The 144179-nt window shown below is 38.3% G+C and overlaps 1 protein-coding gene across 1 annotated transcript; it reads left to right on the top strand.

The window, feature by feature from the left end:
* Window positions 1-2630: 2630 nt before the first annotated feature.
* Window positions 2631-114590, top strand: ror1 (receptor tyrosine kinase-like orphan receptor 1). Its single transcript, XM_056258819.1, has 9 exons — window positions 2631-2863; window positions 87105-87176; window positions 93165-93452; window positions 94709-94745; window positions 109412-109539; window positions 110216-110533; window positions 110614-110859; window positions 111484-111692; window positions 112944-114590. The coding sequence occupies exons 1-9, from the start codon at window positions 2782-2784 to the stop codon at window positions 114381-114383; spliced, it is 2820 nt and encodes a 939-aa protein (XP_056114794.1). The 5' UTR covers window positions 2631-2781; the 3' UTR covers window positions 114384-114590.
* The last annotated feature ends 29589 nt before the right edge of the window (window positions 114591-144179 follow it).

The following is a 144179-nucleotide window of genomic DNA, read 5'->3' on the forward strand; positions in this document are numbered from 1 at the left end:
ATGCTAAATAATATTTATTTGTATTAGTAATTAATTTCATTACTAATTTACTACTTTTTATTTATACAGCAGCATTATAAAATTTACTTCATTATAAAAATGTATACAAGACAGTGACTACGTTTACAAGCTGTCAATATTCGGGTTATGGTCGGGTTAAGGTCACTATTCGGGTTTCTGAAACATTCGGAATAACCCATTTACATGCGTGAGCGGAGAGAGGCCCTGTCCCAAATGGCACACTCCGGACTTGTGGACTTCCTCAGAGTCCACACTTCGGTGACATCATATAGTGCAGACCTATAGGGCCCTTAGCGCGAGTCCGCGAGGGCGCATTGAGAGGTATTTTTGGGACAGACTCGATCGTCACGCCAGAAACAGGAAGACAGTCTGATTGTTGTTATAGACAGGAGCTACAGGTTCGGGGAAATATGCTGCCTATTGTTGTTGTGTTTACATATGACTCAGTAAAGCCCTGACATTCTGTTCTATTTATTAATGAATCATAATGCGATCGTATTATTCAGCTCGCTATTATTAGCCTATGTTTGAGACATCAACCACTGGTCGATGAGCATAATGTTTGTATAAACTTGTCATAAAAACCGTAATGATAATTACACTTAAATATTTTCTTCTCAGCCATGTTAACAATTGTCGGTGAGCGAAATCTCCTCCCATCCGTTGTCTGATTGGCCTTTCGCAAGGATTCCTGGGTAGTTAAAGTGCGTGGAGCCTGCATCTATGCGGGCTTCGCAGAAGAAGGCAGAAGAAGGCCTACGGACTCGTAGACTCGGCGAGCACGCGCAATTGACTTTATGCACAGCTGCACTACTTCCTGAACTTAAGCCAGCTCCTTTATTTCCTGTCTTACATTATTGGACACACTGATTAATCCAGGTGTGTCTGATTATTGTTGCTATGACTACTGAGGTCAGGCACACCTGAATTAATCAGTGTGTCCAATAATGTAAGACAGGAAATAAAGGAGCTGGCTTAAGTTCAGGAAGTAGTGCAGCTGTGCATAAAGTCATTTTAAGTCCACGAGAAAGTCCGCATGAAGTGCGCCATTTGGGACAGGGAGTTACTCCTGTAGCCTATACGCTGATTTCACGCAGCCGTTATTTTGAAATCGAAAGCGAGGCTCCGGTGGGAAGTAAAAATGCTTTTCGAGGCACTAGAATGAGTCAATGGTGAAATTAAAGCTGCAGTCCGTAGCTTTTTTGGGTTAAAAATTATCCAAAATAAATTTGAGCAAATACATAACCAGCCAGAAAACTATCTGCTTGCCGTAGCTCGATTCAAAGCGGTAAGCTTGTAATAATGTTTTTAATTCCAGTGGTACTGGTGGATTTCCGCGGGAGATTCGAGCATGTCTTTGCGGTATTACGTCACATCTGTACACATAAAGAAGGAGTCTCGGCTAGTCGGCTATATTGCGTGTGAGGATGTTGGAGGTGGAGAGTTATAGCCTTTTCTCACAGCACTTGATATAATTAAACTTATCAATTTGATGGCAGATCCAGAAAGGTTCAAACGACAATCACCAATTACAACTGGAGATTCACCCGTTGTAAAATGCAAAAGACTTTGGACTGAGAGTTTGGAAAAAGAGACTGCAACCGGCCAATGCGAAAACAAGGATAAATATCTGAAGGGCTTTAAATGTAGTCACGCAATGCTGATGTTGTTAACATTAACAATTTGAGAACAAAGTATAATTTGCATGGTTTGACGTGATATGATAAGCAATCGTTAGATTTAATCAGCGCGATTTGCAATGCTTTTTTTCCCTTAGTTGGTCAGAACAAAAGTGGATGTTACTTACTTGTTCAGATGACAATTTAGGGTGAAAATACCTCTGTTGGTCATACTTCCAAAAAGTATAATCTGTGATTCCGAATGACAGTATCCACACCGGCGCGGCGACTGATAGCCGCACATTCTCCTCAAAACATTGGATTCATCCGCGCTGTTCCGTGCCGAGGTACAACTCACGTAAAGTTGATAATTCTGTGAATAACTGCAATTGCAGATTTCGAACAGAGATGGCGACAAAGAGGAAAAACTGCGGACTGCAGCTTTATTTTATGTGATTTTGAGCAAGATGAAAAGGTTAGTTGTTATTCTCCACTGTCATGAAAGATTATGATTCAGGAGTTTCTTTAAAGTTTTGGGAGTTACCATTGAGACGAAGAATGGAGACTAGTGTTTAGGCTGAATATGAATTAAATTGGTCGTAAATATCGCAAACGTTTTCTTAAATTATTTTTTGTTGACGCTATTCTTCACAAATTAATAAGTTACACTTACCATGCTAACGTGCTGTTGCTAGCTTAGCAGTCAACTGAATTAGATTTTAGTCACGCCAAATTTTGTTTTGTTTGGTTAATTAATTTTGTTAGCTTCCCAATGCACGATGGAGTTGTTTAATTCAATGTTATGAAACCCCAATTTCCAACAGTGTCCACAATTTAAACCTATTTTTTTCTAACAGCCCTGTACTTAAACAGCAGGTGGCGCCAAACACACTATTGAGCAGCACATGTCCTCAGACTGACTGGAAAGTGGAAACTTCTTGAAGGGACTGAAGAAATTTCAAACTCCAAACAGGAGCGAGAGAAGGAGAGAGCAGAGCAGAGGACCATCCGCCTACAACATTACACCTCTGCGGACATCTGAGGCTCAGTAAAGACCTGAAGAGCTCTGCATTGTCCAGCTATAACACTGACCTGTGAGAAGAACTTGCGGTGGATGTAAGAGCGCTCAGAGGCTGAAGAAATGAGCAGAGGAACAGCGAAAGAGCCGCACGGATGCCAGCGCAACTTCACACTGATCATCGTGTTGCTCGTAGTCATCTGCGGTAGGCGATCAAACTCATGCATTTAACACTGTGTTCATAACCGAATTAAACATTATTTTGGTTAAGTTCAACACATTCACAGGAAATAATACTGAGCAGTCTAAAATATTTATATTATTATTTAATCATTTCAGGAAACAGTGTCTCAAATTACAGAACGATGCCCATGTTAAAGATACAATATTGCAAAAGTAATGTTGGTAAATAATTTGCTTACAATAAAATGTTTATTTGTACTTGCATAGGCTACATGTGCACTGTTATGTAAAATTACATTTTTTATGATATTTAAATGTTATTCATGTCATGTAAGCCAACTTCATGTAAGCCAAATAGTTAGAGGTGTCATTTCATTCAGTAGTCTTCAGGGTGTTTTTTGTTTACCTATTGACTTATGTTGCCAAAGGGCTATCTAAACAGTTTTTGTGCCATTGGAATGACAAAAGAGCTCTTCAAGTGCACTGATTGAGAGAGTGACAGTCTTAAGCTCTCAGCTGGAGTCTCTTTGTACGGCCTGAGCCGCTTCATTTGCCTTAGAATAGTGCTTAGACATTAGATAGCATCCAATTATACTGAGCAAAGGACTTGAAAAGGTACATTAACTTCCATGAACTTTTCTAGTTTTCAGTGTTATCTAGTCTAAAAATGACCAAAAACCAACTTGGATGTAGTCGTGCACTTTTGCGTAACTCCTTATTTTAGAGTGTCTCTATGTTATATATATATATATATATCGGATGTTACTATTATGGATTACTACAATTGTCAAAACAATAACAGTATGTAAGTACAGGCAGCTACACAAAATAATTACAAGGTATGCTGTATGTAGTTCATAAATGTCCGAGTACCGAATGTACCCATAAATACTGCAACTTGGATAGGTTACTGTAAAATAAAGCGTGACCTGATTTAGTTTAAGGTCATATTATTGGCCTACATTGTTTTTATTGTTAATGAGTGTACAGATAGATGTGTGAAAGCAGTGTTTTAAATAGTATTTTGAGGCTCAGTGATATGCATTATTTATCACCACTATTTTATTTTCTGTTTTTACATAGGCTAGATAATACAGAGATCATATTTTATAGATGTACTGCCCAGGATTAATCAAAGGAAAAAATGAAAATTTAAATATTTCAATTAACATTTTTTCCTTATATTTATATTTTATATATATATAAAAATATAAATTACAATGTGTCCACTAAATAGTGGACAGGAAAATTGACTTTAAAACAGATTGTGTAAAGCACTAATCAGGTGATGATGCTTTCAACCTAAGCATAAAAGCAAACGTATGCAAAAAAAACTAAAGTAATTTCAATTAAAATGTTAGGTTAAGTTTTACTACAGTGAATACTATAATATATCAACATGTATGACACATTTTACTAACAAAACAACAACCTGCTGCTGCTAGCTAATCAAGTAATATATCTTGGTTACTCTGACTTTATGCTATAGAGTGTCTTTTGTCCATGACATGCAAAGCTTTCTGCATTGAGTTGTCAGTGGGGAATCTTAACAGTTGCTCCTCATTTATAACTTAAAGCGGTGAGTGTGGTGGCTTGGACAGATTTTTCTTTTCCAGATTCCTGCTTTGTTCGTTGTGTGCCATGATGTATGTACTTTTAGTATAGGCTCCATTTTATGATTTAGTTTGACCTTTTAGCTGATGGATTTTGAGAGTTTTTTGTCAATATGTGGCTTCCTTCACCTTATCTTTATAAATGTATTCAATAGTGTTTTCCCATCTGTTCTAGATAGTATCCATGGATATTTTGTCACAAAATTTAAACCTTTTCAGATGGAGTTTTATAGACACTACGCTACATATATCTAGCTATGTCATATTTTTTAGAGCGGTGGGCAAAATGGAAACAGACGGCTTCCGTGATGCAGTCTTTGGTTTTAATAATAGTAGGTAGATTATAAATCACTGCGGTGGAACTCAGTGCATTATACTGCCAGACTGAATGTTGACACAAAAGCCACTTTACCTTCAAGAAAAGCCTATGAGGGAGGATTTGACTTGTCGTAGTGAAACTCATTGGTTTAATCTGGTCTTCAAGTGTACAGTACAGTTACTCAAGCATCAAGACTCCCGTCTTTAAAAAACCCTTCATAGATGTTGAAGAAATGCCCATTCAACCACATGTTCTAACTTTGTAAAACTGACGTAGCCCTCGTGAACCGTCCGTTTTTTTGTTGGAAGGACTTTATAAATCTCTGTGTTGCTTGTGTATATTATATCACAGGTTGTAAACTTCTCTCTGCTCTTTCTGCAGAGTTATAAATCTTTATATCTGAGGTGTCAAACACAAGAAGTTACTGTGCATTTCATCTTTTATTATTAAATGCTGAATGTTGGCTGGATTAAAAAACTTGGCTTCTTGTTTAATAAACAGAATGTGAGGAGAAATATATGGCCTACTAGCAGTTTTAACACTTTGATTAATTGTTCTCTATTACCCAATCCTTTGTGTAAGCCTTCTGTCAGAGCTGGATGTTTAGGTCTTGGATATAAGCTCGGACAATGATCTGTGTATTTTCACTTGTCTTTAGTGATGGTGTGATACAAGCTCTAAGTCCGTGTCGCTCTGTTTGGGTTTGCGGTAGAGCAGCTGGCAGAGTTTATAGCTGTTCAATTGCATTATCCAGCTTCAGTGACATCAGAGATAAACTGGCACCATTATAAACTGGCAATAGAAGTGTTTTGCGGCCTGTTTTGTGAGACATTGTTGGAATGTTTTTTTGTATCTATGATGTTGTAAAAAATATCCTTCATGATACATGCCATGATTTTATCTTCTAAAAAATATTTTATTCATTATATATATATATATATATATAAATCATATCTTGATAAAAATATGAAGTGGCATCAGAGTAATATTGTTATAGGCTAGGTGGAAGGTCACTATACTTTACTGTATGGCAATGGAAACATTTTCAACCTATTTATTTTTAAATGAAACATTTTCAATTATATTTATCCATATAATATTGGAAAAATTATGTCTCGTTCATTTATTTATCATTTTCATGGTGTTTGCATGGCATGCTCTAAACTTCAAAAAATTCTAGTTTTACTATTTTTCATCATCTAAAATGGATGCCCACATCTGGCAAAAATATCATATTTATTTTTTGTCAGTACTTGGTTATCTTGATCTTTATATAGCTTGTGGCAGCATATTGCATTATGGATACATTAAGATAAGTCTTACCCACCTTTCTCTTCGTCTTTTTGGTCAATGGCCTGAAAAATGCTAATGGTAATATAAATCACAGGCCAAAAGGTCTGCAATGAATATAATAGGAAATGAGCTGCCACGATTATCTAAGAGATCAGACGTCTGCCAACACTTATCAAATAATTACTTTCCCTTGGCTGCCCAATGTAATGTGCCAGGATACGCTACATTTCACATTTTAGAGGGCATGATGAAACATGGCTTTTTAATTTTAGCTGTAAATGTGTCGGAAAGTAAAGCTCTAAAGCCTGTTTACGTTGTATTAAGGACTCGACTAACCCTCAATGCATAAAGACTGGCAAATTTCTTGCCGCCCACAGTTGGGCCTTTGTACCTGCCACACTCCCAGTGAGCTCATAAATACCTAACCTTTACTGCCTGTTCAGTCGGAGATTGATATTTGCTTTAAAAATGAAAATATATGTGCAAAGTATCAGTCATCTGGGAGATTTCTCTCTTTTCCTTCGCACAGTGCTGGTCTTGACAGCGTCAGGTTTCTATCTCTGAGGAGAGCTTTGTACATTCATAATTCGGTCTCTCTGTCAGTCTTGGAACACTTTTTTTTCTCGCCTAAATAATGTGGCCTAGTAGTCAAAATCTGGCTCTGAAATTGCATTAGTCACTTGAGTGATGGAAGTGGATGTTACTAAGGTTAGCTTATTTTGAAAAAACATATTTTAGGTGTTGGAAATGCTGCTTATACTCATGCACCCACATCATAGATGATTAAGCCATTTGTAAAGGATTTTTTTTTGGCATTGATTGGCTTCACTATGGGGTTTCAGTCTAATCATGCTTTTATTGGATTTATGCTTGTTTTTTAGTTGCTGGTCCTTAGCTGCACTGTACCTAGAGATCTGAAATGGTCGCTGAGATCCAAATGGCAGTTTTCACATAGCGTGATGGACAGCTCAGCCCTGGCAAGAGTTCTGATGTTCATCCATGCTGTTTTAAGTGCAACAAAAAAGGCCTAAAGGAATTAAATTGACACTTTGGGCCTTCTCTTGCCTCACCCTCACATCACAATATGGAACATTTCTTAAAATTGCAGTTCTTTTATATTACATGTTTGATTAAACGTCTTAATTTAAATCTGACTGGGTTCCACTTCCTTTAAATCAAAGGTCTTGTATTTTTAATATGTGTTATTGCAGTTGGTCTTAAAATCAGCCATTTATGTCTTCAGAGAGAAATGCAAATATATTGACACCAGCTGCATGGCGATCGGGTCTTCTTAGAGCAGAGGCGTTCATGATGATCTGTAGAACCTGGAAATGTCGCCATTAGGCGTTTGTTTGTATTTAATCTGTTTATGTAGAAATTATTTTACACAAGTGTTTTGTCTGACCTGCACAGACTGTGGTTTTCTGACTTTGCTGAAATGATTGAATGCTCCTTGCACTGTTTGTGGCCCAAGTGGGAGAAGTGTCAGGTTATTTAAGTTCATATGCAAATGTGTATTTGTGTGTTTATGTGTGTACTATGCGCTCACTGGGAGTGTTACAACTCTGCAATCCAGATCTCGGAAAATGTTATTTTATGTGTTTTAGACACCACTCCATTGCAGCATTCAGTTCATTGGCCAAATATTAATTTCAAATTTATTTCAAATATTTAAACATGCCTAAATCTTTTGCCATTTTCCATCTAATTAAACTATTTTTGTGGGGCTTGCTCTTTAGGAGACCCAATAAGCTCTTTAAGTATGTTTTGATTTCTTTTGATTCTTTGTTGTTTGGAAAATTATTGTAAGTTGCTAGAAACGTAGATCCATGTCGGTAAGAAATGCTCAAGACTGTGATGATTAGCCCTGTTGAAGTGATTTAGGTTTAACAAGCTGACTTCAGCCGCAGTAATGCTCCACATGCAAAATAAAAAGAATGGGAAAGATCCTCGGCCTCTTGTTTTGTAAGTCCCACTCTTTACATAAACTATATTTATTAAAGATTGTGTTTAAATAATATGTGTTGTCAGCAACTATTGAGCATTTGAAATTTGAGTTGTGTGGTAGTTTGTTTGATGCTGTTTAGAAATGAGGATACTTAAGGCCTTTCGCCTTTTACAGACCTTTACCCACATGCTGCAGTCAAACAAAGAGATTTTAAACAACTGTTTGTTTGTTTAGGCTGTTTTTTGTATGCTTGTCGCTGCCAGTGGGTCACAATTAAACACAAGTTACTGTTTGCTCTGTTGCTTCAGGACAAAAGCCAAAGGACCATAAAATGTTCGTAGGCTTTGTTAGAGACCAGCAGAGAAAATCTAAGGTGTTGAAATAAAGGATTGTAGCTCCATGGTGTACACCGTATACATTCACTAAAAACAAAAAAAAACTACTTAAGAGGTTTATGAAATGCCTGAAGTTTTAAATGACATTTTAATTGTTTTTACTTAAATTAATAGATAATTGTTGAATCGTCAATTGGTGAATGATGCAGTTATTTGGAATAAGTATGCACTTAAATGTGTTACAAAACATTACAATATTTGCGCTAATTAGTTACCCTTTAAAGGTGCTCTATGTAACTTTTCTTCTAAAATGAATCCTTTTTGTATTGCCTGTGTGTGAAGGGGTTGTAATCACACATTACAATGATCCACTTGTCGGGTTTTGCTATTACCTCTGAAGGGCAGTATTTCTATGTGAAGTCTCCAGGTTCCACAATCCATCGGATGTGACGTGCACGCGCGCTCTCGAGCCTCTCTCCTTTTTATATTTACAGTCTATGCGACGGCACTGCAGCTGACGACATGGAGTCTGATAACACCCAAACACGACCTGCCTCCAGCACAACACACACTCCAACACTAACTCCACATAAATATAAAAAACAAAACAAAATTGTATCTGCTGAAGCTCGTCAGGCCAAACGTGAATCGGATCGACTTAGGACGGAAACACGGATCAACATCGGCAGAGCGTTTGAATTATGGAGAGACCTCCGCTATTTTTACTGTGATAAATTACAAGTTTTCAGATATGCTGAAATAATGGTAAACTGTAATGAAATAGCAAGGTAAACTACAACATACATGAGATATGAAATGAATACAAAAGACTGTTCCAGGATAACATAAAGTAGGTACTTTAGGATGTAACTTTTATTTTATGTACTAGATCAGTGTTTCTCAACCTCTCCTGCAGGGACCCCCTGACAGGCCATGTTTCTGTTTTAACCCTGAAATGGCACACCTGATTCAAGTCATTAAAGGCTTAATGAGTAGTTGACTAATTGATTAATTGAACTATTCCTACTCTAATTACTCATTAAGCCTTTAATTACTTGAATCAGGTGTGCCATTTCAGAGTTAAAACAAAAACATGGCCTGTCAGGGGGTCCCTGCAGGAGAGGTTGAGAAACACTGTACTAGATCTACTGTCTAACGTCACTCATCCCACTACTATCATATTGTTTATAATACACATTTCCGACACGTTCAGTACAGTAATGTTACTTCCTACGATCTTACTGTTACATTGAAATTGTTCAGTCTAGTCACTAACCGTTTTCGTTATCATATAGTACATTCATCTATGTTGACATTGCTGATTGTGAAAGATACACGAATAGTTAGTGAAATGCCTTATGCTAACACCACATGCCGGCTAAATGCAGTCAATGTAACGTTATCATGGTACGAGTATGGAGCATTAGTTCAACGTCAAGCTGATAAAAGTGGCCTATTATTGTAACGTTGCAGTGGGAGTTTACATGAGTTTCCAGCATGTTGTGTGATGCTTTCTCCGGTGTGTTGAAAGTCTCAGTGTGGCCGGTACCGTGACTGCTCGCTCTTGTGTTTGAGCACGCGCAAGAGCACGAGCGCTCTTGTAAAAATTGGTTGCAATCTGAAACATCACCGATAGAGGCCGCTAAAAAATACATATAGCACCTTTAATGGAAAGTAATGTGTCACTCTTGGATTAAAGTTCTATTTTTGGCAGCAAAGAAAGAAAGACAAATGGGATTTTAACTAAAGTAATTGTTGTTTATTAGTATGGTTGAATTGGATCATAAAAGGTCTGCAGCAAAGACACTGGTTAATAAAGTGAGGTTAAATACATAAAGTATATTTGTTTTATTGAACATATTTAATTATTGCAGGTTTCTGAGTTTGCATATCACTTTTTTTATTCACGTTGAGGAATACTGAATCTGTTTTTGTGCCAGTGAGATGAGTAAATGCCTGCTCACATTTAGGCTATGTTTACACGGAAACAATCTGAAGAGAAAACGCAAAAGTGGCGTTGCGTTAACACTCTTTATTCTGCGTTTAGACGAGCGTTATGGGGGGGAAATCCTTGTGCATATGGTGACGCAAAAGTGTGTGAAATTCGATGTAGAATGCACTCCAGGCGGCTAGGGGGCAATGTGAAGCACTGCCACACAACAACACCAATATCTGAGAATATTTTGTACAACTGCTGAAAAGACTCTTGTACGTTTATCAGAGCTGCTAGGGCAACTTGAAGGTCCGACGTATGGAAATAATCTGACATGTTGGTTGTTATTTTCCTGTACTGGCGCATGCCTGTGACGTAAACGCGTACGCGACGAGAGCCACCGTGAGCAGATTTGCGTTTTTACCCTTTAGACGGGAACGCGACGGTGGAGCGTTTTTAAGATTTCCACTCTGGAGGCTGGTTTCACTTTTTTTGTGTTTTTAAGCCCCCAAAACGCCATCACCGTGTAAACGAAAGGCATATCCGATAAAATATTTTTACGTTTTCACCCGGAATCGTTCTCGTGTAAACAGGGCCTTAGTCCATGATGTTTACACAGCGCACACAACTCTGCATTACTCCTGATTTCTCTCAACATGGGGACAGGAGAGGTGTCAGTCAATGAATGGCAAAGCAAAGTAACTTGCATTACTTATTTGAAAAAGTGAATTTTTAAAAATAATGCGTTAATGTAATAGTTACTTGAAAAAGTAATCTGATTACGGAACTTGCGTTACTTGTAATGCGTTACCCCAACATTTTATATATACAAAAACCTCACTCTAGTTGCCTTTGTTTACTTGAATGCAAATTATGTTGCACCATAAATATTCAATAAAATGGCATATAAATCAATTGAAAACAGAAAAAAAAAAGACATTTTCTTTGAGGGAGACTGTTAGCCCCATTGTTCCTCCATACTCCGCATCCCTTTTCCCTTTGGTTCAGTTGTTGTCTCTTTCCTTCTCACTCATTCATTTAGCTCTCTTACTCCGTGGCAAAGCAGAAATGACTTACTCGACCACACTGACCATGGAATCTGAAATAAAAAGCTCCATTTCCCTAATGCTTTGTGATTGGAAGCCAAACAGGCCACAGAGGCCTATGAGACCTCTGCCCAACTATGTGCACATAGAGGAAACACTATGAAGCCTGTGCTGTCGAAGACAGACCCCATAGATCTGTGAATCACCCTGAGTCAGTCTACTGATATCTTCAGCAACAAAAGCTGAAGGGATTGTCCATCACCTCTGACTATTATTGTGCCTTGTGTCATTTCCTCAACAATGACAAGCACTGACCATAGTCTCCCACAAACTACAGTGTACTGTAGACTGCATGTATTTTTCATGTTTCTGAAATACAGCACCGCTCATGTGGCTGCACTGTGTGTTTGCCTGTGGGAGAGAGGAATCTCATCAAGGCTCACTTAGATGGAAACATTTTTCGGTAGGAATGTCTTCTCTGGTCCCAGTGGAAATAGCGTTGAGGGTAAAATTGAGTTGTTCTAACCTGCTCTTTTAGATTTCCACGTTAACAGTTATTTCATTTCCTTTTGGATGTTTTTTTTTTACCACAGCACTGCTTTATAGCCTTTCGCTATATTTTGGGGGCATTGACCAAAATAATGTTCAGCTATTGAGAGCCCTGATGTCTTGTTTCTCTGTGACATGGACATCATTCAGGCTAGGTGCTATATGCAACTTTATGCAAATGAAACATTGTGGGAAATATATATTATATTATTAGTAGTGATTTATTAGTTATTAATTTTAGTAGGCTCCAGCATCCCCGCAACTCTTCATAGGACAAGCGGTTAAGAGAATTTATGGATTTTATTTGATTCTTTATATGAATTCCTTATTTATTTTTTATTTTTAATGGACGATGACAATATAGAGTGCAGAGTGGATAATGACCAAAGAAAGTATAATTGAACTTAATAGCAAATTGGCAATCCAACAAATCTAGCAAAAACTAAATAAAAATAAACATTTATTTTACATATTATATTTACATATTAAGTCTCACTTACTAATGTTAGAAACAAAATGGCATTATCCATTACACTTTTTTAAAAATAATTTCACAATATTCATTTTTTTATCTCAAAATGGTCCAAATATGGTCAGATTAATTGGCTTGACTGATGTATCAGCCTCTAACTACTGCAAACACTTACTTCAACAAGTGAAGAAGGCAAAGCGGCTGCGGCAGGGTCAAAGACATGCTGAGAGAGGAAGCAGGAGTAAACGTGAGGACTTAATACTCTCATTGCTTTAGATATACAGCCCACTTCACAACAAAAGAGATTTACTTGACTAGGAAACTGGCAGATGAGTTATTCAACCAAACAGAGGAATGAGGTCAAGTGAAGGGGGCAGCGGTGAGTAAAGCAGAAGCTAGTAAAGAGTAGGCTTTCATTATTCCACTCATTTTACACCTGTACAAGTCAGTTCATGTTATTTGATTTAATCAAACATGCTTACTAAATGAAGTTTTATGTAACAAAGTTCGGGAGGAGCATGTTCAGATAATCAACCAATCAACTCAAAGAGGAAGCTTTTAAATAAATAAAGCTTTTCCTCACCTCCTGTCTCACGACAAGTCTCTCAGCATCCCTCCACCACCCCATCACCTCACACTCGGCTGGGTCTACCCCAGTATAGGGGGAGTACTCTGGGTTCGAGCAAAATTCCGGGCTCTGAGCCCTCCCCAGGACAGCAAGCCAAATACGCATAAATATTACATTTGATTCCATGTATGTGTGAACTCGTGAAACATTATCTGTGCTTCTCCTTCTATATCATCCCATCCTTTTATTTTTATGATACTGTATGGACACAAAATGAAATGTAATGAAAAGTTAGTAACTTCTACTGTAAGTATTTGTCAAAATCGTCTGTGCGGATTATTCTGAGGTCATTCCAAGACTCAACACTTATGCAAACATTCTCAGCTATTTTGCACAAAAATTCCATATTAAATGGACCTGAAGCCGTTTATTGAAATTGCTAATAGCTACGAACATCTATTTACATGCTTGCTGCTCTGTTGTGTAATTAAATGTATAAAACTTCTGCAGGATCTGTGTCCTGGCATGAAATTTGGCTCCACTTCACCGCTGTACTATTACCGACATTTTGAGTTATTATTTGTGACTTGCACCACTGGACTTCCGATTTCAAATGGGAGGCACATTTAGTTTGATTCATTACTGTTTTATAGCATGTCCAAACACTAAAGCTGGTAAGACAAGTCTATTGTTATTGTTTGCCTTCAAATTGCCAGTGGGAAAAAAATATATAAAATAATAATTCTGCCTGGTAATTATAGATCTTTTGATTTCCAGTTTCTTCAACTGCAATTATGTATTGTAGTGAAATTGGCTTAATTTGAGATTTTGTAACTTTTTTTTAATATAGCACAAAAGTCATATAGACCACATTTATGACACTTTTTGTTTTGTCTGTAGTAAGGGTATGACGATACACCTTAGCATACGAGACGATATACAATGTTTGATTCACGAGAACGAGACATATTCAATGACGAAATATATGACTGGGAAAATAGACTTTTATTCGACTGAAAGACACATGCAAAACAATGCAGGTGCAATCGCGCTAAGAAGAACAGCCGCATCCCGAGGATGGATGAACATGAGAGAGATGGCATTGGAGACTATGTATGTAATGTAGGCTATTATGTATGTAATACGGAGATTATGTATTTATTTATGTTAATATCTGCGCAATTAATGTTTATTTAGCCTGCCTCTCAGACGGTCTCAGAGCGAGGGTTTAAACTTTTATTTTGAAATCGCGATAAACAACAATTTGTATATTTAGAAACATATTTATGAATTCTCCTTTGTAGGTTTATAAATGATTTACGTTACAAATCTGATTAAATGGTGTATGTTGCGTTCCCAGATGTATGTTATAAGCCAACCAAACTCCTAGCAAATGCAAAGATGCAGTTTGTTAACCGAGCTGCTGAGACGCGCTTCACACATGTAAATGATAACAGTGCAGCACTTTGCTATGAAACACAAAGCGTGTCAGACTTTGTGAATTGAGTCGTGGCACTTCTAGTGTTGCAATTAATCATTTTTCTCTAGAAGCTTTTGGATTGCTACTATATTTTGGGTAAACATACATATGTAAGAGTAAGAGCATAAGAAGCAAGGAAGTTAGAATTTTTTTTCTCTCTTCCTCCTATTGACTGAAAATAACTAGACAGCAGCTCCCTCAGGTTTGTGGAGAAATGAAAACACTATGCTCCAGTAGTGTATATTACACTTGAAGCAGGTCACTGAATCTTTCACCAAGATTATGACATTAATCCATCCTCAGAAGGCAATAAAATACCCTCTCAATTTTTACTGCTGTCAACACTTTGTGTCTGAGTCTATTATTTTATTTCCCTAAAAAAAGCTCTAACCACGATTATCCTTGTAGTTTCTCTTTCTCTCCATTTTCTCTTCTCAAAGTGGAAGTTGCATGCACAACTCTGCACTGTTTCTCATCTTGAAGGTGGTCTTGGACGGACCCCAAGATCGCCTGGATGCTTAGTAATATGAAAGCAATTAGCAGTGGTTTCATGGTGTGCTGAGATACGTGCAATAACAAAGTGACTGTGAGTCACTGGTGTCCAAGTTTGAGCTTGTAGTCAAATTTTACCATCTTGGTGTGGGTAAACACCTGTATTTACCACTTGGGATGGATTGCATTTGATATTTGAGGTCTTTTATTCAGCAAGGATGCATTAAATCATTATCGTGTTACGTAGCACGTTTGAGCTTCTGCAAGAACCAATAAGGTTCATTCTCGTGTTACACAGGACATTTGAGCTTCTGCAAGAACCAATGAGGTTCATTCTCGTGTTACACAGGACATTTGAGCTTCTGCAAGAACCAATAAGGTTCATTCTCGTGTTACACAGGACATTTGAGCTTCTGCAAGAACCAATGAGATTCATTCTTGTGTTACACAGGACTTTTGAGCTTCTGCAAGAACCAATGAGGTTCATTCTCGTGTTACGCAGCACGTTTGAGCTTCTGCAAGAACCAATGAGGTTCATTCTCGTGTTACACAGGACATTTGAGCTTCTGCAAGAACCAATGAGATTCATTCTTGTGTTACACAGGACATTTGAGCTTCTGCAAGAACCAATAAGGTTCATTCTCGTGTTACACAGGACATTTGAGCTTCTGCAAGAACCAATGAGGTTCATTCTCGTGTTACACAGGACATTTGAGCTTCTGCAAGAACCAATAAGGTTCATTCTCGTGTTACACAGGACATTTGAGCTTCTGCAAGAACCAATGAGATTCATTCTTGTGTTACACAGGACTTTTGAGCTTCTGCAAGAACCAATGAGGTTCATTCTCGTGTTACACAGGACATTTGAGCTTCTGCAAGAACCAATAAGGTTCATTCTCGTGTTACACAGGACATTTGAGCTTCTGCAAGAACCAATGAGATTCATTCTTGTGTTACACAGGACATTTGAGCTTCTGCAAGAACCAATAAGGTTCATTCTCGTGTTACACAGGACATTTGAGCTTCTGCAAGAACCAATGAGGTTCATTCTCGTGTTACACAGGACATTTGAGCTTCTGCAAGAACCAATAAGGTTCATTCTCGTGTTACACAGGACATTTGAGCTTCTGCAAGAACCAATGAGATTCATTCTTGTGTTACACAGGACTTTTGAGCTTCTGCAAGAACCAATGAGGTTCATTCTCGTGTTACGCAGCACGTTTGAGCTTCTGCAAGAACCAATGAGGTTCATTCTCGTGTTACACAGGACATTTGAGCTTCTGCAAGAACCAATAAGGTTCATTCTCGTGTTACACAGGACATTTGAGCTTCTGCAAGAACCAATGAGGTTCATTCTTGTGTTACACAGGACTTTTGAGCTTCTGCAAGAACCAATGAGGTTCATTCTCGTGTTACGCAGCACGTTTGAGCTTCTGCAAGAACCAATGAGGTTCATTCTCGTGTTACGCAGCACGTTTGAGCTTCTGCAAGAACCAATAAGGTTCATTCTCGTGTTACGCAGCACGTTTGAGCTTCTGCAAGAACCAATGAGGTTCATTCTCGTGTTACGCAGCACGTTTGAGCTTCTGCAAGAACCAATGAGGTTCATTCTCGTGTTACACAGCTCGTATGAGCTTCTGCAAGAACCAATGAGGTTCAGTCTCGTGTTACACAGCACTAATCACAGCACAGCACTATTAATCACATAGGCCATTTACACAGAACGCAAGTCCAGTCTCGTGATCTAGAGATGTTTTTTTAAAAGGTTAGCTTTTAATTTGTGCATTGAGTTTTTAAAAGCACAAGCAGCTAACACCATGGTCCAAAATATCCCTCTAACTCATGTTTACATAGAAAAGCAGCACAATAGAATGGAAACAATATCCTTTCTCACTCTCATGTTGTGCAGTCCCGTATTATTTTCTTTCTTCTGTGAAACACAAAAGGAGAAATTTAGCGGAATGACCAAGTTGCTCTTTTCTAAGCAAGGAAAGTAAATAGATGGCACTTTATACAGGTCGTATGTTATTCCAAAATTTTTGGAAGAGTTTTGCATTATATAACATATAATTTGCATGATCACATATAAACTGCTCAGTTCATGGATTGGTTTTACGATCTCTTTATGAACTTCTTGAAGCGTCAAAGTGGTAGTTGCATAACTGTCAACGGAGGGACAGAAAGCTCTCAGATTTCATCAGAAAGATCTTCATTTGTGTTCTGAAGATGAACGAAAGTCTTACAGGTTTGGAACGACATGAGGGTGAGTAAAGCTCCAGTCCGCAACTTTTTTGGGTTATAACTTATCCAAAATAAATTTGAGCAAGTACATAACCAGCCAGTGTTCAGAACTATCTGCAGTAAGCTTGTAATAATGTTTTTATTTCCAGTGGTACTGGTGGATTTCCGCGGAAAATTCGAGCTTGTCTTAACGTCATTACATCACATCTGTACACATAAAGAAGGAGTCTCGGCTAGTAGGCTATATTGCGTGTGAGGATGTTGGAGGTGGAGATTTATAGCCTTTTCTCACAGCAGTTGATAAAATGTTACTTTTCAATTTGATGGCAGATCCAGAAAGGTTCAAACGACAATCACCAGTGACAACTGGAGATTCACCCGTTGTAAAATGCAAAAAACTTTGGACTGAGAGTTTGGAAAAAGAGACTGCAACCGGCCCATGCGAAAACAAGGATAAATATCTGAAGGGCTTTAAATGTAGTCACGCAATGCTGATGTTGTTAACATTAACAATTTGACAACAAAGTAGGCTATAATTTGCACGGTTTGACGTGATATGATGAGCGATCGTTAGATTTAATCAGCGCGATTTACTGCAATGCTTTTTTTCCCTTAGTTGGTCAAAACAAAATTGTTTTTTACTTGCTTGTTCGGATGAAAATTTAGGGTGAAAATTCTTATGTTGGTCATACTTGCAAAAAGTATAATCTGTGATTCCGAATGACATTATCCACACTGGCACGGCGACTGATAGCCGCACATTCTCCTCAAAACATTGGATTCATCCGCACTGTGCCGTGCCGAGGTACAACTCACGTAAAGTTGATAATTCCGTGAATAACTGCAATTGCAGATTTCGAACAGAGATGGCGACAAAGAGGAAAAACTGCGGACTGCAGCTTTAATGACAGTATTTTCTTGAACCATCCCTTTAAGTTTAAATAATTTTATTATGTTAGAAGAAACTACAAAGATACATGAAACCAGCACAGTGTACTTGACTGATTGCCAAGGACAAACATAGAGTAGAGTGCTTATTAAACAAAAATATTTGACCACAGACAACTATGATTGACCAATTACAATAAAGTATTCTAGAAATGTATCTTCCTTTTCTACAAGAAAAAAAAGTCAAAACATTCTCTTCTGGTCTTCAAGCACCTCACACAGTCTGAAAAAAAATTTGAAAAAAATATTCCCAGCTATAATCATGTCACAAGGGCTTTACACTGGCCCCTGCTGTCCCACAATTCCCTTCTAATTGATTGTCCATTTTCCTTTCCAGAGACCAGGCCAAAGGGGTTCTGTAAGCAAGTAAAAGATTTAGGCTGTCTGCCAAAGCTTGTCCACTCAGCTTTAACATCTGCATTTGGAAGTGTGTCCACGGGTCTGAATACTGTTTTCCGCATCACTCAGCCCTCAGTCTCTGAGTGATACGAACATAAAGCATGATGCCGACAGTGCTTGGCATTTCTCAGCATGTGTGATGTTGTTTTTCAGTCTAGATTTACACCTATATTGAAGCATTTTCCAAAACCAACAGGACGTGATAACACCGAAACAGAGATTAAGATAACAAGGCTGAAATTTCTGGCAAGCACAGCTTGAGATGAGATATTTCTCAGAAGGTAAAGCCATTTTCACCTCTTCTTGAAGAAGCTAGGCCAAAAATAATCTATGTGAAGCATATTTCACAGCTCTTTTGAGCCTTGAAGAAAGCATAGAAAACTTGGAGAAAGCATAGAAAAAGTTTTGTTAGTTTTAAACTATCCGCTATCAGTTTGACTGAACTTGCTGCACATGTCTGGAGGAGAAAAATTGAGTTGAAGGGGGAAATGTATCATCTGAAGGTCTTTTTAAAGCATTTGTTAAGCTTTAAGCTTTGATGTTATAAGCAAAGCATAACTAATAGAGCATGACAAATGTGTTCTTATCAGCATACTGATAACTTCATCTCCATCTTTTAATCTTGGTGCATATTTTTTTAAAGGGTAAGAAATACGATGAAATGCAGATGTAGACATCAATTCCAAACTTGAAATGAAAACCAAAAGAACTGTTATAGTGCTGTGGTCCTGTAATAGCAATAATCTTGATTAATCGGTGTTTGTTACATAAGTGGTTGGAAATTAGTCACTACAGTACAGTATTTTACAAAATGGTACTCAAAAAATGCTGTGATCTTATTGGCTGATCAGAGTGCTTCTGTTTCTTTCTGGCTATGTTTCTTTTTTTAATTTTTGGTATGTCTCTCTCGCGCTCAAACAGCTTTTCCACATACACTTTTTCCTTCTTTGTCTACCTCTGGACAGGAAATATGCACCCATTTGAGAAGCTTTGGGCTATTATTCCATCAAAGCAGGGATTACAGAGGAGATTTTAAAGGGATACTTCACCCAAAAATTTAAATTCTGTCATTAATCATGTCGTTCCAAACCCGGAAGACTTTAGTTCATCTTCAGAACACAATTGAAGATCTTTCTGATGAAATCTGAGTGCTTTTTGTCCCTCAGTTAACAGCTAAGCAACTACCACTTTGACGCTTCAAAAAGTTTTATATTGGAAAACTAATGCATATGAATTGAGCAGTTTAGTCCAAAATTTCTGAAGAGACACGATTGTTTTATATGATGAACAGATTTAGGCTACTTTAGGCTTTTATTCACATATAAACATTGATCAGCGAACATAAAGAGAAGCTCAACGTGCTATAACAAACCTCTTGCTGAAGCGCAAACGTGCTGCGTAACACGAGAATGAACCTCATTGGTTCTTGCTGAAGCTCAAACGTTCTCTGTATGCACTTTTTGAAGTGTCAATGTGGAAGTTGCTTAGCTGTGTATAGAGGGACAGAAAGCTCTCAGATTTCATCAAAAAGATCTTAATTTGTGTTCTGATGATGAACGACATGAGAGGGTGAGTAATTTTTGGGTGAACTATCCCTTTAAGGTCTTTTTGTTTTGCCCCCTAGTCTGTGGTTGGCAGGATTTTACTTTTTCACACCAGCAGACCCAATTTTACTCCAAGTAATGTAATGGCCAGATGTTAGTACCACTCTGTTTGACTCCTGGTAGGTAGTTCAATAGGTTGAGAACCTAACTTTTACTGCTGTAAAATACATTTCCAATCACATAATAGGCCATTTACACAGAGATGTTTTTTTTAAAAGGTTAGCTTTTAATTTGTGCATTGAGTTTTTAAATGCATAAGCAGCTAGCGCTATGGTCAATTTACATTTTACTTTTTTGTTGTTCTTCGAAGTATAAATCACTTTCATTGCATTGTCATTAGGTTTTATGGGAGAAGGATAATATGAAGTTGGAACGAAGTGATGACAATATGTACTTTTTCTTTTTTTTTCTTTTTTTTTGTAAAATCAAATTAAAAATATATTTTTGTGGGATTAAAACAATTGTGAATAATAATAGGTTGTAGCAACTGTAACTTGAGTTGGTTAATATATAGTGCAAAACATTTGGATTAAGCAGTCACTTGAAAAACATATAAGTCACTAGGCTACGAATTGGCCTATTTTTAGACTATCAGAAGCATGCTTCATTAGAGAAGGTCTGACTGCTTGTTTCCTCTCAGTCAGAGATTTGCTTCACACCTCACTGTACAAGTATTTAAAAGAAATCCACATGCTTCTAGTACCAGATTGACATATTAAACGGCATGCTGTACTAACTGCAGCGTTATGAATCCCCTGGCTTCAGCCGTGGGATTCAATTATTCCACCGCTGCCATGTTTTCAAGGAAAGCAAACAGGGAGATTCGCAGAACATCGAAGGCAGCTGCAGCTCTCCAGTGAAAAAAGGGCACAAAAGACCTGAGGGGGTGCTTCTGAAGGAAATGGAGGAAAATAACAGGGTGATGGGGAACAAAACTACAGGAGGAGGAGGAAGGGGAGGGGGTGAAGATGTTTTATTAATGGGCATACTTTAGAAAGGTAATAGAAATGATCAATTTCCCCTTCAGGGTTGTACATTGCAAAATCCGCTGGGTGCACTGCCTCGAAAGAGTATACTACTTCAAGACAAGTAGCCGCAACTAGAAATTTGTGTTTCCTGCGTAGACAGTAAGTTATAAAAAGCAGAAAGGACTAGACATAAACTCTGATTCTTTGTTGAAAGCAAGAAATCAATAAAGAGGTAGGAGGGATGAGGCTGTCCTGACTCCTTCCCACCCTTGATCAGCCAGTGGTAAGTTTTGAAAAGAGGCACCCCGTTTTTTTTCTTTCTCTAACATGAGAATAACTCTGAACTTTGCCGTGCTACTTGATTGGCATGACGTGAATCTGTAGACCGTTTAAGGAAGGTTTTTTACGAGGGGGTGCTCTTCAAAGGATTCGTTCCCCCCATGTTGCTGGGACTTGAAGCCATAGGCCCCCAGAGACAGCAGGGTGTCTGAAACCTCAAGGGAAAATAGGGAAATACTATAGGCCTTTTCTGACACCTGTCTGTCTCTTTGCGTACCTTAACTGTCATAAACGGCTGATTTACATGTTTTTCGGGCTTATAAGTTCTCTGCTGGTTGGCTTCGAGCTTTCTACATTGTGGAAACACCATCTGTGTTTCCGCTTTAGCCGGGTAGACCCTTAAGTGTCGTTTTTTAGCAGATGAGGGATTTTTTCCCCCCACTTTGCTTTCTCGTTTTCCCATCCGTGAAATTAAGAGAAATCACTCACAAACAGAGCTTCAGACGAGAGATGGATTTGTCTGCTTGCAAGCTCAAGCTAAAAGTAAGCTGAGTATGAAGCAAAGTTTGTCAAGAAAAATATGAATGTCGGCTTCACAAAAGCTTGTTTGAAAGTCTCTTACTTTGATTTCAGATTTAAATTCAATTGGAGTGTGACCGATTTGATTCAATTCAATTCCACAGTTATGATTTGAAAGGGAGCAAATTCTTCAGTTCTGAATTTTGCCCAAACCTGGTTCTCATAGGTATTTTGCATGCAATGTCACATTTGGTCTAGACAGTTTATTGTACACTACTGTTTTATTTTTATTTTTTATGAAGTTAATACTTCTATTCAGCTAGGATGCATTAAACTGATCAAATGTTACAGTATGCAACATGCTTTTGAACTTTGTGAGAAATAAAATAATCGCAGTTTCCACTTAAATATTTAGCAACAACTGTTTTCAACTGTGATGATGATGATAATAATAAGAAATGTTTCGTTGGTTTAGTACCCAAGAAACATTTTCTGTTATCAGCATGAATGATTTCTGAAGGATCATGTGACACTGAAGACTGGAGTAATGATACTGAAAATTCAGCTTTGCCATCACAGGAATAAATTGCATTTTAAAATATATTAAAATACAAAACAGTCATTTTGAATTTGAATAATATTTCACAATATTGCTGTTTTTACTGTATTTCAGATCAAATAAATGACTAAATAAAATAAGAGACTTTTTTGTCAAAAACATTACAGAAAAATCTTACAGACCCCAAACTTTTGAATGGTTTTGTATGTTTGTCCTAATACAAATAGTTGAGTTTCCATTAGAATGCAGTACGCCACAAGCAATATGTCATGGAGGAATGGACACACTGATAGGCTCACTTGCCAGTCCTCGTCTTGTCTCTTGATTAGCGGAAAGAACTTGTCCCTGCAGTAGTGTGAGAGATAGGGGAGACTGCACCGACACTTAGCACACTTGACAAATGTAGTCCATAACATGCCTTACAAGTGCTCACGCAACCCTCAGCTCATCTGGCAGACGAGAGAAGATAGAAACAACCCTTCCAAAATAGAAACAAAAGTTATTTTAACTTTTTGGATTAGAACAGATGAACTGTGTAGAGGGAATATGACTAGTATTTGGAAGCAAGGCAAGAAAAATCATTATTTTGTACTGGGTTACTCTGTTTGTTTGTTTTTTACATTAGACATTTTACATTTTATTCATAGGATATAATTATATATCCTATGTCGCCTGATGAAATATCAAGTATCGAAACATGGCAATAAATAATAAATTACTATGCTGGCTGATAACTGATATTTTCATGATATATTGTGAATATCTTGACAAGAGTATGGTTGAACTAGGTGGGTTTGGAGGGAATAAGTGAATGAGAGAGAAATTATCATTATTACTCATAGTCCTGGCATGTTGACCATGTCATCAAATTGTAGGTAACATTGGACTAAGAAAACAGAATGGAAAGACTTACCAGATCCTAGCAAACACAACCCAGACTCAAACGTCTGCAGCACTGACCGTGTGTGTATGTGTGTGTATGTGTGCACATTCAATTGCCTTTGTGTGTGGCCACATGTGTGTGTGTGTGTGTGTGCTTGAGTGAGAGACAACAGTGGTTCGTTGTCATTCATCTGTCATTACCACACCAACAGGTTTTCACTCGAAAAAACAGAAGCCTGAAAAATTACTTTTACTGCATATGTATTTTTGTTAGGGCTTGTTTGCTTGCATTAATACATTGTACTTATAAATTAGCACACTTCTACCAATATCCTTGATAATCTACCAATAACCTTGTCAATGGATATCCATCCATCCATCGACTGAGTAAAATATGACTAATTTGATCATTATTAAGCTTTTTAAAACCCCTTTTTAAACTTTAAACTATAGCTAAACTGCATTTCAATTTTGAGCAGACATCAACACACTCAAATGCTTGAATGCATTTAGCTTGAATGGTGAAAAAGTGCTACTATGTCATGTGGATGCCTTATAGTAATATTATGTGTAAACCTGGGTTAGGAGGATTTTTAGACCAACCTATCTCTGTGTTGGTTTTGGGTTTGTTCTGTTTAAATGACTTTTCCATTGCAGGTTCTTAAGCCAAGAATATCCTCTGTTTATGCTCCTTGGGAGGCTGGGTTTAAAAATTAAGTTGGCTGGCATTTTCCTGATGAAAATGACCTTTTTATGTAAACTATGAACTCATAAGACCGAACAAAGCCTTGTGTTTAAGGCACATACACAGAGTGCTTAATTTATTAAGCAGTGAACATGGCCAAACACTATAATACAATGACTCTCTAAACCCCTCATTCTCAGAATCGGTTTAAGTGATTTTGTGGTCAAAAAGCCACTTTCTCCACCATGCGCAGTAATATTGATATATTGTTGTTCCTTCTCTGGTAAATTGGAGTTAAAATGTATCTTCTGTCTCATGTAACATGGGCTTCTCATGCAGTCACAGTCTGTATCCCGCCTTAGTAAATCACGCCTGACTTGTGGCGTTCGGGCTCTCCTGGTTCACCCCGGCAAAGTCTGTACCCGCACATCCTGCGGGTCAACCTTCAGCTCACATTGTAAATTCAGCTCGCCTCCTTCAAGAATAAAGCTCTGTGAAGCCTGGAGACATTTAGCTTGGCCATGAATACCAGTGTACCGAGCACTGGAGAAGAAAGTCTGTGTTGAAACAGAGGGGCTAAATGTAACTGTAGACATGTGTTGAGCCGAGACACTTGAGACAGAGGTGAGAAAAAGTGCATAACGCATGATTGAGTAACATACAGTATATCTATACAGGTTTTAAAAAAACTGTTTTTATTTGATACAAATATCTCTGTGTCATATGTGCACTGTATCCAGGCTTTATTTTGATTTTATTGGATCAGGTTTTGCATACAAAGTGTGTTCCTCTCGTGCTTGGACTATCTGTGCCTCAGTTTGAGCTCTGCAGACCTTTTTACTGTTGTAGGCTTGAGAAAAGAATGTTAACACTACTTACTATATGTTTGTGTATGTGTATTGTAATCAAATTCGAGTTAAAATGTCTAATGACTGAGCTGAGTAGCTCTTTTCAAGTGTAGGTGTTGTACAGTAGATACCAAGAAAATTGTTACGCTGTGTGCTGTTTTAACAACAACCAAGTAAATTGTTTACTCCTTTTGTTTGTTCGTTCATCATAGGTCAAATAACATGTGGGTCAAAGGGCAATGTGGGCAACCTGCGGACCTACAGAATGTATTCAGTGGTCAATAAGTAGGTTCTTCATTGAATTAAGTACATTCAGGAATTCAGATGCAGGTTATGAGCATCCCTGTACTCTAGGGATGACATTTCTGGGAAAAAAATGCCCAGATGTTAGCTCAATCTAATAAAAACCTTATTTTAGGAATGCCCTCAAATGCTAAGAGAGTAAATGTTTTTCTTAAAGCTGTGAAAGTGCAACAGGGTAGAATTAGTTTTTAAAAGTAAATATAAAGTCCTTATTTAATGTGTATGCATGTGTGACTGTTTCCGTGTTGCAGTCGGTAAAGAAAATTGCTGTTATCATTAATCAGTTTTAGTTTTAATTTTATCCTCTATCACATTAGAAAGAAATATCTCAAATGAGATCTCAGTTGTTTCATTTCTCAGTAGTTTCTCCCAAATACCAACGAGAGTAAATGGAGATCAAAAGGAAATTGATCACAATTCAACAAAATGTGTTCAACTCGATCTGCAATCAAAAATCAAAAAGAGATTTCAAAATTAAATCAAACAGTTATCATCAGATTCATCAACAATACAATATTATTGCACTTAATTATCCATATTAATGTAGTACCCCAGAGTGCAGTCTGGACGATGGGGCGGGGCGACACTTTTGGGCAGGGCGACACGTGTCGCTCCGCCCACCCCCAATTTTATTGGTTTATAATACCGCAATCTTATTGGTGTAGACGATTCAGGTCTGAGCATGCGCATTCCTTTAAGTACGATTTTATGAATGATTTGGCCGTATTAAAGAACTATTAAATCACAATTCAACAAAATGTGTTCAACTCGATCTGCAATCAAAAATCAAAAAGAGATTTCAAAATTAAATCAAACAGTTATCATCAGATTCATCAACAATACAATATTATTGCACTTAATTATCCATATTAATGTAGTACCCCAGAGTGCAGTCTGGACGATGGGGCGGGGCGACACTTTTGGGCAGGGCGACACGTGTCGCTCCGCCCACCCCCAATTTTATTGGTTTATAATACCGCAATCTTATTGGTGTAGACGATTCAGGTCTGAGCATGCGCATTCCTTTAAGTACGATTTTATGAATGATTTGGCCGTATTAAAGAACTATTAAATACTTTAATCGTATGGCTATCTTATCGGTTTACCATGGTAATTTTAGTTAAGATCTATTGCTGTTTTATTGTACTTAAGACACAGAATTGATTAAGTTATTGTTTAAAAACGAACGCTTGGTGACACAGCACCTGTAGGCCTACTTCAGTGAGATGTTTTACATTATAGCGCGTCATTCGCTTGGCTTCTTTATACTTCTATCAGGATCGGTGGATCAGCACAAACTCGGGATTTTACGCAAAGGATGATAATTCACTATAAGAATGTAGCCTAATAGCAGCTGATTTTAATTTTTAAAGCACGACCGTTTTTGTTTCATTTTTTAACGAGATGTTGTCCAATGCGTGCATTATAGGCTACAAAGTGCAAAATAAAATGTTTAATGGCAAACTCATGTTTCATTGTTGTTTACCTGTTAATAAAATGAGGGCCTATATATGGTTCTGTAAAGCCCTATGTTATAGTTTTAAAAGATTCATGTTTTCTAATAAGTGTCAACTGGTTAACATGTAGGCTAGCTACAACTATCTGTGACTGCGACATTATAAAAATCCTATAATTTATTTATCAACCCCCGCATTACGTGTCCATGTTTTAATCTGCGTAGTATAGGCTACGGGATAAAAATGGTTTTAAATATTAACACTCACATATAGGCTAGCTGCATAACCATAAAAAAAAACACTGCTGTAAATCTGTGCAATTATAAGGCCTATAATAAAATAAATAAAATACCCAGCAGAGAAGTGATATGAACATGTAGGCATATTGCTTAAATACGCTCTTGAGCACATAAATAATAATATTTGCTATAGCCTAGATCGACATAATAAATCTGTTTTAGTAAATAAATATATATATATATTTTTTCACATTTCAGCAGTGCACGGTTTTTATTCCTTTTGTAGCCTACGCACAAACCCCAATGGCCAGGGCTTGTATGCTATTTGGTAGCCTATCATTGTCTTATTTGTCACCGTGGTTTTGCTTTAAAATAAAATAAAACACACTTTTGGATTTATACAATGTTTTACTGAAATACAGTTATCATCATTTGTGTAAAATCCTGAGTTTGTGTTTATTCACTGATCCTAATGGAAAAACGAAGAAGCATTTACGAATGATGTAAAATTCCGGAGCCCTGCATGAAATGCGGAAAAATACTGTCTAGCCTAAATCAGCCTATAGAAATTATCTCTCCTTCTATGCCAGTAATTTCATGGCGTCATGATCATTGCTCACTAAAAGTGGCACTGACTTTATCTCCAGGGTAAATTTAATAAATACAATAGTATCTAGGCTAAATCTCAAACAGTGTATCATCAGCAACATAGGCTATTTCGTGATATCGCCTAGCCCTAAAACTGCTCAATATTATAGCCTATAAAGCTTACAATATTACTTTTTGTAAAGCTGCTTTGAAACGATGTGAATTGAGCGCTATACGAATACATTTTGACAGGAACTTCATCTAACTTGATTCGTAAATTCATCAAAACATTATCCAATTGATCGTTACTGAAATAGGAAATCGCCATGGTTATAACTTAATATTTCTGTAGTAGGCTATGGCCAAACAGCGTCGTAGATCATCCATAAACTCCTACCATAGACTCGTACATAATGGAATGCGCATGCTCATGCCTTAAGCATCTACGCCAATAAGAGTGCTGTATTATAAGCCAATAAAATCAGGTGTGGGCGGAGCGACACGTGTCGCCCCGCCCAAAAGTGTTGCCCCGCCCCATCGTCCAGACTGCACTCTGGGGCTACTCATATTAATTGTATAGCTCTGTTATACTCACTATATATTCACAGTACTTCTCCCAAGGAACTTTATACGGAAAATGTTATACCTGATTAACTCCATTAAGACTCCTGAGATATGAAAGAGCAACATCAGAGCATTACCGTTTCCCTCTATACAGTTTTCCTCATCTGCACCTCTAGCCGTCACTGCACATCTAAACAGATTTTCAAAGTATCAGCTCTTATTTTCCATAAGTCTTGAGCCCCTTTGAAAAATATTTAGCTTTCCTGTCAACAATGGACTTTGAAGGAGTCCGAGAAAAGGGCCTGCTGGAGTTGTCGCAAATTGTCAGCAAGAGGCAGATTTAGTTTCTGTTAGCACTATCTAATTGTCTGCATACCCCTTACCCGGATTCCTCTGAGGACGGCCCCAGCACCATTGTCTACTGATGCCTTTGGGATCTACTGATTTGAAACCAACGGAGCACATGAATGAAGGTTCTTGTTGTGTGTATGAGTATGTAATGAAGGAAAAAACATGAGAGTTGACAGAAAATGTAGTTCTGAACGTTATTTATTTATATACTGTATAGATGTGTGTAGACACATTCTTCTTACATTGTACAAAATCTTGTGAGACTAAATTCATTTGTACAGTCTCCAGGGCTGCTTTGTCTTCGTTCTGGCCTGCTCTGCGGCACCCTACCTGGGCTTGCCTGGTTACGTGGCCCCCCTCCTGTGGATGTCGATCTTGGAGCTTGAAGGGAGACAAAAGAAGTCTTTTGGGTTGGGTAACTGGTGGGCAGGCTGGAGGTGGTGCCAGCTGTCTGTCAAAAGCCAGCGTGATGAATGCAGGTGGTGCCGATTCATAGATCAGACGTCGGAGGGGGGTTGAAGGAGGACAGGAATAATGATTGTTATCGCTGGCCCTCATCTCCACCTTGTGTGTGATCTTCTCATGGCTGGTTATGTTTACTGAGAACCATGGCAGAGGGTGAACAAAGCTTAACATATGTTGGAAAGACCCATCTTGTCTGATTCTTTCTCAGCATCCATGTCTTGCTCCTTGCTTTCTCAATTCTCTTTGGTCTCTTTAATTGGATACCATCCTTTTTCTTCTAGAACCTTTAAAGCAGGAATTCCCAAACTTTTTTGTTTGCCCTTTTGACCTAAATAGGTTATTTGAAATATCCCCTGAGATTTTAACACGTTTGCAGATTCACGGTGATGTCGGTTAATGGTCCCATGACATGAAGGTGAACAAAATATTGAATCTTAGTTTTATTTTGATTTGTTTTCGTTTTAAAATTTATTTATTTTTTAATAACGTAATTAATTAGCTTTTCATCAACTCATAAACCCCAGTTTGGGAACCCTGCCTTAAAGGAAAAGTTATTATTTACCCACCCTCATGATTTTCAAAACCGTATAACTTTTTTGTCTTCCATGAGACACAAAAGGAAACATTGTGGTTGCTTTTTTCCATGCAATTACATTGAATGGGGATTGAAGCTTTCAACTTTGAAAAGGGGAAGCAAAACCATCGTAAAAGTATCATAAAAGTAGTCCAAACTCTTATTTAGTTATTTACTGAAAATCTCTCCTATAACTTTCAAATCTTTTTAATAAATTAATTGACTTAGTTCATAACATGGGACTGAATAATTAGTTCATAAATTGGACTGATTTGGTTCTCGATTTCTACTCATTAATTCCAATGAAGATTATCAGTGAACAATGACTTTCACTAAAAGCTACCATATGATGTCTGAAGAAGTGGTATGGACTACCTTTATGATACTTTTCATCCATTTTGAAGCTTTAGTCCACATTCATTGTAAATGCATGGCAAAGAGCGACAAGCACAATTGTCAGAATTTCATATTTTGTGTTCCACGGGACGGGAGAAAGAACGTCTCACAGGTTTGGAACAACAAGACATAATACAGAATTACAGAATTTTCGTTTTTTGGGTGAACTATCCTTTTAAACTCTACCTCATCCACTTGTAACGGAGTATTATATCAAAAGCTCTGACATTTCCCGACCTATCTCGGCCAGGATAAACAGAACCGCTGTGAACGGTTCTTCTCAGTGGGTGAGCTCTATGGGTTTGGATTGTTAATATGAGCTGGAATTCACTGTAGTCCATCAGATCCCAGCGTTCTCTGAACGTTTCATCTGCTCAGATGTACGGATTAATAGAGGCCACAGGGTCATTTGTGTTTATTCAGAATCTCATAAGTTTCTTGTCATTCAAAAAGAAGGCTAGCAGAAAAGGCTGCTATAGAAATGCGCTGGGTTCAGCGATACAACCAGTGTTATTCATCACTGACCTCCAATCATACACAAGAGCATGCGCCTGCTGGCAGCTGTTGAGAGGAGATGGATGCGGTATGTTATTGATGGTGACGTTGGAGTTTTTCTTGCAGACGGAACCCCCTGCTCGTGTCCATGTGTTTGCCCACTTCAGAGACACACCTTTGGGACCCAGACATGTGCCTGGATCTTTTAGGGTAACACCCAAAAGCTTTTCTTTTACTACACAAGCCACCGTGGCTAATGTTAACCTTCACCATGGCTAATAACATCATGCAGAGTGTTTTAAGGCTTTTAATAGAGACTCAGAAGCAGAAAGGGGTGATTTGGATTACTGGAGAGTGGAGCATTGAGAACTGAATCCAGGTTAACATCTGCTTTCTAGAAAATTATTATTTATTCATTAGTAAACCCCAAACATTTTACGGGACGGGTATTCGTTTGTTTAGTCTAAACGGTAATGGGGCCAGCTCCAAAATGTAGGCCTTCTTAAATCTTCCCTCTTTAGCGCTGTTTATCCGAATTCAGTCACAAATGTATAGGGATGCGATTTGGTCAATACCAAAAAGCTAATTAATGATTTTATTGTTATAAATAACTAATAATAAACTGATATAGTACATACTATTTTGTCTAAAAAAATATATTATTTTCAAAAATACCAAAACCAGATGTTTAAATGTTTTAAAAAAAATTATAAATATTATATTGTATTATGTACTATTTTGCTGCTTGTTGTTTTTTTGTAATGTGTTGTAGTGCTCTGAGTATAAGAAAGGCATTTCAAATAAAATGCATTTTTTATTTTTATTTTTTTAAATCATAGTTATAACCAATGGATTTATAAATGATAAATTTGGTATTATACAGGAGATTTAGTGTGTATGGTCTCAAACTGAGTTAGATAAACATTTTCGTTTATAGGAATACATAATCTACATACTACTGCTATAAATATTTATTGATAAAGCTTGTTAATAAATTATTTTGATATTGTATGTGTGTTTCAACTAAGACAAAGTCTTGAATGAGCAGAAACAAGATCCTACAGTTAAATGTTCAACATCGCCTGCTAAATACCCAGTATTGACTGATCAGTAATATCACAATATATCGTGCATCTCTAGTAAAATGTCTTCATCTTGGGAAGTCGTTAAACTTGGAAACTGTCTTTTTGGAAGTGTTAATCCCAAATCCCTCGGATGGATTTGGAATGGTATTTAAGTGACTAATAGATGAAAAGATCATGTGTGTTAGGAGTATTAGAATAAATCCAAGACTAGCTAGCATAGCACTGTTTTCACTCTCTCGCAAACACAAAGCTGTTGAGCGATTCTTTGCCATGTGAGAGACATTTCAGATGTTTATCTAAGCAGTGAACAGGCCCAGCTGCTCACATCTGGATCTGTGGTGATGCTCAGTTAGGAAGAGAGAAGAAAAAGCTCTGTTCTTCTGCACATCTTAAGCGGTATACTCCCACAATAAACAGATCAATTGAAGAGAATAACTCTTATACCTACAGAGTATTCACCCATGTCAGAGGTTCTTCCTCAAGGACTGTGGTTCTCTGGCACTACGTGGTTGTCCACACAAGAGAAATTCTCCAACAAAACAAAGGAACCAAACACGTTCTTTTTTCTAGTGTATGCGGTCTTCAAACCACTAACCCCAAACTTATGTACTGTATCCATCTTAATGTACTTTTTTTTTTTTTACAAATCCATCCTCCGGTATACCAAAAGTGGATCTACTTATCCAGTGCCCTTCTTCCTCCTCCCATGGTGCCACAGAATTTCCAGCTAGTGACACACTGCCAAGGCAACTGCAGAAGACCATGTGCACTCTAATGTCTTTCAGGCTCAGTAACATGATGCACCATCTACAACAAAACAAAACAGCCCTTCAGAAACGGAGGGGATCGGGTCTAGCTCTAGCTGTATTGTTTTGGATGGATGAGATAGTGCCAAAAGCAAACATTGATTCTCACTACTCTCCTCCTGAGATCCGTCCTGAGTTTCCCTGAAACGCCATGGTGCAATTTCTAAAATCTGATTTAAGTATCCAAATTATTTACATTTTATTTGGCTTGACGCAATATGTTTCAGCTCTGCAACTGGCATATGGTTTGTCAGCTAGGGGATGATGACATTGGCATTGTCTCAGAAAGGACAACAACTCTTTTGACCTCTTGAATTGCGTGTATTTTGAAAAAGTATGCTTTTGATTATTGAGGACAGTGTGTAATGTAAGCAATGATTTTCATTCACATGCCTTCCAGTTATCTCCAGGTCTTCCTAGAATATTATGGCACGGTTTCAAAAGTCAGAGTGGCACGGTTTCAAAAAGCGCTTATGGTCTGATTGTCAGGACATGTGAGGAGCCACAGGATACATGTGGGCAACACATGAGGAAATGATGCGATGGTTCTGTGAAATCAGCTCATATTAAATGACCGGGCGGCTTCGATCCTCTGTGAAACTTTTACGGCTCTGTATTAACAGTTCAAGCTGCTTGAGATTGTTTTTCAAAACAAGTATAATTGCCATTGCGGCTTAATCGAATGCAGGCTAAAACTGTAGGAGTGCACCTACTCTATGTGAGTGTGTGGCAGTAAGAGTAAAGCACAACCAGAACACTCTGAAACACAACGTTCTAAGACCCCATGAACCATTTCCCACCAGCATTACAATTAAAAGCAGAGCTCATCAGTGGAATCATCATGGTGAACTATTTTGCTGACTGAACAAATGTGTTTTTTATCTTTGCTGTCTGTCAGGACACAGTGTTTTGCCATGTTTAACAAGTTGTTAAGGAAAGTGTTTTTGTAAACGAAAACAGTCACACTGTAAAAAAGATTAAAGAAAAATAATTGTGGGGTTTTCCAGTAAAGAAATAAGATCAATAAATAATAATAAAAAAGTTAAAAGATAAAAATGTATTTTGAATTATTATTATTATTATTAAACCCATTGGCAATTTTTTGTTCATGCTTAAATCTATTAAACTCAGTGAGAAGAGAATTCAAATGTTCCTTGATCTTTTGACAGTTAAGAGGTAATATATCCAATTTCAAAACTCAAAGCTTCCTTGTTATTCCAAAAACATCTTTTATTAAAACCAAGGCTAGAAAACGACAGGATCTGAAAAGTGGGGATTTATGACGTAACGGGGCAGCGAAAGACCGCCTTTGCAGAAGAATAGCAATGCCTACGTCTACATGCGTCTACATCTTTGTCTTTGGCACTGCCCACTGGCGCGTTAGTGAATAGTGACATGAGAACGAGAAAAGTTCAACACAGGATCAATACCATTACCTTCCAAAGGATCCTAATGCTAGGGGAGTGTTGTTGTTTTTTTCAACAATGTGAATGTCTCAGTAGTGCATTATTTGTTTGTATTCGGTGCATTTCACTGTGGATTATTTGGTAAACTAGTCGCAATTTCGATTTTGCAAACAGACTTTTACAACATGGATCTGCCAGCAACGCCACGAATGTATGTAACCATATTTATTTTAATGCCTGATCTGTGATCAGTGATTTGTGATGTGTAATTATTCAAGTTCACACAGATTATTATTATCTTTCTCTCAAAATCGTTCAATACTGTTTATGTATCAGTAAATCAAGCCAGTGACTTAAACGATCAACTTCACATCGTTTCTCTTAGTAGGATGAAAATAATCTTATTTAAACTGTGATTAAATTATACTGAAAGTGATCAAAGAACGCCCCCTTTCCAATCGCCCAAGCTGTCAATCACACAGAGCGAGTTTATCTGGACACTTGCCAAAACTCGTTATGAAATAATGACGCTGTTACACTGCACAACGAAGCTCTTACTGTATTTACATTGTGTTTGCAATGTTACTTGGTGAAAGCATTCGTGAGAGTGCAGAAACTGTGTTACAATGATGAGATCACTTTATTCACGCGATCAACTGTCAATGTGTCATCTGCTCAATGCTCATCACTGCAACCTTTCATGTGATGGGAATACATCTAACTTTTCACGATTCGTTAATCTTGATAGCTGTAATAGTAAAAAACGTAGTACAAGATTTCGAGAGAGTTCCACATGTAATACTAGCTATTTCATATGCAAACATATCAGCTAATCACAGGTTGTTTACACTGAAGTCTCACAGTAGACACGCCCCTTCAAACAGAGCGTTCAAATCAGAGGCTAAAATCAGGCTAGGAATTTCAGGCAGGCCTTTTATTTCTAAATTATGACAATTTTTGATCATCCTAAAATTATAAGGGCACCCCAGGAAACATTATAAAATAATCCAGTTCATGACCCCTTTAAAACAAGTAAAACTAATTTACCAGTGTGGTTAGAAAATGATATATTTTTAAGGAAGTTTAGATATTTTCACTGAAAAAAAAATACAAATATATTTATTTGCAGTGGATATTTTAATTATACCTTTTCTCATATGTTTTTTCTTGAATGTCAGAAGCCTCTTTGTCTTTTCTCACTTGCTGATTTATCTATTTATATGGCAAAAGCTTTCAAAGTGCAAGTATTTTAGTGTTGATATGGTCTGAAAGTATGTCTGGTCTGAGCTGCATTATCCATAGAAAGGAATGGTGGGTTCAGCCTGATTTTAATGAAGAATAACTATTATCTGTTAATTCCAAGGCTTTTCCTACATGTTATTTTAAGGAAAAACTAATGTCTGGACCAGATACACAGCAAACTGCTTAACAGCTTGACATAAGTGTTGAGAGGAAACAGATGGCTGACTTCAGCATGAAACAGAATAGAAAAGGCATGCTATTGTCAGTATTAAGTCCTTGGGTGAGTAAGTCGTGTGTATCGAGTATGTAGTTTTGCAGTTGATTATAGGGAATTAGTCCCTATAGAAGTTCAAAAACTCCAGAAGACTATTTTACCAAATGGATTTAGCTATCCATGGCTACCCAACCATTCATAGTAGGGCTTGCACAGCTAGTCATGCATAAAAATAGTTGACTAGTTGGTAAGTCAGGGTTGACCACTGGGAGTCACAAGTTATACCCACCTTTCCAACCAGCTCATGCAGCTGAAATGTTAAAACCTTGGAACCTTGGAAACCCTTGGAAATCTCTATTCTGCTTTTGTTGTCATGAATGGTTCAAAATGTCCCAATATCTTATAGTTTATGTCAGCCTTTAGCCAAGGCTCATTTGGTTTATGTATGTCAGAGTGGTTTGCAAGAATTTTGGATTGTATGTGAACATCCTCCAGTTTGGCTGTTGACATTGATGTAATTCCAAATATATTTTGCTATTGCAGGATACCATACTAAATTATGTTACACAAATACACTGGATGCAGGTTGTGGACTGCTATAGCCATATAGAACCACCATACCATTAGTGTAAAACCAGTTTGTATCTGACTTGAGAAGAAAAGCTGCACAATATGCAGTAAAATGACTAGATTTCAGAGAGCACAACTTGAATGTTTTTACCCAATGATCACATTTTGTTTTTGTTGTTTCAAGTTTAACTCTGTTTTTGAGGTTTATGCTTTTTACAAAAGAAATCAACATATTCTTAAAAGATAATATTAATAGTCTTAATATCTTACACAGTTTTAAAGTATATTTATGTTGTTAAAACATGACATTAACATTATGTAGCAAGTTTTTGATAGTCAAATCTAAATGCTACTGCCCGAGTTTCATCAGCTACCACAATTTTTTTTAAACTGCATAATTTTTATGAAAAGTGGTTGATTTGAACCTGCACAGTTGTTTAATAATCAGTAACATTTTGTTATGTTTATTTTGTTTGTTGACATGACATGTCAGTCAGAGGCAATTCTTCTTAGACTTTGCAAACGTGTAGTAGCTGACGGCATTTTCTTGTCAGATTCTACTCAACATTTTTACTCCAAAGAAAAACAAAATTAGGCTACAAGAAAGGCATTCTTTTCCAAACCAACTCTCAACAGACCATCATAAGAGGGGGCGGAGCCACACGCTTTTGACTGACGGCCTGAGCAAACAAATGAGAAACCAGAATGTTTGTGTGGTCATTTGTGGGTTTAGCCCTCTATTTGCATGCCATTACCTGCTTCTGTCAGCCCACAAAGTGTTCATTCATACTTTCACTCCTACATTGCATATGGGTGAAGAACACACACAGGCACATAAACACACGTGCAAGTTTAGCGTGTAGATCGGAACCTAAACACACATTCAAAAGCATAAATAATCACTCACCACGATCTGTCTCAACATAAATAGAAAGACAGCTGCCAGGGGTGGTTAGAATTACCTCTGGAAATGACAGTTGTCAGGATGGTACTCTTGTTAGCAAATGTCGCAGTGTGCTGAAAGGACGTTTCGGTTGATAAGTTGCTCTTGACACACTGACGTTTGCGTTCAGGAAGGTTTGTGGATTGACAATGTGGCAGTGAGGAAAAGTTAATGTAGAGAAACACTTTTAGATTTGTGTTTTATGAATTACTTGCCTCTGCTGAGTTGTAATATCAGCACTTAGCCAAGTATTGACGGTCCCATTGCTAATTGGCTAGCGTCAATGTGTTACATGACCACTAAAGAGACATTCATCAAACATTGTGTGCAGATTTTCCAACAAGTTGATTCCTTGTGGAAAACAAATCCCTCTCCTGCACACCGTGTCATCGGTCCATCCATCAAATGGACAGTGTTGAAAAGCTCTGAAATGGTATTTTGTTTTTCAGCAGTTAAGCAAGACTGGGCAGAGTGAAGGAACAGTATAATGTTGTATTGTGCTTGTGTGTTGAGTGAGTAGAGGAAGCCTTGTAGATGATGAAAGAACGGAGGAGGGAGTCAGGGCGAGGATTTAAACAAGTTATTGCTACTGAGGATGAACTGCGTCTCACTGATAGCATTGTTTATTTGCGCATGCTGTCTGCGCCTTAGCACCTAATTCACTGAAGCAGATGTTACCGATTAACAGACCGTGATCCAGATATGGACCCCGAATTGGTTCCTTTTCTTTTTTTTATGAATAATTATAAACCAAACTAAGACTTGAGATGCATTCGATGCTTACTTACCTACTAAATAATGCTAAAAACAGCACGGCCAAAAGGTAGTATGTCCGAATAGTATTCGAAAAACAGTCTTTTGTCATGATTTGAGCATTTAGAAACAAAAACTATCAAAAAACTATAAGATAGTTGTTGTCAAATTTAATTAATTTCAAATATGAAATTGAATTGCAAGCTTGACCAACAGCTTTGGAGAATTTGATGTTTCCCCATTCAAAGAGATATGAGCTGTTCTTCCATGACCATGACTGAAATAGCTGCCCAAGAGGCATTTCAAAGATGGCCGCCAAGTGAAATGACTTGCCTTAAAGGGACTACTTACACCGTAGGTTATATGACAATGCCAGCATGGCCGTTACATTCATACTACACACATTCATAATATATAGAACATACTTTTTTAATGGTCGCCATGTAAGTTCTTCATCAAATGTACCTTCTCAGACCATTATATGATTTTGGATGCAGAAGAGAGGTTTGAGCATTGTGATAACAGTGAAGACAACAGTGTGAGAATTTATTATTATTTTTTAGAGATGCACCGATTACAATTTTCTAGGCCGTTTCCGATTTCCGTTTTTTCTTGAGTTTGACCTGCCGATACCGATTTTAGCCGATTCCGATTTCCTTTTTTTAAACCACTTTACAGCACACACAAATATTTATTTTATACCTTCTCTTTAATAGAACATTTTGCATAGAACATTTTTTAAACAGATAATCGCTATAAAATAGAACTAGCCTATATAAATTACTCCTGGTGTGGGAAATTCACACACATCTAAAGTGCAGTGTTATGGAAAAACCATTTCTTTCTTTTCACATCCAATATAAAAAAAATAAAAATAAAAAAAAGATATATTTAGCAAACTAAACTTCTGTATGAAAACAGGTAATGGCAATAAAATAATATATTAACAAATAAAAATAAAATAAATATACCCTTGCAGTATAAGATAAGCCTATTTATCAACACACAAACACACACACACACACACACACACACACACACACACACACACACACACACACACAGGCCTATTGCAATCACTTGTACATCAATGGCAAGTTATATTTCTCAAACAGTTCTTTTCTCATTTGACACATGTCCAGCCAGGCTAAACAGGACAAGTGGAGCAAGTGCAGGGAAACGATTGGGAAATAATAAAATCAAGTTTAAATAGGTACATTTTCTACAAATATTTTTGAGTCTTAATTTTCTTTTCTGACATAGCCTAGGCTACTTCAGTTCTTGTTAAAACAATATTTATTTTGTCCATCAAAAGTGTGCTTTCACTTTAATTGAGTGCAGCAAAAATAGTCTCGGCGCCGAAACCGCCGCTTCACTGTTGCTCGCGCGACTCTCCAGCTCGACGCTCACGCGCTGCTCCCGCTCCCGCTCCCAGTGTGAATGCGCTCATTGATTAACATGCACGTCGAAGAAAAGAAAAAACGCGCTGCTCACGTTTGCAGTTCGAAACGGCCGTACGTATGTGCGTTCCGTGTGCACGTGTGATGCTGATGTTGCGCGATGTTAATCATGCGGCGCCAGAGTGCATTTGACCGGCATAAAATCGGATTATGTCAGACTGACCGGCCGGTCGCCGGTCATGGCCGATCACGTGAAAATCGTCCGATTCCGGTCACCAGCCGATCAATCGGTGCATCTCTATTATTTTTTTTATTTGGAGGTGTCGTCGACTCCCTACTCTATCTAATCTCTATCTAATTTTATTTCTTATACATTAAAATAATGTCCCAACATTAATTTAAAGCCAATTTGTGATGTGTCCATCTATTTATATGCATACCGCATATAATCGCACACTGTGTATATATATATATAAAAAAAATTGCACTGTATATATATATAAATAGCAGGGTTATAACCGTTAACTAAAACTTATATAATAATATATAATATATTTTATTTCAGCTAGTTGCCAAGACTACAATTTTTTGTTTAGTTTAGGTTGAAGTAATAAATAACTAATACTACATAAACTAGAACTTAAAATAAAAACTAAATGGAGATTTGTTTTTAAAAAAAAACCTAAACTAATAAAATATCACAAACACAATACAATTACTAAAACTTTAACTAAAATGAATGAAAACTGTGAATGTAAAAAATATGTCTAAATATTAACAAAAATGATAATAGTATTTCAATGATACTTAAATAACACTGATATTCAGCAATGCAAACATTGTGTGTGAAATTGACCATATAATGTAAAACTGATCTATTCGAAAATAATTCATATGGTAAAAACTGGATTTTTACTGTTTTCAGTATACAAAGCAGCCATTTTGGAGCCATTTTTATCTTTTACAAAATGAGTAGGTGCTAAAATAAATCACACAAACTGTTAAATTACTTCACCCCTTTAAAGTTTGATTTTGTCTTTCTTAAGCCTGGAACACACCAAGCCGACCCCGACGAATGAAAGCCGCGCTGATGAAAGCCGACTGTGTTGTCACTTCGCGTCGGGGTAAAAAGCTGCACTTGAACACACCAAGAGAAATACTGAGAATCCGATACCCAATTAAACACTAATTATCTAAGTCAGGCTCTCAACCATAAAGTAATTCAGAAACGAAGAGTGTGTTCAGTTGCAGCAGCATCTCTGAGTTGCAATAGAAGAAAGACGCAGAAGAGACAAGGCAGAGATTAGGGAAAAATGTGAAAGGAAGGCAGAGAAAACAAATGAGTTGTCTAAGCCAAATCATTACGTGTGCATGTGAGTGCTGGCAGTGCCTTTTTGTGGTCAATCTGAAGTTCTCTGTGACCCACTGGTGACCTGTCCTCCCCCTCTGTGTCACAGGCCACTCGAGGTGCGGGTTAATGAGTTGCTTCACAGTTCCCACAGTCCGACACCAGCATATCTTTCTCATTTCTATGAACTGCCCCTATCTAATCTCAGATAGAGACGTTAACATCCATCTCCGGTGATCTGATCAAAGTTGGTCAGACAAGATAGATTGCCATTTACACCTGGTATACTAGTAGTATGCATGTCAAATGCATCTCCTTTGGCCGCTAGAGATCAAATTTCAATGAGTGGATGGTCTTATTTCAGGTCTAACGTTACATACACTACTGTTAAACATTTTAGGTTTAGGGTCATTAGGATTTGTTTGAAAGAAATTAGTACTTTTATTCAACAATGATGCATTAAATTGATCCAAAATGAGAGTAAAGGCTTTTACATTGAAAAAAAATAGAATAAATGTAACTGTTATTGTTTTGAAATTTCTCTTCATCAAATAATTTTTTAGAAAAAAAGTCACGGTATCACAGTTTCCACAAAAATATTAAGCACCACAACCATTTGAAACACTGAAAACCATGATGTTTGAGCACTAAATCAGCATTTGTGATGCTATTGTGATGCAAGCGTGTCACACGTGTATTTTAGGCAGCTGGAATCTGATCATATTCTAAACGCTGCAATGGCAGCTGGAAATTTAGCTTTCCCATCACAGGAATAAATGACATTTTAACATATTAAAATAGAAAACAGTTATTTTTAAATAGTAATAATGTTTCACAATATTGCTGTTTTTACTGTATTTTTGAGCAAATAAATGCAGCCTTGGTGAGCATAAGATATTTCTTTTAAAAAACATTAAATATTACAGACCCCAAACTTTTGAACGATAGCGCATGTCACTTACTACATCAACAACAAATGTTTCCACACCGTTACTCCACAAAATAATAACAAAAGCGTGATGTTTCAAGCACAATTCACATTTTTATATTAGTCATGAACCAGAGCATCCGATGTGAACATTTTGGGCCCTGTTTGCAGCAGTATTTACTTAGTATTTATTTAATGATTGGATCACCGAAAACAGATGTAAACAAGGTGTAAATAAGGCTTTGGATTGGCCACAACACACACTCAAAGTGTCTGTTGAAATATCGTTTGCTTGCGGCACGGTGTAAACTGTGAAAGGCTGTTAATCTGTCAATCACTCTGCTCTTGAATTTTGCCAGTGGCAGCACAAAGAGTCTCTCTGGTTAGGAGGAGAGAAATGCATTTACCCTGCATGTCTATTTAAGAGCTGCAGATGTGATGGTAAGCTAATGCTCTGAGCTCTGCTTGTTTTGCTGCGGTCACTCTGGCATCAGTGTCAGGGGCTAAAATTGCCCCTCATGAATCCAGTTGAGTGTCATTTGCTTGATTACATCACTGGTTATCTGCACTTCACCCAAATCTACTCATACATGCATATGACCAAATAAAATGTTTGTGGTAAGATTAACATTTTCTTTTTGGAGGCAACCGTTTTTTTTTTTTTTTGCCTTTTTGAACATCACTGATCTACAATATATAGTTATGAAATCAGAGACCTTCCTCTCAATGAAATCTGATCATATTCATAAGTGGTCACAAGAGATGCATCTGCTTTTGGCTGACCATTTATGATCAGATGGCCAAAGACTGATGTCAATACCAGGATTGCACATGTCTGTTAATCACCTCAGCCAAGACTTTAACCCATTACTATTTGATTGTCAGTCCAGATGCTAAATCACTATCACTTACAGCAAGTATCTAGTCTTCGGTTATGATGTTATATTGCTGCAGGGATCCTTTACGGACACATAGCACTGACTAGTTCTTCGGCCAAGCTAGAGTCAAGATATAAGATAAAGAGCAAATAAAAGTGTCTTGTTTGAATTAGGAGAAGATGGATCTCTCTTGTCTTGTTCAAACAGCTCAGACCTCCCTCTACTGTTAATGGTCTGTGGATGATTTCTTTGAGATATTTTTATAAGCTTTCAGGTAAGCCGGAGATATCTCTGAGAATATCCTTCGTTTTTGTACTTCTGAATAATAAATATATGTCTATTTCGCACACTCTCTCTTCTCGCCATCCCCAGACTTATGAACACACTCCTCTTCAACTCCCACACTCTCGCTCTCCCTTGCTTCACTAGAATCTTGAGGTTAACAGAGACAAGTGGCTCATTCCTTTTAAAAAAACATGCTTGTGTTGTATTTTAAGGAAGTATTATCATAAACGTGTAATCCCCAGAAATATGCTATGTGGAAGCTCACACATTGAAACTTTATAAATTGTATCTTTATTTACAAAATGGCAAGAATTATGGAAATGTGGAGCTACGGCCATTGAGCATTAGTTTGCTTTAAAAAAAACATCTTTTGAAACGTTTGAATTTATTTTGAATGTTTGTGAGAAAAACCAGCTAACACAATACTGATCATACTATATGATAGGAACATGAAAATGTACTGCATAGTAGTTTGGATACACTGAAAGAGAATATGAGGGAGGAAAGAAAGGAGGGCGTGAGGGAAGGTGAGAGGTTGTGTAGTGGTAATGGAAATCCAGCATTTATCAGTCACCGAATCCCTGTTCGGGAGGGTATGCCGCAGGACGGTTGGATAAACGGAGCAAGGCGAAGGCCAAAGTTCGACAAGACTGTGCATACACTGGAATAGAAGAGAGTGGGATGATGGCAGCATTTTTTTTTCTTCACACCCTCCCCTTTCATTTTTTTCTAGTCTGTCACTCTTCACTGTTCCTCCCAATTTCAGTCACAATGCCTCGTTCTGCTGTCTGTCCGATTTGCCTTTTGGGTCGCACCCCATGCTGATCCCAACCCATGAATCAAGTTTTGTTGATGTTAATGTTTTGTGAAATTAAGGGAACACTCATGCCGTCTAAATCCATGTTGTTTCTTCTATGAAACACAAAAGGAAACATTTTTTAAGAATTGTGCTGGTTGCTCTTTGCCATGCAATTGCAATGAATGGGGACTGAGTCTTTTAAGCTTCAAAAAGAATGCAAAAGCACCCATAAGGCATACAAAAGAGATCCAAATATAAATTATTCATTGATAATCTTCCCCTCCAGTGAGCTGTTAATCATTCGGATCATTCGAGTTGATGAGATTCAGACTGGTTTTGGGAATTGGACCAACTGATTCAGAGATCAGACTCAAAAGAATGATTGGTTAAGAAATCGCACAATTTCAACTTCTGAAAGAGCTAACTAGTTTTCAAAATCCTCTTTTTGTGTCCCTCAGAAGAAACTAAGTCATACAGGTTTGAAGCAACATGAGGATGAGTAAATAATGACAGAATTTTCATTTGTTGGTGAAATATTCCTTTAAATGGTTGTTTTACAGTTCTCCCAATGCCAAAATGTTCTTTATTTGCTCAGTATGTTCTTGTCCTAGTTGTACATTCCATAATAAAGGATAAAGACTAACAATCCAAATCCACTCTAAATCATGTAGGAGTGAAGTAATCAGGCCACGCTTATAAGAATATTGCGCTTTGGCCTTTTCTAGGTTGAGCCTTGTCTAATACAGCTTGTCTGTCAGCCCAGAGTAACATTGGAAAGTCGTACATGAATCAAAGCAAAGCATGTGGCTCTGTCCATTGTGTGGATAATTGACATGGCTAAATGCTTGACAATTACGCCAAATCGGAACAAAAAACTCTATAGAGAACTTTCACCATAAAGGAGGTTGTAACAAGCACAATTGCTCGTACGCTGTGCGCGCCTTTAGATAGTCATCAGCTCTTTGAAAAAGTCGATTATTTTTGTGACACATAGTCCATTTTAAGGTAATACAGTCCAGACTGAGTCGAGGCCATATGGCTGTGTGTGTTTGGAGAGAACTGCTCATTTATCAGAACCATTTATCAGAGTCTGTTCAGAATTCCCTCGGAACGTTTTTACGCCATGGCCCCAATTTAAAGCCTCTTGGCTCTGCGTATTTGAGTATGTGTTTGTGTACGTGTACATGTACGTGTGTGTGAGTGTGTAAAAATAGTCAGGAGTGAAAGGTCTCCATGCTCTTTAGAGCTCATCACATTAGCCAGATTTCACTCACGCTTTCCCTTGATTTTGTGGCAGGGGACTTGCACAATAATGTCAGTATATATGTGCAGGTTGCGTAGAAAATTACGTATCCGTTCAAATTAACCGGAAATCCCAGCTCTGTCTCCAACGTCATATGGTGGTGAATTGAGTTCTGCTTTCAAAATCATGTGTTCCAGGTTGTGAGCTTTATGTAACGTGGCATTGAATAGGAGATGAGGGGAATTTGTTCTGCAGACTGTAAGTAAGAAGTAGTTTAAGTTGACTTGATTGACCAATCCAAATGGGCACAACTGGATAATCTTAACATATTCTAGTATGTTTTTATTCTTGTGTTATGGTTAATCATATTCAGCGTTATGGTTAATCATATTCAGCTCACATGAGTAAAGCCCAAGCCAGCCAAGTCCTTTGAGAAGTCGTAAGAACTCTCAAACCCAAAGGGTACGACCCAAACCCAAACTATGAAAATATTTAAAACCTAACCATGATTGTAATCGAAAAAAAAAAAAACGTATAAAAGTTGTATGTTTTTGTAATATTCAAGTCATATAGTGTTATATGATTTCGCCATTTTGTACGAATTAGTGCTTGTTGTCATGAGCGTGTGTTGGCCCAAGCTGATCTGTAGAAGGGAAAGGTCAAGCCTGAGAGTGCCAAGAGAGATTGAAAGTAAGAGAACTTTCAGATCTGTCCTTTATACTTTCCCAGGCTAACTTCCTGCAGACTATCCCAAGAGACGGATTGGTTTCCTGTGGAACCTTTCCCACTATTTGTCCCACCTGGGTCATGGTTTGGAGTGGACTGGGGCAGGGTTTTAGGTAAAGCCCCATTTGAGAGCACTTGAGCAGCACAGCCTCCCTCTGTGGAAACTGCATCTTGCAGTCTCTTGTTCTTCCACTCACTCGCTTTTTGCACTGATCCATGAACTGCTCCTGACCCCCGTGTGCTTGTGATTAATGTCCCCAGCACAGTGTTTCATCCCCCTCCGAAAGAAAACATGCAAGTTAGAGAGCCAAACGATGTTGGAACTTTTCGCAGGTTATAATGATGAGAGAAAGTAATAAAGAAAGAGCAATGGAGAAATGTCTTCTTTTTAATCGCTCTGTGGGGCCTCAGACCATCATTGGTGGCCATATTGATGTGGCATAACATGATTATGATGATGGGTCAGTTCATCTCGTCCATGCATGTCCTCAAACCATTTCTCAAACTATGTGGTCTTTGGTTCAGTAGAGCAAGACGGTTGCTCCAATCATAGTTGTGGTTCACCTCAGTAGCTTCCTATGAATTTCTCCAATCAAAGGAAATCCTGTGACAAGGTGCTGGTCAACCAATGGTTTTACTCTGAAAATTAGCGTGGAGGTCAAGTAGCTGTGTTTATCCTGCTGAGTTAGGGTTTCTTGAAAGTCTCGCTGTTCTAAACAGTGTTCATAGTGTGTTGCAAGCATTTGTTTTTCTTCTTTTGAAGCAATAAATCATGCAATTTTGTTATGGCATTTGTTATAAAATGTTACAACAGTTTAACTTAAATGCACAGAAGTACATATGGAGACTCAAACATGTGATAATCAGCTTTCCCTGCTTGGGTTGTTTCAGCCAAAGTTCTAACAGTTAAATGCTCGTTTGATTATGTTTATTTCATAGAATTCTGTGGAGTGGATCTGCACAAAGGTTTTAAAACTGGGGTCCGGATATTCCCATTGCAAGGGATTGCCTGTAAAAAAAAAAAAAACATAATAGAAAAAAATGAGAGGGAAATTTTTTTTATAAAATGTAAAAAGTTATGTAAAAGTTAACACATATTAATGAAATATGTTTATTATTTTCCTGTACCAAATTTGATATAACTCTTTCAGTAGCAGAAAAAACTGTAGATATTAAAACTTAGATATTAAACTGTATTCTAATAGATTATATTTTATATTTTTGCTTTAGTATAAAACCAATTTTCTTTTGGAAACAAGTCTCATCACTTTTAAATGTTATCGTCTTATCACATTTTAAAAAATTGTATCACACAGTATAATTGGGTTTTTATACATGGTTATAAATATATATGCTATATATTTATTTATATAGCTATAAATATATAGCATGGCTATAAATATACAGCCGCCTTTATATTTTAGGAAAAGGGTCCCTCACAAGGGGGAGGGAGGGTTCATATTTTATTTGGGGGTCCTTGAAAACCCCTGGATTTAAACATGGTAATATGTGTTTAACGGAGCTGATAGTATTAAACTTTGATAGTTGAAAGCTTGATCAAATAAGTCTGATTATTAATAAACAAATATGACGGGGCTTTCCAATTAGGAAATCTGCAGAAGATTCTGCAGAGTTCTGTGGCTGCAGATTCCGTGTACGCCTGCTTATCAGTAATGGATACATATATCAGATCTAGAGTCATGGCTTGTGGCATAGATTCATAATGGAAACTAAATGCTGTTTGTCTTCCACATGAAAGCACACTAAGAGAGACTGGACGTTGTTTGAAGAGGCCAGTGAGTGGCCCGCCTCTTGACCTCTTCCGACCTCTTGACCTGCATGGCCACAGTGTCGGACTTCATAGGGACAGAACTTAGTAACCTGCTGAGGCCAGAGCAACTGGCCACGAGCCTTCGCTTTCCTGCCACTGTTTGACCTTTGTTTGTGATTTGTGAAAGGCCTTTATGATGCTCAGAGATTGTCTTACACAGGCATATGGGTACACACACACACACACATTTTTGGAGCCACATGAAAAATCTAAAGAAGGACCCACAGTGACACAGAATGAGAGGTAAAGACTTCAAAGTGTGCCTGTTCATACACATGACAGGGTTCCCACGGTCCTGAAAGACCTAGAAATAACAGGGAATGTTAAAATTGTGATATCCAGGCCTGGAAAAGTCTTAGAATTTAATGGTATCTTTAAAGTCTTGGGAAAGTCAAGAAGATGAATGCAGTGTTAAACGTTTTGGAAAACCCATGAACATTTCTATCGCAAATGCACATTTTACTATTTGTGTTCAGCTCTATAATATTTTATCGGTTAGATTCAAAAGTGTCTGAATTGCCCACATTCATAAACTCAGGATTTGCAAAAAAATAAATTTGGTCTTTTGGAAACATTTGTAGACTTCATGAAACGCTACAGGTGGTGTAAGGCAGAATGTCCAAGCTGCTCTTTTTCATAAGAAAAAGTAGATGGTGACTTTATACGCAACTAATCGTGTAAATTATTTTACAACGTTCGATACTCCCGTTGTGCCAATCTATAAAGAAGTTCAGGAACGCTTGCTTGTTTTAATTGTGTAGCTTGCAAAGAATGTGGCATGCTGTTGCCCCATGCTGTTGTAAAATTCTATTAATCAAAATTAATAATAGTGATTTTAAGAAGAATAATCCACAATTATGATTTCTGCAGTCTGTGTGTTTTGTTATGCATCTCTCTGATGTCTGCTGCAAAGACGCATACTCAGCGTTCACCTGTCCCCATTGGCAGGAGGTGTTGCTGGGTGTTTATGATGTCTGCTTGATTAGAGGATAGGTTTACATTACCCGCACTGACATCCTGCTCAGGCCTGATAATGGAGCCAGTGTGCTGGAATCCCTGGCATGTTTTCAGTGCTGTGGAGAGAAAGGGCATCCTTTTATATCCAAACCCCCTCTCTGATCCATTATTCTCTGTCCTGATGAGGTGATAAGAGCCAGAAGGGATATAATGAACCTCTGTCAGTACAGACAAGGGAGTGAGGAGGGTCTCTGTTGAGCTAGACAAGCTTACTTGACAGCAACTATCCCGGGGCAAGGCTATACACACATGTAGACAGATGCACACGTGCATTCCAGTCTGACACTCTGTACTTATTGTCAGACCTTTTGACCTGCTTGTCAGACAATAGTGTCTTCCTCTGAAAAGCCAGTCGTAATTCACACAATTAATCTCCTCTAAGGGTCGCGGTTCGACTCGCCGTAGCCCTCCAAGCTGACGGAGTCCCCCGGAGGAGCACCTCTGGTTTTTATCTGTGGCAAGGAAGCCAACCGAGGCCTTTATTTCTTTTTCCCTGCAATGATCTCAACTCAACTATCCCTGATCTGCCCTACATTTTACCTTTTTGTTTCTCAGAGGTTGTTTAAACTGAAGTTTTCAATGAGAGTTGGGGATTTACAGCAAAATAAGCAAAGCGATGTGGGCGTGTCTAACAATGCGTTTAAATTTATGCAAATCAGCAGCAATGCAATGTGCAGCAGATGTTGCTGCATTAAATTGAATTACATGTTGTTTTGTTTTGTTTTTATGTGCCCTCCATTTCACTTTTTACTTCCCAGAGGAGCTCAGCTGTAAACAAAGAGAATGTTCTGAGTCATAGATAAACCCTGCTTTTCTTGCTTTGAATGCAGTTTTGTTTTGAGGGGACCAAGTTTAGTTTTTGTTGATTGGATTTTGGATCTGACTCGTAACAGCCTTCCTCAAACCACCATAACGGCAGTTGCTGTTTTCTCTTTTAAGTCAATCTTTGTAAAACATTCCCGGGCTGTTAAAGTTAGTTAGCGTGAAATTTGTGATTAACATCCCTACCGATACAGGCCTAGTCATTGTTTGCTTATTTTAATGCTTGACGTGTGCTGAAGGTATGTCTATCCTTTATCTGAACCCTTACAGAATGGTTTGCGAGCCTCCATCTGCGGTGCTGTGTCATGTCCAACCCTCAGCATAACCATTCTGCTCTCAGATTTGGTCTCGCCACATGGGTTTACGTTAAAAGAGCATTGTATCTTTACTTACACTTGCATTTTTAAATGTGTCAAAGCTTATCGCTTAATTATGCGACAAAGCGTTTTCACACAGTTTGACTGGCCGTTCACACTGACAGCGACTTGCAGGGACAAAGCAACCTGTAGTCATTGAAGGCAACATGTTGTTTATGTATTTTATGTACCCTATAGCGCTGGTTTCTGGATTACATTATTTGTTGTGTTTTTGATATGATGCAGTCATATATATTTATATGTTTGTTATTGTAATTGAGCTCTTTCTTTAATTTCATTAGTTTCTTTCATTAGGTGGTGTATGATAAGTATAAGTATGTGTAGCACTACTAATCTAAGTAATCTTATAATACTTAAATGGAAAGTTTACCCCAAATTAGCGATCTGTTCAAAATCCATATTAGTTTCTTTCTTCTGTGGAACATATTTTGGAGAATGTTTAAACTGCTCTTTTCAATTCAATGAAAGCAAAAGTCTTCTAAAACCATTCAGTCATTTTCTTTAGAGAAACAGACCAAAGTTTCTGTTGTTACTGAAACTCTTCCCCTCCACCATAAATCTCACCCATTCTTGTACAGCCAGCGAGAACCAATGCCAATATTTGATCCGTCATGAGGTGCAAGTTTTGAATTTGCGCAAGGTTGTATCAGTTTTGGATCAGATGAAAGGGAATAAATGATTTTATATTTATATGAATGGCGGTGTGAAGTCCGTTTTAAGATGAATCGCATCTATCCAGTGATGTTAAGTGTACAATCATTTGGACTACTGCAGTGTTGGTCTGTTTAGCCAGTCTCATTGAAAATAGAAGTAAGTGGTAACACTCTGTTTGTGTAAATGAAGTGCTTCCTAGTAACAACCAAAGCATGTCAGTAAATAAAAGCCGATGGCCTAAAGCAGGCTGCCTTAAAACAACAGGAGTTGTAATTGCAGCATGCTGCGAGCTCCACTGTTGCTTTCTGGTCAGACTCTGAGAGGAAGGAGGGCTTTCATACGGAAATTAGAGGGCTTAGCAGTGGCTGTTTGGTTTGTTTGAGTAAACCATTGCTTTTATTTTGAATCTTCAGTGGAGAGTGAGTTTTATGTGGCCTACATGTAGTCATCGAAAGGAGCTGCAGTCAAACTTGTGCCCTCTGTGGGAGGAAACAGGACTAATCAAGGTATGGTTTGGGATATATTTCAGGAGAACTAGAGGGAAGCTACTAGCCTACGTGTTTCTGAAAGCACTGCTGAAACTTCTTGCAGACAATTGTCCTTTGTCTGAGCTTGTCTCTCTCCAGAAAATTTGGTTCAGATAACACACAAACACACACATAAACACTGATACACTGCATTGTCATCACTGACTACATTTATGGCAAGAAATTCACTGTAAACAATATGATAACAATGTTTTAGCAATTATGGGATGTCATTTAGTAACTATATTGGGATGGATGGATGAATAGATGGATAGATAGTGTAATATTCAAACTTACTTAAAATACTTGCATCTTAAATAATATACTGTATATTTCAATGTCATGCATCACACAGGGACTTCTGGGAACATCCTTTTTACAGTGTTTTTTCCTAATAAAAATAAAAATCTACCTTCATGTTACTATATATATATATTCTTATAATATAAAATATAATTTAGATTTTTTTTAGTGTAAATTTATAAGGTGTATCATATTTTTTACTTCCAAAAAACAAATATTTACAGTATTCTACAGAAACATTACCTTTTTACATGTCCTGTTAAGTCTCTATATATATTTTTTCACTTTATACAGTAATTTGTAAATTTGTATCTTTAACTTTATATAATTTGTATTAGTTCAATTTAACAAGGTATCTGTATGATTAAAATTGAAAGATTTAAATTCGATAAAAAAAAATTAATTACAAAATTAGCTCTTTTAGAGTTATTAAAGGTACTTTTTGAGCCAACAGAAACTCAGGTGAAACTCATGGGTCTCCCTTCTATTAAATTAAATGAAGCGCTTTAGTTGTTTTTCTTTAGTCAAGACTTGGCGTGTGCAGAGGCAGCAGAACAAAGCCTCTATAGCGAACGTGGAGCCAGATCTACGCCATCCAAACTTGGCATTGAAACTTGGAGCCAATCTGTAAGCAATTTAGTGTAGCTCTGTGGAAGCAGTTTGCGAGAGACAGCAAGCGAAAGAGGGAGATTTCTTATAAATAGTAATAGTGTGCGGCAGTCAGTAAGTAATGGGTGTGCTCCAAATGAAAATGTGTTGAAAAAATCCTTAAAGGCAATCAAAAGCGAATACCCACAAAAGATTGAGTTAGATATTACAGTAATTATTTCCGGCATGGTCTTTCTTTTCGAAACCAAATAAGAAAGGGGGGACTTCATAAGAGTGTAGTTGCCTGTAAGCGTGCACACATGTCTATGTGCGGCTGAATATTTTTGGTTAGTGTGTGTAAATGATTGCTCGCGTGACTGTCATGATTATGTCACCCTTTTGCTCTCCAAATCTGTCAGTTCACCTCTGAGTTGTAAGTATTGACCTGCACGGACCAGACGGTGGGTTCATATAACTGATATCATGTGACTGATTTTACGAGGCAGGTGGTGCTGGGTCGTGCTCTCTGCCTTTATTAGACCAAAGCAAACTCAAAGAGCCTTTTGTGCTGTGCCATCACTTGACTGCAGTGGACCATGAGAAAAATTAAAGAGACATTTCCACCTTATGGATCTACAATATTATTTTTTAGAAATATTATATATTAAATATAAAAATAAATATATTTTGTGTGTGTGTGTGTGTGTATATAAGTTGTAATTGGATTGCATATTTATGTTATTAGTCTCCAGGAGGTACCAAAACTCCATTGTACTTTGTACATATGTTAATAAGAGTTTGAAATTTAACTGCTTATTGAATTACTAGGAGGAGTTAAAGTCTTGGTATTTTGAAGCACAAAATGCAATTTCCAGAATTAATTTAATTTAATTGATCAATGGCAGGTATAGCATGTTAACACTCATTAAAGAAAAAAGGTAATTAAACAGACACATTAAAAAGTTTAAAGAATTATAAACTATTCTTTAAAAGTAATGATTTAAAAAAAAAAAAAAAAAAAACATCTTAGTGGATTGAAAACAGAAAAGTTTTTCTAATTGGAAAAATACCCCTATATATTTTGCATAAACTGTCCTAGAGATGTTTCTTTTAGAGAATACATCATATGTGACACTGTTAATAAATGTTTTTAATATCTCTCTTTCTTTCTTTCTCTCTCCATCGTTGTTCCTCCTCTCTCCCCCTCATATTCCTGGATGGATGATCACCTTTTCAACCCTGTAGGTGAGTGTATATCTGTATTGCCTCCACAGTTATTATAAAGCAGATGTTTCTTTTGGTCATTGCAGAAGTCTTTACCTCTTTTATAGACACTTAATTATGTGCAGCTTGTAATAAGAATGTTCTTAGGGAAAAAAAGCATTTGGGATGCAGTCCGCCTCTTTAAACCTTTGAACTGTTGTACACATGCTTCAGATATAATGGTATATCTGGACCAAATCTGCAATGTTTAAATCAGATCATCATTCACAGACTGTAGTATTTTGTACAATAGATGTAAGCAGCTACACCATGTTCCTAGTGGCATGTAGAGAGATTTAGAGTAGACCATTGAGAGTAATTGAGAGGATAAAAATAGGTCTTGAATGTTCTTATTAATTTATTTTTATTTTTTTTAAATAGTCAATGCAATCAGAAAATGTTCATTGTCAAACTAAAGTCAGAAAAGCTAAATGTTATCTTTATATGTTTCCTATTCATTTTATTTAAGGTTTGCCATTTTTTGCACCCAGGTCCACCAAAATTTGAGACATTATAAGTGCTGTTTTGTTTTGCTTTGCTTTGTGTTCTGTTTCGTGTTGGCACCCTATCTGTGAAAAGTTTCTAATATTAATGGTGGCTTAATCTCAGGCAGAACTATCAGATGAGACTCGACAGATAATGCTTCAAACTTGCAGTGAAAACCACTGACTCTCTTAAGTCAATTGTTCAGGAAGCTGGGCTGATTTCCAAAGGATGTGGTTAGATGGAGCTCTTGATTTTAAGCTTAGCATCTTGTGATGGCTATTGACAAAGAAGTGGGTGAGGTTCAGAGTGGAGATTTACTGTTGTATTTCCTCAAGGCACTGATGCATCACATAAAATACAGCTTATTGCACTAAATATCACTGTATAAGCAAAGTTCTGCATGAACTCCAAGCGTTAGAATAAAGATCCCACTATGGATTCTTACAAGGCTTGTTGCTCTTTTAGATCGTCTGCTGAGAGTCTACCGCTGATGTGAGATACAGCGTGCCGCATTTTCCATAGAGACATCCCCGAAGGGCAAAATCGAAAGCTTCCATTAGAGATCCCTGCTGTTCCCATTTAAGGCCAACTTTGAAACTGCAGAGGAGAAACGACTGTCTAAATTCGCTTTGTGTTTGAAATCTGCACATTAAGAGCAGATAGTTTTCTAAAGGTTATTCATCCCTCATGTTCGAATCTTCTTCCCCTTTTGTAATCACTTCTTCAGATGTAATCAAAGTTTTTCCATCTGCTTTGCATCTTGGAAGCTTTTCTTAAAGCCTTGAAAAAGTGCTCTTTAGCAAAGGCCCTCAAATGATAATGTTTCTTACTGGGAGCCACCAAGTGTGTGAACGCCTTTAGGTTAGAATTATGTAAATGTTTTGGGTCTTGCAGTGTTGTGGCTGCAGTTTTGGGGCTAGCACAGGTCTCTTCATTCAAAGATGAGATTGTACTTGAATGGGGAACGTGAGGAACCGACAGGAAGCATTTCTCTCTTTCACCGTATCACGCTATCATTTTTCTCCCTTTCAAAACCTCAGTATATCAGATGACTAACACATTGAAGCTGTGTGTTTAGCTCAATCCTCTGTCATGTCACCTCATGTTTGACTAATTGTGCTGTTACTTGCGTTACAGGACCTCCTTATCCCGTCACCTTAGCTGACATTGTTATTACTTCCCCCTCTAATCCCCCTCACACTCAGGGTGAGGTAATTTACTTTCGAAAAAACCATTGACTTAATACATGATACATAATACATGAGTGTGGTCTTGTTCAAAATCTATTTTATGTTCATAAACATTTTGGAACATTTCAAGAGATAAAAATAAATAAATAAAGCATAAAAACAAAGTTTAAATGTAAAACAAAATGTGGTTTGGGAGAGTGTCACTATTAGTATTTCTCATCATTTGGGATTTGGAAAAAGTCTTAAAGGGATAGTTCTTTTCATTCATCATTCACTAAAACTTTACTAAAACATTCCAAAAGTTTATAACTTTCTTTGTTCTGTGGAACACACACACACACACACACACACACACACACACACAAAAACAAACGTTATAAAGTATTACTGTAATATTAATAGTTAGTAAGATAGTTGTTAAGTTTAGGTATTGGGTAGAATATGGTCATGTAGAATAAGGCATTAATATGTGCTTTATAAGTACTAATAAACAGCCAATATCCTATTGATATGCATGCTAATACTAGTTAATAGTGAGAATTGCACCCTAAACTAAAGTGTTACCATAATTACCTATACTCTGGTAACACTTTAGATTGGGGAACAAATACCTTACTATCAATAAGCCATAATTAGGAGTTTATTGAGGGAAAACTCATAGTCCAAGTCATATCCAGGTGTCACAATATCATAGACTTGGAAATAACCTCCTAGAATACCTTAGCAACCACATAGCAATGTCTTGACAACCGCCCAGAACACCATGGCATTGTAGTGGGTTTTTTTTTCTTCAGAAAATGTAAATTGTTTGTTTGTTTGTTTTTTAAGTGTAATTGTGTCATAGCGCCATGAGATGTGCTGTCAGACCCAATAATTAGTCGTGTACAGATGGACATTAAAATTGTTATTGTGCTGGAATCAAGTGTACGACCCAGTCACAATGATTGGAGAGTTTTGTCTTCTGGGAACAAACTTATGATATTCCTCCATAATAAATTGTCTTTTCCTCCACATAAGTTTGAAAAACTGCAGCCGCCTGTTGATTTTGAGAGCCATCATTTATTATGCCTTTGACGTATTTAATGTGTGCAAGCTGCAAACAACATCTATGAGCAATTAATAATTGTACGTTTTTTTGGTGAAAAGGGTGACAGGGCTGTAAAACAAATTATGTTTTGCATTGTATTTTGAGATTAAGTTGTATAGGTTTATTTTTGTTGCAGCACAGCCATGTAATTACACATTAGGGGAATCAGTTGTAAAACAAGTAAAAAATTTGTTGAGTCTTGTGAAGTCGACTTGTGAGGGATCCGGATAATGAGAGAGAAAAGAGCTGCCCTCGGGAGACAGGGACGAGGAAAGGTACATGTGTGTGCGCGCACAAGAAAAAGTTGGATGCTATTGTACAACACTCATACACTCGGGACTGAAGAAAGTAAAAAAAAAAAGCAGAACCTTCCAGTTGAAAGGAAAAACAAATGAAAGATAGAGAAGATAATGCAGGAATTCCTCAAATCCCCAGTGATGAGTCAGGGAATGATATGTCTCAGCGGAGGCCCTAATAAATTCCTCCCTTGATTGGGAGCACGATTTTGAGGCTTAGGTTGCCATGACTGCCTGCAGGAATCTTGTCTTGCCTCATCCAACTCTCTCAGGACATTGCAGTTGATTGCGGAGTCAAGCTATGTCAGTTGTCACTCACTTGGGTCTCTTCAGTAATCACGGTGGAGTTTGATTGAAATAATTGGAGTGTATGGGCTTTGATTGGAAACGTCTTGGGTGTTCTCAATTAAAGAGGCATTTTGAGTGTCCTTTTTTGAAATCAGGATTCATTTTTTGGGTCAGCCCACACCTGAGGTGAAGCTTATAGCCAAAGCAAACAGTTATGATGAGTTCCAGCGTTTAATGATAATTTCTATGTATTCTTTTTGTGTGTGTGTGTGTCAGTACATGTTCTCATGTCATCACTGAAGTTCTTTACAGACTTTGTCATTTTTTTAACTGCATGTTGTCCAAGTTCCCACAGTTATGGAAAAACTTTCAAATAGTGTTTTCCAGGCCTGACAAAATTATGTATACTATTAAAATCTTAGAAGTCAGGTAAAGAATTTCTGTTGTGAATATACACTACAGTTCAAAATTATATTAAATACTAATCAGAACAACTGATTTCAACGCTGGTAATAAGACATGTTTCTTGAGCATCAAATCAGTATATTAGAATGATTTCTAAATGATCATGTGACACTGAAGACTGGAGTACTGATGCTGAAAATTCAGCTTTGCCATCACAGGAATAAATTACATTCTAAAATATTTTACTAGCCGGTACAAAATAGAAAACAGTTATTTTAATTGTAATATTGATTTACTGTACTATATTTTAGATTAGGGTTTTTCAACTGGTGGGTCACGACTCATAAGTGGGTCGCAATACCGTTTGAGTGGGTAGTTAAAGAAACAAAACCAAAAAACTTAATTCTAAAGGTTTTTCTGATGTTAGACTTTTATTTTGAAAGACATGCGTGAACGCTGTTGACCCTTATGTCAGAAGTAAGCAGATTCTGCTGTTAGATAAGATGTTGTCACTCAGGCTATATTATCATATTAGGCCTACCATAGCCCAAAACCTAAGCTTATTTAAAACTTTAACACCATTCTTTCGCAGCCTTGCAAGCCCCGGTATTTCCTTCAGGAAATGCAAATCTTGATTTCCGATTAAAGCACTTGGTTGAAGCACTTTGGCAAGATGTTGGAATTTGAGTGGCAGGCAAACCTCTGGTTAGGCAGAGCTGTCAAAATAGACTCCACATGTACTGATACGTATTATGTGCCGAACACAAATTAGTTAGATGCCAATCAGTGCAACTGCCCCACAGGGCGGCACTATCTACAGCTGTCAACATATCATGTTCGACATTCAGCCACTACTCCACGCCCCTGGCCACCACACCCTCATGAGCAGACTGAGATTTATGGGAGCTTTGAGGGCCATGGACTGCAGTTTAGCTCTGATTCTGCACTCGTCATGCAGGAGGTTGTGATTACAGGCCAATCTGGAACGGGGAGGCCTGAGTCAGCGCCATCTCGCTAGGAATCTATGCAAACCCACATGAACGTACATACATACGCAGATGCATATTCTGATCTGAAAACCATCTTTCCAAACATGCATATAGATAAAGAAAGTCACTGTGACCTTAACCCTCTCTGTAAACACCCATTACGTTGCCAGATATACATGTGAAACCATACAGTGAGGACCATACTCGTATCAACCCCACACCCATAATTCATTGCTCAGAATAAGACACACACACATACACAGTTACTCACACCCATATCCTCACAGTCTGCTGTTGGCATGATCACTCTTTCCTTTCATGGATGCCAGCTATTCACAAAAGCGTGCATTAGAGGTGGAGAAAGTGTGCATGTGTGAGGTAGAAATGCAATGGTTTCACTTCGAAAATAATTTTTTAATTTTTAATTTTTAATTTTTTAATTTTTAATTTTTTTTGTGTTTTGTCTTTGTTTTTTGTAAAAAAAAATATGTAAACATGCTCATAACGAGATGCATTTACTTCTGTTGCAAGCAAAATTGCATAAGATAAGACTTGTTTTCAGAGATTCTTTATTGATTTATCATTCTTACACCACTGGCAAATGGTTTTATTTGGTTACACAGTTTTAATAGCTTGTTTTTAGTGTTTTTGAGAGATTGTTTTGCTTGTTTTAAGCACACCTACTGCAATATAATTTAGTTTAGCAAGAAAAAAATATTTGCCAATGGAGTAAGAAAAAAAATCATAATTCAAAATATATTAGTTTAGTAGCTCTTTTAACTCTTTTCCCGCCAGGGTTTTTTAATAAAAAGTTTTCAGTCAGCGCTAGCATTTTTTATTATAATTTTACAAAAATTGCATAGCCCCCAGAATATTTTTTTGTATGAATATCTGAACATATACAGTATATATATACACTCACTGGCCACTTTATTAGGTACCCCATGCTAGTAACGGGTTGGACCCCCTTTTGCCTTCAGAACTGCCTCAATTCTTCGTGGCATAGATTCAACAAGGTGCTGGAAGCATTCCTCAGGGAGTTTGGTCCATATTGACATGATGGCATCACACAGTTGCCGCAGATTTGTCGGCTGCACATCCATGATGCGAATCTCCCGTTCCACCACATCCCAAAGATGCTCTATTGGGTTGAGATCTGGTGACTGTGGAGGCCATTTTAGTACAGTGAACTCATTGTCATGTTCAAGAAACCAATTTGAAATGATTAGAGCTTTGTGACATGGTGGAAGTAGCCATCAGAGGATGGGTACATGGTGGCCATAAAGGGATGGACATGGTCAGAAACAATGCTCAGGTAGGCCGTGGCATTTAAACGATGCCCAATTGGCACTAAGGGGCCTAAAGTGTGCCAGGAAAACATCCCCCACACCATTACACCACCACCACCAGCCTGCACAGTGGTAACAAGGCATGATGGTTCCATGTTCTCATTCTGTTTACGCCAAATTCTGACTCTAACATCTGAATGTCTCAACAGAAATCGAGACTCATCAGACCAGGCAACATTTTTCCAGTCTTTAACTGTTCAATTTTGGTGAGCTCTTGCAAATTGTAGCCTCTTTTTCCTATTTGTAGTGGAGATGAGTGGTACCCGGTGGAGTCTTCTGCTGTTGTAGCCCATCCGCCTCAAGGTTGTGCGTGTTGTGGCTTCACAAATGCTTTGCTGCATACCTCGGTTGTAACGAGTGGTTATTTCAGTCACTGTTGCCCTTCTATTAGCTCGAACCAGTCTGGCCATTCTCCTCTGACCTCTGGCATCAACAAGGCATTTCCGCCCACAGAACTGCCGCTCACTGGATGTTTTTTCTTTTTCGGACCATTCTCTGTAAACCCTAGAGATGGTTGTGCGTGAAAATCCCAGTAGATTAGCAGTTTCTGAAATACTCAGACCAGCCCTTCTGGCACCAACAATCATGCCACGTTCAAAGTCACTCAAATCACCTTTCTTCCCCATACTGATGCTCGGTTTGAACTGCAGGAGATTGTCTTGACCATGTCTACATGCCTAAATGCACTGAGTTGCCACCATGTGATTGGCTGCTTAGAAATTAAGTGTTAACGAGCAGTTGGACAGGTGTACCTAATAAAGTGGCCGGTGAGTGTATATATATATATATATATACAGTATATATATTTGATACATATATAAGAATGTTATAATATATATATTCTTTTTTTAATCATCATCATTTAATGTGGTGAAGTTCCATTAAAAAGCAACATTTTGAACAAAAAGCTGAGAAAATCATGTTTTTGTCAAAGACTACATCCGGATCGGAATCAGAATAGATGGAGTCGATTGAGTCCATCAACACCCCCAAGCTTGCACAGTCCTATACCTTGTCCTGGGTTGACATTTCATTCCATAACATTAGGCAGTTTTGATTTATGCTGCTTAATTAAAAAATTTAATTTTAATGTGTTATTTTACATGTGCATAAGCAATGCTTGTATTGCCCGTTTCTGCTTCTTCTTCTTCACCTGTGTTTTGATCCGGAGATTCGGTACTTTTTCAGAAGATGCAAAAATGCCGTCAATGGCAAGGGAAGGGTTAAGCATTGCCATTGGCCTAAGCAAGACTGTTTGTTCCCTAAATGCTTATTTTCCTTCAGCCAAACAGTTTCTGTAATGACAACTAGACCTGCTCAGTAAACGGTAGAGATGCATGATATATCTGTGCCATATTTGTTATTAGCCTATGTTTGAGATTTTTATTGTTATTTATTGGTATCGGTATGTATTGGATATTTAATTGTGCATTCTCTTTTCCCCTTTTTCTACATTTACCTTTTCCGCCATCTTATGCGCACTTAAAGTTCTGTTTAAAAACAGTACTAAATTTAATTACAATGTCAAATTTAATTTGAATCGTTTTATGCTGTATATTATAATTTTGTTGGATTTTTTTTAGTGTTCTTATAATAATGGCAGAACACGTGAGAAATGAAAGCCAGAAAACAACCTTGTACACCTCAAGTGCCTGATTCTGCTGAAGATGTCGAACTAAGACAAAGAAATTCTCATCTACATAATCTGATCCTGAGATGTACAGCATGTATTCACACTCATCCAATTAGAGCTATGCTTGACCAGCCAACCAAACTCAGTCATACTGAACAAAACTGGACCTAGATCGGTTGATAATAGATATGTCTCATAGGCATCTTTTTCTTCAGGTGGTGCAGATCTTTGTGTGTGGGCTTGTGTCGCATGTTCAAGACCACCTTGCAGTGTTCAGCCTGCATAGCTTGTGTTTGGATGACTTCCTGCTTCATCAAGCCGTTTGCTGAGACAAGCCAGGCCTGGTTAGAATCAAAACGTACATGCGCACACACTCACCTCCTCACTGGCCCTCAAGCTCTCGCATTACACACCGAGGCTAATGTCACTTTTCTCTATCCAACACCTTTCTCTGCGTCCACATGATTAATGAAGTCTCCACCTGCATTCATCACTCAAACACTCTGGGTTTGTCTGTGAGTAAAGGCAGTGGACCTGAGGGAACACAGAGCCATGAAGTTTCTGTTGTTTTGAGAAAATTACAATTATTTAGACCTGTGATTTCATACACACGGCCAGTTGAAAGATTTCAGGGTCCATGCATCCTTTCGTATATTGAGGGGTGTTGATATTAGCTTTATGCTAGGTGCATAATAGAGTTCATTTCAAAACCCCAAAAAATCTAAATTGTAGCTTTTATTCCACATATTTTAGCTTCTAGAATACTGCTAAAAGTTGACTAACCTGTGACTGATATATTTTGTTACATCACAAATGATGCATTCTACATCACAATCACACTGACTATGTATGTACTATGATTCTTTGAAAGGTAATGTCACCTGAAAAAAATATTCAAATGGTAATCTTAAAGATATAGTCCACTCAAATATGGAAATTCTGTCATCATTTACCCTCATGTTGTTCCAAGCCCATAAGTCTTTGGTTAGTTTTTAAAACATAAATCAAGATATTTTAATGAAATATAAGATTAGATATTTTAAATGAAGCCTGAGGGGGTTCTGTCCCTCTATTGAAAGTTAACCAAAACTTAGAAGATCCAAAAAGTTCATAAAGGCATCATATGGATTCGTTTTATGACCTTTGGATTTGGTTACTTGGACTTTCAATGGATAGACCTCTCATGTTTCATTAAAATATCTCAATTTGCTTTTTGAAAATTAGCCAAAGTCTTATGGGTTTGGAACTGCACGGGGGTTAATAAATGATGACAGAATTTTTATTTTTGGGTGATCTAACCCTTTAACACTGTGTCCTAACCAGCAACAAGCAATTTGTCTGTCCACACCAGATGCGACAAAGCTAAAAGACGCAACAAAATCAACCTTAAATCACAACCAGAAGAGTGTGTGGTTCTCTCTCTCTCTCTCTCTCTCTCTCTCTCTCTCTCTCTCTCTCTCTCTCTCTCTCTCTCTCTCTCTCTCTCTCTCTCTCTCTCTCTCTCTCTCTCTCTCTCTCTCTCTCTCTCTCTCTCTCTCTCTCTCCTCTCTGTCTCGCAACAAAATGGTTAAGTACTGTAACTAATCAAATTAACTAAAAAATAAACCAATTTAGCACTATTCAAAATACATCAGTGGCTGATACAGTCTTTGTCATGTTTTTTTGCATAGAGTTGACGTTCTTGTTTCCTTTCTATATCCAGAAATGATCAATTGCTGCTTTCATTATGGCTATTAAAGTCAAGCAAAAATATTTGAACTTAAAAACAAAACACCTAAGTACCTGAGATAATCATTGAGCTGTCAGTTGTGACATTGCAGGAGTAGAAACCATTCTAAAAATAGAATCCCGTTGCTTGTTGAGTATCACTGTTGTGACTGGTTTTGACAAACTCTAACAACTTTTTATTGCTTGTTGCAGCGTGCCTAGTTAGGACATGATTCAACAGTCTTTAACTGCATGGGTTGCTGTTAGCTTTAGCATGTTTAGCTCCTCAGTTTTTGCAATGTGGGAAAGCTGCAAGTGTTGAGTTTATAAGGTGTCCAACATACAGTAAAAACTGTGTAGAAAAATGCAAACGTTTGTGAAATGGGACACATCTACAGTCTTTCTCTTCTTGGTAAACAGAACAAAAATAATGATGGATTTTTTTGTCCAATTGGAGGCTTGAATGAGTATGCCCCTCCCCCAAAACAAATTTCCCAACACACATCTTTTTTTCTTTTTTTTTTTAAAGAAGTGTGTAAACTTTTTAGTGTTTTCCAACTCAATATTCAGAGACAACTATAAAATCAGTTTGAAATCAGCTATTATTTTTGCAGTTTAGCTTTGTGACTATTTTGGCACAGAAATTACTGCCTCGCCTTTAAGAGAAAGTTCTTTGCTAGGTGAGAAGGTTTTGGTAGCTTCTGTCTTATAATTTTATTATGCCAGTCTGCACATACACACACAAACCCACACACGTTGTGTCACCACAGGCTTTGCTTGTAAAATGAGTGCAAGTGTGAAACTAAAGAGGTGGTTTAGGGTTTTATGAGGACCGGTATTATGGCAGTGGCAAAGTGTGAGAGGAGAACTTCACCTCTCTCAGCGTTAGCTCATGTGGCACTTGGCTGTTCGCACCATTTACTGGAAGCCAAAAAAAAGTCTCAATCAGTTGTGCTACATTTGCAGTGCACAGTTTTCAAAGCACTGGAGCATTTAGTCTCAGTGTTGTGATGTCATTCTGAATGTAATGCCTGTCATCGGGACTGGAAGGAGTAAATGATGTATGGTGGAAAAAAAGTATTGGTGGATTAGAATAAAAGAGTTTAACCTTCAGTGAGTTTGAAGGGAAGCTCGGGTGATTCTTCCACACACCTCAAGCATCACTTCAGTTGCATCAGCGTCACATAAATCACAGCAGACAGACTACCTCTGTTCTAAACCAAGTTAAATAAGCCAATGAAACTAATGCTCAAAGGTTTCTTGCGTTTAAAATAACTAGACGGAGAACAGTGGAATGGAAAAAACACAGGTGCTTCATTATATATTTTAGGTTGAAATTAGTTAAAGTTGAGTTCATTGTGACAGTCAGATAATTCATGTTTACATTTTTTTTAAAGTGAATATTGACAAAATTATATGTTTAACTGGATGTGGACGAGTCTTAAATCAAAAGGCAAGTCTATTCCTTGTATATAATTAATACAATTATTATTATTTTTATTATTTTTAAATCACTACCGTTAGGTAAAACAAAGCTAAAAAAGATAATAAAAAGGGTCATGTGCCCCCAGTTCCAGCATGAATGGATGTGCCACAGCAGAGTTAGAATGTGTTTATGGTGCCGTGTCCCCTTCTGGTGTATCAGGGCTCTAAGAGCACCAGGGGATAATGTTAGCTTGTAAAACTTTAGGAGCTTTCAGCCACAGCCAGCCTTTATATGCAGGGACAGAGCTGCACTGTGGGGACGTTCCTGCGATGCTGGTACTTTTTCATTATGGAGAGCGCACTGAACTGTTGGGACTTTTTTGTGAGGCCGATTGCACGGTGCACACTTGATAAGGTGTTTTCCTCTTTCTCATCTTTATAACATTTGTTTTAAACTTTGTCTTTCACTGAATAACTTGCCTCTAACATTTCACTTTTCTTTGGAAGTTTCTGCTTTAGATAAATAAAAATAAAAATAAATATTTTAATGTATTGTAACTTTATTTCTTGTAATTGTTACTTCATATCAAACAATTTCAAGTTGCAACTTAATTTCTCATAATTGTGATATCTAACAAGTATACCTTTTGTGAATTTATCGCAAAATCACAACTAATTATCTACTAAATGCAACTGTATTTCTTGCTAATGTGACTTCATATCACAATGTTGTATAATTTTGTATTGAAATTAATATTTTCAATATAATGTATACAGTGTCTCGTTTATTTCGCACAATTTGACTTTACTTCTCACAATTACAATTTTTTACTATTTTTCTTGTTATTTTGACTCCCAGTAGGACTTTATATCTCACAATGTTATTTATTATTTGTAAAATTTTCTTACCATTACCTGCTGTTATATTTTACTCTGAGGCAGAAACAGGCTTTCAGATTTCTTCTAGCTTTTTGAGTCTTTGTATAAATTATGAGTTAAATCTGGTGGTTACAAAACGTGCTGTGGTTGTACAATAGTACTGTGATAGTATCAGTATAGCATGGTACATTTATATATATACCATGGTACTAAATTATTAGCATATTCAGATTCAGGCTACCATGGTACATAATTCCCCATGGAATGTCAATGGTAATATCATGGTACTTTTTGTGAGACATAACAACAATATATAATTTTATATACACTGTTGCTCTTGATACACACACACACACACACCCTTGCTTTCTCTCTGTCTCTTCTTCTCTTTCTACATTTCTAGTGGTTTGGCACTAAAAGTAGCACTGAAGTGGGAATATCTGGTGTACTTAAAATAGTTCCACAGAAATGCTAAACTAAACAAGAATTTGTCTTTTGTTTGTGTCTCTTTAGTAGTTGGACGGGCTTTCTACGCTCCGGTTCTCTCCACCAATTTACTGTAAATGTTCCATTCATTAATCCATCTGTTCTGTGTAATTGTACCATAGGTTGTGCAGGAATGTTGGCAGCCATCTTGACTTATTTTTGTCATATTGCTGCGCTTGCTAAATGCGTAACCTTACTTCTGATAGTCCGGGAGACAAAATAAACTTTCTCGCTCAGCCGTACTAAATTGAATTAGGGTTTTAGCAATTAATTTGGCATCTATTTCTAAGGCAGGTCAACCGTCCTGTGGAAACATGGTGCTCAGATGTTGTTGGCAGGACTTCAGGAAGGTTCATGGCTCTGTGGACTTGTAATTGCACTCTGTGAAGGCAATCTCTTGATGAGCTCTAATGGACCCAGTGCTGCTCTGCAGTGCTGTTCAGTGTCCTACAGGAAGACTTTGAGCTCTCGGAGTGCACACACACACACACACACACACACACTCCCTCTCACACTCTCAGAGACTTTGTTCTCTAGGGTATTTACTCAACACAGAGGGTAGAGGTGGTACTTCCCTGAAACATTTAACCCCAGATTCCACCAACAGACTTCTTTGAGCCAAAACTAAGCTTTCCCTAAACAAACACTTTTTTGTGTTCACACACAAACAGTTTATACCAATGGTAGGTAGAAAATTAGGTTTACATTAGGTAAAAACTACAACTATTCAAAGCTAATATAGTCTGTCTGGATATGGGGGCAAGCCCAAGGGGCGCCGCATGATTTCATAAACGGCCTCTGTGGTACTGACTAATAAACAAACAATAACTTAATTACACTTGTGAAGGGAAACTTCAGGTCAGACACAGCTAAGAACGGACATATTTTGATGAAAAATTAGACCGTATGCTGTGGAAAACAGGAAACTAACTAGCCACGGTCATTCGCTATGGCCGATCGTAGTGTTTAGATACAGTTCCAGAAATAGCACGTTAAGTACTGCATCATGCCACCATGCAGATGTACAACAGGAGGGCCATGAGCTTTTGTTTAATTTTTTGCCAGACGAATTAATTATGTCTTTTTCAGACACAAACAGATTTTGAACATCTGACAACAGTTATTCTTAAACAGAAGTACTGTCACGGGCGGTTGCTGGCAGACAGATGAGGAAGACGTATACGATTCAATTGAAAAAGGTTTATTCTCTAAAGATCTAACAGGAAGGCAAACGGATAGCAACACACACTGAACATAGACAATACCGGACACTGAACTTAAACAGAACTGAACATATATACAGGTGTTAATGATGATGACTGATGAGTGCACAGCTGAACGTGATTAGTGTCCGTGACAACAATTGAGTGACGTAGGCAGGTGATGACAAAACATAACGAGTCCAAACTAACGGGAATGTGACAAAACTCCCCCTCCCGGTAGGCGTGACTTCGCGCCGTGAAGAGAAGATGAAGAGGATGAGGGGATGGTGGAGGGATTGTTAAGGGGCCTGGCGAAAGGATGGCAAAGACAGGCAGATGAAGAGGATGAGGGGCTGGCGAAGGGATGGCACAGACAGGCAGATGAAGAGGATGAGGGGCTGGCGAAGGGATGGCGCAGATGAAGAGGATGAGGGGCTGGCGAAGGGATGGCACAGACAGGCAGATGAAGAGGATGAGGGGCTGGCGAAGGGATGGCGCAGATGAAGAGGATGAGGGGCTGGCGAAGGGATGGCACAGACAGGCAGATGAAGAGGATGAGGGGCTGGCGAAGGGATGGCACAGACAGGCAGATGAAGAGGATGAGGGGCTGGCGAAGGGATGGCAAAGACAGGCAGATGAAGAGGATGAGGGGCTGGCGAAGGGATGGCACAGACAGGCAGATGAAGAGGATGAGGGGCTGGCGAAGGGATGGCGCAGATGAAGAGGATGAGGGGCTGGCGAAGGGATGGCACAGACAGGCAGATGAAGAGGATGAGGGGCTGACGAAGGGATGGCACAGACAGGCAGATGAAGACCGGAGACCACGGCGAGGATGGAGCCCACCGTGCAGCCGATGAGCCGAGATGGTGAAGATCTTGATGGCCGCAACGGAGCCGCAGCGATCACTTCCGAACCCTCGACTTCCACCAGCACTCCCTCGGTAATGGATGTCTTGGCTGGCTCACACACCTGGTCAGGCGCGTGCTGCTCGGGCTCCGTGGCGATGTGCTCCTCGGTCGCTCTTGTGGGCGTGGGCTCATTCATCATCACAGCGGTCTCCGTCGTGTTACCTGCGGTGGGCTCAGGTCGACGATCCTCGCCGTCTGGGTGGCACTGGATGGGGAGGGGGGCTGGCGGCATCCTCGACGGTGAACGCAGATCCGCAGGACGCCAGCACCCACTCCACATTACTTAATGTTAACTAACATGAACTAACAATGAGCAATACATTTGTTACAGTATTTATTAATCTTTGTTAATGTTAGTCAATACAAATCCAGCTGTTAATTGTTTGTTCATGGTAGTGCATTAGTCACAGTGCATTAATTAATGTTAACAAATACAACCTTTGATTTTAATAACATATTAGTAAATGATGAGATTAATATTAACTAAGATTAATAAATGCTGAATAAGTTTTGTTCATTCTTAGTTCATGTTAACTAACTAATGTTAACTAATGAACCTTATTGTAAAGTGTTACCAAAAACAGTAATAAAACTGTAAAATATCACTATTATTGTACATAATGTGTGCAAGTTCTGTACAGTTATGTGGATGATGCTCATAGCACAATTATATGGTGGGTTTCTTTGTTATTCAAAGTTTTGATTTAATTTAAACCAGACTTTATTAATGTTATTAATATTAATGGTATTGCAACATGATATCTAGTAAATGAGAAACACATTGTGGTTTAGTGTTGATGATGGTGTACTTTAGCCTTACTGATGGGGCTCTGGGGGTACAAAGTTGGAATACACTGTCCTACAAAACCAAGTCAATCATGTAGTTTTAATAACAACTGCACATTTAGACAAAATCCCCCCGCTGAGCTGATGAATCCACTGACTAAGTGAATGGGGGAAAGATAAAGGACATAAAGGTAAAATATGTGTAGAAGGTCCGCTGTAGGATGCGTCTCAGAGTAGGATTTATGGCCAACCAGGTTGAAAGCACAATCAGGGATTTTTATTGGGTTAAATCTACTGCTCAATTCCCAAGTGCTGGCTCATTCTAGCCAAGAAGTTGAGTTTTAGGTATGATGGAGCTCTTTTTCTGTCCTTCTTCCTGTGGCATACCATGCATGGGTTCATTCAAAACTGTGTAGAAAATCACTGCTGGCTTAGAAACTTTGTATACTGTAAGTATACATTAAGGTATTTTACCTTTATCATTAAGCCAATACATGTTTTAGTTCAAAAAGCACTGGCATATTGTACAATGTTGGTATCAAATGGTACTGAATGATTACCAATTTACCATATTAGCTTTTTGGAGGGATCTTTTTTCCTAAAACTTTAATTCAAATTAGAGTTAACTTTGAATTTCCTACAGTAATTATCCTGCTAAAAAAACAAAAACAAAAAAAAACAAGCAATGTGTATAAGAAATATATAAATATTATATATATATATATATATATATAAAAATATATAAAGAAAAATTATATATATATATATATATATATATATATATACTGCCATTTGGGTCAGACATTTTTTTTAGAGATAAATTGCTAATAAAAATAAAATGCTTTTATTCAGCAAAGATGTGTTTAGCTTTGCCATCACAGGAATAAATTACATTTTTTTATATATATAAAAATTGAAATCAGTTATTTTAAACTAATATTATTTCACAGTAAATTCAAAGAATAATATTTCAGTAAATCCAAAATTTTGAATGGCAGAGTAATATCAGATGATCTTTTTTTGTAATTAGTGCAGTATTTGACTGACACAAAAACAAAGATTAAACATAAAAACTTGCATTTTATACCAATGACTTGCCAGTTGTAACACTATTAAAAAAGTTGTTAAGTTACCATAGCAATGTAGAACACTGCTCATTTAGCAACAGTGTTATTGATCTGATAAGTTTATTTGGGGAGTGTTTAGGTTGAATTATGTAAAAATACATAAAAAGGAGAAATGAGTGAATTGTGTTCTCTCTTCCTCTCTCTTTCACCGGTCATATGTGACTGATTAGAGGATGGGACCGGGAGAGAAGCACAGGCTTTGTTTTCCCTCTCTTGGCCTCCTTGGAATTCCAACAGATTTTCGGGGCTCTTACCCCTCTGATCCTACTGATCAATGAGACCCTGGAGATGGACAGATGGAGACCCCCTCCTCTCTCTCCTTAACTCTTCTCTTTCACCACCAATTCTCTCTTTCTCTTGTTCCCTCCCTGTCTCTCTTTCTCTCTCTGACATGTGTCTGTTTCTCTCTGTGGAGGGAAGACACAAGAGCCCCAGCTGTGGAGTGACTGGACATTTGCTGATTTTGGCAGTGACTTTGTCTTTTTTTGTTGATGGCTCTGATCCATTAGAAGTGATTGGGAAAGGGATAGGATTCACAATGGAATGACCTCTTCAGCAGCATGTGTGTAAGTGTGTCCTTCTGTTTGTGTGCTGGAGAAGCAGATTCAGATTTCACAGCAATAATGCATCTCCCTGGCCAACGATGTGACCTCATGATGTTTTGGTGTTTAGATAGGACCGTCACTATGGAAACTGCCCACCAAAACCCTTTATTCATCTGTTTCATGTAACACACTGTATGACCTCACTGCCATGACTGTAACCTGAACTTATTCATGTGATGATTAGGCAATAGTTGTCAAAACTTATATGTATACATACACCTTTTGGTTTTTGTTCATTTGCTTAGAAAATGGTATGGTTAGGTATAATATAATGTATCAAAATATATTATGATTTCTTTCTTTATTTCTTTATCTTCAAAATTTGTAAGACTTTACAATTTTCATTTTTAACATTAGTTAACTACATTAATTAACATGAACTAACAATGAATACTTCTGCGGCATGTATTAAACATATTTACTAATACATTTTTAAGATCAGAATTTGTATCTGTTAACATTACTTAATGCACTATGACTAACATGAACATTACATTTTTATTAACCAACGTTAATAAATGCTTTAAACAATATTTTGCTCCTTAATGTCAGCTCGTGCATTAACTAATGTTAACAAATGAGACCTTATTATAAAGTGTTACCAAAAATCCCATTTCCTTTACCCACTGATGGTCATAAATATGAAAGTTGTGAGGAGAAGGTCACATGTTTGAAACAGATGAATAGAATTTGGATAGAATGATAATTAAAATGGGGATGTCTTTCTCTCAAATTACAGCTAAAATCAGTGTTTTGGGAAAAAAATATTTTTAGATTTTGAATAGTTGCTTTGAGGCTTTTCTTTTCTCAAAGCACATGTGGAAGTAATATGAATTTTTGCACAGTTTTTTTCTAATAACATACTCTTTATTCTTCAAAGCTTTAATATACCCATAAAACTGAGAGAATAGGTCCTTTAGTAATTTACATTTGTCTCATGAAGACTAAATGAAATCACAATAAAAACAAGTGCATTTTTATTGTCATGATCTCTAAAGTACGTACTCTCTTGATGTGATACCACATTTTTCTGTAATGATTGAAAAGCGTCTTACTGCAGCAGTTTATAACGTAATTGGTCAGCGTACGAGTTGTGTGTGTTAATTCTCATCTCTCAAATGGGCTTATCGTCATATCAAAGACTGGGCTCAGTAGTTTATTTATGGTGAGATCATGCAGAATGAATGCAATGAGATTCACAGAGCTCTGACAGTTCATTGGCACGGCAGCGCTCTGTAACCTCTCAGTACGTTAGGATTAGACCACGGATTTAAAACACGATGTACGTACTTCCACATATCATATTTTGTGAAATATTTCCTGAATTTTATCATAGTGTTAATATAATTTAGTTCATTTAGTTATTCAGACACAACACGGCCTGTGCGACAGCTGTTAAGTCATGTTTCTTTTATAATCTAATGTGTATTATATCCTACTCAAGTTTTTTTTCTTCTGTTGATTAGTGATCCCAAATTGTTTACAAATTGTGTTCCTTTTTTTCACACAAATGAGCAAAATTGCTGTAAAAAGCTGAGTAGACATGCTGTAAAACTCATTAGCGTGTCTGCTCCTCCTCAGATCCCCCCACCACCAAGCAGGAGTCATCAGGGGGGTCACCAGACATCCTTTGCCTGCCTTGACCTGGCCGTCTCTCAGGAGAAGAGAGGTCAAGGCAACCATTTTAGGGTTCAAGGAGTGATGAATGACTAGCGTTCCTGCTCTGTCATAAAATGGTGTTTAGATTGACCTCATTCACAATGGCTTTGTTTCTTTTTTGTGAGGTGAGGCTGTTCTATGTTAGATTAGTTTTAAGCAAAACAATCGTAATCCCATATTTTGTAAATGCTCCAAAATATTAACTCAACTCCACCACATTGTTAGTCTTTAAGCTGACAGCTGTAGTGCACTTTTGGGGCTACAATTACAGCGGAATGTATCCTCCTTATGTGGCTTATTAGTTAGCATCAATGAGCGTATGATATAAAACCCATTATAAATGCCATCAGGTTGAAATATTTGGCAGTTCTGCCGAGCAGACTTGCATCGAAACCGCAGTGTATTTCATTCCGCTTTCGTCTTCCTGCAACTATTTGGCTATTTCAGAATGACAAAGACCGAAAACGTGAAAGAGAAAGGAAAAGTGGTGGATGAATCCAAGAAGATGAGAGACCACAGGCCAGTGATGGCTTCAGCAGGGCCAAGCTTCTTGAGGCAAACGTACACATTCCACCAGGCTGATTTACAAGCTCCTGCGAACTGACTAATCCACCCTGATACATCATGGACGAGAACAGACTGATTGCATAACAGACCACCATCCACCATTTACTTCAGCTGCCTTTGTGCTCGCTTCTCAATTTCTTTATTTATGTCACTCATCTTAATCCTACGTCTGGTGTCGGTCCATTTATTTTCATTTGTTAATTAGTGGCGCTTGCTAAGACTGTTACTATTGATCATATTCAGAGTTTTAAACGTCCTGAACTTCTCCATGGCAATGTAGCCTACTGATAAGGGTCCTTGCCTTGTGGATGATAAACCAGCCTGAAAATCCAATGAAGACAACTCAGGGATGGCCTCTGTTGCCAGAAAGAAACCTTGCAGAACATCCTAGCAACTATAGGGGTTGAACGACTTCAGATTTTTTTAAGTCGACTGTTATGACATCAAAGTCGAGTCGACGTCGACTAGTCGATGACGTCATTCATAAAAACACAAGAGATGGGACTGCTTTGCAACATGCCACAATTTGCAATTAATTAACAGAAAATTATACAGATGCTGACAGACAGCTCATAATGGGGCCGTTTACACCTGGTCACTTCATGTTTTTTTACTGATCTGATTTATCAAAACGATGCCATTTAGCCTACACCTGGTCACATAAATATGTTTTCGCAAAACAGATATAAATCCGATCTTCAAACAACGCGCTATGCAGATTTAACGGAGTTCACGTCATCGAAAGCAACAATAATGAGCTGCATTTTATTGATCATCAGCTAATTTCAAAATCAAAGACCGCAATAAGAGAGACAGCACTGGTAAGATCATTTCTGTTTCTTTACTTTTAATGAAGATGATTGTGTGTTAAGCGTCTGCGACTTACTTTCACTTTGATTTGCGATAGTTTGCGCGTTGGCTTGATGAATAGATGAATATGCTCGAGCTGCTCATATGCGGCGATGCGTGTTGCCATAGCTTCATCGCTATACGCTCTCACACGTTTATTTTTAGCATTGTTGGGAGAAGTCCAGTTTCAACAACCAGATGCATTTACACTTGTCCAGTTTCGTCTGTTAAGCGGCCCAGACCTCCTCCTGAGGCGGTTTGAGCGATCGGATTTAAATCCGTCTCGAGTGCGTTTCGGAGGGCATTTACACCTGGTCTTTTCACGATCGGATATAGCTATCAGATCACAGAAACACATGAAGTGCCCTGGTGTAAACAGCCCGCAGTTACATCATCATTTAGGATGAAAAGAAAAGGAAAAAAAGCTATAAATTCACATCTGTGCCTTAGTGATGCGCAGATCCAAGTAATACAAAATAATATTCCAATTAACTGCGGGTGAATTAGCTACATCATTAATATGTTTAAATAAATAAATGAAAAAAAAATTTTTTAATGATTTATTAAAGATACTGAACTCTCATTTCCGGTAGTGAGCGTGCGTCATGTTTTCACTTTCGTTTTCAACGATATCTAGTGTTAGGTTAGTAAAGTATTTACACACATTTGATGTACCAATGCTGCTTTCTTGCTGCAATGACCCTCTGGGCTCTTCATCTGTTGTCGTCTGCAACATATTAGTATCAAAAGTAGCGCAATCATAGTGTCACATGATCATCGCGACTAGTCGACGTCAAGCTTAAAGCGTCGCGGTGTTTCATTAAGGTCGACTAGTCGACTAATCGACTAGTCGGTTCAACCCCTAGCAACTACACAGCACCACTAATTACCATGATGATAACCTATATGTGCCATGTTTGCTTGTCTTTAACTGGAAACTGATTAATTTTATCAGCCTCATATTGCGCACACACAGCAAGTAGTATTTTTAGTAAAGTGAACTATAGTACTCTTTCCATGGGAATGATGAGCATCGAGTATTAGGGGTATCAAGGGGTGAAAGGCAAACATAAGATTCGCTTTTTTATTATTAAACAGTGGTTTACTGAACGAACTATGGATCTGTTTGTTTGTGCCGGCGCTCCTTCCTTCAGTGAAGCCTGTGAAGCTTAACAGAGCCTTTATGCAAAATGGAAATACTCGTGTACTCGACTTTCTTACATTTACAGATAAGTTATCAGGAAAACAGGTCTCAAATGCATTAAACAGCATACCATCTGACACTTTAAAAAGCACGTCTCATGTTAAGAATCAACTTGGATTGTGCACTTTTCCCGTAGAATCTCTGTGTTCTCCGCTACATCAAAGTATATTGATATAAACTGTGTTGTCCCATCTTAGGGGGAGTAATGAATTATGCCCTGTACACACAAAAAAGTTCACATGGTTCACATGCGTGCTGTACCGAAAGACATGTGTACTGTTACATCCCTAATTATAATAAATCTAAATAAGAATGTATATTTAAATAAATGTTATTGTTTTATTCTGCTTTCTGGAGACTTGGCGAAATTGAGATGATTGCAATTATTTCATTCTATTATGCAGCATTAGTAACAGTAAGGAAAAAAATATAAATAGTTTTGTGGGGGAAATGTTTAATCTCAGAGTCGCTGTCAATTTAAAATTAATATTTAGTATTTATAGATTATTTTAATAATTTCCTTTTGCACAATGCCACTTATTTAATTTTGGAAGCAATTTGATTGATGTATAAATAAAAATTAGTGCTTATTCAATGAAAATATACAGTATAAAGGTTCCTCTGCAAGGTGATCCTATTTTTCAGTTCTTCCTTGGCAAGAAAATCTAGTCTATCTTTGTTGTTCACCCACACATTCAACCCCAACCCCCCCCCCCCCCCCCCACTCACTAAAAACGCAAACTTTTATTACCGCCTGCATGAGACTTGATAAAACAGCCTTCCAGAAGGAAAAGGGTGAGGGGGTTGCAGTCAGGGGAGCAGTGGCCTCTGTAGACTGTCAGCGATGGCTGCTCATTTCAAAGAGTGTATGTGGACAGCTTTAAACCGCTGAGCAGCTTTTCCAGATGTGCGGAATCAAAGGCATTGCTGCACATCAGTCTACAGACCAATGGGCCAAAACTCCCCCAGAGAGCCAGAGAAACTCTAACTGTAATGCGAGGGACCTAGAACGGGTTAAATTATTGCTCATCATATCACTGAGAGGGCACTTTGGTTCAATTTACTTAAAATACTAACTGCTGTGTGCATGTTCCACATGAGGCTGCTAAAATGTATCAGTCTCTAGACAAGCCAACTTAAGACATATAGACTGCACCCCTGCTACAATATGAGGTATTTGGCTTTATTACAGAGCGATAAGATTGTCTCAACACATGTTTCATCCATATGAGCCTTTTAAGTTATCTTATCCTGATCTCAAGGGTAATCGTTTTGAAGGTACTTATGCGATCGTTCTGATATCTTTTGGGCATTTAAATGGTTGTGAGAACCGTTGAGTGCGACCTGGATAGACCAGTAAGTGGTTGGATATTTTGCTAATAAAATGACAGCGGTGGCTGATTCATTATTTCAATATCCATTATTTAAAGTGAACATCATAATGCTGTTTCAAAGGGACCGCAGTTTGCAGCAACATCTCTAAACTATTATGCCCGTTGCCCTTTCATTAGCTGTGCTGGGTTATTCTGTCTGGTTATGATCCCGTAGATATGCTTTTGTTTAAAACGCCATGGATGCGCTAGAAGTATGTCACTGTAATTGAAGTCATACTTTTAAAAGCAGCCCAAAAATGCTTTGTTGTATCTCCAAAATGCTTGCGCTCATTCCACAAGACTTATTTTGCTTCAAAGACAGAACGTCCTAGTAGACAATATGTGTCTATGCATAAGTTGACCCCCATCTAATCTATTTCCATGAAAATCTGTCCCTTCTTCTAGAGCCCCTCTCTCGGGAACATATGATCCCCTAAATGAAGGCATGTGATAACATCAGAACAGCAATATTAGTGTAAACATCTTCCATATGGTATCAGATGCGGGCTTCATCTACAGCCTAGGCTGCTTATTTCACCCTGAATTGTTGCTTTATTGAGGGACAAACCCAATGGAACTGGAAGAGGTAGCATTTGATCATATCGAGGGCTTTGTCAAGACACCCTGAAGGGGGTAGAGCTGTCAAAAGGGGGCAGATTTAGTACATGCAAACCTGCATGTGTCCCCAATTACGCAGATTTAAATGGATGGTTCCAGACCTTGAGCTATAGGTGGAGGTGCTGAGGGGGGGAATGAAATCTCTAATGAAGCCCAGACCCTCACCGGACCTGTCTGCGATGGACCAAACCTCCCCTGGTTACCTGCACATTATTAACAATTTTAAACAATGCCACAAAGAATTATTCCAGTTATATTGGTGGAGGGGCAGTAATAGGAGCAATATGTTATGGGTTTTGCAGAATGCATTAGGATTTTATCTCACTAGTTGTGAAAGGAAATGCGCTAATGCAAAATAGATCTTCCTTTGTGGTGCCTTTTCCTTCTGCATCATCTATTCCCCATTGTCTTGTGTGATTCAGACCTATACTACCTTTCAATATCAGCCATGATATGTCTCGGTTATCTTTTTCAGACATGTATTTTGATCAAATAAATATTTTTGTGATGAAATATTTACAATTTATATGTTTTGCCAGTGATGCCGTATTTTGGGGTGCTCATTCACTAGGGTCTGGACTGTGTGCATTCTTGTGATACCATCAACCAATCATCATTAACATTTATGGCTTGTGATTCACTCAAAATCTTCAATGACCAGACCCGAGTGCGCTTGAGCAAAGATGCTTCCGGGGATAATGTCCCACTGGATTTCTTTCCTGCTGTTCAGTCTTGTGCTGCAGCTATATCATTTTCTCTTGAAGTCAAGTCCTCTGGAGAATTCGCTTAGTTATAATGCTTCATTAACATCTACTCTTCACTTGCTGGTAGGCCTCAGAGTTCAGTCATGCAGTATATATTCTCTTCACTGCTAGTTCATATTACTATACATTTATTTATTTATTATTATTTTTTGACTATTTAGTCAAAGTTTGGTGATGTGATTTATTATTATCTGATTTGTTTTGTCATTTTCTCTGTTCAAAATATTTTTTTAAATACAGTATATATATATAGTAACACATAAAGCATGCATGAAGAAAATCTGCTGAAAACATTTGTACAGTTGAAATGACAGGAATGATTGTGTTAAGTTAAATGGATGGGGGGGGGGGGTTATTGTAAATAATTTTCATCATTATTTACAAAATGATGAAAACATTTTTACAGTGTGCATAAGCTCATACACACACCCATGACTCATCGCTCATCACTCTGGTTGTTTACAGCCCAGTGTCTAACCAGATCCAGGCTTCGCTCACATCATCACTCATTGTTCTTCTTTCAATGTAAACCCCATGAAAACATATGCATACAAAGTTATGTCCGACCGCTATAAAGCGTTTCAGTCAAAATCCACATATACACTGTATATGACAAATAGCTACATACAGACAAATATCAAGTACAAGGAAATAGTTTTTTTTAAGCAATTAAGTCACACTGATATCATTTTAAAAATATTGATTAATGTAGAATCACATCTTTTGAAATCGATTGTTTTTTAATTGTAATTTTTTTTAAGTAGCAATACATTTCATTTTGATTAAATTATATTTTAGTTTACTTATGTGATTATAAGCTGTTTTGATACATATGTCATTATTTCATCCCCTAACGTTGCTCTCCCTCACTTTAAGCCCTACTTTCTTAAATTGTGTATGAGAGTTTGTTTTTTATAAACGTAATCTAATTTGCGCTGTATGATACTTTTCTGATGAATATGCTCTGTTGAAAACCACCAAAGAGAGGGCTGGATGTGACTGTCAGCGAGTCTCCATCTGGCAATCTACTTTTCTTCAAATAACCAGAGATGTGATTTTCATTAAGACTGGAATTCTACTGACAAATCCTCTGCATTAGGAGGCAACTGCTGAGGAAGAGTCTGCTCCTCAAATGATAGTCTCTATCTGACTCTGATTTCTGATGAAATATGTGTTCGGCCGTAGAATAGATGCAAATAAGATCAAGAAAGCAATATGCTTTCATTTGGTCCACTAAAAATTAATTAATGAAGTGCATGCTAACAAATTGTGGGGCTACGCAATTCAAAATGAATGGCCACACCCTTTTTTTGAACATTTTGAACAAATTAATCATGTATGATGCAGGATTCTAAAAATGTCCGACTCAAGTTTTAAAAAGTTCAACTTTTAAATAACAATCTCAAGACCCATCCCTTTTTTCCATAGCACTGCCCTCCGTCTCACATTTTTAAATATGAATACGCATGTGTGAAAGACTTTTTGCATTGAAAAACTGCACGCAATGTACCCCAACTGTTTAATGAATTCACCCTTTTCGGTATAGTATTCCTCTCTTCTTCTTTTTTTTCTTCCTTATTGAAAGTATAAACTTTCCTCTTGAGATTCATCCGCCAGTTTTACAATTGTACAGCATTTCATCAACTTCTCTTCAATTCCTTTACTTGACAGTTTATGCACGCTTCTCCCCGTGTTGTCTTCTTATGAAAGTCTTTGTGGTTTTCCAGAGGAATAATACTCAGCTGGACGTCGCATATAACTGCAGAAATAATGTTATTCTTTAATATAGTGAATCAATCAAAGTCTTCTTAAAACTTCCCCGGAAGACTCCCTTGTTTTTAATTATTTATTTTTTTTGCTTACACCAGATGGAATATCCTTCGGTTTTTGTCACCATCCCTCAATCCCTTTCACTTGGTTTTCCTCTCTCGTTCCATCTCTTTTGCATATACTGTCTTCCTCATTATGTCAGCGGAAGGTTCTGCAGCTTATTTCTCTAACCCTTGAGAGGAGCGGTATCAAGAGACCTTCAGAATGATTGACAGAAGAGAAAGCTGGAGGCAGCCAAAGCTGTAGACTTCCCTCTGGCACTTTCTCCAGAGCTGGCTAAGCAACAAGAGGAAGACTGGACTGGAAGAAAAGAGAAAATAATAAATGGCTGTAAGTTTTACTGGAAACATAGATGGCTCTGGCTCGTAATCTGGTTCATTTTGCCGTGACTGTCACACCATTGGGTCAGGTGACAAAGACATAGTATGTGGGTGAGGCTCTTAACCTCACAGATGTTTTCCATTCCATCTGAATAGTGTCGTGAGTCAATGAATAGATCACTTTTAAAGACAAACGGTTTGTATTGATCAATGTCAGAGTGTTTTATGTGATTAGTTTCCCAGTAGTGTTTTTATGGATATGTATCAATGCAGCAGTTCTTTCTGCGCCGCACACAGTCCTCCATTTCCACATGAATAGTGTCTGGTGCTGATAGCGTAACACATCGTCCATGACTTATCTGTCGTACTTGTCTCCCGTTTCCCAGCTGCAAGATTTACCATAAATCAGGGAGATTAACTTTTGCATAAAGGCAAGGAAGTAACCCTTTGGAAAAGTTACAAGCACACGGAAACACCTGTGTGTTGAAGAAATGGACCAAATGATTGATTTTTATTCGATCATGGTTTTGTTAGGCCAAGTAAATGGATTATCTCATCTATAATTCTCATATTTCAGGTATTACACCACTTTTGAGGTCAGATTTGTGGTCTTGATAATGGGCTTAAAGAATGTTTGGCAATTAAAATTGCAATTTTGTGGCTTTTAGTCCATATCAATTAGCTTTGAAGCCATCTATGTGCTTTTTTTTTTTTTTACCTTTGAGGGGTTTTTTTAAGCAGACGTACTCATTTAAAATGTATGGTCTTTCTCTTTTAGCTTAGAATGCCTGATTAGAAATGTTAGAAAATTGTTTTATAGTATATTTATAATTAATCATGAATATGCTAATTCATGCTTTTTTTCATAATATATATTTTCCCTGAGATTTCATTTAGCAAACTAACATCATAAGCTTTCTGGCTTAGTATAGCACTAACTGGTTAAGAAAAGAAGAAAAAAATGATTTGTGTAGCAAAATCCTGGTGGCTAAAATTTTGTCTATTGACGTCCATTCAAAAGTAGCCATTTAATTTGACTAAATTCATTGTTTTTGGAAGCTAAATATAAATTGCAAATATCCCACCATATGAAATAAGATATTTTGACTGGGAATGCTAACAGATAGCGCTATATGGATATTATAAACATTTTTGATAGTAACAGCAAGTAGCCAATCATGGTGCATGGCTATGATATTAACTAAAGCCTATTCTTTAGTAGAAATTCTCATCAGTAAACAGTTCAAGGGTCTGGAGTTTAGCATAAAGTAGCACCAGGTGCAGCCTGAGTGCTTGAGTCCTAGATGCGAAGAGCTTGGATGATGAACGGCTCTAAAGCATCATTGGTAGTCCTCAAACACTTTCTCTTGTCAGTGTCATTTTCTGCAATCATCCCTTAGGCAGGAGACAATCACTGCTTTTAAACGCTTTAAGATGCTCCACGACTCTCGTCCAACTGGCATGCTTTGTTCATTACATTTCTCCTTATTATTTCTATCAAGCTTAGGGAAAGACTGAGGAAAGCGTTTGGAAATTCTGATCATGAGGATTTGTGGGCCTCCTGTGATGTCTAAACTGCTATGACACTTTAAATTGTCTCACAATAGCCTGGGCATCTCCGGTTCTTATCCGTCTCAAATGTTCCTTATACCGAGGTTGCCGTGTTGTGAGTTTATGTGAGTTGCATATGGGATCTTTTGTAATGCTGACAGGCTCTTGCAGTGCTGTTACCGATCACATTGTACATGCCTTTCTCTCTTCACCTGAGACCGTGCTTGTGTCCAGATTCGGATAATGCGAGAGGCTTGTTCCGCGCCAGTGGAGGATTTCAGCATGTTGACGGTCTGGCATCGGGAGATCGCTTTCTCCTGCCTGTCAGCAGAAAACAAATGACTTCTACAGTAGGTGGTAACCAGCAGAGCACATTCCGAAATGCTCCTGTGAGATCTCAGGGTGACCCGATATGCCCAGAGATTGCGTTGTGTGAGTACACGGGTCATTAAATGGTAAAGCAATATCATGTTTGTGACGTGTTGCACGTCTGACCAAACATTACTCTGGGCCCCTGAAATTAGACCGTATGTAAACGATGCACCGGCTTTGAAGTGGTTTGGGTGCTTTCAGGAATATGCTAATCTCCCTCTTGATCTTGATTGCATGGGATGTCCCGATATAATACCCATCAGCCTGTGTGCTGCACTGCTGTTTCAGCAACACATTAGCCTGCCCTGAGGAAGCTGCTTTGAAACTGTAGCTTGCCAGGCTATAAGCTAATCATAATTGAAAGTAGTTCAGCTACAGCCAAGGTAATCTCTGAAAAAGTAGTTGGCAACAATACAAGCTACTAATAATAAAAAAAAATATATATATATGATTCTTTTATTCAGCAAGCAGACAATTACTCAAAAGTGACTGTAAAGGCACAAAATATTTATTTTTCATGCTTTGAAAGCTGTTGTGTGCATGTGTGTGTGTGTGTGTGTGTGTGTGTTATATTGTTATTGTAATTTTTTTTACATTATACATAATACATAATTACATTAATCAAATAATGTGTCTATATATATATATACATTATAAATAAATATAGTTTGATTTAATAAAATTATATATAATTTATATGATTTATAATTTAATAGCCATATTTTATGATCAGTTGTTTTTGTTTTACTCTAAATGCTGAAAGAAAAATCAATACACCTTAATTTATATTACAGTTAAATATTCCACTAACATTATTATAATTAAATATTACACTAAAAAGATTATGTAAAATGTTGCCTAGGAACTAAAATTAGTTTGTTTTTCTTTCTATATCAACCACCCAAAAATACTGATTCAGAAGTATTAATACATATTACATATGAGATAGAGGACAGTTTACAAGAGTTTGTACTCCCTCAAGCTCGGCAATGAAACCATGCACATCTTGTAAATTGAAATTTGAATTGAATTGAATTGAATGTATGCAATACAGTGTCACATAAAGCATATGGTTTCGCTACACCGCTAGTCACTGTAGCTTATTATTATTGAAAACAGTCAGACTTTTTGAATGGGGAACATGAGATGACCCAATCCCATTATTTTTTTCACAGACATAATGATTGAATGAAATGATTTATTTATTTATCAAGACATCAAACATCTCGTTTAGTCGCTTTTGTTGCATACGAAATCACACACTGTCTAATAGCTACTTTGGTGTGAAACTTACTTTTTTAACAGTTACTAGTTGCGTCGCTTTACTGCCATTCACAACACCATATTTGGAGGCAGGGTTTGTCTTTGTACCAACTTTGCCAGAAATGTAACAATTTTTTTTAACAACAAAAAATCTCTTATGAGTGCTTTTTCACAAAAATGCTGCTTAAAACAGTTTAGAGCTGATGTCCATTATTTATAGCTAAGTGCTTTCACCCTGGGGCTAATGCTAGCACATTCCCTTAGCTCCCAGGAGGGATGCCCAGCGGTGGGCCTGGCTGTTGTCTTGCTAAGGAGGGCTAACCGGAGGAGAGGACTACCTTTCAGCTGCATCAGAGCTTTGTTCTGCTCTGGTGTTTGTTGTGCTAATGGGAAAGGTCCTTGTATTACAGCCGTCCATGGCCAGCGCTCACCCTGGTTCACTGCCTGGTCTATACCGGACCATCTGGGTCCCTGGAGCCCGAACAGGGTTATCACATTACAGCTCGGTTTCCTGAGACAGGACGGTGGGGTAGGTGGTGGAGGATTTGGGGGTGGCTTGGTTCCTGTTCCCTGTAGTGCATTCAGATTGAGTCTTGCTTGTCCTTTTATATGGATCAGGTGACACCTGAGAAGGTGAAACAACCATGTTCCATACCATGGATCTTCTCCATCTCTCTCCCTCCCTCTCTCTCTCTCTCTCTCTCTCTCTCTCTCTCTCTCTCTCTCTCTCTCTCTCTCTCTCTCTCTCTCTCTCTCTCTCTCTCTCTCTAAGATTTACTCTCGTGTCTGAGGTGGGTGTTGCTCCAGGGTTGTGACAGTAGAGGAAACACCTAGCCAAGAACGCTGGGCTCAGTGCCCACCTCCAAACACAAGAGTTTATGGTCGGAATCATCAGCCTGGGCTTTTCCCTCACATTCTCCCTATCATTAAAAAGCTTTATTGTCTCTGACCCAGCTAGCTTCACATTTTCCATTCACATCCAAATGCCGACATAATTATGCTAATAATTCATTAAGGTCGACTCGACATGCACTGCTCGAACCCAGGAAGATCAGGCAACTCTGTAACGACCCAGCTGTTCATTTTATTTAATTCCTTAAAGGGAAACTTACAATTATATAGTGACAGAGTAATTATGATCTCATTATTTATTAGAGGTGAAGACTTTGTTCATTTCTGAACTCTCTGACGTCAATAGTGCCTTTGTGTCAATTTGGTTGGAAAACATCTGCAAAGAACATCTCGATATAGATCTATCTATCTATCTATCTATCTATCTATCTATCTATCTATCTATCTATCTATCTATCTATCTATCTATCTATCTATCTATCTATCTATCTATCTATCTGTCTGTCTGTCTGTCTGTCTGTCTGTCTGTCTGTCTGTCTGTCTGTCTGTCTGTCTGTCTGTCTGTCTGTCTGTCTGTCTGTCTGTCTGTCTGTCTGTCTGTCTGTCTGTCTGTCTGTCTGTCTGTCTGTCTGTCTGTCTGTCTGTCTTTTTTTCCACATTGTAAGAATAGTCTATTGTATGTAAAAGAGTGAAGAATAGTGAGAATCAACATCTGTATTTATCTTTGAAATCATATGCAATAAGTGGAGAAAAAAAAAGAAAATAAGCCAGAAACTGGACTGAACCTGCAACCTTTATGTGCTTTCAGATGCATACACTTATTGTATACTGCACCAGGCTTTCCTGTTCCTCCTTGCTTGATTTTTTTTAGGTGTACTGCTTTCCTTTAAGGTCATAATTAACAAATGTTCCCAATTAAAGTTGCCTTTGTTGTTTGGCAACATTAGAAAGGTAATCTCCAAATTACACTGCAATTTGCCTAATATTTCATGATTAGCTAATGATGGGTAGCTTGCAGATGTGGACTGCAGTAAAACTGCATGTCATCTGTTTTGTTCTGTTCAGCTGACCTGTGTCGCACCAGTTGAAACATATTATAAATGGGGCTTTCGTTTGAAAAAAGATTCAGATTCATTGTATGGATGGACATACTGATTTTATTTTAGCCCCCAGATTAAAATAATTACAATACGTTATTGTGGCAGATGATACATATTAGTTGAATAGACATTACAAGTGGTTTTAGGAGTGCGTGAGTGTGTGTGTGAGTAGTGTAGTGTAGTGTAGTGTCATGTTAAAAGTGATGATTATACCATAAAAAAAACGGTACTGAAATATGACACTTGTAAACTATTTTTAGATGATCCTAATTTGGGGCCACACTTGGATCACTCATAGATGAAAGTAACAAGTCATGCCATAATGAGTAATGGTCAGAATGTAATGAGCAGATGAAGTGACCTGTCATAGATACATTACTAATGAGTGTAATTTGCAGTTGTAGTTAATGTCATCATGGAGGGGCATTAAACCACCTGTCCCTGCAGCTGTTGGTTTCTACTCCAGCAACGAGCGTGTGCGCGCGCGCGTGTGTGTGTGTGTGTGTGTGTGTGTGTGTGTGTGTGTGTGTGTGTGTGTGTGTGTGTGTGCACGCACTGTGTCACACAAGACAGTTCATTGGCACTAACAGGTGTGTGTGTATATCAGCAGCTCATTAAAGTGGCATGTTTTCTAACACCAGGCATATTTAACATTAAATTAACACCCAGTTAACGTAATAGCACCTCTGTGTTCACACTTTGACGCTTGTCTATCTCTTTCTCCACCCTTTCACTCTCTAGCTGTGAGATTTGTATATTTATTTCACACCACCACTAGAGGTCTGGTAAAAAAAAACTTAAAAAAAAAAAAACTAGGGAGCTTCCTCACTGCCTAGTACACAGTAGCCTACTGCCATCATGGAGCATCTAACCTTAAGTGACCGATTTGGAACACTACACAGGCAGCAATATTTTTTTTTTTTTTTTTTTTTTTTTTTGATGTTAGCATGTTGTTACGATTCAGATTCAAATGTTTTTTGGGTTTTTTTGGCATGGTGTCTTTACATTGCCAAAGCATTGGTAACATTGAATAACTAGTTAAATGTATATCATTAAATAATTATTAAATATTTAAATTATTAAATCAAGTGTGTAATTATGCTGAACATACATATTTTTTAATTATGATTTTTATATATTATATGTTTATTGGTAATTTTTAATTTACTGTAATTTAATTAATTTTCATATAATATTTAATTTATTAAAATTTTTACTGAGCTTGTCACTATGTATTCCATGATTCCCTTCTCCGAGACAGACCTACTTTTTGGAACAGGCATCGTCAATAGTCCCATGATGCCATAAAATGCTGCCTCCATAGGATGTTCACTCAAAACAGAGCAGTATAGTATTTATTTATTTTTAATTGTGTAATATTTTGGAATGATCACACCTTTCTGTTTATGGCGTTAATGGAACTAGGTGGAATGAGATGTTCACAAAAAAGGCCCCTCTCCCCACACTGTAGTTCCAGCAGAGACTGCCCACCTCCGATGTGAGCCCAGTCAGCAGGAAGTGTGTGTGATCCATTACCACAGTTCTACTTTACATAGGGATCCACTCATGCACAGACGCAAATGCACACACAGTGTAAGCACGTGTTTGCTTTGGTAGACATTGTTGACATAAGTCTTTGTCTTCAAGGTTGTAAGAGTGAATGTGCACTGTTTAGTTTACTCAAGCTTATGCTGTCTGTCAGTCAGACCGAAATGCTTTTTAAAGCAAGTCAGTCAGTTTACTCAGTAGCCAAATGATTTTCTGGTCATGTAAGTACAGCTTTTATCTAAAAACATGACTAACTAAATAATTTCATAGATCTAGCTAAGCTCAAACCAGGCTAAAGAAAAATGTTCAGGTTGGTCAAGCTTATTTTGAGACAATACAGCAGTATTTACCAACTGATTACAATAAACAAAAATGTTAAACAACTTAGATACATTTTCAGGGATGCAAACTACTGATCTTTTCGATTGTTATGCCATTTCTTATTATTATCAATGTTGACAGTTCTACTGCTTCATATTTTTTGTGGAAATTTAAGCTAATACATTTTCATTTAATTGCTATTAACATGCAATTAAAAGTCCATAAACATTACATTCAGTTCACACTTAAGTATATTCTTTTGAAGTATATTATTTCCATAATAAGTTCTAAATGTTTTTAGCAAAGTATGCTAAAGTACTTCTTTGTCACAGGAGTAGTCATGCAAGTACAACCCGTATCAATTTAAATAGAGACAAGCTGAAAAACAACAGTTTGCAGAACTGTTTGCTAAACCATTGAGAAAATTTCAATCTGCTAGTCATACTAATACGTTCTAAACAGAGAAAGGACTAGATCAGGTGATGCCTTTACAAATAAGCTGATTCCCATTTTTAATCGAAAGCTAAAAGCTATTTTCCTGCAGCCACCATGAATTGGGATACATTTTTTTAATCATTTATTTAGCCTAGTCTGTATCTTTTATACTGTCTCTGATTAAGCACACGCACAGAAGGGAGAAAAATGAACTAATGGCGTACATTCCTGGAGCACCTTGCACCTCTGTTCGGACTCCTGTACTGCCCCAGTCCATTGTTTATTGTGTTCTGTTGTAAAATGTCTGACTCAAAGGGGGCCATTGTAAGACAAGCATCACTAACTCTGAACCTGTCAACACTTGCCCATATTGTGCTGCTACACTATAATAAAATGTTCTTTGTACAGTAACAAGTCTGTAATCTTCATATATTAGAGGCAGGTTTACCTGCACGCTCCTGAACACACACAGAGCGCTAATAGCAACATGGACGTCTCTTTAATTTCACATTGTTGTTGTATGTTTTATCATTGCTCTCACAAAAGTGAACACTGAACTGATACTGAACCGGATTTATAAAAAATGGCTAGCAATGTCTAGAATTGTTTCAAATGTTTTGTCAGTTAACCTAAAAACTGTATTTCATGTCTTAAAATCTAAATGAAATAATGGGTAATGTTCATTTTGACAGAATAAACCCACAGAGTGAACAGGAAAAATGTACGCATGAAGGGTCTTGACTTGTATCATCCTGAAGGGATTATTTTGCAATAATGACTGGCTCACTGTACATTATCCCACTTATTACATGGCTACTTGCTAAATAAATAAATAAATGGGCAAGAAAAATGTATTAAGTGAGAAGAAAAAGAGCTGTCTGTGTAGGAAGATTTGCAGACAGTGTCAAATATGCAGTTTAACAGCCGTGATACAACAATATCTGACCACACAATGCCGCAATTGATCATGAGCCATGCAATAACTGGTTATAATGCAATAACTGGTTGAACCATGAGCCAGGCAATAACTGGTTATAATCCAATCAATGTAATTCAATATGACTGAATCAGTCTGCCCGAGTTATATAGATGAAGGTTATTCATTTATTTATTTAATCCTGGTGTGTGTGTGTATATGTTTCCAGTTATTCTTTTTATCAGTATACTTACATATGTACTTTATAGTAGATGTATATGAGCCAGACACTGGACCTTTTCCATTGACCATGAAGTATCAGTTTAAATACCATGGTACATGAATACGGTACCTTGTATGAAGTACCATGTATCTGTTACCTTTACTGTACCATGATACCACAGTCTGAAATGTGCCTCTCCTTGACTTTCTCTCTTTGCTTTGTATCTACAGGGGCAGAGATTCCCTCAGACCCAAACGTGGTGGCCGCCTCCAGTTGGAACATGTCCAGCGGAGCTGAAAGAGGTGAGTTTTAGCCCAGCTCTGATAGGCCACTCAGGGACACCATTAGGTCTACAGTAATGTGACAGATCGGCAGCGATTGCTGGATGTTTTGTCTAGAGATGAATGTTAGTCTTGATTGCCAAAGCAGACAGCATTACTAGCAGGAACATGTGAGCTCTAGGATGACAGCATTTTGAAAGAAGCTAGTTATGTGTCTTAAGTTATCCTAATTCCTCAGTCTGGTACAGTGTGCACTAATTTGGGGGTTTCCGTGCTCAGGGTAAACCTAGATCTGTTGTGTCTGTGCTATCGTTATTGATGCAAGTTGGAACAAAATTCAGGAGAATTCATGCAAGAACTTATTTTCCATAACATCACTAAATATCATTGCCCTCATACAACTCTCTCTCTCTCTCTCTCTCTCTCTCTCTCTCTCTCTCTCTCTCTCTCTCTCTCTCTCTCTCTCTCTCTCTCTCTCTCTCTCTCTCTCTCTCTCTCTCTCTCTCTCTCTCTCTCTCTCCCCCCTTCTTTTTTCTCTCTCTATCAAATACAAATACCTACAAACATATGATATTGATTATCAGCACTCCATTCCTTCCATTTCAAGACCCTTTTATATAATTTTTTTATTTGTCATATCGTTTAAGTGTTTTTCCTGTCTTGAACCAAACTCAGTAGTAATTAAACTAATAGAATTGGAGTCATTATGTCTGCTATGTGATTTCTCCAAATGGTCCTAATTGCTTTGGGATTAATATTTAAATCTCAGTCGGATTTGTTGCCTGGTATCAGCTGTCAACACAAGAACTTTCTTTTGACCTGCAGCTGACTTATGCTTTAGGTCAGAAAACAGAAAGGTTTTAAAGAAACAAAAGATCGTACAGTAATTCATGTCATGATATATCTTTTTTTGTATATGGGTAGGCCTATTTCTAGAAAGCTAACTCTTATAAAACACTTTTTTTCACACTCGTACTAGTTTATTTAATTTGTAAATGCATAAGCCATTATCATTTTCGCCAAATATCCAATTATCTATTTAAAAAAAAAAACATTTGCCTAAATACACCCAGTGAAGTATTATTTTTATTTTTATTTTTATTTATTTTTTGTTGCACAATTGACACATTACTGCTTAATTGAAAACGGTGAAAATTAAAATATTTGATTCCAGTTATTTTTTACATTGATCTTTCTCAGTTTTCTTCAAATATCATATGTGTCTATATTTTATCTCAAACATGCTGTTGACAGACATGACTGTTGTCCTGTTGGTTGTACTGTATCCTTCATTAGACACAGGAACTGTCCGAGAAGCAGTCTTTTTCACGCAATTAGTATTTAAATGATTTTTGATTATTTCCCTCTGTGAAATCTTTAACAATTTTTAAGTAAATATAAGAAGGTTTGGTTACAGTTTATATTGATGGTTCCCTTTAGACATTCTGTTGACTTTAAGTAACATTGCACATGTCAACTAACTCTCATTTATAATTTAGTATTATTTTCGTAGAGTAAAGTGACATGTACTTGCAAAGTTACTTAAGCAGACAGCCTACTAATACTCTACTGATACTCTAATGTGAGTTAGTTGACATGTAGGTGCAGCTTTACTTAAAGCTGCTGTCCGTAACTTTTTTAAGTTAAAAATAATCCAAATTAATTATTTTAAAAAAAAACATCTTCAGCAAGTGTTCAAAACTATCTGCTTGCCATAGCTAGATTCAAAACGGTTTGCTTGTAATAATGATTTTAATTCCAGTGGTACTGGTGGGTTTTCGCGGGAAATTCGAGCATGTCTTTGCGTCATTACGTCACATCTGTACACATAAAGAAGGAGTTTCGGCTAGCCGGCTATACTGCGCGTGAGGAGATGTAGAGAGAGGCTTTTCTCGCAGCACTTTACATGATTAAACTTATGGCGGATCCAGAAAGATCCAGACAACAATCATCAGTGTCAACTGGAGATTAACCAGTTATAAAACCCAAAAGACTTCGTACTTCGGATTTAAGGTGGAAAGAGAAAGAAACCGTCTCATGCGAACACAAGGATACACATCGGTGGGGCTTTTGAAAGGTGCGTGAACTCCCGAAGGGGTTCAAAACGGAAGAAGAGACAGCTTTTTCTGCTGAACAAGTAAGTTAAGACATTTCAATAGTTCAATCGTGTAACAGTACGTTTTCTTAATTCACACAGTTATGGAGTTTCCTTTGTTGTGCCTTTCTCGTTTAGCTATTGTGGAGAATATGAATTCTGAACTACACATGTAATCATAAAACACATTAAATAACGTTAGTCACGCAATGCTGATTTTGTTAACACGAACAATTTGAGAACAAAGTAGGCTATAATTTGCACGGTTGCTGTAAATCGCGTTGATTAAATCTAACGATCGCTTGTCATGTCGAATGCTTTTCCCCCCTTAGTTGGTCAGAACAAAAATGGATGTTACTTGTTCAGAAGACATTTTCCGGTGAAAATTCTAATGTTGGTCAAGCTTTCAAAAAGTGAATCTGTGATTCTGTATGACAGTATCCACACAGCGCTGTGACTGACAGCACCACTCGCCTCAAAACACTGTGTTCATCCGCGCTGTTTCATGCCGATTTACAACCCACGTAAAGATGATAATTCCGCGAATCACTGCAGTTACAGATTTCGAACAGAGATGGCGACAAAAAGGGAAAAAGCTACGGACTGCAACTTTAAATTTAACAGAATGTCTAAAGGGGACCATTATAATAAAGTGTTACCTAACTTTTATATTGGTATTTAATATTTCAACGCATGAAAACTCTTTTTTTTTTTTTTTTTTTTACAATTCTTTTCAGATTTTGTCTAAAGGTTCAATAAACTGTTCCATTTGTAAAAAAAAAAAAAGACTATTTCATATGTCGGACATCCATTTCCCACACACTCCCCTCCAATAACTATCAGTAAAAGAAAGGAGCCTACTGTCCACACACACCCACGCTGCCAACAGAAGATGCCATTGTCTTGATTCCGCTAACTTTAAATGGTCAAATTACTTCTTCAAATCATCTGCGGAAGTTTGATAAATAAACAACTGAATTACATGTGCGTGTGGGTCTGTGTGCGGTTGGTTCCTTCTGGCTGAAGTTCACAACCCGTCACCGCATGCTTACATCATTAGAAGGAAGTGGAAGTGTCCAAAAGATTAGGCTTGTCAGTCAGATGCATTATGGGTCGGAACTGATCCCCCTGTGGCTGTATTCTTCATACGAATCCATTTTTGGATAACCATATTTGTATATTGTTATAAGAGAGCTGATGTTTGGATGGAGGAAATTAAGATGAAGGGATAAAGAAGAGATCCACCAGGGGAAGGAAGGTAGCTTTCCATTCGGCCACCCTCAGACCAGACATGCCTGGAACGAGAGCAAGAGGGACGGTAGAAAGAGAGTAAGGAAAAGAGATGGGAGGAGGTGTGAAAGGACAAGAGGAAGGATAAAAAAAGAAGAGAAAAGGGAGTGGAGTAATGGTTGAATGTTGTGTATATTAGTCACTTCACTTGTCACCCAGACCTCGGGTATCTCACTGTGGTTCATATATTGAGATTGTGACCATAAGAAATGACTAAGGCCTCAAAAACGTGCATGATTGAAATATTTGTGGAGTGAATTTGCAGCGACTTGCCTTTGCAATACTGTCTAATGTCTTTCAAACATTTTGATCCCAAGGACCCCCAAATATGACGATGTGGTACTAAAAAAAGCTATATATTTGTGATCCCATTTATGCTCTGTAGAAAAAAATCATAATAATAAGTGCAATATTATAAAGACAGAATGTTGTTTTGTACAATTTTTATTGTAAATTATTGCAAAACATTTACTCTTATATTATTATTGTTATAAAAACCAAAAGAAAAAATAATAATATTCAGTAACATCTTATCTCATGATCATGAAATGGTTTTTAGAAAGTAATATATATATATATATATATATATATGAAATATATGGAATCAAATATGTATTTTAGATAAAGTACAGTGTCAATACTGTATTTTAGATTGGGTCAAGTATAGGGTCAAAAATTTCAACAAACAATATCAAGATCTCATTCACATAAGTCCAGTTCCTGAAAAAGCCATCTTTTCCCAGGTTCATTCCTCATATTCCTGTTAATGTTGTGGTCAACAAAATCCTGCTCAAATCTGCCACCAGATTCCTGGTAACCCTAGATGCAGTTTGCTGAAGACTGCTGTCAGGTATAGTTTAAACAGTGCTGGAGTTTCTGAAAGGTGAATGTTAGTCAGTGGAATTCAACCCCCGCCTCAGCAGGACTAATATTGTGGATGTACCTGCACAGCTGTGGGCCCTGCGGCTGCTTACACTGCCTGTAACCCTGGGGGACCACACTCATGGCTCCTACTCAATATACTTTTATTAATTTTCTCGTCAAAGTCACATTCCTCACATTGCACCATAGTCTGGCCTCCTGTGAGAAGATGTTACTGAATTTGAAGAGAGAGAAAGGGGAACTTGTGTTACTAACCGCTATAAATTCAGACTTGAAGGGATAGTTCACCCTTAAAAATGAATATTCTGTCATCAGTTGAACACAAACAAAGATATTTTGGGTAACCCATTAACTGTTTGGGTTACCCATGTTCTTCAAAATATCTTCTTTTGTGTTCAGCCAGCAGAAGAAAAAAATCATAAACGTTTGGAACAACTTGAGGGTGAGTAAATGATGACATAATTTTTATACTATATAAACTATATATTTTTTGCAACCCCACTTTTGCACTTTAGATAGTTAGTTAGCAATAATTAGGTTCACTGCACAATGCCCTAGTGTATTAGACTCTTTTTAATCATGAGTTAGTATTGACAGATTGTTGGACTGTATGTATCATATGCTCACAGTAAATCCGCGCTGAGTGAGAGGAAAAGTTTACTTTCACTCTTTGCTTCTTGGCTGCACGAGTAGGGCTTGTCAAGATGCCATCAAGAGCCTGTCAGAGCTTGTCTGCCAAACCGATCATATGACTCTACAGGAAGTCCCAGGGAACTCTACAGAGGTTAAATTATTATTTGTATGGAACAACTTTGTCTGTTTTTTTGCCAATATGATCTCATTAGTATTCATTGGCATTTGTATGCCAAGTATACAATGTTTTATTTAAAAAAAAAAAAGTAATGTTTGGACAGACACTGAAATGTACAATATCAATGTATTGTCATCTAAAACTTAATTTTTCAGTCAAAACACAATTTTTCAGTTATTATTATTAAACATTATAATGCTAAATTAGGTATGTGAAATGTTTACGGAGTAAATGTGATAACCAAATTGAAATATCATATATTTTAAATGCAATAAAAAATTCTTGTAAGTTGTTCATGCATTAAAAAAAATTATACTGTACATTTCAGTATCTATCCAAATACGTTAAACCACACAACCTCACAAGCAAATACACATACTATTTTACTGTATATCTACTTTCACCCCAATTCTGGTTTTATCCTTTACCACAAAGTGTTTCAACATACCGTCTGTGTAACTTTCCCATAGATTTGAAGTGTTACTACATAAGTTCCCCTCTATGGCCTTACTCAGACCAGAATGGGTCAAATTTGCTGAGCTCACTACAAGTGCTTTTATATCCCTCCCACCACCCGTGAAATATTAGGGGTTGTCATGTTTTTGCTGGCCCCTTATCAAAGTTAGCTGTAGGCCTGGCAAGACAGATTTTCTGGAGACAGAAGTTTCCAGAAGCTTCAAGAGGTTCTTCTGTCCCCTCTGGCGCTATCCATCCCAATGAGCCAAACTAATGATTTACCACCTAGTGGCAACCACTAAATATCATAAAAAATTCCTAACCGGCAACTTAGAGGTTTGTTGCACATTGTATGTACGTATATAGTTACAAATCGCAGCCGTATTACTTTTTTCCAACATTATTCCCTTTGGGTAATTTGAGTAAGTTAGCTATGTTGTATGTTTTCAATATCTTTTCTGTCTTGTCCTTTTAGATCACTTCCTAAGGCTGGATGCTCCAATGAATAACATCACTACTTCCCTCGGACAGACAGCTGAGTTACATTGCCACGTTTTAGGGAATCCACCACCCACAGTCCGCTGGCTCAAAAACGATGCTCCTGTGGTCCAGGAACCGCGCCGTGTCTCTTACAGGCCCACTCCGTACGGCTCGCGCTTAAGAATCCGAAACCTGGACACCACGGACACCGGCTACTTTCAGTGTGTGGCTACCAACACCTATGGCACAGTATCTACCACAGGAATCCTGTTTGTCAAGTTTGGTGAGTGTTTTTGGAATTTAACGATATAGTGATGGTTTCAAAAATCAGGTGACTGATGATGTACTGCAGAAAAACTTCAAGTTTGTGAATTTAAACGCATCCCATGTCAGAGGGACATCTTCGATAGCGCTGGAGATATTAGGGGTTTCTCAGTGTTATGTTTTTTTTTTTTAAGTTTCAACTTTTACAATTTAAATGTAAACAAATGCCGCAAACGCCAAATTTGTGTTAACCCTGTTCCTGGCATTTCACATAAAATGCAAATTGTTGCCATTTACTCACTCTCATGTCATTCCAAACCTGTGTGACTCTGTCATCTGTGAAACATAAAAGAACAACACGATCTCACAGGAAAACGTAACTATTTTATGAGGTGGCAAATTCATACGAATCATACGAAAACATGATTTTTTTTTAATAAAAGGTCCACCTCTAACACAAACCCTGAACATAACTGTCTCTGGGGCGTAAGCAGATCAAATGAAAATAGACATATAACACAAATTTATATAAATTAGCCGACAATTCGCCAAAACATAAAACAGTTACGAATTGCCATGAGATTGTGTTGAAAAGAATGCATTTTATAGAATTTTCTCAGTCCCTGGATCCGAGAATGCCTATTTAGTGGGCGTAAAACTGTAGTAGGCAGTAGAAAAGCAGTATGCGAAAAGTAATTGGATGACCATTCAAACTATATAGAACATACATTTTAAACGGTTGCGAAATTCATTCCTCATTAAATGTAGTACCTACTCAGACAGTATGTAATGTCAAACACGCTTTGTGTTTTTGTTGTTGTACCCCATTAACTTTCATTGTCTGAACAAATAGTTGATATTACTGTTTTTCTCAAGATAAAAATCGAATAAGCCATATAATTCAGCAAAAATTAAGTAATGTCATTGCTGTCTAGAAGAAACAATTGAGATTTTCAGGTAGTCCACACATACATGTATAATTTTGGACCTGTTGCAAAGTAGTGGTCCTTTTATTTGGAATGAAGACCCTTGTACATGTCCTGAAAGCACTGTGCTATAAATGTGTTTTAATGCATCTTCATAAGTGTAGCAATTTACCGTCCTCAGACTTTTACAGTAAAAATCTTGAGAAACTGTGTTGGTCTGATGAGATCACTGTAGTTATTCTCTAGTCCATAATGCCAAAGAGCCATATTGGCCACATGTGTTATGCTTCTTTGTGGGCGATTTGTTCCTAGCATGTTGTTAAAAATCCCCACTCTCTCTTTCTTCCAGATCCTGCTCCCACCCCTCTGCCTGGAAGGCCTTCACCGTAAGTCCATTTTCCTTTCCTCGGAGCTGTACCCCATCTAAAACCCTCCATTATCAGTCATTAATACAAGAACAAAAGGGGGGACTTTGGATAGGCAAATTATTCAATTGCTCCTTCAAGAGCTGTCTGGGTAAAGCATTTCCATTTTAAGTGTGAGCGAGTGGATGATATATAGACCTGCACAGAAAGAAATGCTTGTCTGTAAGCTTTTATATGTTCACTTCACTTACTGTGATTTAACGTTTCTAACCTATATATATAAATATATTTATATATTTATTTATTACATTCTGTAATTAATTCATCAAATTTTCATTGCAATTTATTTTGCCACTGTTGTCTCAAATGAGTTTTTATTGGAATTGAGATTGACAAAGTACAATGAAAGCTACACTGCCATTCTAATAGTTCATTGCAGATGTGTATCAAGAACTACTCTGAGGTATGGTAATTAAAGAGTGTTCTGTACATTTCTGATTTATAGTTTTACAGTAAGAGAGAGAGGTCCGGAGACTTCAGCAAGACAATTCTAGGTTAGCAAAGACAAATGAAGATATTGTCCATGTTGCTTACACGTGTCTTGTTTAAGGTTGTAGGAACTGTAGGGTTTGTATGTCCAACTTCATTAAAATCAGCCAGCACCTGTTTGTGCTAAAATGTACAACCAGGCTCACCACATGTTTCTGTTTCAGCCCACTCAGATTTCAGACAGTGCATTAATACACTGCCTTTGTGTTTCTCTTTTAATCATACCATTTTTCCATGCTGCAGGCTTCAACACCTACTGTAGCCATTTAGCATTGGAGCATAGATTTTTTTTTTTTTGTGTAGATTTATGATAGCATATGGTTTTTTAGATCCCTGTAATACTTTCAATTTAGAGCTATGGAAATTTAGTGAGTTGTTTTTGCCCTCACTAGCATCTTCTCATATTATAAGTAAACAGTCGCGTGGTTTTTATTTACAATACAGATGCGAATCTCAAAGTACGTCATTGTGCTTCCTGCATTGTGGTGCACTGTGGATAGTCTCCGTCCAAATCAAAGTATGAACCCCTGACCGTTTGACGTGGCTGGCCGCGCTCCAAATCACATTAATATTGATTAAAGTCCACAAACCCGCCTGTGTGCCTCTAAGCCTCGTACAGGCGGCAGCACGGCTAGTTTTGGCCTTGCTGCCGTCATTGCGCTGCCTGCATTGAGGTGCACAGAGATCCCTTTGAGCCATATGTTGGCCTGTTGCTAATCATTAGTGTCATCATCAAAGAAAGTCATCCTGTCAGCTTCCATCAAGAAGAAAAGGGTCAGTACGCTGTCTGTCTTCTTTGCTCTCTTTCTCCTTTATGCGCCTCCTTTTTTTTCCCCGAAGGATTATCAAAGTGTCCGTCTCGTCTTGGTGAGAGTACCTGGTCAAGAGGGTGTGGGGTGAAAGTGTCCCTGGTGACATGTTGTGGCTGGGACTCTAATGAAAGTCTTCCTTTAATGAACTCCAGAGCAGAGGTGCGTTTGGAGGTCTGGTGTCAATGCATAGACTGAAAGCTGAACTAGCCACAGCTGGTCTTGAGCTAGCCTTGTAGTGGGGAAGAGAGGAAATATGAGAGAAAGTGGGGAGGGGTATTGATGTCTGAAGGGCAAAAGGTCATTGAATAGACAGGGGGAAAGGGATTCACATTCAATACAAATTTATTTGTATAGCGCTTTTCACAATATTGTTTCAAAGCAGCTTTACAGAAAATGCATGGTTCTATATTACAATTTAAAGGAATCTGTTATCAGATGTGACTGTTCAAGTAATGTCCATATGTCATAAATGTACAGTTCTAAGATAATTCAAATCATGTAGTTAGCTAACATCATTTATTCATTTAAGCAAATCAAAAAGCTCATTGTGACAAATTCTGCTCAATGAGTCCATTCTGACAAACAAGCAAGTTATTCATTTTAATATTTTGAAAACTAGTGGTTTAGTGGTGAGAAAACCTGTTGTAATTTTTTCTTTGAAAAATCTGTTAGAAATGTCTCATTTTCATTGTGTGAAATTATTCTAATGTCCTAATGTCATTCCAAACTTCTATCACTTTCTTCTATGAAACACAAAAGAAGATATTTTAAAAAAAAAAAGTGCTTTATTGTCCATCCAATGAAAATCAAAGGTGTCTTGTGTTATTTTCGGCCACACTGGCTGTCATTGTAATTGCAGCTTGATATCTAATAATTGTGACTTCATTTTTTTATAATTGTGACTTCCTAAATTACATTGTGACTTTTTCCTTATATTTGCGACAATATCACACAAATGTGACTTCTTATCTCAGAAATGCGATTTTATTTCCTGTAATTGTGTGTTAATACCTTACAGTTGTGATTTTGTTTCTCATAATTGTGGTTTCATGCCTCACAAATTTGACTTTATTTTCTGTAATTGCAACTTAATTTTTTTTTCGTAATTGTGACTATATCTTACAATTGTGTCTTTATTTATGCAACTTAATATCTCACAATTGTGACTTTATTTCTCATAATTGCGACTTCATATCTCTGAAACATGACTTTATTTCTTCTAAATGCAACTTAACATCTTACAATTAGTACTTAGTTGTTGGACCACATTGACTTTCATTGAATGGACAAAAACGGTTGAATTTTTTTTATAAAATGAATAAATATTTTTTTCAAAATATCATATTTTATGTTCCACAGAGGAAAGAAAGTCATACAGGTCTTAAACCACATAAGGGTGAGTAAATGATGACAGATTTTCATCATGGCTGAACTAACCCTTTAAGAGTTTGACCATAATGGAGTCCCATGAGCCCTTTATGGCAGAGGAGGTTGTTGGGTGGTTGTTTGTTTGATGAGGGCGGATTTGGCTTTGATTCAGTTATGTGAGGTTAACTCAGCTTTATCTTTTGCAAACGGAAGGGCTTGAATAAGGTAAGCTGGTCTTGAAACAGCAGGTAGGGGCAGCGTCTACATACAGTCCTCTGTTGTGTCTTGCACGTCTCAGATGCTCACCACAGCTGCTGTGATTACTCACACTGAAGACCTTATTCATAGACTTTTTAATAAATGCAATATGTTTTCTTCCCCCTTTTCACTGCCCCACACTTTTAACGTTGCCTTTTTTATGGGGACCACCTGGAAAGGAGGTAATCGAACACCATGGATGTGGAATGGGCCTGAACCTTGAGAAACAATGGCCACTGTTGTTCTGGCCCAAATGTCAGCCATCCTGAAGCAGAGAGGTCACAGCATCACACTGATGCTGGGGTGATGTTGTGAAACACAGTAGGAAGAATTTAATAGGCTAGAACAAACTTTTAAGGGAGATAAATAACTCATCAACCAACATTTCCTGTGCTTCCTTGAACATTATTTTAAGTAATTTGATCGATCATTGGATCGTTTATTGGCTTCAGTGGAGCACGGCTACTATAGCAAGTGAAGCCAGAGGATGTTTAGCCAGTGTGTGACAATGGCTGATGCATTACATAGTTCAAGCCAAAATTTAGACCTTCAAAAATTATATAGGTTATGTCATATAACACGTCAAAGTGAATGGGGAATTGTGATTCTACGCGCTACAGTGGATGCTTCAATACCATACAGAATCATGATGCACCCATTCAGAAAGACAAATATTCCAGTTTATAATGTTTACTGTGATATGTCCAATGTAAAAAAAAAAAATCAATTTTTTTTTTTATATATATAGGCGAGATGCATTAGCTCTAGACAAGGTTTGCCTACTCAATTGCTTACTCATGACACATAGCAATACAGCTAAACATATTCCTAATATGTTGGACCTTTTTATTAAAAGTAGTACTGTTACCGGTTGAGACATGCCTTCACAAGCACTGTGTTTGATGTGTTTGAGTTGAGGAAGCACAATGTGTAAAGGAGTCATTTGCAAGGTTGTTAGAAAATATGCTTTTTTGGGGGGTAATTCCGCTAGGTGCCACTAGTGTCACAGAAACTACATACTTCACCTTTAACTGGTATAGATAGCGCTTACAATGACAAGGTCATAATCGATTCTTAAGAAATGCATGTAATGAATCAAATGTGCATTTTGAATGTGCTGTACTTTTTTCAATTACAGGCCTTGAAAATGACAACCCCCCCTACAGTTTGTACCATTTCTGATTCTTGTTTTTAGTTAAATGTCGATCTGCCGTCACTAGCCTCTCTGAGAATGTGCTGCTTTCAGTTAAAGTGGTGCACATTAATCGTGCTGGAAGAGCTGCTAAGGTTATCCTTATCAAAATATCATTACTGTACTGTAAACATGAGTTCTGTACTGTGTTTTTACCATAAGGAGACAGCTTAATGTACACAATGCAGTTGTGCTGCTGGTTTCCCATGAAATGTCAATGGAATTATTTAATAGTAGGCATTTGAACCATACGTTTCTTTAAGGTTGTTTTATAACATCCCCTTTTTTTCCTGTTTGAAAATATTAATATTTCCATCAAGGCCTTGTCATGTCTGTTTAACTTTCTCCTGGCTGTCCAAAAGGGAAAGTTTTTTTTAAAACGAGAGATGCTCTGCTTTTTTACAATTTCTGTTTTAACAGTGGATCAAACTGATCTTAAAAAAGTCCAGACCATTATTCGCTCAAGGCTGGGCTGTTGGAGACATCCCAGAAGCCTCAGCATTGTGTGAAGGAGCACATCCTAATGGGGGCCTCGTCCTTCTTTTGAGAAACGACTACCATAATACTTCTGAAAGCTATTCAAGTGCTTCAGTTTTAGAAAGCTCTCCATTTCAGCAAAGATTTAACAAAGGGCTCTCATAAATTTGAGAGTCTTTGATTAATGTTAAAGTTCTGCTGTTCAGTTTTGATGTGATATATTTGATTCTTTTGAAGATGTATTTGGTCTTTTCAGAAACATGTCACTGTGGTGTGTTGTTATGGACATTAATTTAATTGTAAAGTTATGAAAGTAACAAGCAGCTATTTGTACAGCGTTCTGAGTTGGCACATTGAGTTACGGAACTTGTAAAAGCAGCTCAGATTTACTGCAAGGTCATAGGTCTTGATGTGTTTTTTGTTTTTTTTACAGACATTTTTAATCTAATGGGACACATTACCCTTAGAACTGGAAAGCCAGTGGAAGCCAATTTTCCATACTCGGAGTTTAAAAAAAGAAATTGTGACTATTTTTCATAATTGCAGCTTTATTCCTTGTAATAGCAACTTTATATCATATGATTGTGGTTTTATATCTAACCATTGTGACATGTATCTCACAATGTGATTTTATACCTATTTTAACTTCTAACTTTTAATTACCCGTTTCATTTTGTATTCTGATGCTGAGGCTTCAATGTATATTAATTACAATCCGGTGAATATTACTTGGAGGACATTATCAGAACTTTTAATTTAGTTAGTGTTAATGCTTCTATTCACAGGATTTTTATTCAACTTTTACATATTCCATTTACCAAATATGCGATTGTTATTGTAGCTCGAAAACTGATTATAACAACTTCAGAAAACTAGCTCACCATGTGAGCACAGGCTTGGTCAAGATCTAAATCTCTAGCTTGTTATGGAGCTCTTTTAACTAAGTGTTGATTGACTGAAGATTGGAGCTTTAATATTAGTCTCTTGGTATATGACTTTTAACCTGGTATACTCTATGGCGGAGGTGCAGTCTGAAACTTGAGCCTGACCTTTTGTCAGAACTTCTTTCCCAGTCTGAGGGCAAGCAGTGTGGGTCAGCATACCTCCCCAGCACCCCATATGACGGCATATTAACCTCTACCACTCAATTACATCAGCAGACCACACCGTCCTGCCAGTGGACAGCCTGTTTATCTTTATTTTAATGGTCCGTTAATATATGCCAGCTGATATTAGGTCATCACAGACAAAAATATTTGGATTTCAGTTAAGCAGAGCAAGGATGCGTGAAGGTTGTTCTAAACAATTTTAAACGTTTTACTATGAAAGTGTCGATGGAATAATTTGGAATAAAACAACAAAGGTAATATTTTTGGCCTGTGTTTGGGCTGTATATTTATAATATATACAGTACATGTATTTTTTTTGGTCCCCAAGAGGAAAAGTTTTTTGAAAATGTAAAAATGTGTTAAGTTTTTCGTGATGGGTAGGTTTAGGGGTAGGTTAAGTGTAAAGGGATAGTTTGTACTGTATAAAAATGAATATGTCTATGGAAATTCCCCATAAAACATGGAAACATGTGTGTGTGTTAAAGTCTTAAAATTATTATGATATGGAATTTGTTCTAATATTCATATTGTGTCTGACTGTACCCATATTGTTTGAATGAGTTCATGAGGTTACTTATGATGTCAAGCTGTGCATTCATTGTTTACTCACTCATTAAAAAAGTCAATGCTCGTTTAATTTTTATGTAGACGTAACAGTACATGCATAGTAAATACTGGAAATATGCAACTTAAAGGGATAGTTCATCCAAAAACTTCTGTCATCATTTACTCACCCTCAAGTTGTTCCAAACCTGTGAATTTCTTTCTTCTACTGAACACAAAAGGTTTAGAACAACTTTAAGGTGAGTACAGTAAATGATGACAGAATTTTCCTTTTTTGTTGAACTATCCCTTTAATGCAACTGAATGGTTGCTATAAATTATCAAGACGTTTTACATTTGTTGACCTGGTGGGTATTTTAACATGTTTATTGGTGGGCTTTTGTGTGGGTGGTCCAAGTTACTGATGCCATTTCCTAACCCTTTAAATATCACTGACATGTAATGCACCCTCACTCTTTTATTGTATATAAAATTCAAATTAGTATTTTATATTATTTTATACTTTTATATTATGTAATCAGTATCCCCAGTCTCCCTCTCGCAGTCTTCTACCTTTCCTTTTTCTATCGACTCTCTGCCCTGCACCCTCTCTTCAAGATTTTCCATGAACAAAGTCTGGCAGCCAAAGCCTTCTGATTTTTTTCCACGTGAGCTACAGCGGGCGCACGTTTAGATACACAACCGTAAATATGAATGAAAGCTCAGAAATGCTTTCTTTCTCTCTTCTTTTCACTGAGGGAATAAGTTATGTCTTATTCCCATTACTTTTTCGAGGGACATGGGGCCAGTAAATTTACTTTTATTGGGAGAGCATGAACTTTATTCCCAGGGCCCTTCTCAAATGGATAACCCCTTACCTGCAGCGCAAGTTCCTTTCATTTTGAATGTATTTTACAGCTTTGGATATGCTAAAGTTATGAAATAATGTCTTAGTGAAGATAGTTTAATGATATACATAACATATAATGATTTGTTCTGTTGATATGTGCTGAGATAAATAGGTCATGCATAAGGAAAGCAGAGACAGTTGTGTACAGTGAGATTTTTATTGATATTCCCCGGCTCACATGGAGTCCCTGTGTTTTCCTACACCTGGAAGTTAGCCGTGAGTAATGCATAATTACTCGAGGTTCCCCACTCTCTATAAAAACACACCGGCTGTGTTAAACAGGCATGTTCTTGTCATTTAAACAGCCGTGTTTTCATTATGATCTATAGGCTTTGTCTTTGTAAATCACAAGGTGTGACAAATCGCAAGCACATATCAAAACATGGTGGAAGAGCTTTCTTGGATGAAGGTGGTTCTTTACTCTGCTTAGTGATTATATGAGTCATGTTGTCAGTTTAGTGGTGCTCTGCCAGTTCTTTGAGCCAACACTGATTACAGCATGAACTTCAGTCGCTTTTTTGGCAGACGAATGTAGATTCACGCGGAGAGCAATAACATATAAAGTAAATAACAGTGGTGTCAGGATTCAGTTTTATACATTTCACACAAGCAGATGCATTCACACCCAAATGTATTGAAACACGCACACACTGAGTGTGAAATCAGAGTGCCACTTTAGTATTCAGCACAAAAACCTCTTGTTCAATAAGCACAGAAGTTTAACCAGGCGCTAATCACTGAAATAGTACAGTATTTAAATGAAGTCTTTTTAAATGTTTTAATTACTTAAAAAGTATTATTTTATTTTATTTCATTATATTGTGCTATTATCACCCTTGTAAATCAGGTGGTAAACCGAATGTCATTTAACCCTTAAATGCATGAATGTTTTGTCAATCATTATTACACATTCGGGTGAATCGGTAGAGATCCATGCACGGATGGATCTCTACCTGTCGCGATAATATAAAACTCTCCTGATATTAGAGTAACAATTACAGAAGAATAAAATAAAGCATATTTTGTTACCTTTTGGAGCTTGGAAGGGCTCAGTTTGAGCAGATGTTTTATTCAGTCATCACTGTCCTCGTCAGAGCTCATTTCCCAGTACATTCAGGATCTGCCTCATATTCGCCATCTCAAACATATTCTCAAAATCATTTTCAACATCTTCAAAGTCAATATTTAATCGCTGAGAGCTTCTTCACCAGATCTACCATCAAATGACAGTGACACTAATATTTGATTGCGTTCAGTACTTGCTCTGCAGTAAATCGCTGAGCCATTTCAAGTTTTGCTGATGATGCTTCCTATTCTTTTGTTTTCTGCCTGCTGTAACTATGAGTGAAACGTCACTTCATCATTGTGTATCAGACATTGCCACCTTGTGGAATAAAGGTGTATTGCACTTATTCAGCCATCAAATATTAAATTATTGTTGTGCAGCAAAAAATATACTTACACTGTTACACACCTCGGGTCGTTAGCGACCCTATACAATTTTTACAAAAAATGAATGGGACAACAGGCGTTATTTTATTGTTTATAATCTTTTATTCATTTTATTGTTTATAATAAATTGACTGAGGGATATTAAGAAGGTTGATGTCTAAATTTAAAAAATAAATGAGCAGGAAGGTAGTGAATGACGTCTCGGGTCACTAAAGACCCAAGGTATGCGTTTAGGCGTTAAGAGTGATGTGTGTTTGCAATTTTTATTAATCATAACAACAGTAATTCATTAAAAGACGGAGAACAACATTCTTTTTCATAAATATTGTGGTAGCCTGCTGTATCCTCCACAACCACAGACTCTACAGATGGGGAATTGCACCATGCAAATTGTCTTTAGCAGTAATTTTGTGGGTGTGTTTGCGCCGATACCTAGTTGGCATAATTCCTTTAGTGTATTGGATGCTGAAACAAGGCAGACAGCATGTGCAAATAAACAACACTATCAGGTGATGCAATTCATTCTTTGCTTACTTCCCCTAATCACTTGTTGTCACACCTTGTCTTGTCAGCTCTGTTTGTTATTGAACGATCAGTACACATTGTGGCTCAGTGACTAGAAAAACAAACATAGACTATTTTGCGCCATGTACGTTGTCACCTCCCGTCCTAATGGGCTCCTAACAGCTTGACCTTTCTGCTCTCTTTTGTTTAGAAAATCACTCAACTGCACATTGTATAAACAAATCATCTGTGAGGGTTATAATACACTCGTACAGACAATATCCAGATTATTTGCTTCAACGACAGCAGTTGCACCCAGTGGACGTGGACCTTTAAATTGAGAAACTGGAGCCCGAGCCTCAGCGTTACTCTCAGGGGATGTGACAGGGTTAATGCGGAGTGAAGAGATGGGGGAGATAATCTTCTGGGTCCCTGTATAGATCCTAGATTTAATTGCACAGTCAATCAGGCTTCTGTCAGATGTTGGTGGATGTAGAGCTGTCAGGATACCACCACCATTTCAATAGTCAAAACCACTCTGACATTTCATGATGACCATTTAGATTCTTTTACTCTCTGCTCAGATCACGTGTCTAGACTTTGACTATAGTTTGCATGCCCGGATTCTCTCTTTCTGGGCGATCTCAGGGGTCGCAGGGTTGTGTCCTTTGCTTCTGTAATAGAGGCTGCTATTGTGGTAGTGTAACATGAGGACTCTTTCCTCTTTTACTTCGTGGCTCCTAATGAGAGTCCCTTGGTGGCTGTCTTTCCCTTCCTCCCGAGATGCAGTCACGGACCACAGGCTCCCCGTATATCAGGGACAAACCAGTCCACTGTTACTCATATTCTCACCATTGTTACATATATTGCCACTGACCCAGGTCAAACTTTATCTGAGGAGAATACCTGACTGTGAATTGCATCTTCTCTTTTCAAAATGATTTCTCATGTCTAGTCCTTTATAATCCATTATACAAGCTTTTATGTGTCCTACATTTGGCATGCAGAGCAGTCTCCAAAACCTCAAAGAGTGTGTGTGTGCAGACACATAGCCAATGAAACACTCAATTTTACAAACTCAAACACTACTCTGGAATGCCCTCATACTTACTGTAACAACAAAGTTAAGATGTTTTGGAAAGTGTTTCATCAAAAACAGCATAATATGGACATTAGCATTCATACTGCATGAAATGGCAAGCACACAGTCATTGAGAAGTGAAATGCAAGCACCATCATTGCTTTCATGGTACACATAGTATCGGAGATGAAAATATTGAGTATTAGAAACTCCAGAGGTGCATGTAATAACTTTATATATGCACATAAAGTATGACATGAATTTGGATGAGATCAGAAACTCTAAGCACATGCATCACAGTGGAGCCCATAAAATATTAAGGAGAAATGATCTAACACTAGAGTGTAGGAGGGATCCTTTAGTCATGGAAAAAAACAGTGTGTGCATGTTATGGGACAAATTATTGGAAAATATATTGTGCACAAGTAGGTAGAGAGAAGTATGTTAATTCAACTAAACATGAATTTTCAACAGTATACAAGAGTCTTCGTGTATTTTCAGTCTTAGTGATTATGACTTAAAAGAAGCTGGTTTTAATAGTTTCATTATAAAAGTGCTTGATTGAATGTAGAGAAGTACAGGGTTCAATGCGTTTTCATGACTTTTCCATGATCTTAAATTTCATAAAGATTGATCTAGATTTCCATTTGTATGTCAGGAACCATTCTTTGTAGTGTACAAAAGTCCATAAGCAGACAGACTGATGAAATCATGCTGACTTGCGGACCAGTTTTACTTTACTATTTAGGAACTTAATAATTTCCATGATGTTTCCAGAGCTGGAAATCACATGTTTTCCATGATCGTGGGAGACCTGAAGTGAGCTTATCGACAATTAGTTTTCTTAATGTAGGCCAGTGAGCCTCTTGATCTTAAAATGAACTAACTGGAAATATCTGTTCATAAAATCAGGCGTCAGCAGTAAGATCTGCTTCAAAATCACATTTCTGCACAGCATGGCTTTCAGATCCCAAACAGAGTATCTCACTGTCCTTACTGATCAACCTCCCTGCTATAGCTCCTTTTTAAGTGGAGCGGCAAAAAAAGTTTAGTAAACGTCTTAAAGAGGTGTTTTTGACTCCTTAATGGATGGAGAAGGAGGGAGAGTTCCTAAAAAGATGGAAGAGGCTTCAGGCCAGGCAGATTGGAGATGGTTTCCAGAGGGGAATATCTTGATATATATATATATGCATATATATTGGACTCCAGCCAGGGCATGTACAGTAACACTGATGAGACAAATCCATTCTCCTTACTGTGTTAGTTAGTATGCGGCACTGCCATCTTCATGAGCTTAGCTTCTTAACAATTCTCAATGTTTTAAATCACGCCATTGTTTAGTCCAGGTTATTAATTTTAAGTCATCTGGTGATCAGCTGACCCCCCTCCACATGCATCAAAAAGAGGTTTGATGTTGAAATAGCTGACTTCTCGACCAAGACATCCGGCAAAGATCTTCTTCTGTTGTTTGTCACCATATATGTTCTTCTGCATGTAAGCATGCACATGCAGTAGGATCTAAAGTCAGATTTTTTTTCTCCATTTATCATCCTCAAATCGTGCTGGATAACATTATCAGGCTTTACACAAACTTGCGGAGTTCATGTCTATAGAGCTCCATTTCCTGATTTGTGTTCCTGAGTCAACATATTTTATTGATCCTGGAACAACATTCCTGTCTGAGAATTTAATCCTAACCATATCCCTACCCCTACCCCAATACCTAAACCTACCCATAAGTTATCCCCTAATATCAGAGGGAAATGGTAGGTGAATAACACTGATGTAGAAGCACCTAACCCGGATTGTAAGCCTAAACTTGACAGAAAGTGTAAACTTCCCTGATTGGTTGATTGAAATGTTATTCCAGGATCAAAAAAATATGTTGATCCAGGAACATGTTGCACTTGGTGAAATCAGCCACATGATAAAAATTATGTTTTGGTAAATCATAATTATGAGATAAAAAGTTGAAATTTGAGATATGAAGTCATTATTAGATGAAAAGTCGAAATTATGACAAAAATGTGTCATAATTGACTTCATATCTCATAATTTCAACTTTTTTTATGTTATCATTAATGTTACTTATAATCTTATAATTTCAATGTTTTTGTCATGATTTTCACTTCATCTCATAATTTTGACTTTTCATCATAATTATGAATTATCGTAATATCTCATAATTGTTCTTATGCCGTAGAAATTGGCTTAGATGTCAGTTTGACTGCTGCTTTCATTAAAACAAAAGGGGACAACAAATAATAAGAAACTCTAAAATTCTTGTTTAAATTGTCAATAACAATTAAATAAATAAATAATGTATTAAATTAGAGAGATACGAAGTAAAAGCCTTTTCCTCTGTTCTCCAGAGTTTTGGGCCCTTTTGTTTAATTGTTTGCGGATGGTGTTGGCTACACGCCCTCAAGAATAGGACACCCTGAAGGATTAAACATCCATCTTGGTAATGTTTAATGTGCATCTTTCTCAGGTTGATTTCTCTGCTACTCAGCACACGGGGGAGCATTTTAAGACTCCTCACTCCTTCCTGTCTTGACTCAATAGGTTTAGCAGGAAGGTTTTAGAATCCTGTAGGAATTCCACGATGTGCTGGTTCTTCAGAGCATGTTGAAAAGCATATCATGTTTGTGTGTGTGTGTGTGCTTAGAACCTTCTCTTGTTCTTGTTGCATCACTGTCACGGCTCAGTCAACTGTTTGTGTAGCAGCTCACACTTTTCCTTTAATTATCACTCACTTCCAAATGGCACTGATACGTAAAGAAATGCCCAGGACTTCCTTCTGTTTACACAAACAAACCCCACGCTTAGTAAGAAACTCAAACACACAAACACATGCACGCCGATGAACTGACTGGAGTGTGTTCATGTGTATGTGTGCGTGCAAGACAGGAAGAAAGAGTTGGGGAAGAAAACGAATATTATGCAAAAATAGGTTGTAATTCTCCACAACAACTGTTCCTCCTTGTCATTTAGCTTTCTGTGGGTGGCCACAGTTACCAATGCATTCTCCTGTGACGCACATGCTGGAGAGCTGTGAAGCTTTTTTTCCCACTGTCACTGTTTCTGAATTTTAGATTGAACTGATTTTACATTAAACTTGACAGGAGACATTTTTTTAATTCAACTTTTTCACTCTTACAAAACAGAACTGTACTTTTAGCGTGTTTATATACTACCATTCTAAGGTTTGGGGTCAGTGCCATTTTTAAGAAAATAATACTTTTATCCAGCTAGGATGCATTCAATTGGTCAAACGTGAGAGTTAAGACTTTTATGTTGTTACAAACAAAAAAAAACACAAATATTTTCACAACAGTTTTCAAGGTTTTTTTTAAGCTCTAAATCAGTAGGCTATTAGAATGATTTCTGAAGGATCATGTGACACTGAAGACTGGAGCAATTGGCTGCTGAATATTAAGCTTGGTGAACATAACTTCGTCTGTCAAAAATATTTAAAAAAATACTTCCGACCACAAACTTTTGTAAGATAATGTATATATTGAACGGACGCTACTGCAACATGGTCATGTGACAAAAATGTAATATACTACTGTTTAAAACTCGTTTAATATGTAAGAACATAGGATAATGCCTATTGTTTCACATACTATTTTTAAAGAATAGTGTGTAGTATGTAGTAAATGTCCAGTATTCAATAAATAGTAAGCTTGTATTCCATCGCAAACATAGCCAGATTGAGTGCTAATGTCTGGGTTGACGTTTGCTCCTCAGACACTCCTTTGACTTTTGACCTCTGACCTTTCACACGCCTGCTTTTCATTAACACCACCAACCATTTTAATTGATTTTTTTTTTTTTTTGTCTGTTTATTTGAACTGTTCATAACCTGATCATTGTTTTCTCTCATTTTATCAAACACGTTATTAAATGAAATTGTTTTGGTTTACCGCACTGCAAATCACTGGAGTCCAGCAGTGACTCAGTCTTTGCCTCTTTCTCAAAGTGTATATGGATGACATACGCTTTTGAGAGAACCACTCGTTCATATGGTTTAAATTACAGGGTATTATATGCAGACACAGAACAAAACATCTTTTATTATTATTTATGAAATGTTGAATGGTTTAAATGATATATCCAGGTCTGTAATATATTCCATTTGAATGTTTTTTTCATATGTTGGGTTTGTATTGTATAGGCTGATCAAATATGCCAAATTTGGCTCTGTGGGATTGCATTTATGTGATCCAGTGGTGCCTATTGCCCTCTAGTGTTTGGAGTTAGAATTACGGCCTTATAGGAATCCCTTCTGCCAAAATAAATAAATAAAACCTAGTATGCTTTGATGAAAGCCAAAGTAGGGGAGTTTGGACTGGATATTATTTTTTAAAGCCTGCTTAACTAACTGACTATAATTAACATGAACATTTCATTTTTATTTTGTTTTTAGAGAGGATTTTGACGAGGAAGGTTTCTGCCAGCCGTACAGAGGGATTGCGTGTGCTCGCTTCATAGGAAACAGGAGTATCTTTGTAGACTCGCTGCAGATGCAGGGCGAGATTGAGACCCAAATCACAGGTAGTCCTCCAAAGAAACATTCAATCCTTACAAAATTTGCTTTTTCCTGTGTCACAATATGAGGTAAATCTGGCCCTGACTATATTGTACAGTTCAACCGAAACGCGGCTGATTAAATCAGTTTGAAGCCTTAGATAAAACAGCTAGCTCGTGTATACTCTTTAAATTACCCTGTAAATTCCATGCTACGTGAATATAGTATCATTCAATATCATTCAGTACCATCTTATATATGTGCCATGGTATTACATCAGATATCGTCACTATACTACAGCACCGCCCACCTTTCTGTTTTTTTAAGAGAGAGTTTGAGGTTATTTTTTCCATGGCTAAATCTTAGTATCATGCACATGTTAACTGGCCTAAGCCTGGCTTCAGTTTTAAATTTGAATTGTTTTTTTGTTTTCTGTGAGAAAGTTTTCAATTGTATCCATTTAAGAACACATGACATTCACTGTGGTTAGAGTGAGCAGTCAATTTGTTTTTGAATCACACAACTTCTTGCGAAACCGCAACAATTCACTGGAACTTTAGTCTCTTTGTTGTTGGTGTGTAAGATATAATTTCCCTCGAATACACTAGACCAGTACGTAGCTTGTTGGAGTCCACAATGGCTCATTCCTGTTTTCAAATCTGGAGGAAACCACTGTATAAAAGACTTCTGTTTTTTTCCCAGCGGCGTTCACTATGATCGGCACCTCCAATCACCTGTCAGATCGCTGCTCCCAGTTCGCTATTCCCTCCCTGTGCCATTTTGCCTTCCCAACATGTGACCGCAGCTCTGGCATGGACAAACCACGGGATTTATGCAAGGACGAGTGTGAGATTCTGGAGAACGACCTTTGTAAGACTGAGTACATCATCGCTCGCTCTAACCCTCTCATCCTCAAACGTCTCAAACTGCCCAACTGTGATGACCTTGCCGCTTCGGACAGCCTCGATGCTGCCAACTGCATGAGAATAGGCATTCCAATAGCTGAGACCATAATTAAAAGTAAGTATTTTGTATAGTTAAAAAAAGATTTGTCATTTTATAGAAAATGAAATAAATGATCTTCGTTTCTCCTATTTTAGGCCACAAATGTTATAACAACAGTGGTTCAGACTACCGCGGCACAGTCAGCGTGACTAAATCTGGTCGACAGTGTCAACCATGGAACTCCCAGTATCCCCACAGCCACACCTTCCTGGCCATGCGTTACCCAGAGCTCAACGGGGGACATTCCTATTGCCGCAACCCTGGCAACAAGCACGACGCTCCCTGGTGCTTCACCCTAGATGAGAGTGTGCGCATGGAGCTCTGCGACATTCCTCCATGTGGTGAGACGCCCTGCTTATATTGATGTTAATCAGACATGTATTAATGTTAATCAAACAACAAAAGAAAACGAGAGAATCATTCACTGTTCCTCACTGAATAACATTAGTAACTAAATTAAGAAACAATGTATATTTAATTCATACTGTGAAGACTATGCAATGTTTTATTTTATTTTCATTTGATTACTTTATTCAATTTCTGTATAAAGAAAACTTTAACAATAACAACAATGCATTGCACTCCCATTTCAAGTGTGATGAGAATAATAAATGTGACAAAGTAATATGAGCTAAGGTTTTTTACATTTTTTCATGACTAATTATTATATGACTGCCAAAAGTTAAAATATTCTTACGCAAAATTTGGTTAAAATGTAAAATAGCTCTTATATGATAACTCGGTGCCAGCCACTGATCACACTATTTTTACAATAGTTTTACACACTATTTTGAAAATTACTATGCAGTGTATGGTATAGTTAGCGGTATGATAGTATTCCTTTCTGAAAATAGCCATTCTTGGGTAATCTGTGGATGATTTTACTCCAAAACATATTTTTATTGTTGTCAAAACAGAATTTTCATATTAAGTTAATTGTTTTTTAATGTATTACTTGTCCTCAGATTTGCCAAAGCATGGAGGCAGCAGTATGGGGATCCTGTACATCCTGGTACCAAGCGTGGCTATACCGCTGGCCATCGCCCTGCTGTTCTTCTTCATTTGTGTGTGCCGAAACAACCAGAAAGCCTCACGTCCACCGGCACCACGCCAGCCCAAACCCGTCCGTGGCCAGAACGTGGAGATGTCCATGCTCACGGCCTATAAACCAAAGGTGAGATGTTACTGCTAACAGATCAGAACTAACCCTGAAGGTGCATCTACACCGCAGAGTGATCATTTGAAAATTTTCAGCACTAAAAGCTGCAACTTCACTTGCCACCCACAATCCAGGCGCTAAATGCTCGGTAATAAATGTTTAAGTCATTACTGATTGGCCTAATTCCTTCAGTGAATCGGGTGGTAAAACAACACAGACCACACGTGAAAATAAACAACGCTATCAGCGCACCTATTTAGATTTTTATTCTTATACTTTTTGTCTATTGGAATTGTGCGGCATTCCCATAACGTTTGAATTAGTGTGCATTCCTGGGTGATGGGGTGGGGTTAAGGGGGCTGCACGAAACAGAGGCAAAATGGCAGGAGGGATGAGCATATGGAGGCAATCTCTTCCAGACCCGGAGAGGAATCTAAAAATAATCATATTGTTATCATTCCGCTTGGATCATTCAAAGCAGATTCGAATGAGATTTTCGCTTGAAATTATTTTTTCCCTGCTTTTTCGTCTTGGTCACTGATTAAAGTGACATTTTTACAAACGAAGAGATGATGCTAGTCCCATTCAGTTCCAGTATTATTCAGACCTTTTGACACCATGAAGTGCTGTTTGTATCTATAACACATTAAGACCTCTCATCTACAGTCTCAGCTGCAGGCCAAAGTTCAGACTAAGGTCATACAAAGGTCATACACTCACTCAAGTAATATCCAAAACAGGGATGAGACATGTTTAGCCTCAGGCAGAGTTGGCGCTAACACGAAACAGCTGCTTCTTTCAACAAAAAAAGAGACTCCTATCTTTTATTTGGCAGTATTCATGTCTCCTTTAAATGTAGCGGTGTAGCTTTTCTCATTTTTTTTATTTCCTGTTGCATGATCCAGAGTCTTGTCCATACCAATCACACAGCATTGTGCAAGTTACTTAGAGCTATATCACGCATATAGGGGATAAAAGAGTATAGAATCATAGTGACTGTCGTGTAAGTGGTAAGACCGCGTCTGCCAAGCACATAAACGTACATGACAGTCAGAATATTTTAAGAGCAAACAGATTTTATGCATGTCTGTGGTCAATGGCTGAGGTTGTAGCGTCTTGTTTTTCAGCAACATAGCAAAAGATGAAAAAATAAGGCTACCACAGCTACTATGAGTTTAAACTTACAAAAAAGATCAACCTGGCATGTATATGCGATGGCAAATTTGCCACCCCATACTTACCTTTCGTTTTCCTTCTCTTCTCTAGAGTAAAGCCAAAGAGCTTCCTCTGTCTGCAGTGCGCTTCATGGAGGAGTTGGGCGAGAGCTCCTTTGGTAAGATCTACAAAGGTCACCTGTACCTGCCAGGCATGGAACACGCTCAGCTAGTGGCCATAAAAACACTGAAGGACATCTCAAGTGCACAACACTGGGGGGATTTCCAGCAGGAAGCATCTGTCCTGGCAGAACTTCATCATCCCAATGTGGTTTGTCTTCTGGGTGTCGTGACCCAAGAGCAGCCTGTCTGCATGCTCTTCGAGTTCCTGGCCCAAGGGGACCTCCACGAATTCCTCATCATGCGCTCTCCCCATTCAGATGTGGGCTGCAGTAGCGACGAAGACGGTACCGTCAAGTCCAGCCTCGATCATGCGGACTTCCTGCACATGGCCATTCAGGTTGCAGCCGGGATGGAGTACCTCGCCAGCCATTTTTTCGTCCACAAAGACCTTGCGGCAAGAAACATCCTGGTTGGGGAGCAGCTCCACATCAAGATCTCTGATCTAGGCTTGTCGAGAGATATCTACGCCTCTGATTATTTCAGAGTCCAACCCAAAACGCTCCTTCCTATTCGCTGGATGTCAGCGGAGGCCATCGTTTACGGGAAGTACACCACAGACTCTGACATTTGGGCATTCGGTGTGGTTCTGTGGGAGATCTTCAGCTTCGGCCTGCAGCCCTATTACGGTTTCAGCAACCAGGAAGTGATAGAGATGGTGCGGAAAAAGCAGCTGCTGCCCTGCCCGGAGGATTGTCCCCCTCGCATGTATGCTCTGATGACAGAGTGCTGGCAGGAGGGTCCCGCTCGCAGGCCCAGATTTAAAGACATACACAGCCGACTCCGTGCTTGGGAGGGTCTGTCTTCCCACGCCAGCTCCAGCACACCATCTGGAGGCAACGCCACCACCCAGACTACCTCTCTGAGCGCCAGCCCCGTCAGCAACCTCAGCAGCCCGCGCTACGCCGGATACATCTACGGAGCTCCGCAGACCCTCCCGCCGGGACAAATCGCGGGCTTCATGGCAGCGCCGATGCCACAGAACCAGCGTTTTATACCTGTGAACGGATACCCTATCCCACCTGGCTATGCTGCCTTCCCTGCAGCCCATTTCGCCACGTCTCAGGGCCCTCCACAGGTGGTGCAACACTGCCCTCCGCCAAAGAGCCGGTCGCCCAGCAGCGCCAGCGGCTCAACCAGCACGGGTCACGTGACCAGCGTCCCCTCCACAGGCTCCAATCATGACGCCAACACACCCTTGCTTTCTCATTGTGTCACTCTGACGCCCATGACAGCAATGACGGGCGGCACAATGCCAGTTTTTGGACATTTTGCACAGAAGGCCATGCAAATAGACCAAAGTCAGGCAGCACTGCTGGCTGACACTAACAGACTGATGTACAGTGAATCCATCATTACTGCCGATTTGTGAATACATGATGTTTTGTCCTGTATATTGATAATTATTGATATTTTAATGGGGTTTTTTCTTCTTCCTTGTAAATATAAAATAGCCTGAACAAAATGCGAAAGTTTATATTTTAATGTCGTTTTATAAATGTGTCTTAAAGGAAACTTGTATGTTCACATATTCTCTGTGAAGCTTCATGCCACTTTTTTTCGGCTCAATGTGACTAAACGTGGCAGAACAGCCTTAAAATGTCCTTTTTTTTCAACCAGTGATGATGCCCTTTCAAGGTTATTTTCGACAGAGCTGTTGCTTTGTCATCCCGTTTGACTCCTTTTTCATTCGTCGACGACTTGAAAACTTCCCGGAAGACTTCTGAATGCCTTGGTCTCTGTCTCGTCATAGCATTTTGGACATATTGAATGAATATTGCATTGAAATCTAACCCTAAAGAAGAATTAAGGGTATCATTTTGCAAATCACCAATGCCTTAATATGGAAAAAAGATGTTGCTTTAATTATGGCCACCATATGTGCCTTCATTTTATTAGGAATTCAGGCATGTGTACTTGTGGGAGACAATGTGTTCTGTGAGATTCTTCTGTTACTGTGGTGTTATTCAAAGGATTTCAACACACGGGACACATCAGAGCGACGTCCGAAAGCTTAGGCAGCTGACTTGTTGCCTCGTTGCCCTGTAAGCCAATGACTTCTAGGACAACGCTTGTGTTTTGAAGGTGCCTCTTACAGCAAAGATTGAGAACTTAGGTGTTAACCAAGAACATATTATAATGGCACAATACTAATTTCAGTCAAAACTGACTGCTAAAACTTTCTGGTGTAATTTTTTCCTTTTAGTTCAGCTGTCATGAAATCACACGCACAGGATCGTGGGACATCATAAGCAGATGAAGGTTTCAAGACAGGATGTGTCACAATCTTGGATTGGGACATGATTTTTTGCCTTCCTACCTTCGCATGCAGGATTGTTCAGTTTTGGGTGTAGCCCAGATTATTTATATCATTTTTTGGTCATTGAATGCTGCCTGTACGCCCATAATATAGCTGAAATTCAGGCAACCAGAAAACATTCACAAGGTTTCTTTTGTATACTCTATATGTGCCTTACTCAAGAGCATACAAACTGCCAGAATAGCATTTCAATCTCTAAATAAGTCGTAAACTTTTCACATCACTGTTTGGCAAAGCATATGTGAAATCTGTCTTATTAATGATGCAGAACGTTTTCTAACATGAACTCCTCACTACCTATAGAATGTAATGCCTAAAGATTCCTCTAGAGGTCAGTGTCAATCTGCGACTCTGATTGAATGAAGTTCTTTATTTGTCTCACGGTAATACTGTATGTGCCTGCTATTTTTTTAGCTTTCATTTGATGTTTGTTAACTTTCTTCTCTCTCTGAGTTTGTAGCTCGTTTAATCTCTTGACATTTCACGGAAACAGGGATTAAACAGATATGATCATTTTTAGCAAGCTGTATGTCATGTTCAGTCTCAATTTGGTTTGTTGCTATGCAACTGTTTATTTCAAAGACACTCTTTTCCTGTGTTGAAGACAATCAAGAATTAATCTTTTATGCGGGGTACAGTGTTTTGTGAAGACATTATTGCTTGTGACCTATAAAATGCCTTTTGGACAATCACATGATGCGTCATGACATTTCATGAACAGACGTTATGCATGAAAAACTAATTTGTAGATCAATGGTTTATTTTTTATATGATTTGTCACTATTTTTCATCAATATTGCAGTCTTATTATTGTACGTCTGAACATACAGTGTGTTGACATTATAAAAGCCACTTAAAGAAACAGCTTGGTTCAATGTCATTTTTTCCTAGCGTTTTGATATGTTCTCAAATGAGCGGACGTCATTAACATATTTTTCAAAAGTTCTATTAATGTTTGTATTAACTGCATCCAACAATTTATGAAATTCATCAGTGTAATTAATTTTTTTTAATCTATTTATATATTACATTTTGTTCTTGGTGTCATTTTTGTTTTGTACCTGTTTGAGTTTCTTCTTTCTTCTGTTGAACACAATAGAAGATCTTTTGAAGAATGTTGGTATCCAGACAGTTGATGGTAGCCATTGACTTCGATAGTATGAAAAAAAAAAAATACTATGGAAGTCAGTGGGTGCCATCAACTGTCTGGATACCAACATTCTTCAAAAGATCTTCTTTTGTGTTGAACAGAAAAAAGAAATTCATACAGGTTTGGAACAACATGAGGGTGAGTAAATGATGCCAAAATGTTCATTTTGGGGTGAACTGTCAAATACGGGTTATTGCAGAGCTTTCAACATTTGCTACCAGTAGAGGGCAGCGTAGGGTTAGTTTGGTGTCAAACATCAGGATATTCTAGGAAAGTGCGCACTGACTGTAGGATACTTGTCTATTAAAGTATCTGTGTGTGTGTCTGTATTCATGTGAATGTTTTATATTATAGAACTGCACATATTTCAAAGGTACGTCAAAAAAAAATGTCCTTGGCATTGGATAAACAAATCTTTTAAAAAGGCTAACAAGTCCAGCATGTTTGCCAAAAGAAATGACGTGCACATGACTTTATGATTACTCCCATACTCCATCCCAAACAAAGAGAGAGAAAAAAAACCCTGACCTTGAACACAGAGCATTCAGCATTCAGAGGAGACGGGTTTGATGTTGGGAATGTTTTTGATCAGTTCTCTCCGGTTTCTTATCTGGAACAGTCCCAGGAATGGCCATCCAGTCTCTGGCTCTGGAATGCTAATCCACAACACCAAGGCAATGTGTGTCAAAAGTGCATATCATGTGCATGTTTTTTTTTTTTTTTTTTTTTTATAAGTTTGTGAATCTTTTAAAGTATTAACTGATATTTTTCCAGTTATGCACAAATAGCTTATTTCATGGTCAGAATTTATTTGCTTTAATAAGGAAGAACCCCATGGATGAATCAAGATTGGGGAAGCACTTTCTTAGGATGGCACATATTTAAACATACGTTAATATGCATACTTAGATGTATGATTATAATGACTTCTAAAACACTATAGGGATCCATGTGATATGCAAATAGGGCTGTGTATGAAAGACACTGTTATGACTGGATTTGAATCATGAGACACCATAATGGCAGGCAGATGTGGTCCAGGTGTGCGGTTGACGGTGGGCCAGGGGAGGATCTGGGCATGGCGAGAGCAGTGAACCTCAGGATGGGTATCCCAGGTGTGGGTGGAGAAAAAGGATTGTCAAAAAAATGTGTTATTGCTTCCGGTATGGAAATGTAATAATGAAACATAACCTGGGTAAAAAGAAGAGTCTTCTTCGGTCTAAACCTTTTTTTTAACGATTTAATCGTTTTTAAACCTTTTAAAAAAAAATTTTGATTGCATATTAGATGATACAATTGTTAGCCCAAATAGGCCTATGTTATTAGGGTTAACTCTTTTTTAGGCTATACATACATTTTTGAAATCTGAAAAAATGTCTGGAATTCTATAAAGATGTGTCTATATTGTGTTCAAATGTGAAAGTTCTAAACTAAAAACTCTTAGTTAATCATGTTTTGTCAGAAAGTCAAACATTGGGTCAGATTAAGCTAAATGCTATTTATGTATCTTATTCCTCAATTTGCTACACAAGATAGCCTACTGCTGGAATACCAAACTTCACTGAGTGCCTACACACAAGCACACACCAGGTAAAGTTCAAGAACTTTGTCACATCACAACTCCACCCAAATGAAATATAGATGAAGGCCTAAAATTTTGATGAGCCCCCAAACCATAACTTGGCAGTCCTGTCTGTGTGCATTCCAAATAATCCTTTCAGTCTCCTCTCAGATTAGCTTCACTTGTTTTTACAAGAGACAGTGAGAAACAGCAAATCCTTCTGTTATGAGTAAGCATGATTATGAGATTAAGTGAAAACATTAGCACAGTGCTAACAAATGCTACAGATGAAATGTGCTTTGATCATGCTTATGTCTTATGTGTTCCCCCCAATACAATTATACAATGTTGTTTGGACCCCACTGACTCATGTTCTTAGTTTGTGTTCCACAGAAGAAATTAAGTCATACCGATTTTATTTACAATGACAAGTAAAGGATGGATAAGTAAATGATGATAGAATTTTTATTTGTGGGTTTTAAAAAAACTGCCAGTGTAAGACAAAATACACTGCAACAAAGCTTAAAATATTATGTGGTGTGTCTTCTCAAGTAATTGTATCTTGTTGTAAGTTTTTTTTAGATATTTTAACAGGAAAATCAGACAAAAATACTTCATGATAATACTTATTTTCAGCATTTTAGTGAAATCACAGAACAAAATGCACATAGTTGTGTCCCTGCTTATGATGTTTATACAGTGGTAATTTTGTTTTATTTAAATAAAAAAGGTATGTTATTGCTTTGTAAAGCAAAGTAGCCAATAGGAAGAAGCGCTAGATTTGAATTATGTAAATGAAGATCCTCTTTCTTTGAGGAAAGTGCCAGTCTTTTGGTTGGTACAAAGGGATCTCTCTTAAGAGCTGACCTAATTTACATCAATAATTACATCAGCTCTCTATTCCTTCCAAGTCACTGTGGTTAAGCCATGGAAAGTCAACATGTGACAGGTAACCTGAAGACGATCAGTTGCTCTCCACAAATAAGTGCTGTTACTCAAGGGCCTACTTTAGAGGAACGTCATATAGTTGTTTTGAGTTTGTGTCGGGATGTGTGCGAATAGTGAGATGAGCGATGAGATATGGGCTATTATGAAAGAGTGAGTCATAATAATGAAAGCATTCTATATAAACTTGTTCCTATTAGTCAGTCTGGCAGAGTAGGTATCTCTTCACAAATATGAAAGAGCAACAACAGAAAACCAGAGTGTGAGGACAAAGACATTCCTAGCAATTAATTAATCAAATTATTTGTAACATCCACCATACTTATCTTAGTCAGGGTAGACATATTCCATATTAAATGATATGGAAATGAAAACAAGAACTTCAGTGTGTGATCCTCAGTAGTTTTAGTGTATGAAGCATGATCGTGTATGATGATGTTTTTCTCTGTAACCATTTGCAAAGTAGGCAAGCGTATGATACCTAGTATTTTAAAATCCGATCTGACATCTGTCATAATGTGGGTCTTGTGTCATGTTTAGTGGTTCCCTGCCTTGTCTTTAGTTTTCCCAGGTGTTTCCCATTTACCACGCCCCCTTGTTATCCTATCTAGCTCGTGTGTCTCTGATTATTTAAGCCCTGTGTTTCTGCCCTGTCTTTGTCAGTTATTGAATGAATGTATTTACGTACCACGAGTGTCTTGTCTGTTCTGAGTTTAGTCTGCATTATTAAAGTCTACTGCTGCATTTAGTGATGGCGAGATGAAGCTTCATAAAGCATTGAAGCGTTTCATCCAATTGGTTCACTCATGTGCCGAAGCTTCATGGTGCTTCATTTGCTCTATTGTGCCATCAAGTGGACAATAAATGTAAAACGTGCAGTGTGATTATAATGACACTATGGCTTTGGTGTCTGAAGCATTGAATGAATTGAATGAAGAAAAAGAAGCTTGAATAGATCGCTAACAAACTCGCAAAGTCCCAAGTCCACAAAATGTGAGGGGGAATCCATTGCATTTTGCTGGCCCTTATATTTCAAATAGACCGCCAAACCACGAACCACTTCCTGAAGCAGTCACGTGGCACAGGCGGCTCGCGAGGCTTCAAACGTCACCACATACGTCACCGACACAAGCCTCGATACGCGCTTCACAGAAATCATCCCGGATTACTCGACACACGCTTCGAAGCCTCGATACGGGAGGACACATCACTAGCATTTAGATCTGACTACCGCCTTTGCTTCCACGCAATTCATGACAGAATAACTGACCTCCCAGGATCTAGCAGTTAGGAGAAGAACTCACCGCAAAATGGATCCAGCAGTCTCTCCCATAGTCGTCAGCAACCGGGCCCTGAGAGAATATCTCTCGGTAATGTTTCAAGAGAACCAGTCCGTCCGAAGCTACGCTAATGACTTCCTCTCCATTTGCCATCTAGGAACTGTAAGGGGTATACAGTCAAAGACCCAGAACCAGATATGAGGAATGAAGACCCGGAGTCAGAATTATAAAAAATTAAAGAAAAGTTTTACTGAAGATAGTTTGCATTTTCATCAGCAGAAGTCAGCTTCAAGACTCACAGGAGTTCGTAGGCCGCCCCACTTACAGTTACAAAGATCCCAGCAGTTATACCATTTCCAAGGTCTAAGCTACGTCATTGCTTACAGGTTGAATGATTCTCATTGGCTAAGAAACATTAAGAGCCTAAACAATTTAACACATGTGAGGAGATAGGGGTGCCTATCGCCATTAGTAAAGATAGTTGTCGTCCACTCATTAGATTTAGGTCTGTGGTGGCCTCGCAGGTTAGAGAAGGGCGCCGGGGTGTCTGGTCCGAACGTCCAGAACCTACATAGAATGTCATACGCACACACACACAAATAACAGACACTAGCAAATAACAGCTCCCATCAAGGCTGAAGAGAGTCTGAGCTCCTTATTATCAGTTAAGTATACCAAAACATACTGCTAAAACATTCACTCGTTTGGGAGAAAAACAGATCACTGGCATTTACTCCCAAGGAAGGAAATATACTGGAAAGAATACATTTTAATACAACAATTCAAGTTTGATAGTAACGCTCAATATAGCTTGACCATATGTCCAGCGAAGAATCATATGTGCCCACGCTGCCTTTAGGACCCTCTAACCTTTCTACTGATCCCAGAGAAAGAGACAAACGGCCTTGTGGGTTACGTGGCCTTCGTGTCCTGCGTGTACTACGTGCAATCTCAAAGTAAGATTGGGATGCACCTAAAAGAAACTGGTTACTTGCATCCATGCATTTAAGAAAATATAATTTCACAAGCACAAGAATATAAAAATTATTATGTGATAATGAATATATTTGATTATTGATTTTTATAAAGGAAGTATATAACCATTCAAAATGATATATGATTATATATGTATTTGAAGAGGCAAGGGATTTTGACCAACCCTTCAGTCCCCCGTTTTAGACCAATGTGGGGTCCAATACCGCCACGTCTGGTCTAACCAGTGAGGTCACTACGGAAGGGAGGAGTGGTGACGCATGCTCCCCTGCCGGGTCACACTTGTCTCTTCACCTCGTCACGGACATGCTGGATACTAAAAATTCCAGTCCCCATTAAGAGGCTCTCCCACCTTCCACTCACAACAGGACATCAATGTCATTCTTCCTCAGTTTATCAGTCAGGTTAAAATTTTTATAAAACACATAACTGATTACGAAACAAGTACATATTTTTTCTTTGGAAGCCAGGCTAAATAAGCAAGCACTATTGCTGTATTCCTACTAGCATGGGCTAGATCCACAGTCACTACTCAGATCCTAAATAAAGACATTGTCTATAATCATGAATACCAGAATATATGCACTAGTTTTTTTTTTAAAATAATATTATGATTTCCAAATCCTTTTATTATAAACAAAGTTGGATGGTTAATCCATTATTTTCACTACCCCTTTTATAGACCCTTTAGGTTTAAAACACAATGGTTGTCTAACTAAAAATAAACAACAAACAATAAAATATTAATAATTAAGACCCATAATAATCGATGTAAGCACTTTAAGTCTTTACTGAAATCATCCTTCAGTTTACAGTCACATAGAATGTACCATTTTAATTGTATAACATCTTATACCCTTTTTTGTTTGTTTCAAAAATAGAAATAAAATAAAACAAATTCACATCATCATTTTAGTCATTATTTTACCACTAAAATATAGGATCGTTCCCCATTCTGCTTAATAAAGCTTTTGTTCATTCCTTATCCTTATATAACTTGAATCCCTGTCAATCATACAATGTCTAACCCTAACCTTTTTCATACCATTTAAACTTAATTTGACTTCCATAAATCCTATCAGAAATTGTATTTTCATAACATACATTTTTTTTTCTACTATATTTCTTCCATCATGCCCTACATGCCAGTTCCTTCTGCATCCGAGTCTCTCACCACTGTCAGCCTAGTGACACTTAAAGTTCCCTCGTTAGGGGAATCATGGTATTTTATTAATTCTTCAATACTCTTGTTTTCTTATCATTAACTTCAACTTTATTTTTCATTATAACTACTTCTCACAGTATTTGTCTCAGTTCCGCTTATCTTTACAGTTTTACAGAAACCAAAATATTATGTTACTCAGATCCCAGCCCACAGCCATATAGCTGCTTTCTCTTTTTACCTTTATTAAATTGTAGTTTTCTTAGACATCTAATGTCATACATACATTTAAGGGATTGAGAAATAAAACCTTTTCTTTTTAGAAGTTATATTCACTCCTTCTTTGTTCGCCCTCCGGCCTTTCAATAAAAATGAGGGAGCTCACTCTGGATAATTTGGATAGTGACTTAGCCAATGTGCCACTTTGTCTCTCTGCCGTCAAGTCTATATATATATCTTTTTTTTTCCTACGTTTATCCTTATGATCCCACCTAGTTGTCTATTTAAATTTAGACCCTCAGTTGAATTTAGACAAGAGTTTTACCCCAGAATGGACGGCAATCTTCTTTACAATTCCAATTTATATAAAATACTAATCCAGAGAGTAATTCAGTTCAATATCATAAATGACAAAAGCATTCATAATTACCAATAGCAGACAGAGCTGGAAAACCACTCCAATTAAAGCTCGTCCCATGTTCTGCATTGTCTTTTCATCAGATTGTCTTAGAATTATCAACTTTTTTAAAGTTGGTCATTTCACTTAACCCATCTGTAATGATAAAACACTAATTCCAGAGGTTAATGACACAATATCCTCAAAATCAGGAAATAATAGTACCCCAAACTAACACATACAAGACATAAAGTGCTGTCACCATCACACGCACTCATACTAGACACACATATGTTAACTGCTCATTTTCAATATTAATTTTTCTTTATATTATTGCTAAAAGATTTAAATTTTAAATAAGATTTTAAACTTCCCATTTTCCGGTAGCTTCTACCTAATTTTACATGGTCTCCCAACCAGTTTCAAAGCATGTCTTGTTCATTATTCATTAGAATTTAACAAGGTCAGCTGGGTTGTTTTGTTTCATTATCATTATTTTGCTTCAGCTTGCTCTAGCAGGCCGATAATGGAAAGACAGACACAGTTACCATCCCTTCCTCTGCTCAAGCAGTCTCTCTCACTATAAATAAATAATCTTTTTCAACAGCCTTCTAAGGCTGTAACTTAGACAAAATGTAATATTAAATTAATTACAATAACCTTTGACCATTCACCTTGTTATCCAGACTTTTCTCAAATCTACAAGAGCTGTCTTCATCTTTAGCCACCACCATGTCTAACGACCTTCAGGAGTTAAAACTATGTCATAGACCTATTAGTTCAAAATCAACACTATGATTTTCCTTGCCCATAAGGCAAACCAGTACATAAAAAGTTTTGCTACTGTCTCCACAACAACTAATGGGAATCACTTCATGGCCTCAGCTGGCTCTTGAAAGCCCACTCCTGTTAGCCCTTTATCTATAATCTCCATCAGGGTGTTTTCCCCTGGCATATTTGCAGACGCTTGTCACAATAAAAAAAAAAAAACAAGCCATACAATGAATGCGGTTTCTGGTGATTGGTATTAGAGGAACACTCACGTTTCGGGGTCAGACTGTCTGTAACTCCTCACAGCGCATCCGCCCTAACGATAAAGGATGCTGCTGGCCTCACAGTCATCCGCTCCACTCTCATACCTTTCTCACATAAACACCTCCATCTTGAGATGCCCAGTGACTTTACGTGATCCACTCTGGCTTAGGTTGCCCCCTGTCTGGCCAATAGAAGGTCTTACCCGTCATTGAGTAGCCACTCGTGCCCACTGGTGACCGCTCTTTCCCATCACAGGCTGTTTGCTTCAACAGAACTCAGCTGTTTTCTAGAGCTTAGGAAAGGCACGTTCAAGAGTCACCAGAGCCATTCGGATTGCCTAATAGTGTTCACATAGGGAGACAGGTCAGAACAACAGTATTTAATCACTTAAATCCATTAACTATCTTAAAAGCAGCAACCTAGCTACTTGGATTATACTCAGTGAATTTAGATCACAACCGTACATTCAGTGTACATTTCCGTCGGCCCCTCCCCCGTTTCATGGTGGGGACTAAGATCAGACAAAGAAGTTACTGGTCCTAACCTAACCAAAGATGTCACTACAAATAGCTTATTATCACTTATGACACCGACTCAGGTAACAGCTTTTAGCTGACATTGACTGAGAGAGAGACATTGAATGAGGGAGGGACTGGTACACTGCACTCTGAACGTCTAACTTTATCTACCATCTTTTAACTCTATCCCAGCTTAAGGCATCTTTGCCAGATATTACATACGGTTTCAAATAAACATATTATTTATATTTGTCTTTTGCCCACACATCAGGAAATTTAGGCATTACAAATTTCCACTCAGATTGAGTCTGTTGCACTGGCAGTTTCAGCCACAGCACACATCAGATTCAGATAAGCAAACTGTTTCATTACAGCCAATAACAAACTTATCTTTTGAAAACTAAACATCAGCTTCTAGTTCTTTCATGGTCAACTTTTCAAGCTGTTTGTTTAATCAGCATTTAGCAACTGTTAATCCAGTACTGCTTTTGCTTATTTGTTCTTACATAAAAATAATTATTTTAGTTCTCAATAACGTTTCACATTTCTCAATCTCAATTTAGTTGTCAAGTTCTCAATTACCATAACTTAATATTTGACTTAAGTTTTCTCTTGGAGTTTATCAATCTCCAATTAGGATTCACACTAAGTTTGAGGCAAGCACTCTCTGCTTGTGATACTTTTGCAGTTATTGTAAATCATCTGTGAGATTAGTCTCTCTATATCATCTAAAATCTTTTTAAAAATTTTAATTGCAACACAATCATCCTTTAAGTTACTTTGATATATTCTGCAACTCACATTTGTTGGAGTCATTAATTTTACATCAACTTATAAAAATTACTATTATAGATCTTTTCTTCAAAAGGATTCACTTTAAGACTTCAATCTTTTGACCTTGTTTTATCTCTTGTTCTTTCTCAGACGACAACTTTAATATCGTCATTTAAACACTGATCTACTTTCAAACTCACATTATTACCAGAAATGTGTCACGTGTTAAATGGCCCTACTGACCACAATCAAGACACTCTCTGTCATCTGGTGAATTTGTTTCAGCCTCAACTACAGCATCACACCCTTGAAACAGTGTGTCCCATTCAGGAATGCAAACAGAGCTACTGATTAAGCAGTTCTCTGTATTCTTTTACAGTCCACCAGTGGCTGATTTAATCATAATAACCCAATCATAATCTTCATCATTATTATTGGCAGAACATTAATTTTCATAAGCTGCAAAATATTGTTTTCACAAAGTGTCTGTTTAACTTTAGTCGCTTGTCCAGGGAAATTATCCCTGACCCAGAATTTCTTTCACTTGCTTCTTGTAATCATCGTAAGCAATACGAGGCTAAACATTTTAATTTTTCTGTTTCTTTGTTTGGTTGTAGCCAGTCAAGTTGTTTAAATTTCCAATCAGAATCAAAATCCTGACTACCATTTACTTAATCATTTCTGCTAATTTATTTGAAGTGAGGGCTTTAGAGCACAGCTGCTTACAGCGTTTGCTTTTCCTGTCTCACTATTTGTTTCAGGACTCTTCAGGTTACTGATTAAGTTATTACATTTTTCTGCCATATCTTAATCATGGTTCATACTCACCTGAAGTTATTGCAGAAATGGAGGCGGCGATCTTTGAACAACACAGCTTGGCTTCTGCGTGATGAAACTGCAAAGTATACTCCAAAATCACAGTTACATATACTGGTCCATGCCAATTTGGGTCACAACTTTTTAAATTTTTCTCTCGGAATTGTTCCTGATGCATCCCTGGCAAACAACCCTATTATTGTTAGTATCCCTAACTGCCTGATTCACTTCACTAAGTTCGGGGATCCCCTATCTGAGGTGGAAGAGATTGAGCAGGTTTACGGTGCCACTGGACCTCTAGCCCAGGGACGTGCTCTGCTGGGGTGGTGCTACACCAGTAATGCCCAGCGGGGCCCCCACAGAGCACGCTTCGCTTGCGCTGTCTGCTGCCGTTACCCTTAACGACGCTCTCAGCGACTTCTTATACTCTCAGCAGTATAATTAACTTACTCCTTCACTCGCCTCATCGGAGTGAAGCTTCACTCGCCTCATCGGAGTGAAGCTCTCCCGCTCTCCTTCAAAATCTCCTCCAGTCAGACAGCCCTAACAATTAACAAAAGCTTACTACCTTGTTTGTTGATTTGCCAGGGGTGTCACCGAGAATAATTGCCTGCGCATCCTCCACCATAACTGTAAGGGGTATACAGTCAAAGACCCAGAACCAGATATGAGGAATGAAGACCCGGAGTCAGAATTATAAAAAATTAAAGAAAAGTTTTACTGAAGATAGTTTGCATTTTCATCAGCAGAAGTCAGCTTCAAGACTCACAGGAGTTCGTAGGCCGCCCCACTTACAGTTACAAAGATCCCAGCAGTTATACCATTTCCAAGGTCTAAGCTACGTCATTGCTTACAGGTTGAATGATTCTCATTGGCTAAGAAACATTAAGAGCCTAAACAATTTAACACATGTGAGGAGATAGGGGTGCCTATCGCCATTAGTAAAGATAGTTGTCGTCCACTCATTAGATTTAGGTCTGTGGTGGCCTCGCAGGTTAGAGAAGGGCGCCGGGGTGTCTGGTCCGAACGTCCAGAACCTACATAGAATGTCATACGCACACACACACAAATAACAGACACTAGCAAATAACAGCTCCCATCAAGGCTGAAGAGAGTCTGAGCTCCTTATTATCAGTTAAGTATACCAAAACATACTGCTAAAACATTCACTCGTTTGGGAGAAAAACAGATCACTGGCATTTACTCCCAAGGAAGGAAATATACTGGAAAGAATACATTTTAATACAACAATTCAAGTTTGATAGTAACGCTCAATATAGCTTGACCATATGTCCAGCGAAGAATCATATGTGCCCACGCTGCCTTTAGGACCCTCTAACCTTTCTACTGATCCCAGAGAAAGAGACAAACGGCCTTGTGGGTTACGTGGCCTTCGTGTCCTGCGTGTACTACGTGCAATCTCAAAGTAAGATTGGGATGCACCTAAAAGAAACTGGTTACTTGCATCCATGCATTTAAGAAAATATAATTTCACAAGCACAAGAATATAAAAATTATTATGTGATAATGAATATATTTGATTATTGATTTTTATAAAGGAAGTATATAACCATTCAAAATGATATATGATTATATATGTATTTGAAGAGGCAAGGGATTTTGACCAACCCTTCAGAACGCTCGATGAAATCCAGCTCATAAGCCTGTTTCGGAGCGGGCTGGATTACCGAATCGCTCGATGGATGCCGAGTGACATTACCGATTGGACTCTGGACCGGTACATTGCAGAGGCTTGCTTCGTGGACGGCTCCATATCCACGTTCCCGTCCTACCCAGTCGCGCCCGCGCTCCACAAGCCTGCAACTCACGTCTGTCCAGCCGAACCCGCGCTTCAAGTGAGTCAAGTCCCGAGTCAAGTGAGTCAAGTCCCGAGTCAAGTGAGTCAAGTCCCGAGTCAAGTCCCGAGTCAAGTGAGTCGAGTCCCGAGTCAAGTGAGTCGAGTGCCGAGTCAAGTGAGCCGAGTGCCGAATCAAGTGAATCAAGTGAGTCAAGTGCCAAGTCAAGTGAATCAAGTGCCGTGTCAAGTGAATCAAGTGAATCGAGTGAGTCAAGTGCCAAGTCAAGTGCTGAATCTAGTCAAGTGAGAGTATCTAGCCCAGTGACTCGCCGTCGCAGGAGAAGGAGGACTCGTTTGGTTCGCCAGGCTCCGGTGGGTGTTCCCAGACGCCTCGCCCTGCCGGCCCCGCCTCTGCGCCTCGCCCTGCCGGCCCCACCTCTGCGCCTCGCCCTGCCGGCCCCGTCTCTGCTCTTCGCTCGGCCAATGTCTATGAAGCTCCATGAGACTGTCCCAGAGCCCGTTGCCAGCCCGGAGGTTGTCCCCCTAGGTTTTCCCAAGTATTTTTTGGGGGGGGGGGCCAAGGGTCCGGTGAAGAGACCATGAAGGCTGCGCCGCCATGGTCGTCTGCAGGGGCTTCACCACCCTGGCCTTCGCCTCGTCCTGCTCCGCCCTGGCCTTCGCCTCGTCCTGCTCCGCCCTGGCCTTCGCCTCGTCCTGCTCCGCCCTGGCCTTCACCTCGTCCTGCTCCGCCCACGCTCTGCGGCCCAGGCCCGCCTTGCCTAGGTCCTGGTCCCGTTCCCCTGCACGGGCCTGGCCCTCCATCCCTCCCCCAAGACCGCCTGTGCTTCACCGCCCTCCTGAACTTTTTGGGGGTTTTTTTTGTTTTGTTGGGCGTCTGGAGCCGCCCTTAAGGGGGGGGTTATGTCATAATGTGGGTCTTGTGTCATGTTTAGTGGTTCCCTGCCTTGTCTTTAGTTTTCCCAGGTGTTTCCCATTTACCACGCCCCCTTGTTATCCTATCTGTCTCTGATTATTTAAGCCCTGTGTTTCTGCCCTGTCTTTGTCAGTTATTGAATGAATGTATTTACGTACCACGAGTGTCTTGTCTGTTCTGAGTTTAGTCTGCATTATTAAAGTCTACTGCTGCATTTAGATCCGACTACCGCTTTTGCTTCCACGCAATTCATGACAACATCTTCATTGACATGCAACATTGAAGTGGTACGGTGTTTTTTTATTATTCAGACAATACACTACACTGCCAACTTTCCTGGATTTGTGTGGTACCATTTCAAATTCACCATTTCAAATTGTGTTCCTATTAGTTCCCTATTAGTATGAGCAATTACTTCAAGACTGTGACTCAAAATTTTCAACTTTAACAGACCTTAGTTGTAGCCTAAGATTCATCACGAAGGTGATTGGTTGGCCGTTGATGAGCATGTCACAATAAACAATCAAAAATGTTTCAATTTTGGCTTATGATAAAATAGCCAATACAGAGTGATTCAGGGATGAAGTCATTTTGTAGGCCAACCTGAAAATTGGCATCAAAATGGTTCCCTCGACAAAAAAAAAACAATAGGATTTTTCCATATAGGCTTTTGGATTATATCACAAAAAAAGCTCTAGCTGTTATCAACAAAAGTTTGACACTTACACGTTTTGTCTATCAAGATCATTTTCACAAGTGAACAACTTTTAAGAATTTTTTTGAAGCCTAAATACAATCGCCAGAAGTAAAAAGCAAAAGCTATAAACGAACTACACCACGGTTCCACGACTTCAACATCACCACCACTAAGCTTCTGACAACTCTTTCTGTTTTTATCTAAAAATCATTTTCCCTGAAAGTTTGAGTTATAGAATAGTTTGTAAGAGCGTGATTATAAGCACAAGGCTGTAAAATTGGGCTAAGCTTACCTGTTCGGTTTGATGATGTTTGATGTCCCCGACAGCCTCTGTAGTCCCCATTTAGCCACTTGTTAGCAACCACCTTTTTCAAGACACGAGTGGGGTAATACTGATGTGTTTTATCATAGAATAAAATGTGAACGTGTCTTGAGCTTGAGTTTACCACAGACCTTACTTCAGCCATTTAACCAAAAACCCATTCAGAAAACCCATTGACTTTGGGACAAGACTTTTGGACGATGGAACAGGGAGTGCTAAAATGCTAACTCGTTTCCAGGTTTTGGCCTACAAAAAATGCATCATCCCTACAGCACTTTGTCTCAGATGGCAAAACTGTGAGCAAAATCACACAGCATAGGTCCAAAAATGCAATATTTCTTCAATGTTGTGAAGTCTAGTAAAAAGAAACAAAGTACATTCAGGTGGACAAAATCAAAGAGTGTCTGAGAACTGATGTGCTTTTGTAGCAGGATAAAAGGGCAGAGTGGTGCAAGAGAGAAAGAGAATGAAATACTTGTGTAAAGTTCTCCTGAGCCCTCACTCTTGTCTGCTCCCATCATCTCTTTTTCGCTCACATTCTCTCTCCCTCTTTATACAGACAAATCCTCAATTGTCAGGGTACGTGTGAACTGTTGTTTCAGAGAGGGAGACAGCTGATTGACCCCTGGACAAAGGAGTGCACTGTCCAGAGCAGAGTGCTGTGATCTTACGCTGTTCAGATGCTTCAGAAGACTTCCTCAAGTGGACAATCCTCTTTATTAAGTGTTTCTGTGGCTCTATTGGCTAAACAGTTATCAACTAAAAAAAAAAAAAAAAAAAACATGAGTGGGTTGTAACTTGTATGTTAGTGTAACGATGCGGGAAGAATGAAGCGAGAAGTGAATCCAATTGCAAGCACATTTATTAATAAAACAAACAAAATTAACTCAGACCAGGAACACGGAAACAGCAACCATTACAACATTAAGAACTCACAAGGACCGAACTAAAACACAGGGCTTAAATACAGAGGACCGGGTGAGTGAAACAAGACACAGCTGGGCAATTAACTAAGAACACAGGTGGAAAACATGAACACAAACGAGGAGCGGGAAAACTAGACAGGACTAAACCAAATACACAATAATGGGGGGAACACAAGACAGACAGGAACAAGACATGAACCCACACCGTGACATAGCCCCCCCCCCCCCCCCCCTCCCTCCCTATGGGCGGCTCCTGACGCCCATCAAAACAAAAAAAGTTCAGGAGGGTGGTGACGCGGAGGTGTTCCCGGGGGAGGGAGGGAGGGAGGGCCAGGCCCGCACAGGGGAACGGGACCAGGATATAGTCATGGCGGACCTGGGCCATGGAGTGTGGGCAGACCAGGCTGTGCAGGCGACCAGAGTGGAGCAGGCAGTTCAGGTGGCCACGGTGGAGAAGACCCTTCGGGCGGCCACGGTGGAGAAGACCCTTCGGGCGGCCACGGTGGAGAAGACCCTTCGGGCGGCCACGGTGGAGAAGACCCTTCGGGCGGCCACGGCGGTGAAGAGCCTTCGGGCGGCCACGGCGGTGAAGACCCTTCGGGCGGCCAGGGCGGTGAAGACCCTTCGGGCGGCCAGGGCGGTGAAGACCCTTCGGGCGGCCAGGGCGGTGAGGATCTTTCTGGTGGCCGTGGGCCCCTAAGTTGCCACGGCGAGGACCTACTGCCCCCCCCCAAAAAAAATTCTTGAGGGTAGTTATGGGGTCATAGGCAGGAGCAGTCACCGGCTCAGGCTCAGGAACAGGAACAGACACCGGCTCAGGCTCAGGAACGGACACCGGCTCAGGCTCCGGCTCAGGAACGGACACCGGCTCGGGCTCAGGAACTGACACCGGCTCGGGCTCAGGAAATGACACCAGCTCGGGCTCAGGAACTGACACCGGCTCGGGCTCAGGAACTGACACCGGCTCGGGCTCAGGAACTGACACCGGCACGGGCTCAGGAACTGACACCGGCACGGGCTCAGGAACTGACACCGGCACGGGCTCAGGAACAGACACCGGCACGGGCTCAGGAACAGACACCGGCACGGGCTCAGGAACAGACACCGGCACCTCCTCTACAGACACCGGCACGGGCTCAGGAACAGACACCGGCACGGGCTCAGGAACAGACACCGGCTCAGGAACAGCAACCGGCTCAGGAACAGTAGACACTGGCTCCAGTGTGTGCGCAGCCCACACACACCACATGGCTGTGGCCATAATGGCCAGTGTTGCGGTCACATACGTGGCGTGAACGGTCTCTGACTGGGAAGACGTGACGTGAACAGTCTCTGACTGGGTAGACGTGACGAGTCTCTGACTGGGCAGACGTGACGTGGACGGTCTCTGGCTGGACGGTCTCTGGCTGGACGGTCTCTGGCTGGACGGTCTCTGGCTGGACGGTCTCTGGCTGGACGGTCTCTGGCTGGACGTTCTCTGGCTGGACGGTCTCTGGCTGGACGTGGCTGACGTGAAGCTCTGGCTGGACGTGGCTGACGTGAAGCTCTGGCTGGACGTGGCTGACGTGAAGCTCTGGCTGGACGTGGCTGACGTGAAGCTCTGGGCTGGACGGGACCAGCGGGGAATGGGGCCCTGGGCTTGACATCACCAACCCAGGGTCGAAGAGTGTCCAGCGTGGAGAGTGGTGTCGGGGCTCCTCTCGACCACCTCCTCTACTGAGGCCTCCACGTGTCCCACGAAACTTGACCAACCGGGTCCCCTCAAAAGAGTGGCCTCTCCTCCGCTCGGTGGCTGGAGAAGAGACACTGGCGAACATGCTGCTGGATTCAGTGTTGGTGAGTTCTTCTGTAACGATGCGGGAAGAATGAAGCGAGAAGTGAATCCAATTGCAAGCACATTTATTAATAATACAAACAAAAGAAACTCAGACCAGGAACACGGAAAAAGCAGCCATTACAACATTAAGAACTCACAAGGACCGAACTAAAACACAGGGCTTAAATACAGAGGACCGGGTAAGTGAAACAAGACACAGCTGGGCAATTAACTAAGAACACAGGTGGAAAACATGAACACAAACGAGGAGCGGGAAAACTAGACAGGACTAAACCAAATACACAATAATGGGGGGAACACAAGACAGACAGGAACAAGACATGAACCCACACCGTGACAGTTAGACCCTATACCGACTAAGCTACTGAAAGAGATGCTTCCAGATGTCATAGATACTCTTCTCACTATCATTAATTCGTCTTTGTCTCTAGGATATGTACCAAAAACCTTTAAGCTGGCTATGATAAAGCCGCTTGTTAAAAAAAACGCAACTTGATCATACAAAATTAGTCAATTACAGGCCGATCTCGAATCTGCATTTTCTATCAAAGATATTAGAAAAAGCAGTATCCTCACAACTGTGTTCCTTTCTTGAAAGAAATGATATCTGCGCGGATTTTCAGTCAGGATTCAGACCGTACCATAGTACCGAGACAGCTCTCATCAGAGTCACAAATGATTTGCTCTTATCATCCGATCGCGGTTGTATCTCTCTATTAGTGTTACTTGATCTAAGTGCTGCATTTGATACTATTGACCACTACATTCTTTTAAATAGACTTGAAAATTATGTTGGCATTAGTGGAATTGCATTAGCATGGTTTAAATCATACTTATCTGACCATTATCAGTTTGTAGCAATAAATGAAGATATGTTTTATCGATCCCTTAGAGATAGGGTGAGAAGCTCGGTCACTCGGGAGGAGCTCAGAGTAGAGCCGCTGCTCCTCCACATCGAGAGGGGTCAGCTGAGGTGGCTCGGGCATCTGTTCCGGATGCCTCCTGGACGCCTTCCCGGGGAGGTGTTACGGGCACGTCCCACTGGGAGGAGACCCCGGGGAAGACCTAGGACACGCTGGAGAGACTATGTCTCCCGGCTGGCCTGGGAACGCCTCGGTGTCCCCCCGTAAGAGCTGGAGGAAGTGTCTAGGGAGAGGGAAGTCTGGGCATCTCTGCTTAGACTGCTGCCCCCGCGACCCGGCCCCGGATAAGTGGAAGAAGATGGATGGGTGGATGTCTTATCGATCACAAGTTCAGTATGGCGTACCACAAGGCTCAGTACTAGGACCGTTGCTGTTCACTCTGTACATGCTACCATTAGGAGATATCATTAGGGAACATGGAATTAGTTTTCACCAGGCGCGCCGTTAGACATGGGGCTTCAGCCCCGGATGTTTTTTTTATAGCCCCGGATCTCAAAAAATTAAATTTATTGATAATTATTATTATTTTTTAATAATTTTGTATTTATTTTAAAAAAATGACCGGGTCTTTTAATCTATCCTTCGGAATCATGTATTAAAGACTGTTCAAATGTGTTCAAGCAGATCAAAGTTACTATGGTTACTATGGTTACAGCACGCTTGCATTTATAGTACCAGAGGAGAGAGAGAGAGCCTGAAAGAGCCATCGGTTAACTTACAGCTTTAGGGCTTGACTGTCATTGTTGTTTGTGGTTTCTGGTGGTAGCTATTATGGACATTAGAGGGGGAAGGTATACTATATACTATATGAAGACTATAGTATAATGTGAGATAGAAATAAATATTTAAGTCGTTAAATTCAAGATCACGTAAACGTTTCCCTCCCTGCGGCTGTCTGTCATTCTCCATTGAGCATCAAACAGCGCGTTGCGTTTGGTTACGACAGTCAACGATGAAACTCGGGATGATTCAATGTTACTATTAGGCCTATTATACTTTATCGGTAGATAAAGCTCTATGGTTTCGCATAAAATGACTTTATCTTGCTGGACTGTATTGCTGTAGGCCTACCTTAATGTTCGTTTCTTCCGTGTGTCTGTTCACAACACTGGAGAGCACTATAATTGTTCTTCACGCGCACAGTAACTGAAATTTAAAACTGTTAAAAGAAAAGCCTCAATAAACTATTGCATAGATAAATACTGTTACTCTATAATACACTATGCATCGATATGCCTTTCCTTTGTGCTTTGAACTTTTCTGCGCGCTGTGACTCTGTGTTGCTTCAAGCGCATCATTCTGCGCTCGAGATGCGCATAAGCGCTTTGTGCCGCACTGTATGAGTCTTTCATAATTATATCATAATACTTTTGCGCAATGAAAGATTATTAATAGCCTTTTTTGTTCTGTTCTGTCCTATCTATCATATGTTGCTGCCTCATTAAACAGCTGTGCTATACATTTAAAAACTTCTTAATTTTATAGTAGACTATATATAATAATTGATCTTTCTGATTTTTATCTTGTTTTTCATGAATGTATTTTACAACAATACAAAGAGCAATATGTAACGTTTTACCTGATTTAGTGCTACACTTATTGTCTCTTTGTTCCCCACTAAATAATGTTTTTTTTTTCACTAAATGTTCAGATTTTATACAATTATTGTTTTTCTAGACTAAATTTTATCGAGTTATCCACTAATCTAGTTTATAATATAATTTTTGTCATAGGTTATGATCTTTTTTTTTTTTGATTTGTTGTTTTTATTTATAATGAAGTTGTCTGTATTAAGTAGATTGTGTTTAACACACAAAAGAGTGATTATCAGTTCAACACACAGAGTTATAGAAATTCTACTTGATTTAAAACTGCGCTGGTATTGGACCGGTATCGGTTGATACTCCGAATTTTTGGTATCGGATTGGATCGGTTCAGAAAAAATGGTATCGGGACATCCCTAATATTTTCTGGTAGGCTATATCAAAGTTTCCCAGGAGCTCTGTTGACATAGGCTTAAGCTTGATGAATTGAGTCGTTGAACACAGCAGGAGAGAACGCAACATTAGCCAGCTAGCTAAAGCTCTGGTGGAAAATTATTAGCTAACGCTACGGAGGCCATAATATTTTTGACTCATGGCTGAAGTTAAGTTTCTCCAGCTCTCCCCAGGTTGGCAAAAAATGCATCTCAAAATGCATCAGATTGATGCTTTAAAATATGGAATATCTTAAATTTTCTTCCAGCAGAGGGGTAATATCCTTCTCACCTTTTTCACACCTGACCCGTTTCCATGCCTGCTATAGTTCCTTTTCCAGACCTATAGAAGCAGACTGTTGGAGTGATTTATGTGTGTGTGTGTGTGTGTGTGTGTGTGTGTGTGTATAGATAGTTAAATAGATATAGATAAATATCTATATAGACAGTATATATATATATATATATAGTTTTATATTCATTTTTTAAAATATTATTTAATATTCATGTATTATTTATTTGTGTTTCTGTGAATAGCTGTTACAGTTCTACAAATAAAGCATTCTATCTTTTTACCTATCCATTAAATTAGCTACAAAAAGTGCACCTGAATGCAGGAAATTAAGTGTTTAATGCCCAATGTTTCCTGGGGGAGGTCCCCCAGACCCCCCATTTATATTATCATTGCTTATTATTATGTGCCTCTGAGTAGAAGTAATAGTTACCAAAAGTGGGGGTGGGTGGGTGGTCGGGGACTGGGCTAAGCCCCCAATGTATCAAGACCCTAGCAACGCCCCTGGTTTTCACTGTTATGCCGATGATACTCAGCTGTATATTAACTTACCAATTCACAAAATTAACGGAATGCATAGCTGATATAAAAAATTGGATGACTAGTAATTTCCTACTACTAAATTCTGAAAAAACAGAGTTTCTACTTATTGGACAAAAAAACTTCCACACGTAATAACCTAGAATACTAACACTTGATGGCTGCTCTGTTAAGTCTTCGTCATCGGTTAGGAACCTGGGTGTGCTCTTTGATACCAATCTTTCATTTGAAAGTCACGTGTCTAGTATCTGTAAAACTGCATTTTTCCATCTTAAAAACATATCTAAAATACGCCATATGCTCTCATCAACAAATGCAGAACAATTAGTTCATGCGTTCATGACATCAAGACTAGATTATTGTAATGCTCTACTGGGTGGTTGCCCTGCACGCTTAATAAACAAACTACAGCTAGTTCAAAACGCAGCAGCTCGAGTTCTTACCAGAACCAGGAAATATGACCATATTAGCCCGGTTCTGTCAACACTGCATTGGCTCCCTATTAAACATCGTGTAAATTTTAAAATATTGTTGATTACTTACAAAGCACTAAATGGTTTAGCTCCGCAGTACTTGAGCGAGCTTTTAAAGCATTATAGTCCTTCACGTCTATTGCGATCTCAAAATTCCGGCCAGTTGATAATACCTAGAATATCTAAATCGACTGCAGGCGGGAGATCCTTTTCCTATTTAGCACCAAAACTTTGGAACAGTCTTCCTACCATTGTCCAGGAAGCAGACACACTCTGTCAGTTCAAAGCTAGACTAAAAACACATCTCTTTGACCTAGCATACACATAATACATTATAGACTTCTATAATTCAATGTTAGGCTGCATAGATTAGGTCAGCCGGAACTGGGAACACTTCCCTTTTAATCCTGATGTACTCGTTACATCATAAGAAGAATGGCATCTACGCTAACTTTAGTGTCTTTGTTTATACCGAGGTTTTCCTGAAGCCTGCCGGATCCAGGCCGTATCCAGATCTAGAAGGAGATTCGCCTGGACCCGATGACAATGCAGTGCTGAAGTGTCAACTATCCTCTCCCTATGGAGGATCCCTTTCCCACTCTACAGATAAAGCGTTGTTGAAAATCCGGTTCGCGTACCCCGAAGTGATAAAATAAAACAAAATTCTTTATCAAATGTATAGGCAAGACAAGTAATTTGTTTAGGCATGGTTTGTAGGGAAATTACAAACCTGCGCACATATATTCAAACGAATTTAACTATAGATTCAATTTTTAATGCGCATGTGAACGCATGTGAACGCCATCAGGTCACAGGTTCGCGTTTAAAGTCTGTTTAGAGAGAACGCCATCATCTTAGTGGCCCCTAATGTAATAACAAATGATAATTTTGCTGGAAGTGAATCAATCAAAACTAACTTTAGCTGGAAATAACATTATTCAAAAATCGCTATAAAGCCAAAACAATCTCTGTTACCGTAAATTGTTTGTTTATCTCTGTAAAGCTGCTTTGAAACAATCTCCATTGTTAAAAGCGCTATATAAATGAAGATGACTTGACTTGACTGATGTTTTTTTTTGTGCACACAGGCATTTAACCAAAAATCCATTTAACCAAAAATCCATTTAACCAAAAATCCATTTAAAAAAACGTGCAGTGCAGAAACGCTAACTATTATATTATATTATATTATATTATATTATATTATATTATATTATATTATATTATATTATATTAATTTATTATGGTGATTTTAGGAAAATAACTTTTTTTTTAAACTGTTTAAAATACACCTCAGCGTTTTCACCAATGGCACTGGCATGTTACAGGAATCTCAACAACAATATGTTAATAACCATTGACCAGCATGGTCTGAGGATTGGAGATGTTTGGAAAAAAAGTTGTAGGATGGGTTTGAAATAAAAGTTTTCAACAAAACTCAAAATGGCTTACACTGTATGATCCAAGGTATCTAAAAAGAGCAGGTTTATGCTTTTTGCCAAGAATTTCCAAAGAAGTTTTAAGGTTTTCCAACCACTAGGTAACATGATCACTATCGCATTTACCATGTTTTCTACATATCAAAGCATAAAAGACAGTATTTTATAGAAATAATTGACAGGCAAATTATGGCAGACCTTGGAACCATGGGTATCATTCAAGTCTGTACGCAGTAAATTCTGCAAGGAATCTAAAGAGACCAGACTCGCATTTTAATAAGCTTAGATAATATAGTCAAGGTTTTACTGGAACATGTTTAGGTGGATCTTTGGTTTTCCATTACATACAACCGAATCAGGTAATCCACGAGAGGTTTCCCTACGACATTTGTGCTTTCCAAAGCTCTACTGAACACAATACAGCTTGGATTACTGCAATTTGGCAGCACAAAGAAGAAAGAAAGCATAATGAGAAGAGTTGTTTAATCTGGGAGAAACAGGCTAATGAGGCTGCTTTTCTCCTCTCATTACTGACCAGTTTATTTGGCTAGTGATACCTGTGATGAAGCCTACGTATATTCTTCATCAGTCCATCCATTCTCGTAGTCTTCTAGGGTAAAAACAACTTAATGCTCTCTAATGTCTTCCATGTGCTTTTTGGGGTTCATGAGTAATCTGGAATGCGCTCACTCAATCGCATTTCTCTTTATTTTAATAGTTAAAAAAAAAACTTTCTATTATGTTCTGTGTTTTTTCTTACTGTCACTGCCAATTTCCCTCTCTCTCTCCTTCTCTCCCCCCATCTCCCCCCTCTCTTTCTGTTTCTCCTATATTGCACGTATGTTTCCACTCAGCCTAAAATTCTTTCCAATTCTAAGGCCTCTTCCTCCAGGCTAAAAGGAGGGGCCAGTTTTCATGACCTGGATCAGCGTGTCTTTCCATACTCTCCTTTCTTTCACAGAATAATCCATATACTATTGCATAACAAAAATCCTCTTATGTTACAGACTCAGAAGTTGATGCAATGTCGTTCCCACCTCCAGCACTGAATTCTTAGAAAGGTCTGTGTTGATTAATTTCATTAGACTGCTGTTTCAGATTTTGTCTACAAGTCATTCATAGATTAAATTTATAATACACTGACCCAGTTATGAGATAAGCTCAAATTCAAACATCATGTGCCTATGGAAACCTCCTAAACTTTCGATCACCTTCTCTCAGGAATCAAATACTCTGACACAAAAGGCTTCATGTCCAAAAGACGTTGTATCCTGAAGGCTCACTCACTCTAGTTTTACTCATGGCAGTCTGCCCAGTGCAAAAAAAGCCACTATATGGTTTGTACGTTAGCTTTAAATTACTGTCATGGAGGGAATTTTCCACCTTAAAGATTTCAGAAAACTGAACACCTGCGGAGAAGGGCCTGTTGTCTAATACATTAATATGATTTGTGTGTTCTGTGTATTTCAGTTGCAATATTATGGATGTGACAGATTTTGTGCTCCATTATTTGAGATATAAATAGTATTTGTTGCCAGATTGGAGATCTTCACATCTTGAACACACATTGCTGAGAGCACTACATTTAATTACAGAGTAAAACCACCAAATTATCTTCTGATCTTTCATAAATGTGCTCACCCATATTGTTCGATGTTGTTTGACTTTTGAAAAAAATGGAAAAAAAAAACAATAATAAGCAGAATGTCTATCATACAATTTTACATACAATAAAGGTGAGTGGTGACCAGCAGCTGTCAAGCTCCAAAAAAATAACTAAGAGCACCATAAACCATCTCCATAAGACTCATGAACTATATTCCAGGTCTTCTGAAGTCATATGATAGACGTATGTGAGGAAAATTCCAAATTTAAGCTGTTAGACACTGATAATGTTCTCCAGCACAGCTCTGAAATCTCATTCAGGTTTACATAAATTCGAATACGATGAGTCATGTTCCATGTTTGTCCTCAATAAGCCAAATGTCATTAATTCCCATGTGTCTTGTAATGAATCACGATGTGCAAAATTTGGTTATGCCCATAATCAGTCTCAAGAATGAGTGGAAGTAATTTATTTTTTGATGAACTGTCCCTTTAAGGATTAGGTCCTTTGATTGGTGGAGCTGCTCGCTTCAGGGTTATGAGTAGTGTTATGAGTAATAAGGATAATTTGTTAAATATGACTTTGTGGTATCTTTTAGGCTATATCATCGCTTAATCTCAGAGCTCATGGTAGATCTGTCTTGACGGGTTTATACATTATCTCAAATAGATTTCTCTATGGAGTTTTTTTTTTTGTGCTCTGTAGAATTTGATTATCATATTTCCAGTTGAAATTCAAAACCAGACCATCATCTTCATCATTTTGGAATTACTATCATCTTTCGCAGTATTGTTAAAGTCCTGCTTCAACCAAATGTCTAATGAAAATGCTTTTGCTTGCTAATGTTTTAGTCCTCAGCACAGCCAGAAATAGAAAATAGCTTCATCTGGGAATCGGCTTAGTCCTCAAAGCTCACCATTGCTCTGATGTTGAAATAGTTTGGGGTGGGGGATTGAGGGGGGAGAAAATTGGAGAACCAGATTCAGTTTCACTCATCTGTAAAAAGCCAGAAATAAGGTTGTCATGGCAACACGGGGAGGTTTGAACTCCCTCAAAAAAATCCCCCTTAAACCGACATTAAAAGAGTATAAAACATAATAGAGAGCCATGGTACCATTTATTTTTGGGTGCAAAACTCTCTGGAAAGGCTTGGTCCTTTTTCCTAGGCTGTTCCACTCAGCGAGAGTTCAGACTACGAGAGTGTTTAATGATGCCTGCTGGAATCACATCCATCTGCTCATTATTTAGGCCTAGTTTTGCGGCTGGCTCCAATTAAAAACTGATAGTGGCTATTCCCAGAGTTCCTTCTTTGAGGTGAGGTCCATGGCTCCTTCAAGACTAACGCTGCATCCAAAATCGCATACTGTCTGAGTATACATTTGAAAGAACTATAAAAGAGTATGTTCTATATAGTGTGAAATGCATGTAGTATGTGTAACAATATCTAATTGTTATAATGTTTGTTCAGACTATACCAGCCGATAGGGGGCGAACAAGGCCACTCCTAGAGAAAGAGCCAGAGAGTGAGAGTGGAATGAGTCTAGAGTGTGACAGTGTTTGAGGAACTTGGAACAAATAAATAGAGACCCCGTTGGGCCAGTTCAAAGAATACGGACTCGTGTTTTATATGGAAATACCACACTTTAACAGTATGAATAAAATTTGGACGTTCTACATTTGTCCTGTTGCCATTGTCATGGGACTTAAGCTGTCAGTTGCATCGCTTCGGTATTTTTGTAGGACAACCCAGAAGTTAGCATCACCCTGGTTCCCTTCAAAAAATAAAAAATAAAAAATGAAGCTCTTTGACTAACATTCTTAACCATTTTGGTCAATGTGATGATCTTCACAAATGATCTAAACTATTATTTTGAAGCCTACAAGTAGGCCTAATTTATCCCCCAAAATCAGTAAAAATAAAGTAAAAATCTTGAAAATGTTGGCATGATGATGTTTAATGTCCCCAACAACCTCTGTAGTCCCATTTAGCCACATGTTAATTACCGCCTTTTTCAAAAGACAAGTAAAAGCTTAAAAGCTTCAGGACAATGGAAACCAGAAATGCTAAAATTCTAACTCGTTTATGTTTTGGTCTCATCAGATGCACACTTCTCAATCTTGTAGTGGGAAATAGTAGGTCACCCAGGTACTTTTCACCTACTGTGTTATGAATACTATGCAGTTGAGCATGTTACTCTTGCTCTTTACTCTTTTTTTTACTGTTTTTCTTAGGCTATAGCAGCGAAGTAGGCATTTCCAGACGCAGAGTGTCTGTCATAGCCTAAAGACGTTTTATCACCACATTCAGTCCCTCATAGTTCATGCTCACAATCGAGATCAATCCAGCAATGACTCGTTTTCACAACCAACTGCACATTGGCTGTGTCTTAAATTGCTTACTCTCTTTGAGAAGGTAGGCTATTTATTTTAAATAAGTAATTACTTCACAACTGTATAGAATGAATGTGTGCAGTATGAATGTAATCTGGACGTACTACATTGGCCATGTTGTCATCATCATGTGACACTTCACTGTCATTCACAAATCCTCTCCCGTGACTTCATGGGGTAGCAAAGTGTCCATTAAGTGTATGCACACTTCAGAATCTCACCGGAAGAAGTAGGCCATCCGGGTACTTTTTGCCTACTCTTTTATGAGTACTGTACTGTGAATTCGGACATACTTCTGTTGTCACATACTGTTTTCGCCTACTATATAGTAGGGAAGTATGCAGCCATTGTGTTTATTGTGTTGCACATAGCCATTACTGTGAATTCTCATTCAAATTGCTTGTTGCTGGAAACTTGTCACATCACGATTGGTGTATATTTATTAAAAGAGAGAACAGTAATATCATAAAATGCTAAACTGCATTTTCTTAAAATACAATGTAAATGGAAACTTCTCGGTTCCTTTCATGTCTTCAGATCTTCTCATAGAGTAGAGTGGACACCAATAAGCCACTGAACCACATGTCAAGAGGACCTGTTTCAAGAAAAGGTCATGTAAAGGAATGTGGCCCCTTGTGGGGTCAGAGTTTAAAAGTCAGGGGTCGCCTTAGTTCTCTTAATGGTGCAGTCTATGGTAAGGTGCCAGAGATTGCACTGTTCTATGTTCAGAGCAGAACTAAAAACAACCCAACACATTTTTTCTCTTTTGTCTTCTGTTGCTCAGTGGGAACCAAACCAAACGAAGAGACTAGTGTAAATTAAGAAACAGTGTTCCTCAAGCTTTTATTGTCATGTAATATATATATATATATATATATATATATATATATATATCAACCACAGTAATGAGAAGCTCCTCTAGAGCAATGATTCCTAGCTGGTGGGTCTCAACCATAGACTGTAAAAAAAAACGTTAGTCTCGATCTAAAAATCCCAGACTGTTCTGATTGGGCCACAGAAGGAAAAAAACTATTGTAACGTCTGAAGCGACAGACAATAAGGGAGGCGTTTCTGAACAACTGTACGCTACACTATATTTTATCCATCTTATTTTGCAATGCTGAAGTAAATTTTCGGTGAATGTGCGAAAGTTCCAATTAGCCGCTGAAATTAAGTAACTAGAAGAATAAAAAAGTGCAGGAAACGCTAAACTTGCACTACAAACCAGTGTGTTTATGATTACGATAATAAATTTAAATATTATGATAAGAAATACCAGTTTGCAATATCAAGCAGCAGAACGGACTGTTTGTGTTCAGCAGAACTGGAAGCGATGACACCAGAATACCCGCACGTTCAAGTTACATTCTGTTCTAGGCTATACATTAAAATTATGATTTACTCACCCTGAACCTTTAGGTGTATATGACATTCTTCTTTCAGACGAATACATTCGGAGTTCAGTTGTATTAAAAAATGTCCTGGCTCTTCAGAGTGAAAGGCTGGAGAACATTTGAAGACCAAAAAAGTGCATCCATCCATTATAAAAGTAACCCATATGGCTCCAGGGGGTTAATAAAGGCCTTCTGAAGTGAAGCCATGTGTTTGTGTAAGGAAAATACCCATATTTAAAACGTTATAAACTATAATCAGCTCCCAACAGACAGCTGTAGGCTACGCATTCATTTACGGTGGAAGACTAACCCCTGACCCGACGCACAGCGTAATGAGGAAAGAGCCAAACAAAACACCGGTCGTGAATTAGCCATTTTGAAGAGAAATGTCGGAGGATTTCTATATAATAGAAGATATTATTATAAAGAGGAGCTTCAGTTTGTTGCATAG

This window comes from Rhinichthys klamathensis, unplaced genomic scaffold, assembly GCF_029890125.1.
Source record: "Rhinichthys klamathensis goyatoka isolate OS25496 unplaced genomic scaffold, OSU_Roscu_1.1 h1tg000160l_1, whole genome shotgun sequence".
NCBI lineage: Eukaryota > Metazoa > Chordata > Actinopteri > Cypriniformes > Leuciscidae > Rhinichthys > Rhinichthys klamathensis.

Coding starts and splice junctions, on each gene's coding strand:
- ror1 (XM_056258819.1), top strand. CDS start 2,782: ATGAGCAGAGGAACAGCGAAAGAGCCGCACGGATGCCAGCGCAACTTC. Junction 109,540..110,215: donor GATTGAGACCCAAATCACAG/GTAGTCCTCCAA, acceptor TTTTTTTCCCAG/CGGCGTTCACTATGATCGGC. Junction 110,860..111,483: donor CTGCGACATTCCTCCATGTG/GTGAGACGCCCT, acceptor ACTTGTCCTCAG/ATTTGCCAAAGCATGGAGGC.